Here is a 142,825-nt window from a genome sequence, read left to right as displayed (position 1 = left end):
AAGCAAATCTCACAGGGATACCGGTTGTTGTCGTCAGCATGGAGTTCCGGTTCATGCGTTTGGTTTCGATTCGCTTCGATTATTGTTTGTGCCAGATCAATATTCTTGTGTTCTTATTAAAAACGATTGGTATTTGCCTTCATAAAAATCAGCGAAAAACATTACAAAACATAAAATTCGCTTCCATTCCTACCATGGATTAACCTTTACTTTCCCCTCTTTGATGGCACAAACACTTACGGTTGTCATAGGGGTTAATTAACTGAACTCACTTCACTTGAGTGAAGAATGTGAAGCATCCAAATTTATCACTGCGGCTTGCCTGCACGACGAGGCTCACGCCCGATAGCTATTCCTACGTTCCTGTTAACCCCTCAGAGAAATAAAAGTCTTTTCCCAACCATTACATCCAACGAGTTGCGGATTTTTTATATGATTGCATTGTAAATTTGAGTTTGAAGCGTTTTGTAGTGATTTGTTTGATGAATATTGCCCCAGTCTGCACGCATTTGCCGGGAGAACATCCCTGTTTGGCGAGTGCCAGGAATTTGTTTTTCAATTTGATACTTTAAATCCGCTCAACGAATCGCCTCAAATTGAAACACGTTTACGGTTTTATCCTGCCGCTATTCGGCAATGCTCGTTCTTCGTTGGCACCCCAGCCTCGAGTACCCCTGTACGCTCGCTGCCGGCAGCATCGGCCTGTAATCAACATGCGAGTTTGCAAGACGGTAGGAATTAGAACGCCACCAAAATGTACCGGGGCCTTGCCAACCCGCACGCGGGAACACACATTTCGCAACACACCGCCGCGTCACTGTGGCGTGCGGAACTTGGTTTGATATGCGTTAGATGCTTCATCCTAGCTGGGGACACCCTCGGTAACGCTAGAAAACACATTTGCCGTGAGGCGGAACGAAAAGGCATGCGCGATAGAGTCAAGGGCTGGATCGCTTGCCGGTGGCCAGGCACCGCCACGGAGGCCTACGGAGCGGCGTGTTCGCATCCCTGGCAATGGGAAACGTTGCTTCCTGCCGGCAAATGCCTATTTTATTTCGAATCGGTTGGTTGAAAATGATTCATATTAAAGATTGCGAGGGACTTACTGGGACTATGTGGCCAGTGTGGCATCGAGCGATGTTTCTGGGTGGCTTTAAGGTGTAGGTAGCGAGCGTGAAAATTCGAGCGTCTTAAAATGTTATGTAATTTGGACAAAATAAAAGCAAAAATCAAGGCCCTTACCATACACATTTCCTAGTTTGCATGAATACTATTTTGGCTCTTACATGTTTCAGATGTTGTGTCACATGACATAGCAAACTCATTATTACATGTACTAAATGAGATTAAATTATGCGCTATGTTTGAAAACCATGTAAAAGCTGTATATCTGTTGTAGAAACACGTTTAACTGGTGTGCATTTTGTGAAGCATAAACCCAAAAAATAAGATAGGATGCACACGTGCTTGCCATAATGAACCTCACAGATTACTAACGCCAAAGTACAAGCATCATAACGCGTTGCGTATGCGTCCTTCGGTGTGAGTCTATTGTAGGGACCGGCAGAGAGAATTTAGTTGGTTGAATTATTTTTCCGTCTATAAATCTTTTGCTCCATGTTTCATTGCTGTTTTGACCAAACATTACTCAGATCGAACTTGGCTTGAGCGACTGAGAAAGTCGCTGTGGTCCATCGGTGCCGGTGGCGGTGCCGGCTGTGGTCGGCAGCACCCATCGGCTTCGACACAGGAAACCGGAAAGGAAATCGAGAAACATAAAACCCATTGTGTAGATAAGTTGTTGGATCCACTGCTGTTTCCGGGGCAGTTTCTAAAGAGTTTCGTAACCGACGCAATGGTGAACTTATTTTTGTCAGATGGCAAGATGTTGTGGACAAATCTAGGTCTTGATAGTGGATGACGAATAAGAGTTTTAGCTTTTCATAAGGGATTATCATGCACTCTGTCTTCTTCTCAAACATTATAATTTGTTAAATATTCGATATTCATACTAAAGTAGTACACAATTGAATTGTGTGTTTATCCTTTGAAGATATAGTTGAAGGGTTATAACATACTTTGGCAAACTAAACCATAATAATAACTAACATCTCATGGCATATAAATATATCTGATGTAACTTTTTGTAATGACGACTAAACGAAAAAGTATAACTAAACCATTGTTTAGCTAACACTCTGTATTTCATTTCTGCTATTCTGTGAATAAAAATCCGAATAAAGCCAGTTGTCATTATCTTGATAGCGTTACTAACGGGCGATCGCAGGCTAGCCCAGTAATTTAACATCCTTGCTATACGCTTCATCTGCAACCACCCCATGTCATGCTATGGCTAAGCCTAGAGGACGAGGAAACGCCTCACTGAGAAGATACTTCGGGATAGCTCGCTTCTCTATGGCAATATATGGACAAAGGTTGAGGAAAGATAAAAACCATGCGAATTTCGTTTTGTTATTCCCTAAATTTTTATTCACATGTTATCTTTCTTAAGCTTTATTTGTTTTATTTTCCTAGGCGTTGAAAACAATATTATACTTAGTTTTAAATAATCATTAACTTTTTTTTTGATAATCAGAACAATTAGGATAATCATACACAGTTCACCTCATTCATAATTCAAACATGAGTGAGCCAATTGTTCAATTTAATGCCACTTTAAGACCACTCTCTTACGACATACTATTCTCCACATGGCAATTAAAAATTGCATACAAAAATGTGCAACAGCACTCTGCCATCATAACGATGCTTTTGTGAAAACGGATAACGTTTCTCCTATCACGCCCATTTCATTACAAGATGAACCCAGGCCAAGGCGGCGAAAACAGCATGCACATGTGACAAGCGCTTCTTGAAACGCAAGAAGCAAGTGGTTAATTAAAACACTAGATGACACTCACCGCCTGTCTATTGCTCTTTCGACGGTCGGTATATGTGTTGTGGTTATTTGTGTGTTAATTTTCAGTGGGCCAACATGAAGCTGAATGCCTTCTTTATTTGTAACAAGAGGCCTTGTCTTTGTTGACAACAGTGTGCACAAGCACACACTTTGGCTAGAGACGTTCCAAAACGCCGGAGGGAACTAGGAAGTGAGTCTTTCAATGCAATTTCTGTATATTATTTGCACCTATGAAAAACTGGACTAATTGGAACCCTTTCTCATGTAATTAGTGTGTTTGCATTGCAACGACATTCAAGTATCAATGTTGCATTATGTGAAAAGATATGGTTTGTTTCTTTTAATAGAATGTTGTCATGAATGTTGTATTATGTGAATGCATTTTGAATGCATGATAATTAACACAGATTCGCTTCTGAAAGACCCGTAATTATTATGAAAAGAAATGTTGTCTTTCATAACGAGAAAAACAACAACCAAATATATAAACCTTAAAAAAATTACAACGTTTCGTTACAATGTATAAGTTTGATGCCTTTGACAGCAGCTTTTATATCATCTATGTAATGATTCTGATCCAAAGAAGACGACCAACAAACATGTTTGCACCTATAATGGATGCTTTTGCTGTCATCATAATACTCATTACCTTAATGGCAGAAGAGCCTTGTTTGCCATTACGGAGAGACCAACGTCTCGTCCCAAATCGTAGAGTATACAAACAAAAAAATGTCTACTTATTTCCATTTGGCCAAAAATGTGAAAGCTTTCACTTAGTATGATGAATATTCAGCAGCTAACAACGCCAAATTTCTTCTGAGGCATAGGAAATTATGTGAGTGTGTGTGCATGTGTGTGTGTGAGAGAAAGACTATGAACACGTTTTGGTGTACGAAGTAAGTGATGGAGATGCTTACATTTAAAGGTTTATGAAAAAATAAATACTCTCAAACTCGCCTTCATTTGATTTTGCTTCATCCGCGTCTAGGTAATATGGAATGTATGAGAGATAAACCAGTGTTTCTATTGAAATGTCTTCTCCCGTTTCATTCCTTTCCACTGGAAGTATACTTCGTATATATTTTGGAGCGTTTGTCACTTTCGCTAACCCTGCTAACGGAGAAACCAGAAATGTCAGTATTGTAATTGTTTGCAATTATTTTCATCCTTCTAACGTAAATGAGAGTAAGGTTTAAACATTCAAACTCTATCCACGATCGATATAATTTATGTGCTTTGCTCGACAATTTACCGCTTACTACTGCTACAGCGCGTGTGACGGTTAAAACACTACAGTCCCATGGTGTTCTTTGAGATGAATTAATCGACAGCTATTACAATCAATTACGATAGCAGAACAATGCCAGGGCTGAAATGTCCAGAAAGGTATAGCTGATGGTCAGGTAATAGATCTTTCCTTACGTATTTGCAATACAGAGGTGCTGGATTCAATTATAAACGGTTGGAAATGAAATACAAACTGTGTGAAAATAGCACTCTTGAGAATTTCCTGATGTATCGGTACGCCGTTTGGAAACAAACGTGAGCACCTGAAGGGAAACTGATTTGTTACAGCTTTCAAGGTTATTTTATTTATTTCGACAATTCGACAAGTTGTTTTTCGCGTAATTGTTTGTATGTGGGGTATCATATTGAGGAGTTTTTTACCCATTTCCTCTAACAATTCACAAAACGAAAAAATTTAGAACAGCTTAAAGGATTGTTATCAACTTTTCGCAAATCGAAATACCTAAAAACATTACACACAAAGAAAAGAAATCGTTAAAAGCTCTATATTAACGCCACCGTTTGGAAGACTTTCACCTTTATCACAATCTGATACACAAGAACCAAAGCGAATCTTCAACTTACCCTTGACTAGGCGCACGGTTTCGGAAACAATGCAACCAGATCGTGCTCAAACACCTCCAACATCCTGTCCGCCGGTAGCCGCTCCGGTGCGGTGGCCCCGCAGTACCGCGCCACAATAGCAGCTTCGTTTTTATCATAACTTCTCTTCCCTCATTCTAGCAGTGCTCCTTTGTTATTTGTTAAAATTTTCCAGCCAACGGACAAAATGGGATATTTTTTGATTAAAATTAGTCATGCGTATAAAATATCAACACAAAATTCTATGGCGCATATCAGCCGCTTGTCCAGGTCGTCCTGTTCGCTTGAACAATTGTGTAGGTTTTGTGATTTTTTTATGCTTTGTTGTGTGTGTGTTTTTTTTTATATTCAGATTTTATATGTACGTATACATGTCCATGGATTTTGCTCAGCGCCGGACACCAAAGCTGTTCGAAGGGATGATAAAGCCCGCTCTGCGGTACGAACGTTTCGTACGGCTTGGCGTGTACAATGAACGGAATCGAAATAGACTGGGTGCTGGGTCCAACTGCTGCCCCATCAATGGCAAGGGATGTCCAAATTGGATCGCCCAGTCAGTCGGATGGATATCTGTTCGCATTTGTTTGTTTCCCTGACCATCGGATAAGATGCTGAGAATTGTATCTGCATGGAAAATGGAATAAGTTTGTTTCTTCGCTAAAAATAGAATGTGAATGTAAACGATAAAATGGATGCCATTGTATATGGAATGAAATCCTAAAAAGTTGTTATAATTTTGAACTGTGGCCGCATAATGAATTATGTTTCTGTTGCTAGCTTGCTCTTAGTCACAAAAAAATAATAAATTCTGCATAAGAAAACCCTTTCTATACATAATGGAATCAAACCATGTACGGCCTTTTAGAAATCATCTTGTTTTCCGTTCAACCACCGAGTTTCTTTTGCATTCGTTCTAAAAGCATTTTAGTACTTAATCAACTCTTTTTATTGACATGTCTTACAATAGTTTATTACTTAATGTTTATACTATGCTACTTACTCCTTGACAAATTTTCACCGAATATTGCACTAGAACCAGAAGTCAGCAATCATTCTCTGACAATGATGTACATGTCAACAACGGTGAAACATTTGAACTCCCGTCGGCATAATCAATCTAACTAGCAGCACAGTAACCTGGCAACAATCTGAACAGGGTAGGCGTGTCTTTGTGTACTTGTGTATGGCATGAAGTACAGATTGCCGACGGCTTGTAGAACTCTAGGATGTGAATTTCAGCAAACACAACATACTGAATACTGAGATCTTACACAGCTCCAAGATGGCTTCAAAAGCGTAGATTCGCTGTCCCACCGAACTGTTTCTAATGAACCCCTGACCCAATACAATTTACGTAATATTGTTCACAAAGTATTATTTTGTTAGTGAAATCTTAGCGACAATTGTCTGCATAGAAATTTCGGCGTAGAATTGGTATAGAAATAACACAAACAAAAACTGCAAAAGAATTCGCCATAAATTGCCGGCTGATACCGGTTTGCCAGAAGAATCTGGATCGAAATCATCTGTAACTGCTGGGGTATGAAAATTTATGTCTAAATCTCTCTGGTGCGGAAGATTGGACTCACGTGGAGGCGCTGATCCGTTCGACACGATCATTCACGAGCGCAGCGTATCCTCCATCCGTGCCCGATGTCCTTGCCCTTGCCCGACTCCATGCATCTGCGGCCCGAAACGGGCCGAATTCGAACGGACCCGGTCGCTCGATACCCGATGCCATCTAGACCGTAAAGGGAATAGATTTGGTACAGTCTACTAATCAGCGACCCGGGTTACACTAAAGGAAGGCTTTTGCCGTCGTCTCGTTTCCTCCTCCTGGGGCCATTCGCGGCACGATCCTAGGACCTAGGTGTGATGGATGGTGGTAGGCAAGGACTTCACGTTTCTGGGCCAGTTTCAATGTCTGTGGTGGATGGTTTTTTTCTTCCTTTCCTTTTTGGTTGTGTGCTTATTTCGTTTACTTTGTGGTCGCCCAAAGTGAGTGAGAAAGAGAATTCCCAGGCAAGATGATGGTCATTTTATATGATTTCATTCGAGCTTAGAACAATCATCAGGACAATCACGATGATGATGACGATGACGGAGTCCAGTGCGCGCGCAGTCAAATTTTCCAGTCTGACTCCCATTTTTCCGACTGACGCGCATCGGGTTACGCCTCAACGAACCGGAAGAAAATCGTCATCCCCAGACAGTGTACTAACACACCGACGGAGGGTTGTGCGCGAGTCTGTCAGACGCGAATGTGAGTTGTCCGACCAGTGGAAGTAGTGAGTAGGTGGTGGTGGTGGTGGGACTATGTTGCTTCAGCTATCCGGCACTGGAAATCAGCTCCCTGGCGTGTAGAGATGGAGCCTGAACCGGGTTGGACCATGCGCACCACAGTTGAGGGACCCTTTTTTCGACAACCCGTCCTATTATTGCACGGTTGAAGAAACCATGTGAATCTACTGGAGTTGAAAGTTTTGCCATCGTGTGCGAGCTGTGCCTCGTTGCCAAGGGGAGGGCTGGGAAGAGCGAAAGGCCCCTTTGGTACAACTTGCAGTCTGTACATTCCAGTGCTGGTACACCGTGCGGTCGTGGTCAGTTCGACGATACGCTATGCACGCACGCTCTGGGTTTAGGTTAGGTACCAACGGGGCAGTTCCGGCAAAACTGCGCGAAAAAACGTACCACTCTGGGAGTCGGATATTTCCAATCCGGTCGAGTGACAGACGAGCCTCGAATGGTTGGCTGGGTTCACGTGTAGTATTGGGCTTTTTTGTAGTTTTTATTCCAATGCTGCGTCCGGTAGCGGATGAACGCTATTTAGTTGGATAAGGTAATGCAGTTCGCACTTTGCACGAGCTTTTGTTGAAAATTGTATACGAAAGAACGAGAAAGCTTACTACAGTGGCGAGTGCATGTTTGATTTTCGGATAAATTGATTATCACACGCAAGAGTGCACTACTTTCAACCTGTTTGCTGGATTCCGGTCGAAGGGGAGGAGATTTGTAATGTGATGGAAATAATTTGAAATAATTATTCGGTTCAATTTTAGGTCAGGGTCAGAGCAGCGTTTTAGAAAGTGATGATATATCCATGCAGACACAATTCACATTCATAGTTGAAATGCTTCGTAACGTCATGTCCTTTAAAGCCTAGAACTATGAGTGTGCAAGTAAAATAGGAAAGTTAAACTATAATTAAGTATTTAAAGCATTTTACAACACAGTAATAATTAGCATAGATATCTTAGATCTTTAATTAGAATAGATATAATTCAATCAAAAGCAATGATTTTTGTCCGGCAATTTCACACAATGAGCTTAACAATTAGATAAAATGCCAGTAAAATGTTTATAAATCAAATCGTCACTTCATGATGCAATCTTTCCATTTCCCCATGTGACGATGCATGATAATTTAAATTACGAAACCCTCTTCCAATCGAGCGATATTGATTGCGAAATGGAAATCCCGTTTTGCAAGATGCATTGATTTATGGAATACACGTAGCTGCCTACGAAAGGTAATCTTTTATCGACACAATATAAGAATCACTGTCAATCAAACATACTTTCCAGTAAAGTTTAACAAACAAACTCTCAACAACGATCAAATTCTCGACACGTTTTTGTTATCTGTGTCTGAGACTGTTTTACTTTTCGTCCCCATCGCATTTCAATAAAAGAAAAGGTACCGAAGACACTGATGAGAGATGAATAAAAAATAAGATTCCCCTGCCCTGCAGCTTACAATGGCTGGAAAATTATTGTTTGTGTGTTGTGGCCGGGTGGTTAAACTGGGCTGCAGGCTGTCCTTCCCAGCGAGTTCAGAGGGCGGAACAGAGCTCGTCTTCACTTTCGAAACGATTCAAACACGAACGAGAATACCATCGGTGTGAACGGACCAGGCTGGGCTATTGCGGTTTTCCTGCTCGGCATGGGTATTGTGCTTGCTTCAGCCTACCCCTACCCCCATTGTAGAGTAGTCAAGATCTTCCCCACCAACCAGCAGCGCAGTGCACCGTGCACAGACAACATTTTGAGAGGGGAAAGGGAACGGAACCAACTGGCAAGGGGATGGGGGGGTGAGTTAGCACATGGAAAAGTGGCGTGGAAAATATTTTCCAGCACGCCCATCCGTGCGCGAACAAAATCATTCGCCGTAAGAGCGAGACACCGTGACCATGCTGTTCGTGCTGCGTGAAGCGCAAGGATCGAACGGCCCTGATGGAGGCACGAGAAAAGGGAGAAGAGAGAGGTTGGAGAGAGTCAGTGGAAGTACGCTTTTCACTCTGTCGCGCAACTGTGTCGGATTTTCAGTTCGAGTGCGTCCGGAACATCCGACCGGTGGGTTAACATTACATAAACATACCCTGACAGCGCCAGTGGAACCGAGCGCCATGTGCCAGCGCACCCGAGTATCTTCCACTCTGCATGATTCTCCTGTTGCGATGCGAAAATCCACTAAAAGTCAACGGGCAAGTATGAGTAACTTCTATGTGTCTGTGTGTATGTGTTTTGGAGAACGAGAAAGAGAGCGAGAGATATGCCACTGGAAAGAGACGGAGCACAGATTCTAATAAATAAAAAAAGGAGCCAACCACCTGGGGAATCTACTCCAAGGGACCAAAGTGGGACCATCATCGTCCTTTGCCATGGGACGCTGCAGTCCTCGGTTCGGGCGTTCGGGTTGCGATCGTTCGGGCCCTGCTCGGCACAACACATGGAACCAGCCATCCATACATAAACAAGCATCGCGCCTGAGCATGCAACATATATCTCCAGATTTTCTATGTGAGTAAGCCCGGAGTTACTCATACAAAAAGAAATTGTTGCGCTTTCACTTTGGCGAGCACGAAGCGGAAACTCATCATGTCCGCAAACTCGCCAAACTCTGCCACCACGGCAGCATCCCCCTTCCCTTCCGCCAGCTGGATGTTCCCCTCCATCATCGATCCAGTTCATGCTGGTATGCTGCCAGCAGCCTCTCCTTTCTGGTGTGCTGCAGAATGTTCATTTGTGCACACTCCCACTGCTTTTTACCTTCGTGGGCAACACGCAAGCTGTGGTTTCTGCGCAATGGCAGTGCACGCACACAACCAGAGGCGTACAGAGGTAGACGCGGACCAGATAGGCAGGTCAGGGATCCCCATCCTGCTGACTCTCCGGTGTTTGCATGTGTTTGTGGTCTGGCGTAGGACACATACCAAAAAAAGCATAAGCCATTCATTCAATTTTATCGCTCCCACCGTCATCGTTTTGGGGAGGATGCCCGCAGTTATGTATTTGTGAGCAGCTCAGGTTCTGTTGCCTGTGCACAAAGGGTCTCCCTCAATGGTGGAAGCAGTTAGAGGAGAATTGAGCGACGAAAAGGACGGAATGGCACGCTGGTGAACCAATACCATTGAGCGGGCCACTTCGTTATGTGCTCGCTGATGTGTGCTGTTTTGAACTGGAACCGCCCATCCGGAAAATAATTTTAAATCACATACACAGAGTCACAGAGCTCCATCATCATCTCGTTCGATAGCACCGTCTCGTTCGTGAAGCGTACTTTCACTCGGGATGCCCAAGTGCCTTCATAGGATAGGCTCCTCGGATTGGTACGGTGGATCCGCACTGCTCCGAAAGACTGCTTTTCCGACACCATCATTTGTTTGTTTGTCTTTCTCTTCCCAGCCTTAAGGTGAAGGAAAAGGCTTTTCGATATGCTGCAGTGATAGTAGCTTACGCGTTCGTTCGTTCAATACAGTAACTGGCAAGGAAGCGATGAACCAATGTTGGTTCAAAGGCTCGGCATGCCGTTGTACGTGGTATGAAAACAGGATACATCGGCCCAAAACGCCGTCGGGGTAGTTGTTTTTCTCAGGTTGAGCCTAATATTACATTCCGTGGAACGAATTTACGCCGATTAATAAAGAAAAATAACGACTCACGACATACAAAAAATCATCAGAGCTTATTCAGTTTCATTTCCCAGTGTTTAATAGAGCCTGGATCGGTTTTGAAACAAAATTTCGACTTCCACAGCTGAATCAGACCTAGAATTTTAATATTAAAAGTTGTAACAAATATATACCGTGTAGGAAAGGTTATATCTCGAATCTTTATAAACTATATAAATAGTTAATTATCGTTATGAATGACTTTCCACTGGCAAAAATACGTTGAAGTGTAATTTGAATAATTGATTTATAATAAACAAGTCAATAATAAACATCCGCCTACGGATAATCGACGTTCTACTGCAGTTCAAATACATGATATTCGAGTTATCGACTTTTCAACTTTGGTTGTAAACTATGTATTGACAGATGATCGACATACGACTTCGGTCGAAAATAGAGTCGTATGTCGGGGGTCACCTGTATTTTACGGTTAGCAACATTGGCTGAATCGAGTCAACGTCAAACCAAGACATGGTGTTCAAAATATAAAAAAATATGTATTATTTTAATTATGTTGCGAACTATTTACTTTCAACTGTAATGTTCAAACAAACAGAATTTTTACATTTGAACTCGGAATTTACATTTGAACTCGATTTACATTGTTTATCCCTAAAATTAGTGTCTTTATATTTGTGAACCACGAACTCTGTCCTAAAAGTAAATATTATGCAGTGCTGCTTTCACCATTTCTAAATAAACGAATTATGCATCAAAGCCCGTGTAAATTCAACGCTTACAAAACCTACTTCTACACACTTCACACACGTTGTGACGCAATTTTCCTCGTGAGTTATTATTTGTTATATTATTTTTCCAACGCCACGTCTACGTCTTTTTTTCGAGATATTTTCTACCCAATCGCCTCGTTTACCTATTGTTTGCTTTCCATGTGGTGTGATTTTTCCTTATTTTCTTCCATTCTCCAGGTATTTGAGTTTCTTGTTGTGTTTAACTCTTTTTTATCTTGCGCGTTTTTTTTGCGCTCGTTGAGACCATACACGGTCGAAGATTGTTTTTGCCGTCGTCAGGATGTACTGGCAGCGTACGTGGGCGCCATTTGTAGGAGTGAATGTGGGAGTGTTTCCATTTTTCGTCTGCGTGAAACCTGCCGTTGTTGGTAGGCTGCTGTCAGCGGCTGCTTGCGGTGCGCTGATAGAAAATCCGAAGGGGAAATGAAGCGTAACCAGTGAAGAGTGCCGTTTTTCCAACTGACATTTATACGCATGACTGAATCCGCAGTCAAATCCTGGCGGCGGCGGCGGCGACGACGCATTTGTTCTCCCAGACCTTGCCTGATAAGGTGTGCCGTCTTGTTCTGACACAGGCCCTGGTGTGGCCTAGCCCGGTCGCAAGCATGGGCAAGTGGGAACAAAAGGTTTGCGGAGATCACAAATGGCGTTGAAGCTGAGGCTGGTGGAGAAGCAGACACCGAGGAGTAATGCTCAGCAGAAAAGAAAAGCTGGTAAACAAAGATAGCGATGAACGGGAAAACGGATCGACAAGCTGCAGCCTCCCGTTTGTACCCATTGGTCGGTTCGACTAGCGCCGGGCTTTTGCTTCCCCTGGGTGTAAAACGGAATTCTCACATTTTTGGTCAGCGCCGTCGTCATGCCGGCTCGCGCACCATAGCCTGTATCCGAAAACTGATAAGGACGGTTACGGTTGGTTGGAAATATTAGACAAACACGCGCACAGCGAATAGCATCGCAGACTACTCCTGGGTGAGGTGAAAAGTACAAGCAAGGAGAGCTCCTTTTACTGTAGTGGAAAACTAAAATGGCGAATGCGCTCGTTTCGTACTAAGTATCATCATAACCGATGAAGGTAGTACCAGTGGCGCATAAGATTTGTATTATAATGATCATCTTGAAATGCATTGCTTAGCGATTGAAACTTTTACGCTATAATTAATAAATGTAATGTTACTGTAAAACTGAAATTGATTTACAACTAAAATTTAAAATAAATTCTTGTGAAAAAGGCTTGCTACTATAAAATTGAACAGTGGCTCAACTTTTAGCATGTAATTCGTTTCAGCAGGATTAGGAAAACAATTTATAAGCTATTAATAATGTTTATCTGGACTCAACCGGCATTAAGGACCGTTTCTACATTAGCTAGCATTTCACTTCCACGGGACCGCTGCATTCCACGTGTCATCAATCGTTGAACGAATGCAATAATGATTCATTTATTATACATTAAGATATTATCAACATCATCATCATCATCGTCGTCGTCAGATTTATCCGTTTTCGGTTTCATCACTTTTATTCGTTCCCCTTTGCCATATTCCCCTTATAATCTTGCAGAATTCACACAGCCCTTCAAATCGGGAGCAGCAACAACGCCGCATGAATGGAACACATGCAGGAAAGAGTTTATGTCGACTGTGCGCGATACGGGGCGGATGGAACCACAAGTAGGACTGTCCAACGGCAATCGCTGCCGAGTGTAGTGCTGGATGATCGAAAAATTTCCGCTCCGCTAGCAGCAGGGAAAATTTGTAAATTCAATAACGATTGTCTCGACACGTGACCGCATTCTTTTCTTCGTGCAGCGCACCACCGCCCAGCGGAAATGCGTACTTGCTGTGCGAATGTCTCGAACGATGGTCGTTTTTCCGGTCACCCTACCCTACATTTTTGGTTTAGCTTCTCTCAATCTCTCAAATTTCGAATCTCCGAAGGTGACGGGGTGTATGTAGTATCCATTCAGTAAAGCTGATGGCATAAGCCTGCGACGGTGGCAACAAGATGCTTTTGCATCCGGATTGTTGAGAGCTGGTACCACTTGTTATAACAAAAAAAAGCTGCACATATCCGGACAAGTCAATGAATCAATGATCGGTTGAGAAGGACACAGTCCATATTCAAAACATCCCTTTATTTAATTCATTATAGCTATTTCTATGCCACTGTCCTGGTACAAGTGGCATACATAGTCATCAAACCATCTTTGTGTTAATCATTCGAAAGAAATAGATTTAAAACTGTTTGTACACCGACTGCAGGGATAAGATCTTTAGAGTCAATTACAGAGCTAATGTTGCATAAATCATACTTACTCGAGGCACTTTAACTAATCACAGAAACATGCTTGAACTGGGAAAAAATCACACCACGAAACGTTACACTACCAAAAACCAATTGAACACGCAAATCCATCGGACATATATAAACCTGTCAGAAGCAACAAGATTAATATGCATTAATCCTTCACCGGCACACTAGTTACTTCTCTTGCCCTTTTGCTCCATTGTCTATGCAAGCAGCTAGCGTTTGATGACAAGCTAGCGTCCGATAAAATCGTTACGTTGCAGATGCATAAATTTGCATAAACTGACAAACATGCAGATTCTGATCATCAATTATAGAGTCAACATTCAACGGGCTTTACTGGCTCGTCCGATGGGAGAATCGAGCAAATGTATCTTCAAACTCGTGGTAATAGACAATATATTTAAGAACGTATAAACACGTGTTTCTCATATTAATTAACCACGCTTTACTTGACTTTATTTCGCTTACAGTACGTGTCCCAACATTCGAGTGCGTTATAGAAGAAATCAATTTAAAATACTAACTAAACTATCTTGTGTGTGTGTGTGTTTATTCCACCGACTACCAATAAACGTCTAATGTAACTTAAGTGATTATTCTGATTTTACGCTGAATGCTGAATCGTGTTGCTAAAGTTTAACGTATCTCAAAACAATCTCAGCAATATGTAACTTTTTTCATTATCAAGTATGGCCTTTAAATAATTGAGTAATTGTTAACTCCTATTAGTACTTTCAATCTGTTCTCTATTTCAAAGTAATGTATTTGACACGTTTCTATTGCCATATTGAATGTTAAATATTTAAACATTGTTGCAAAGGCACAGCCTTGAAGTTTGATCTTTTTAAATATATTTATTCGTTGAGTTGAAGCACTCAGTTCGTGCGATTAATTTTATGTATAAATGGATCGCTAGAACATACCTTTCATCTAAATTTTAAGTTACAATAATTAGACAAAGTTACGCCGAAAGCTTACTTAACCGAAGTATGTGAGATTGATCAAACAATGTAATGAGTCAATATTATAGAATCAAGTCAATATGATCAAAGGATAGTTTTTTTTTAATGCTGTAGTGTTTAGAATTGGCTACATATATATTTTATGTAACGGCTACGTTTTTGTAAGTAAGTACAACCCTTGTTTTTTTTTTGAATTTATTTCGATACACCACTTGGAGTGTGGGTTTTGAAAGTTAAATAACAACGATTAAGTAGTTGCGTAATATGTGATGCCATTTAAATTTGTTGAATTATTATATCTGATGCTAGTGTCACTTATTACAATTCGAATCTCTTAAAAATACTGATAATCTAAGAAAAATCCCTCTAACGTATCGCCGTACGCCTTTTTTGCAAACAGCTCGAATGGTAATGTACATAGCAATGAAAACTAAGAAGAGAGAAAAAAACATTTCACCAATATTCCCATCAACACTTATCGTATAAAGCCGTTCCCGAAAAGCTGACAGCTATCGAAATATTTCGTTTTATGCGTATGTTCAATCTCTTCTACCTTTATCCTTCGCAACGGTGTATACTCCTGTCAGATTAACATTCAGCAGGGAGGGTAATTAAGGAGAAAAATGTCGTTTTTTATCAATTCTGACGGTCGACCTACAATCTTGCTCCTGGGAATAGGACAACATTGAGTCCAGCATTGCAAATCCTAAGGTGTGTTCGACTGGAGAACGATATAAAATGGGACATCTTTTGATGCAGGTTACACGCAATGGTCAAGACAGCCCAATCGTTCTGCTGACAAACCTTATTTTACTTTTTTTATACACTAGTAATATACGTAGTTTGAACGGTTATATGTATGTTTCAATATTTTGCAATGAATCACATTACTTAAAACATATTCGCTTACAAATTTATGGTACATCATCTGCAATATTTATAGCTTCAAATCCAAATATTTCCTGCAAATATCCTCAGTAGAATGGTTTGCCCCTAATAACTCCGGTGAGGATTTAAAGATTTGCGCGTGGATAAATTGTCAAGCGGAGCCTATTCTAGTCAGTCAATCAATCCGTCTGGTGCGGTGATGAAAGATAAGAATTTTCTCCTGGCATACGAACGAAAGTCCTGCCATTCTAAAACTACATGACCATCCACGATGACACACTGATTCTGCGAAGGGAGGTTTGTTTACATCCATCTAGCACAGAAGACAACTACTGACGGTGGCACAAGTACCTTCGAATTATTCATGAGATGTTTGATATCAGACAAACGTGCCAGGCGTAGACAGATGCTTGACACGGAGGGAAACAAATATGAAACAACGATAACGCCGTCCATCATGATTATCTGAACGTAGACCATAATCCATCGGTTACCAAAGTGCAACAACTTCATGTGCTTCACTGTATGGTCTATGTTTCGCTGAAAGAACAGTGATGTGAGTAATTTGATTCAATACTGTAATTACTAGTGTAATTAAAAGATTGTCGCAACATGCATTATGCTAGACATGTTAACAAATAATAGAAAATAATAATTGTTCAAATAAGAAAAACACGCTAGAATTTTCCAGAAAATTTTACAATCTTTTGCTTACTATAGCCTACTTTTCTTATACGTTAAAGGAAGCTACTGATTTCAACCAAACAGGCGGCCGCATGTCACATCATGTATCTATAGGTGTTTGTTCGCTTGGTCTGTTTGTGTACACCTGTCCCTAGACTGGCATTCGGGACATGAACTGTACGGTACTGTTCGATGTACTCATCTCAGTGGTCAGTTTCGGTATCCTGGCAGAATCGTCGGTTCCACCAGCCCCATCGCATACACCTGGCAACCACCGTTGCTCCAAAGACCATCCGAAGGCGTGGTCAAACAAGCGAAACCAAACCCATTTACATACACAGCAAACAAACATCGAACAACAGTAGCAACAACAATAATACCCTAAAACAGAAGTTCCACATTTTATGCTCTCTTGCCGTGGACGTGCTCTATTTTAGCTCCATGTTGGTGCTGTGCAAAACTCAAGGTTTAGAGAAACTTGCTCTCGTTGCTCGTTTGTTGGTGCCTGTGCTGCTTCATTGCAGTCCAAACTTATCGTCCAAATTTTCTACCAGAGTTCGGTACGATGTAAGCCAGTAACGTACACACACACACTTACTCTCTCTCTCTCTCTATCTTGGAACACATACATAAAGCTTTTCATGTACGGCAAACAATGTTAAATCCTTCGATTTCTTAGCTAAAACTGTAAAGAGGTTGCTTGAGCATTCCGGTGTGACTAACTTTTTAAAGTTATCTTTAATTTTGCTTTTTTATATTCTGATCCTGATAGATACAAATGGAACATGGACATGAAATTTGACCATTCTATTATAAAATTGGAGGGCCTGATGACAAAATGGGGGGGGCACCAGCTCCTACTGGACCGCGCAAGTTCTATTCCTACCTGTACCACCGCCCTGTAACATTTTCACAAAGTTTGCTTGACTGTAATGCTTTGCCTGCGCCTCGATAGTAAGTTTGTCTTTCCGCCTAGACAAGGGTATCTTGGTAGTACAAACCTTACGCAAACAAACAAACCCTACCGAAGCATCGGTCTCTTGCAGCTACCTTTTCTATCGCTTCCGTCTAGGAACGGGGCACTACAAACTGGTTTTATCTCACTGTTCCCAGTCTGGCTTGTTGGGGATGGTTACGAAAGTCTTTGCATACATACTACCCACAACACTGATAGCCTGGTAAGCAGACGCCGATACTCCTCCGTATAACAAGACACGTTGTTTTATGTTCGTTCTTGTTTATATGTTTATTTTTGAAGTTACTGAAGGCATGTAACATGCCTACAGCTGAAGGCTATAAGGCAGTGTTCGGTGATACACGGTGCGTTGTTTGTGACAATATCGAAATACTCCCTGTATTGGTTGTCGATGTGCTTCCATACGCAATGAGATGCAAATAATGCGCATATCTTCTCCAAGGTTAGAGTGTCAGGTTTAAATTTCTTCTACGATGGTCGGTGTACAACCTGGAGGGTGTTTTCCACCATAAGTGTCGTAAAAAATACATTAGATGCATTACCAACAAATTTGTTAACATAGCAAACACTACCAAAATAACCGAGCATTTTGAGAAGAGAGTTCCAACAGTTTTATGTTATTCGTCGGAACAAACTGTGTGAATCCAGTTGTACTTCCAACTAATGTCTCGATGAGGAGTTTTTGCTGAAACTCACAAAATAATCTTGTAAGCAGCAATGTTTTCACCATATTTGAGTGACATTAGTTGGAAAGTGTCATGTTTGAGCTAACACAATTTAATCCCTTTCTTTCCTGAGAAAGATTCTTACAGTTCTTTATTCATCATTTTAATTATTTAATGTTCCTCAATTTTCGCCTTAACTATTGTAGTCTTTTTCTCCCAAATATATGAAATTGCACACACGGCACATAAATTGATGTGGGAATTCAATTAATGAGTTTTAATTAATGAATAAATAAATAAGAATAAAGAAAAACAGATCACTAATCTCACAATGTTTCCACAGACACAGATTGGGAAACATCGGTACTCCGGTATAAATTATAATCATCAATAAATCCCAGGTTATTTCGAACCATCGAGTTCCAATGCAATTTAAAAGTAATGCTCCGGCTTCTCTTATACAACATAATATAAACAAAAAACCACAAATAGTGCTTTAATTAAAACTTCCACGTAGTATGGCGCTTGGCTTTTAACGTGAAAATTCACGATCATCAATTTTACCAGGACGGGTCTTCTGTACTGTTAGTGACTGAATGTCCTGAGTAAGCTGAATATAATATCTACATTTTGTATTAGCTTAATACGGCTATGCATACTCCATGTTTGACCTTGCACGAGGAAGAGATAATTCATGTTGTATAAAAATAGAAACCGGTCTCGTGGTACATTCGTCAACTTGTACGACTTAACAACATTCCCGTCATGGGTTCAAGCCCTAAATGGACCGTGCCGGCATACACAGGACTGACTATGCTTCTATGGGGGGTAATCCATAAGTCACTGAAAGCCAACCCCACAAGTGGTACAGGCAGCAGGCCTTGACCGACAACGGTTCTAAAGCCAAAGAAAAAGAAGAAGAATAAGATTTAAAAAAGATGGAATAGAACTACATAAAAATTCTGCAATCAATATTTATATTTTACTCAACTCCCCATCAACTAATCGCAATGTAAACAAAAAATGCATTCCCTCAGCCCTGAAAGTAAAATAACTTTCCAAATCCGCTTATACCATAGTCATGTCATTTATTTTTCTTGCACTCGTCGCACTGATGGCCGTTTTAATACGCCCATGAGTTTGTAACAGACTACTACGGAAAACGTACCTAGTATCTGTGTAACGAATGTTGTTGCATTAAAAATAGGCATTCACCATATTGTCCATTGTGTTCGTTTCGTGCTGCACTAAGCTTCGATGATCAATTTTCATTTTTCCATCATTCCTTTTTTCCAGTGCAGCATTTGCAGTTGCTCTTCTCAATGCACTGGGAGCGGTTGTTAATGCTGCGCTGCGGCAAGCAAGCGAGCCTGAGCAAGGATACAGGCTCGGTAGCACAAATGAACGGACTCGAGCCAAACAGCAAACGACACAGTGTGCGCCATTTTTCATGCAATTGTTCCATCTTTTCCCGAAGAGATGGACCAAGGGCACCAGGATATTGGTGGAATAATGATACACATGCAGATGCGATCGGTTTCTTTTTGTTCGATCGCTCCATTGTGATAGTCTATGTATGACGCCGGATATCCGCTGCCCCGTGGGATGAAGTGTGCCGTATGGCGATGCCATTGGTTGGCATTTAACCGCTAGCAGAAGCAGGTCTGATCAGTGTGTGAACTGAACAGGGATGAGTGAAGGCGTCAAGGGGAGAGGGGGGGGGGACTCAAATCCGGAATCAATATCGTATACCGAACGAACCAACATAAAGGATTATCTGGAAGGATATTCCTGCAATATATTCTATGTTTTATTTTTTCCAGCTTTGGCTGCTGCTTACCGCGGGTTGGCATTGTATGCAGCAATGCAATTTCCATCGCATTTCAATCCTGCTTACTGACCTTTGTTTTACTTTTTGTTGGGCCATTGGGCAGCACTTTTCACATAATAGTCCTGCAAACAGATTTTTTTCACATAAATTCCAAATTCCATAATCATCGTTTCACTTTAAACAGCCCCCATTACGGAACAATTTCAACACAACTAAATGATACTGTATAGTAAGAGTATTTCGCAAACCGCTTCAATCATTCGAGAATGAGATCCGCACGGTTCAACGATCGCTGTAGTAGCTCATTTGGCGAAAAGCAGATTTAATACAGCACAAAGGAAGAACGCACGCCTCTAAACCCAACTGCTCGGTAATCGTTCCCGAAACAAGGCTAAGCCGTGAAGCTGTAAGTTTATTGATATTTTTAATTTGTTTTAAAACATTTCATTCTCCCTTCGAGCGTAAATTGTTGTGCCGTGCATGTGCTTGCTGCTTTGCATCCCGGTCCGAGTCCGTTTTGAAACCTCGCCACGGCCTGTGACGAGGTGCGCAAAAGCCAGCCAGGATGGGAGGTCATGGTTATGCGCGGTGGAAATATTACCAAAGAGATCAAAGGCGAACCGGAAAATCAAAGGCATTTCGTTTTATACTGCTCGCTCAAATTGCTCCTTAAGGACCGGTACGCTGGCAATGACGACGTCGGCAACCTGTTTCACCGTTTCCCCGCCATTTTAGGACTACAGTATCTACAAGGGCTCTTTTAAACGAGCGTACCATACCGCCCACCGGCATCGCTTTCTGCCCGGGACAACCGGGGGTGCTATTGTGGAGTTTGGACCATGATTCATATACCGGGGAGGATCGTTAAATGCGTACAATCTCGTTATGAATGTTCAAAGTTTTCCATACGAACGCCGGGTAACTGTGCTACAGCTACTGCTTCTGCTGCTGATGATGATGATGCTGATAGTGTTGTTGTTTTTGTTGTTGATGATGATGATGGTGAGCTTTAGGAAGCACTCTTCTGTTCGTTGCTCAGATCGGACTGTGCAAAAGGACGAACGCGCGATGGTTTACCCAAAGCACTACGTCTCCCGGTCCCGTCTTTACAGGAGTGTGCGAGTGAGCTCGTTTGTCCTTTGTGTTGCTGTTTCCTGTTTATGTTATCCCATTAAATTTTATGATTGATGTTGTCGCTGTTGTCTACACGATGACAGACGCCGTCTTGCGCAGGGCATTGGTCGATTGGTCGGTTGGATAACTATCCTAACGCTACTCGTCTTTGTGCTTGGAACAGTTTTGATTTCCGCGAACGGGCAAGCTCGATCGATTGATCGACCTTATGTTTGACATTTTTGTTCAATAGAGGTAACAAAACTGTGGCTGTGAAAGTTAAACATACGGCCGTAAGGTATATTAAATAATGTAAAAGGTTAGCTTGCGAGAAACGATGACAAATCCAGTAAGAACCTTACCGTTCTTTCGGTACAAAGATATCATTTTTTAATGATTTCCTTTTATAGGCTTCGTGATTTAGTTTGCGTTAATAAATAGTTTCATATGTTTTTTTTTAAATATTAATTCGTAAGCAACCATACTACTCAAACAGCTTGAACGACGATGCTGGTTGTGCAATATAGTTTGTGTCGCTTTAATTCCACCTCCAACACACCATTCATGTAATGGTGAAAAAGAGCCACCGGGGTAGCTACAGGCACAGAACGGTAGCAATCGGATCGGATTAAATTGAAATACCTCAACCCTCTCGTACCAGCGCCGCTGCGTACCAGCGCTCGTCTGCATGCCGGTACGCAAATGCCCTGCAACGATGCGCGCTCATCATGCATACGCATATTCCCGCTGATTGCGATCAGAAGTGAAATGAATTACATGGTATTATATTAATAAATCGAGTTGTAAACAAATAACGAAAATATTTATGCCATTTAAATATATTATTCAAATTTGCTACCGCACTGTGCAGCACCATGCAGCGAGTGGCGTATTCGTGCATTCGTCAGGCACAATGAGGGGGCGCCGGCTGCAGCATGGTACACGCGGGGCGAAGCACACAGACACGCTGTGAGAAAATATTTATCGTACCATTTGGATGCACCCTGTCTCAATGTTGGCCGATGATATGCTGATACCTACCGCGCCAAAGTGCATTTGCCAGTCCCGGGTTGCAATGAGTGGTACATATTGTTATGCTTAAAACCCGGCAGGAAAGCTCTGGCGATTGATAGACAGCCATGCGGAGGGTGAAACGGGAATACACACTGCAGGCGGAGGCAGAGAGAAGATTGGTTTTCAAACAAACCAATATCATTAAATGGCCCTCCCATTGGTGCGGGGCGGTGGGCCAGTTGGGGACACAAATTATGACTGCTTCAACATAATAATGTTGACATTAAAATTTTAAAACGACATAAACATATCTGACAGCTATTACGATTTAATATCGTTCTCGGATTTTACGCATCCATGATGCAATATCTATGATGAAAGCGGGGTCCTCGTCGATCGTTAAATGCTGCTACCATCCACGGAACCCCATCCAGAGGCTGTTGGGCGGGAGGCAGAAACGGACGAACTCACCCATTCAGCGTACCGATTGGTGATGGCTATTGTATTTGCTACTATCACCACATCAGCCAGTTGATTACTATACCCGATCATAATTTTCATCCTCTGACAGGGATGTAAATGTACTCCGGGGCCCAGCCGGTGTGCCTCTATTGTGGTTTATCGATGCGAGTTGTGCATTTTATAGGCTGGAGAATGTTACAGTATAATTAATTCATAAAAGAGTCATTACGATGGAAAGCTATCTTTCATTCACCTGCTAAAGCCTTTGCGATCGATGGTGGTTGTTGGTTGAGAATTGTGCAATTTGATGAATAGAACAATTTCTGCGCTATAGTGTCCGATGATTGCAACTGTGTGTTGTTTTCGTACACAGCACACTAAATGTAATGCATTTGTTTTTATTGCATTTCAATGACTGTTGCAAATTAATCTGTTTGCGATCCAATTATAATGAATGTAGCTGAACTCCGTTATAATGGGAAACAGTCGCCAATTATTTTTCTCGCTGATTTTCCAGTGCTTGTGTGCACTGGTTAATGGTAGCAGAAAGAACCCAACACTACAAGTATTTAAAATAACTTTTTAATTGCCTAGCGATTGGATCAGTGCTTCAAATACTTAGCACTAGCAAAAGCTTTGCATTGATCGAAGCGACATACAAATCGCAACACGAAAAACTGAAATTCTTTCAAATCACCGTTAAGTCTTACAGTAACATACAGTCTTCTTCTTCTTCTTCTTTGGCTCAACAACCGTTGTCGGTCAAGGCCTGCCTGTACCACTTGTGGGCTTTGGCTTTCAGTGACTAATTGATTCCCCCCATACAAGGATAGTCAGTCCTACGTATGGCGGCACGGTCTATTTGGGGATTGAACCCATGACGTAACAGTAACATGATCACTTGTAAATTATAAACGTAAAATTTGATGAAAAATAATCCTTTCTATTTAATTAGCAATAGTAACCAAAATCCAAACCAAAGCCACTCTTTGACAGGATGTTCCCATTAGTCGCCCTTACCCTTACGTGTAGTAAGATTTCGTAGCAGCAAACCTACAGCATATATTGAAGTAAAAGAACGGACAAGAACAAAAAAAAAAACCACTCGGCTCGGAAAAACAGCTTTTATCAAAAACTACTATTTCCTGCGTAGTTTTTGTAACAACCATTGGCAAACCTACACCTATTCACCGTTCTCTATGCGCAAGAAATCCCATCACGCGCTACTTCAGCTACCCAGTTCCATTTCCCAACACCTTCGCTGCCCACTGTTAACCCCAGGACCAAACGCGGCACCATCAGCCCGGTACCTTTTATCTACCCAAACCGGCGACCTATGCTCCTTCGTCCATGATCATCCAACACACTGGTGTTTTTGCAAATGGACGCCCGAACGAGGCGAGTTTATCATCGAGGTACCTTTATCTACCAGCACCCAAGCGTGGCACTAGTGGCCCGGAGCGAGCTAAAAACTAAACACACATCCTTTCATATCCTTGCGCGGTACCCGCCTCGGACGTCGGTACCTATAGAGGCCCGCTAGAATCTGCCAGCTAGCGTTGTACGACGTGCACGATATGGCGAGCACTTCCCCATAGGGTCATCCGGCATACCTCTCCCGCTGAAATGCTTCCTGCAGCCTGCTGAAAACTCTCTCCACACCCGTGATACTGGCATCCCAGTGTCCCTGCAGCGCTCGTTTATTTATATTTGCTACAACCGTATGGACGAACCATTTTTTAATATTTTTCCATAACGAGCTGAACTGAACAAACTGCCTTTTATGTGCGGCTTGTAGCATTGCAAACTTTATTGCATGGTCGAGGTAATAAAAAAGAGTACACCCAGTGCCGGTTGCAGACACACTCACACACCCAGCTCCCAGCTCCCAGGGTTGATGTTATTTTCTATTTGATACTTTTCGTTGTCAGACTACACCGACTGCTCTTTTCCCCATGCAGCCTACACTATCCCATATAATTCGCATATTTTTTTTATTTCAAGCACCATACTTCTTTGCTACATCTTTGGGTCTTTTATGCTCTATCGCAGTCAACTGAAAGCAGCTGAAAGAAGGAGTATTGTGGTAAGAGCGGGTTGGAAGGGACCGACCATAGTTGATGTGTTTGTTTGCACGAGTCCGATTAGATTCAGCACTGGCGCTGAAGCTAGGTGCTATCGTTGCTGTGCGTTATACAGTGCAGTTATAAAAAAATAAAACACTGACTGCTCTTGGCAACTGCATTAAGAATCTACCAAAGTTCGAAAAACATGATCTTCCATCATAACCCTTTATGTTTGAATAATATTTAATATGGATTTCTTCTTGTTTGGTGCATGTTTAATTTTTATTTACAAAATTATATTGACACCAATTTTGAAATGAGTCATCCGAAACTATTAACTCAAACGCAAAAGACTCAAACTTTACCTTTACATTATATTTTAAAAAATTATCTTTACATCGTTTGTATCATGTTTTACATCTTTTTGTTAGCTTTAATTTCAAATGATCATCAACATAGCGTTTCATCCTAAGATTTAGAAAAAAAAAACTTTAATATGATGCTCAGAAGATGTTTCATTGCCAAATAAATTTATTGACAGAAAATGAAAACTTTCAGTACAGTCTGTTCCCGAGTTACGCGATTTGTGCGTTCCCGAGGAATCCGGGTAACTCGAACATCCTCGTGAGTCGAATTTCGCGGTTTTCGACCAAAATACAATTGGTTACTCGGTATTTTTAATTCAAATTAGTAATTTTAAACACTGTGTCATTTGTATGCTACGATTGGTGCAAAATATTCTAATTTTTTTTTAAACTAAATTAGGTGGATTAAATTTATTCAAATAAAATGCAATTTATACTGTATGGGGCCTTTCTTAATCAAATTTTAATGATTTGATCTGAAATTTAGAAAACCGCGTATCTCCCAAAGTGGATTAAAAATATCAGGTGGTGGATAAGGGCCTTTGGGGGGTCGCCATAGTTGAGGGACATTACGTCATTTTAAAACCGTTAACCATTGGTTTCTGCTCACAAAGCTTAGCAAATATAACAGATTTCTTTGTTATTATGTGCATTTTTGTGTGTCTATTGATTTTATCGAAAAAATGAGATATATTAACAAAAGATTTGATGATTTGTTTATGCACGAAATTTAAAATCATGTGAGTAAGAGTTCTAATCTCACGTAAATTGTCCATACGGCTGGTAGATAATGAGGATTTAATGTGAAAATTGAAAAAAATATGATTGTTTAGTTTGTATCATCAAAAGTGTCGAAAACTCAATGAATTATAGAATTAATTCACGGAATAACGCTAAATAACACACTTTAATCTATGTTTTAATGTTAAATAAGAACTCACAAAGTCCAAAATATATTTTTAAAGAATATTTAATAGAAAAAATGGGGTAGATAAATTATATGAACAAATTTAATAAATGTAAACAAAGTTTGAATCCTGGGGACCTTACGTCAAGTGACGAATTGTCAAAATGCACTAGAGTCCACCACCTGATATTTTTAAATCCACCTTGGTATCTCCGCATCCGCGTATTTCGAGAACCGCGCAACTCGGAAACAGACTGTACCCTGAAATGATGAGTACGTTTTTTCTTCATTTTAATATTAGGGATCATCCATAAATTATGTGAAGCAATTGTCAACCTGTTGTCCACAAAGTGTAACTAAAAGTAACGCTTGAGAGTATTCCACTTGCAAGCGTAATCTATTGCCCGTCTTGGCTCAAATGACTGTTTGTCACAGTGAACCACAGTTTAGCACAAACCATACCCGCTTTACACCCATTTCCTGCTTTACAATTCCCACTCTGTGTCACGAAACTCCGATCCGTCAACTCTATCTGGAATCGTTTAAACAAATACCAAATGACGAAAAACACCATCTACCTTTCCAAACCGTCACGTACCCGATTTGTATGGCTGCTATTTTGCGGAAGCTGTCCATTGTGTGCAACACAAACAATACTAACAAAACAGGGGACCAAAGGCAACGCAATTGCACCACACGGGTGTGCAAAGTGCATTGTAAAAGTTTTGCCATTCAATATATTGGGTGTCAATGGGCACAAAATTGGCGCGTGCAAAATGCTCAAACACACAGCTGTGAGCGGGGTTTTTTTTTCGTTGCGTTCGGGCTTTGAATGGTGGCATTGTTGTTATTTTTGTCACCATTTGTCCCTGCATGCTTGACGGATATTTTTTGTAATGCATTGATTTAGCTGCTTCTTGTTCGCCTTCTGGATCAAGCAAAATGTCATCCATTAATAAATGAATGGAAGCTATGCGCGGTACATTAATTACTCAATGATTTGATTGGTGCGCTGTGCGGAAATGCATATTAATATGTTTGTTTGCCGCATATCCTTTGTCTTTTAGGATCTGGTCCAACTAGTGAAATCTCATATAATGACATTGGTTTTAGTTGAACGTGTGTGCCATGGGATGATCATTCGGTTTTCTATGTACATAATTCCATTTATTTGATAAGATTAGAGTCAATATTTTTGCTTCATTTTAATCTCTTGTACCCTTGTACTCACACACACACACACACACACACACTCACACACTTGCACACGTTTGATGATCACAAGATATATATGTAAATTAAACACATAATGTCTTCCACTCTTCCATCTTCCTATCTTCCACTCCATCCTGAAGCACCATTGTAGAGAGGAGTGGGCACTTAGTACCGAATTACAAGAGTTACTTGTAGCTGCATAAACAGACATTTGCTACAAACCCTGCAACATCGTAACTAAACAGTCCGGGAGAGGGGGAAAAAAGTCAACAAGATCTACGGCGGGTTTTGATGATGGTGTACAGTTTGTACAATTCCCCCTTGTTTATAGCGTGCAAGGCTGCTTCTAACGAAACCCTAACGCAAAGGCCAGGGAGAAAACCACTTGCTTTCACGCGGGGTGAGTGTTTTGGTTGCATGTATTAATAAACACATTTTCTCGAACACCCGATCGGGAACGGATGGGCAAGGTAGCTACGTATTAATAAAGACATTTGTTCCCGTTTTGTGAATGACACTGACGTGGCCTGTGGTCGGCCTGGGAAAACTTGCGCCCGTGCTCGCGCAAATCGTCTTGGTTGGTGCTTAATTACCATAAATTAAAAATTGATAATTCTGACGAAGGAAGGAAGAAGATGTGGTTAAAGCCTTTTAATATGGTGTAATTTTTCAATACGACAAAGAGAAAAGGAGAGATAGAGAGAGAGAGAGAGAGAGAGAGAGAGAGAGAGAATTCGATTTTTAAAGGTTTTGTTGGTGAAATATAGTACAATAAGAAGCATTTAGCCTGTTTTCATTGGTTGTCGGTTTGAAATTTGTTGAAATGACAATATGACGATGCTTGTTCGTTTGATGTTAAAATACTCAAACAACTCATTACAGGGTTTTCCAGGTGTTTTCATGGTTGTGGGACACTTTATTGACTCTTTCTAATGGAAAATGATCCTAATGTAATGGGAATTTGACTTTGTCAAATCCAATAGGAATTTCAAAGAAGTCTGCCCAAAACAGGCGCCACGGAGTCCAATTTCCATCATATGAAGTTCACTTCACATAAGAAAGAGTTAAGGATGTGTCCCGCAACTATGAGAACCCCTGGAAACCCCTGTAATTTGAATTTCAATGTATGAATGAAATCGAAGTTACAAATAACTAGTGCCCTTTTAAGACTAATTACTCAATGTACTCAAAAGCTAGGCATTAATTTTGAAAAACTCTGACCTACGATTTCTATGAAATTCTCATAATAATGAAAATCGGACCAGAATAATTTTCTAAATGCTTTCATGTACTACAATGGTCCATCAATCATCTTCTCGACATCGCATAAAGAATTCGACTAGAATCAAGTTCAAGTATATTAAACTCTTGAGCGTAGAAAGAGGGTATGGAGAGTAAATTAAAAATGAATAATATCATCCGACTGTTTATTTGGCAAAAACAACTCACACCCTCAAAATCAAGTCCTGGCCGAAACGAAAAGTGTGTGCGCGCTCCTCTTGCACCTCCCGGGGATTTTACTTCCAAAAGCGTTACTAATTGAATTTGCATACGGTGTTCCACAGCCACTTCGACATCAGTGGCAAGCACTGCTTGCTTTCCGAATGTCCTCCCTCAAACACACCAACACACACACACATACACTAACCGCTTCTGTGTCTTCTGCAACTACACCTGATCTTTCCCTTAGTTTCATTGAGTTCCAGAAGCAAACGTTCCTAGCATCGCGTCCTACCTTCTCCCGCGTCCGGGGCAGGATGCTCTCGCTCTCGTTTAAAGGGTACCCGAGGTTTGTTCCCGGGTTTTAGGCATCGCTCAAGCTACGGTACCACAAACAGCTACGGCAGTCCTTGACAGGGCCGGTTTGATATCGATTTCGGTGGACATGATGCGTAACGGTTGTTGGTCCTGCGCCGTCGGGCCATACGGTATGCTGTACGGGCTGGCCTGGCAAACGCCCTGCTTCGGGGGTGAAGTTGTGCTGCCGCAAAGGCCTCATAGACCGGGGCATTGCTTCGGCAATGCTTAAAGTTCACACAAATCGTGGCATTCGAAGCAGACGCCCGTGTCCCGGAGCTGGAGCTGCGAAATTCGTTTCCGCAAACGATGCGACCACCGCAAACCCCATGCCGCTTGCCGCCATAAATTCCGCACATTCTTGAAAGGTTACGTCCCCAGTAACCAAGGGAAATTTCGTTCGTTACGCAGTTATTTTGATACTACACGCGTTTTGATTCAGCATGGAACTGAACGTAAAACTATTATGACATTCGAGTAAATTATTACTGTTAGAAATTCAATCCCTCTTAGCTCGTTCATCCGCAGGGAAGACATTGCATACATTTCCAAGTTTTACTTTAATGACAATCATGTACTGAAATCCTCCTTATCCCATCAGTTCAAGCTATTGGGTTGCCCTCTGTTTGGGTGTTTTTTTTTGTCTTGCCTTTTTCCCTTCTTTTTCGTATCAACACGTTGCACAAGATTTATTGATTTCTTTAAAGCGAAGCAGTGCACCAAACTGTGGAACTGTGGGTGTCGCACAAAACGAAGGCAATATTTTAACCAACTTTCACTTCCAAGCGTGTTGTTGCGGTTTGTTCTATTATGAGTTTGGGGCAACAACAACAAAAAAATCTTCAAAACGGATGTGAACGTTCTATTTAGGTGAAATTTTGTCACACGTTGGTTGACAATTGCAATGCTGTGTTTGATAAATAGATTAATTTCAGTTTGTGCTGGTTTCAATTAATTTCAGGTGATACAATCAATGTACAGGATATTGTATGCATTACACACCGGATCGACAAGCATAGTGTAGCTTTGAGTCGAGCATACAGTGCAAACTATCTCATTTGTTGCAGTTTCATACTACAACTTATCAGCATGGGTCACATGAAAAATAAACGCCGTAATCAGGCAAAAGAGGCCGCTTTGCAAAGGGAGGAACGATTGCGCCGATTGGAAGAAATGGATCTGGAAAATATGGTATGTGTTTTTTTGGATGACTTTACAATATTTCTCTTTCATTATTTTTTTTAGTACTTGGAATGGTGAATAATAGCTGTAAAAACCTTTTTCAGGGGCTCTCATAATTTTGGGACACTTTAGTCACTCATTCTCTTCTTGAAAATTCCTACAGGATTCCAGATGAGCCTCACCAAAAAGATACCGTAGGGTTCATTTCCTATAGGAAATGGCCAAGAAAGTGTCCCAAAATTATTAGAACATGTTAAAAATCCTATAAGCCGATAATAACAAACGACAATATCAGATTCTGTTCAGTTTTTAGAACGAAGTACAGTAGGTGACCGCTAACTGAGAGGTAAACAAGCTCCAGTTAACGAACAATGTTCGCTAACTGGAGTGACGTTTCTATGGATTGATTGTTTTGATTGGCGTTGACTGGAATAAACATACCAAACTTTTTTTTCATTTATGTTGATAAAAAGTATAGTAATTCGTGTAATAACATAAATTAATAGCAAACGTAGGCAAGAGACCCTAAATTTGTTTGAAAAATGCACATTTGCGACAAATTTCTCTTCATGAGATTCCGGATGTTTCGTGTTTTGACGTTTAAGTGTTCGTTAACTGAGAATCACTCCAGTTAGCGAACCTCCAGTTAAAAATCACTCCAGTTAAAACACATCCAGTTAGCGGTCACCTACTGTATCATAATTACAAAGCATTTATTGAGAAATGTCTTTCACAATCTGTACTTCTGCAGAGTACAAACCCTTGACCCTTTTTAGTTTTTTTTTTTGCACTACAGTACCTTCCCGATCCGATTTGGCGCGTGTAACGCATAGAAGCAGAACAAAAGGATACGCCACGTGTCGTCGGGTGATGATGGTAGATTTGTGTCTTCCGCTGACGTAGTTCGTTGTAGTAATACTTTTGTCCTGTGACCGAGGGGTTCCTTCGTCGAAAGAGGTCGAGATGGTGCTATTTCTTCCTGCGGCCTACACCGTCTAAATGTGCGACACAATACAGTGACAGAATCCAATCGTCACCTTACACCAACCGTACATCGCATCCGGCGCGAAAGTGCACGTTGTTCTCCATTGTTTGTTATGCAAAACAAGTTCTGTTCTTGTATAAATGTTTCGCCTGGAAGCTGGTGAAGGCAGACGTTGGTGAAAAAGTGTGAAAAGATTTACGATCTTAGAGAGGCTGAAGTAAAACGATGTACCTTACTGGGGGATTGCATTCAAAAAGGCAACGGGTATCAATTAACAAATCCACTAACATGTCTCAAGAAAACCGTTCTTTTTCACTTACAAACACTCACACACACGCACTGCGATACAGCCTCAATCGTAGCGCTCATTATCCTTATCTACTCACCTCCATTACACACTCCTTCATGTCCGGTTCGGCCGATGGAGTGCCGAGAGCAATCCGAAGGCAAATTAAATCATTTGTTTTTATTGTGCCAACTTATCACATTACACGCAGTGGAGTGGTTGGAAAAGTTTGCCAGCAACAATAACACGTCGGTACCCATTAAGTGTTTCCCATCCGATATGGTTTCGGCAGAATGTACGGTGTGCCGGTTCCGGATACGGGGACCAGATCATGCCAGCACGGCGAAAGGCGTTCGTTTCTACACCTCAGCTAAAGTGCCGCAATTCGAGAATCTTTCTGGGCGGGTGTGTCTAGGCTTTCATCGGATTGTGTTTTGTGTATGTGCTTGGGTTTCTAGCTCGGAGGGAACAGGCCTCCATTTATCCGATCAGCATGCTCGCGGGGTGGTTTTGTGGTGTACAAAGGGTGGGCCGCTTGGGCGTGCAGTACTTTGGAGGTTTCTTTTGTTTTTTGACTTCAACCTGAAAATAGCACGCACACACCTTCCACAGGTGATTTTTGTAAAAGGTTCTCATTTTAATGCTCGAGGGGTGGGAGACAGTGTTTTCCCTTCGCTTCATTCCCCCCCGGATGTGGGATAGATTGCGGTTCTCGGTGTCGTAAATCGAGGGGTTAAGAACGGTTCTCACACCGATATGATGGTATGAGCCATTTGCAGTCGAAGCTGTTTGTTGAGACATTTCGGCAACCCTCCCACCGGGACCGCCGGCCTGTGTGGAATAAAGTTCTCAAATGACACATTCAAATGGCGCTTGGGTGTGTAATACTATCGGCATGCCCAACCAAACACGCCACAATCGCCGTTTGAATTAGATTACCGGCGAGCGAGCGATGGATCTGTTTATTATCCGTTTAGCAGGTAAATGCAGGTTCTTTTCGGTTTAAATCGGCGCCACTAACGTCCGTGAAGATGCTTCAGAACCCCTGGCGCTGCAATGAACAAAAGCATTCGATTCCCTGCTGGTTCTATCGCGTGCTATCTACGCATCTAGCCAGCTGTGGGCTGTTGTATTCAGCGTAGAGAAAACAGCTACCCATAACCATGGTGCTGGTGAGTAGCGCGTTTTTTTTCCTATGTTGTTTGTTGCAGGGGACATAAACCAGAAATACAAGCTGAATCTAATAATTGTGTGCATTGATCTAATCTTGATTGTGCCGCCAATTGACAGGAAAGGGCGGCAAATGAGCGACAGGGGTTCCGCACTCTTGCGCAGAACCGCCCAAGGGGTTGGTATCAATTTGCGTTAATACGATTTATCAGCAACCTGGACTTGTAAGCGAAGGACCGGCAGCAACCGACCGCTGGTGATGGTCTTTTTCGAGAGTTTGAAAAACCGTAACCGGGAGCGGAACCGTTCTCGGATGATGTTGGAAGACTGATAACCAAATGGTTTCCTTTTTGGATGCATTAATAGTTATGATAGTGGAGGGCGAGAATAAGAGAGGGGGAGAGGGAGGGGGAGGGGAAAGGGAAAGAGTATTATTTTGATAAAAGAAAAAAAATTATTGGGGTTATTATAACACGATATGTAGTACATAAATAATTTATATCAATTTTCACTGTAATACTGTTGTAATACATATCGTTATTCTGTCGGCATGCCACTGGGTTACCTACGCCCTAGGGCACTAAAACTTCAAACAGAACGCAACGCAATGCAACCGTCCATGACAGTGGACAGGATCGTGTGTCGGTGAACAAAATAAACATACCACACTCAGTTAAAACCCGCAAACTCTTCCACCCGACTACCGTCGTCGTCGTCGTCGTCGAGTGCTGCTGACAGATAATCGAGAATTGTTACACAAGTTGCCGCTATTGTGAACACTCACACAACAGAAAAGTCAGTATCGGTCAAAAGGAAGGAAGGATCCTGGGGGTGACAGAGTAAACCAAGTTTGAAGCTAATGTACAAAACCACGTGGCACCCAAGGGGTCACGTGCCGCCGATCAACACCTTCGCCAGGAATCAGAAGGCCACTATATGCCTCTGCCCCTGACAAGGGTATGCCACATGGCCTCATGGAATCAGGTTCAGCCGTGGTGATATCATTTATCCTGAAGGTGATTTTTTCCTATTTTCAGCAGGCAACTTACCTACACCCGGACGCTCTAACAAAAGAACTGTACAATTCAACATGTTTTCGGGTTTTTGTATCGGTTTGGTAATGTTTTCGACTTTATTTAATTAGTTTCATTGACGAACGAACGAGACCCGACACCCGACGTTATCCCTAGATATTTAGGTTAGGCCTTTTGTTCGTGCATGATTTTTTTTAAATACACAATCAAGCTTTTGTTACAAAATTAGGGAAATTAACCAAGAACCTTGACGGTGTACAGTCTGTTCACGGGATACGCGGTTCTTAGACAAAATACATTCGATAAATGGGTATTTCTGATGAAATATAGTATTTGTGTGCACTAAGCCATACGATCCATGCAGAAAATGAAGAAATGTCTGACTTTTAAGCGGGTTCAAAATTTGGGAAAATAGTAAGTCGAGAATCGCGCAACTCGGAAACAAACTTTACATGCTATTTTTCCACCATCAGGACCTGTTTTTGGAGACTAATTCGGTAAAAGGAAAGAAACATTGCTATCGTGTTAACCTTATCCGTCTATACACCATATTAACACAACATTTCTTAATCATAAATTGTCAATTGCATCCGTCTCCTTGAGTACGTTACTGCAAGTCGAAGGAATGGGAAATCTATCGCTTTCGCACCCTACAAATAATCGCCATAAGAGTGATAAAAGCATTCCAGCCACGGGGCTGTTAATGGCTAACGCACGCATTCCTTTGGCATTCCTTTAATTCCACACCACATCATCATGGCCTGTGGCCATCATGTGCTATGTATGATGTGAGCTGTGCGCAGCTATTGGCGAATTTTTCCAGGTGGAATAGAAACAGGAAGGTATTGAATTCCACACTACTGTGAATAGTGCGGCGTTAGTGGGGCAGAATGTATTAGCTGGATCATTTGTGTAAACGTTTCCTGTTGATGTGAAATAACTACAGTGCACAAGTAATTGAATCGTTGTTTGTATGACATTTATTTTTCTTGTAGAATGTTCTATCTACTTCTTTTTCTGTAATACGAATCTAGCAATGACAAACGGTGCGTTACTGCAGGGTTCCTGGAACGCTTGATAAGCAGCGACTGTTGCAGCATGTGCAAACTATGAAACGAACCAAAGTAGAACAAAACCCCTTTAGTCAGACTACTTTGATCAGCTTACTCGTTTTATCTGTTTTTCATTGGACATATTTCTTGCGTGTGTGTTTTCAGTTGCACATTTTCTCTCTTGCTCTACTTTTCCTATTGCTCTCTCAATCATTTATTTCACAAAGAAGTACTTGATATTCTGATTTTTTTAGTCGCTCTCTCTCTCTCTCTCTCTCTCTCTCTCTCTCTGAATAAAGTGTCTTTTTCTATATTTGACTTTAAATCCGCTTTTTTAGTAGCTCAAAGAAACTTTGTCTAATTTTTGGAGTTGCAATGTTCAGTGCTGCAAAATGTCATGAGCATCATGAGATGTTCACCAACGAAAGCAATGAACATTATCGAGGTAGCTTGAAGCTCATTGCTGATACTCAATAAAAGAGCGTCATGATATGATGAACGCGACATGCGAATTCTTGAGTCCAACGCCATACTCAAACTGATAAGCTGAGCTTAATGCCGGCGCAAGCATAATCATGATTTTTTTTTGGCTGTGAACACTGAGATGATTAGCGACGACACTCAAACAGTTGGTGGACCAATCACATGCTTGATGACATTTTGATTAGTACCCAACTCTTGGTCAGTCACTTAGTAACGACATTTTTGTCGGCGATAATCACAACATTCATGGAATATACTTGGCGCGTGAGCTCAAGCAACAAAATGTGTTGTGATCATAGCCAGCTCGCTAGCTTGAACGGAGTGTAGCAGGCTTTAGTTAAATAGAGAATAAATTGGTCGGTAATTTCCACTCGTTAAAACCAGCAGTTTCCAACAAAATGAGCATACTTTCGCTCTCGTCTGTTTTGATTATCTGTCGGGTCGAACAGAGTGAGAAAATATGCTCATTATGTTTCTTGGAACCACTCGCAAGCACCGTATATCTCCCATGACCATCGCGCAGAGTTGGTTGCACAAAATGTCACCAAGCATGTGATGATCGCACCAACTGTATGAGTCTCACAGCGGACCTCCTGACGCTGACATGGTTTTGTGTCAGTCGGAATTTTTCATGACTATGTCAGTGACATTTTGCAAAATTGATCACAGTAAATAAAAGTCATGACACAGTGACTAACCAAGCGATGGTCGCAAAAATGTCATGAAGCATGCATTGATCACACCAACCGTTTCGAGTATCACCTGTGATTATCACAATAGAGTACGTGGCGCTGATTTTGATTCAGTGAGATTTTGCAGCACTGGCAATGATGTATAAGAAGAGAAGAAATATGATTCAACTCAATCCGGTTAAGTTTTTCAATTTTAAATTAAAATTAAAAAGACAGAAAAACAGAAACAAACCAAGATCTCATCATAATATCGGTGAAAGACCATCATTGAGTCAGTAACCAGAAGTGAAACAAAGATTGTCATCTAGAGGGACAGGCAAACTTTAAACGGGACAAAGAAGGATATATGTTCCAGAATTTAAAAGGAAATTAAAGGAGTATATGATACTAAAAGTGTTAAATAAAACTTTCATATCTTATATTACTATACACCCTGGCGCAACTGTGTCACTGAACCATATTCACACATGTTCAACCAAATACATAACCGGGCTTTGCACAATATGGCTTATTGTTAAAAAAAACCTGTACTAAGGCTTTGACAGGAAATAAGACTAAATAAATCACCTGTACAGATTACCTGGTAGCAACAGCCATAAAGTATGAGTTGTGTTCGATACGAAAATATAAAATCACATGCCTTCGAAATTCGTTTGCGTAACGGTGTAACCGGGGTAAATTAACAAGTAATTATAAATGGAATCGAATTCCGAATACTATTACCGATCGTTTCCGTTCCGTATTATACCGCGTACTTTAGCTGTTCTCTTTAAAGCACAATCGCACCTTGCCAGTAAGGCAACATGCTTTAACACATTAAACACGTAACTTCGTAGCCATCTAATGGCATGGGCGGTATGGTACCAAGATTGGCCACCGTTCATGCCAAAATTACATTATTAAACAATCTTACAACCCCTTGAAACATTCAAGCTGAAGCGAGCGACCCGGCCCGCACCACCGTGCAGTGCTGTTGGACAGAAAATCTCAGAATTCGCACTGCACCTGTCAACAATGTGCCAACTTACCCGCCTGCCCTCAGGGATCAGGGACACTAGTGCGAAGCACTAGTATACCCATTGTCGCAGCAAAGAAGGTGCTGCCCTAGCCGGTGGACTTCTGCATTTGCATTGCCTCTCCGCCTCCCAGCCCGGGGAAGGGTTGTTAGCCCATTATGCCACGGACGAACAATGTAAAATCGATTATGCTGCAGCAACATTGTTACCGCGCTTGGTTCGTTGTGAAACTTGGTTCAGTCAGGCAGGCGAGTTTGCAAATTTAACAATGGCTTTGTGTTGTACATCCTCGACCTGCCTTCGTTCACTTCGTTCTCTTACTCTCTCTCACTCTCTCTCGGTCGATGGTTGGTTTGGTTGGTGGGTTTGTATTCTTTATTACTTCTACTGCACACCCAAACCGAAGCTGCCAACTTGGTGCTCTAGCCTCAAAAAAAGCGCCGGCGAAGAATTGCGGCAAGGATCTTCGAGTGTCAACACTTGAACTGGTTTCGTGAATGACGGTGAAGCACGAAAGCACCATCAAACAACCGAAACCGAGACAGACACGCTTCGTATGGTACCCACAATTCGTGAAAAGCGTTCCTGTACCGCTTGCAGTCAGCGACGTTACTCACCTTTCCTACAAGGCCATAGTGAATCGGTTTGCGTTTTATTACTGGCCTTCGCGGCGAACTCGCTTCCTCTCTTGCTCTTCCCCCCAGTCCTTCCCCATTACTTCCTCCTCTCTACATCCGGAAGTTGCTCTATGGCGGCTTTTAACAAGCTGCTTAATTGGAAAAGTTCCAACAAAATCCGGCCAGCAGAGTCTCTATATTTTTCACTCACCATTCGGTGGCGCACCTTACACGGATGCTGCATCTTTCCGAATGGTGTGAAGTTTCCAAGTTGGAGTGCCGGTGGAAGGAAAGACTTTAAGTGTCCCATCTTTCTTCGAGAACATTTTTTTTTGTGTGTTCATTTTAACGGCAGGCCAGACAGTACTTGGCGCAGGCAACAACGCCCGTTGGTCGATACTTTAACGGTAAAATGGCGATAAATTTCATTAAAGTGACACTAAATTATGGCCGCTGGTCGGAGCATCTCAAGCTGCGTGTTTGTTTTTTCCTTGTTTCTTTCTCACGAATCTCTAGAAACTTAGTCCTGTTTACCATTTTGTTTCATTTCATTTGGAATCAGTGTACAAATTCAGTAGCTAAGCGATCGTATTTTAATTTTTTAACTACGTTTTTTTTGAAATTTTTTACACTTTTTGAATCCTAACCCGAATGGGTTGGAGAGCATAATTCAGATTCTGCTAAAACATTGTTGTTGAGGTGTTTGTGTCGCTTTTGTTTTTTCTATCGCTATTGAACCGTACTTCACCAAATTGATAAAGCTCTCATATTATTTTTTTATGAATATTTTTATATACTTTGGGTTGTATTTTGAAAACAATCATTCCGGCAAAAAAAAAAACATTATTTCTTATTTTTTTTAATTCATAATTATCATTATAATACTCAGAAACTCCTTAAAAAGTTTTAGTAACACTTCCTATACTTCCTAAAATATGTTATTTGTATTTTTGGGCGATTTTAAAATGCATTAGTTAGTACAAAAAACTTATTTTTCGAATTGTCTTTATAGTTATGGTAAATTCTTTTTTTTTTGTAATAAGTCACGTAATGATGAAATTAAAATTTTCAAAAAAATTATAAAGATGTGAAGTAGTATTTTGTACAATTCATACATTCACTGCTTTCAACCATCTCATCCGGATTTTCCACAAATCGCGAAAACGACTGTCCATATAGTTACGGTAGGCGCTGTAGTTAACGCACATTTAAACGTGAAATCAGCCCCACTGCCTACATATTGATCCTGCATTCCCCTGTGACGACCGATCGCTGATACTGTTTGTCCACCAAAAGATCCTACCAGTTTTACGAATTCGCCAGTTCACTCGTAACGATCATGTTTCGCATAGCGATCGTGGTTTGAATCGTAGCAACCATTGGTCGCCACCTGCAGCGTTGAAACTGCATCTCGACTATCGTGTCTTTCTTCCTGCTGGGTCAGTCCGTCAGTCAAACTTCTTTGAACGTTCAGCCTCCAAACTCTCATTGAAGTAGATATTTATCGTCGCTTATGAACAGCCCCTGTTGGAAATACAAAGCGGAGCAAAGAATGGAAGGCAAAAGATACAATTAAACAAAAATCCCTTAAGGACGTTAGCACCGTTCCATGCAACTTCGCCTGTCAACGTATCATTTTTGCACGCTGTAAAGCAATGTACGAACAAAAACAAAATAAAAAACTTTTTTCTACCACTCACAAAAACACAACCTTGAGAACTCGTCTTTTATTATTTTTTTCGTGCACCTTGAACGAAGGTAAACAAGGCTTGCGTGCTTTTTAGTGCATTTAATACACAATGAATAATTTAGCCTTTGTGTGAAGTATTTTGGAATAAAAAAAAATGGAAAAATGGAATCAAAATCTGCACGTTTTAATATTGAGTGTAAGATTAACTCGTCGTAGTCCAGCTGACCCTTTGAGGTCGTAGTCCAGAGTTCGTTTTATGAAATGAGGACAGTGGAGATACATTTGATTTCCCATGTTTCCTCGATCCACCAACGCTCTAACCGAACGCACATTGTCCAGTTTCAGGCTGACAAAAACACGTCTCAAAGGGTCGAAGAAGAAGGGATAAAACCCCTCGTTCAAGATATCAAATAACCGCACGCTGTAATGGCTTGTTATTTGGCGAGGTCTTCGAACGAAAGCGAATTCGTTGTCAGGTAATGGTGATTGCCATGTGTCCGTACCACCCAACGTGACAAACGATACGTGATACAACTGGCTTCTAAATCGGTTTACCTCAACATATTTACAAGTATGGTTTTAATTAGTCCACATGTTAATAGCAATTAACAACAACAAAGAAAGAAAATTGATTAAAAGTCAATCAATAATGGACGATACAAGGAGCAATGGAACAGAACGTATCGAGTATTTAATTCACCCTGAAACATTAATAAACATGTCTTAAACATAGAGAGTATGATGAAATCAAATATTTTATTCATTAGATGAAAATTTTTCTACAACTATAGCTACAATCTTAACCTCTTTTACAATCCTAAATACGGCCCTCGGTCACAGATTTAGGGCGGCCCCTAATCGGCAAGAAGAGTAAAGACCCCCGTTTAGGGTACTGATCGAGGTGGATGGAAGGTGTTGGTGGGTAGACTTGTTCATCCGTGGCCAACTGCCAAGTGGGGTCCCACTGTAATAGATGCTGGAACTATCTACCATCCACGAAATCCCGATCGACGGGACCCTTGACGACCACTCTGTTCACTTACCGTTAAACCCGTTTTTATTGGCCTCAATTAAAAATTTCTTAGAATTTATTGTTCCACGTAAACAGATCTATCGGGAGGATGGTACATATAGAAATTGATAGAATGGATCACCCCGATGTCTCGGTAGTTGACTGTGTCGTATCTCAACATACATTTACTTAAATTAAATCGATCCTTTACCATGCACATATCTCATATATATTTTCAAAATAAACATTTGCCCTCTGTAATATCTCTAAATAAAAATAATAATTCACTTGATTTTCATAAAGCACGTGAGCTATTCAGCAAACTTGAGAAAGAGTAAATTTGTTTATTTTTTGTAACGTATTTTATTGCCGTTACGAATTCAAATTCAAACAAAGTTAGAAACAGGCATGTTCGAAAATAAAAGGGAGGAGCCAATTTTGCGCTCACTAGAGCGCACGTCCACAGTACAATGGGCAAACATTTCTAGCTATTCGGTCACAATACACATCGAAACTGGAGTTTGGTCAAAATATGAGCGCCTCGGTGACATATGTCAAATCGTCATTCTTGCGATTGTCATCCATATGTCATCAAACTTAGCCACGTCGAAACCGTGTTTTCATGTTGGTGCTGAATTTTGTTAAAAATCTTGTGTTAAACTATTATTAAACATAGTGCAATCAGCAGAAAATGGTTAGTAAACTCCCGGAGGATCTGTGTAGTTCAAATTTCAGCTGTGGGTGGGTTTGGGTATCTTGCAAAAGTGAACATTCCATACCCGGTGACAAACACACTGAAGAAGTGAAATGAATGGATGAAAATTTGTGCCTAATTAATGCTACATTTCGTGATTCTAAGTGCGATTTGTGTGTAAACGTTTCACTTTTTATGTTTCGGACACCTACGGATCGGTGCCTTGGTATAGTTTTGCATCCGGTTCATTTAGATTGCTATGCACACACGGATACGCCCAGATCAAAATCGTCCTCAAAGCTACAACTCCATCGTCATCACTTTTGCCGGATCGTCAATGGGAGCAGCGATGTTGTTGTCGATTGTGATAAGTGATGTGGAAATGTCTTGGATTCCGTCGGCCATTCAGGGACCAGCAGGGTTAGAATCCCTGTGCTGCGAGTGTTTTACGTTTTTGTATTTCATTCGTGTGTGTATGTGTGAGTGTATGTGGGGTGGTATTTGGGCATTTGGTGGTGCTGGATGATGAAACATTAAAACTCGGCAGTGCCAGTGAAATTTATGATACCATACTTATTTGCTGTTGGCGTTTATCCATGTTGAAGAATGACTCCACTACCCATATGCTCTATAAGCGCAACACTTTTTTATTTTCATTTAAACATTCTCGCACCGGATGACACAATGGACGTTATCGCACCCCGTCGGCTCTTTTTATTAGGTCGATTGCATTGCGGCGCCTTATTTCTTACGTATATGAAAATTCTGTTCGGTGTTTAAACGAATTGTTCTATTTATATTCGTTACCTAAAGTGATTATTAATTTATGTAAACACTAGTTTAAGATGCTTTACTTCATACTGCTGGAAAGTATCCACATTTATACAATTTTAACCGTTGTGCTGTACTTGCACTCTATTTCCCCCCTTCGAATAGCCACTAAGGTTGGACATCAAAAGAAGGCTTACGTCGCGGTCGGACCGAGTAAAGTCGGTAGATCTGCACCCGACGGAGCCATGGATGCTGTGCGCCCTGTACAATGGCCACGTACACGTGATGAACTACGAGAACCAACAGCTGGTAAAAGATTTCGAGGTCTGTGATCTACCGGTTCGCTGCGCTCGCTTTGTGGCGCGCAAGAACTGGATCCTCACCGGCTCGGACGACATGCAGGTGCGCGTTTTCAACTACAACACCCTCGAAAAGGTGCATTCGTTCGAGGCGCACACCGATTACGTACGCTGCATCGCGGTGCATCCAACACAGCCGCTCATTCTTACGTGCAGTGGTAAGTAAATGTCGGGCAGAATTTTGGAAAGAGGCGTCTGATATTTTTCACGTGTGTGCTCGGTTTTTTTTTCTATAAACCTATTACTTGCAGACGACATGTTGGTGAAGCTGTGGAACTGGGAAAAGATGTGGGCAGTACAGCGCGTCTTCGAGGGACACACGCACTACGTCATGCAGGTCGTGTTCAACCCGAAAGACAACAACACATTCGCAAGCGCATCGCTTGACCGCACGGTCAAAGTGTGGCAGCTGGGCTCGAACGTTCCCAACTTTACGCTCGAGGGCCACGAGAAGGGAGTGAACTGTGTGGATTACTATCATGGAGGTGATAAACCGTACCTCATTTCCGGTGCCGACGATCGGTTGGTCAAAATCTGGGACTATCAGAACAAAACGTGTGTCCAAACGCTGGAAGGGCATGCCCAAAACGTGTCAGCGGTCTACTTCCATCCGGAGCTCCCGATTCTGCTAACGGGCTCGGAGGATGGTACCATTCGCATTTGGCACTCGGGCACTTACAGACTGGAGACGTCGCTAAATTATGGATTTGAGCGTGTCTGGACAATTGCCTGCATGCGAGGCACCAACAACGTGGCGTTAGGGTAAGTAACCTCCCCAGAGACATCATATATCGTGATATTAGTGGTGTGTTTTGTGCGAGTTGTTGTTGAGACACAGACTAAACGTTTTGCCTGCTGCACATGACCATTGTTTTGTTTCACATTATTAGCTACGACGAGGGGTCCATCATCATCAAGGTTGGTCGCGAGGAACCGGCGATGTCGATGGATGTGAATGGAGGAAAAATTGTATGGGCTCGGCACTCCGAAATGCAGCAAGTTAACCTGAAAGCGCTCCCTGAAGGTAAGTGCTGTACTTCTTTATCCTACGAAAAATGAAAAATTCTAACATCGAGTCGCAACTGAATGGTGCATATTGCACAACGATCTACAAAAAATGCTTCTATTTTTTATTACTTTGTTTCATCTTCATGTTCCAACTAGCAAATGCACTACGAACGAAACAAACAATTCTGTGTCTTTTTGCCGTTGTTTTTTTTTACTGTTGTAGCAATGCATTTATAGAAAGCACCGGAAGTAACAATCAAACATTGCTGAGCATATCACGCCTGTAACATGTTCCTTCTCCTTCCTTCTATGCAAGAGAACGTATATCTCCATTAGAATGATTAAACCCACCTTCCTCCTGAATGTGTACCCGTTTAACCTAAAGAAGCATAACTGTACGGCAGGTCAAAACAGCGTGTCATTTTCCGCATTTTCGCTATGCACATCTTCCCCTAATGCATATTCGAACATTGTACAGTTTACCATGGCGCCATTGTGCCTAAGCGGAAATATTTGCAAGTGTATTTGAGCAGTTAATTTTGTGAATGTTGAGACACAACTCATTAGTGTGATGAATATGTCCATTTAAGTTTTTTCTCAACAATGTTTGTTTGTTTTTATTTAAAAAAAAACCCCAAACCGATGCTGATTTCAAATAGCTGTACAATTTTATCTTATTCTCTTTTTCGATATTTAATCTCTTCACATGTTTTACTAAAAGTAGTAATTTGTTAATGATTGTCATAAAAACGCTGCTTGACGATAACATTTCTCTTAGTAATCATATTTTGTTAATATATTCACTTATATGTATTGGGTTATAATTTTGTGAACGTGCAAACAATGCTCATATATCAGTAAAAATGTCCCTGCGTCACGGTTTTTGTCAAACAGCAGCATAAACCTTAAACTAGAATATGAATTATTCAAATCAGTAACTAAATGCGTTAGAAACCCCCAAATCATTACAGAAGACTCAGAGTGCAGGAGTCAGAATCGATTCGACACAGAATTTATTTTCGTTTCCCCCCTTTTTTTACTGTCTCCTTTCTGTTGCAACAGGAACGGAAATCAAGGACGGCGAACGCCTGCCGGTAGCGGTTAAAGATATGGGTGCATGTGAAATCTATCCACAAACAATCGCCCACAATCCCAATGGAAGGTGCGTCCCTTTATTATTTTTGTTTTATCCGAAACATGTAACCCCTCCTCATCGTCTCTGATTTCATCTCGATTCATTTCAACAGGTTTGTGGTGGTGTGCGGCGACGGAGAATACATAATCTACACGTCCATGGCCCTCCGCAATAAAGCGTTCGGTTCGGCACAAGAATTTGTGTGGGCCTCGGAAAACAGCGAGTATGCCGTACGCGAATCGAGCGGCACAGTGAAGCTGTTCCGTAATTTCAAGGAACGGAAAAGCTTTACCCCCGACTACGGCGCAGAAGGTAAGCGTTTTATTTTTTAATCGAGGCAGCGCCTAAAAGCCTTACGCGAACGTACACTAAGTAAATGCTACCAATTAGCGTCTTTAGCATATTGAAGTAAATCAAACATTTATGCGCTTGCCTTATCTAAAGTGGCTCTTTTCTACTCTCCCGTTTTCCCTTTTCTCGCTGCCATTGTTCTTGTCTCTTGTAACTGCTACTGTAAAAAACCCCGCATTTAACTGTTCCACAGAAGGTACATTCTAATATGTGTATGAAGTATTTCATGTTTCAAAATAATCATTTTGCATGATTTATGTCGTTTGCGATTATAAGCAACACTGGCATCGGAGTTGATAATCATTTTTTGTCTTTCTTGCACACTAGGTATCTTCGGTGGACAATTGCTGGGAGTTAAAACATCATCTGGCTTAACATTCTACGATTGGGAAAATTTGGAACTGATCAGACGAATCGAGGTTCAGCCAAGGTATGTTCTGCTGGTGTTAGCGCAAATGAAACGCAAATCAATATTTTCTACTTTGATTAACAACCATTTACATTTGGCCAACTGATTTCAGACACGTATTTTGGAACGAAGCGGGCACACTGGTGTGTCTTGCCACCGAGGACTCATACTTCATACTGAAGGTTGACATCGGCATGATTCAAAATGCGTTGGCCACCAAGCAACAGTTGGGTGAAGATGGCATCGAGGAAGCTTTCGATGTACGTGTATCAAAACGATGGGTTGGTTGGGGGTTAGTGCTACGATTAGATGATTAATTACCTTTATCGTAGGTTCTTGGCGAAGTAAACGAGCTGGTGCGTACAGGACTTTGGGTTGGCGATTGTTTCATCTACACAAATTCTGTGAACCGCATCAACTACTATGTTGGCGGAGAAATTGTTACCGTTTCCCATCTCGATCGCACGATGTATCTGCTTGGATACGTGCCGAAGGATAACAGGTAAGTAAACGAGCAATGAAGTAAGCAAACTTAACATTGTGTGCAATTTTTAAACACACTTTTCTATGCATGTATTCAACAATCAGGTTGTACCTCGGTGATAAGGAGTTGAATGTGACCAGCTTTGCACTGTTACTGTCGGTGTTAGAATACCAGACAGCTGTTATGCGGCGTGACTTCGAAACGGCGGATCGTGTGTTGCCCACCATCCCGAAGGAGCATCGCACACGTGTGGCCCATTTCCTGGAAATGCAAGGATTCCGCCAGCAAGCTTTACAAGTCTCGATTGATCCAGAGCATCGTTTTGAGCTGGCGCTGAAAATAGGCGATCTCGATACGGCGCTCATGCTTGCTCGCGAATCTGACAGTCCCCAGAAATGGAGCCAGCTCGCCGGCATCGCCACCAGCAAGAACAAGTTCGATCTCGTCAAGGAATGTCTGACGAATGCAAACGATTACGGTGGCCTCCTGCTGCTAGCAACTAGTACAGGTACGCATTCCGAACGATATCCATAACACTAGCAGGCAGAGTTTTAGCAAATCTCGGCGCAATGGTACCATTTTCATTGCAAATCAAACTGTCCCTGTGCTTTAGGTTATTGGTATTTGCTCTCAAAATAATTGTATTCATTAGCTAGCCCCATGTATGTTGTATATCGAAGGCCCCAGGACGACCCGTTCCCATAAATTGTCATGTTGTCTTAAAAGAGGTGACAGATAGCAAAAAGAAAAGAAAGAAAATCCAATGCCATATCGCATGCTTTGCTGCCCATTAGGCGACGGTGTTAATCATATACAGCACATAAAACGTAATCAAGTTGGTGGTTCACAACTGGTTCACTTTACCCACTCCAAGTGAACTTCTGGGTAATACGTTACAAACCGATGCCTATCGTTTTCCGATAGTTAAACGTGTACATGTGTTGAAGATACTTACTATTCGTTTTTTTTATTGTATGTTCCTTATTTCGTTCACAGGCGATGCGGATATGCTGCGGAATCTTGGCGAGAACGGTGTCACGCAGGGCAAATTCAACATCTCTTTCTTGTCCATGTTTCTGCTGGGTGATTTAGAAAAATGTTTGGAAATTCTGATCCAAACAAACCGGATACCGGAAGCAGCATTCTTCGCCCGGTGAGTTGATGTGCAAAGAAAGTGCTGCTGCGACCCATGGGGGGGGGGGCACCGAAGTGATAAGATGGCATGTCTTATCGACGACATGTGTTGTATCATTATCCTTTGCAGGACGTACTTGCCAAGCAAAATTTCCCACGTGCTTGATATTTGGCGTACGGAGCTGGCTAAAATCAATGAAAAGGCCGGCCAAAGCTTAGCGGATCCACAGCAATATGAAAATCTGTTTCCGGGCTTCTACGATTCAGTAAAGACGCAGCAATTTCTCCTCCCAGAGCGAAGCACACTGCTGCCCGCGAACGTCGCTACCAAAGTAATTGGCTCCATTGCATAGCTCCTTGGCGGGTGTTGCTATTTGGCTTTTATTAATCTATTATTTTGTCCATGCTTCAAAGGTACCACTCAACATTGATCGCACGCCTATTGAGGAAATGAAAATGGCAGAAAATGAAGGAAAGTTTGACTATAATCCAAGCGCATCGAGCGAAGCCACCGCGACACTGCCGAACGGAAACGATGTTGTAAGTATGGAGAAACAATGTAAACAACGATGTATTATGATATTCATGAGGCCATTTCCGTCGTTCCAGGCTGCTGCCTCGGTTTCAAAGCACGTTGATCCATCTGCTGTAAACACCAACTCCACACAACTTGCACCCTCCAACGTACCGCCCACGATAACTACGCCGACGGCCAATGTGGGCGGTGTGTCAGCAGCGCAAGTAAAGCGGAAAAGTTCACTGGAAGACTTTGAGTCTGAAATAGAAGCGCTGAATCTGGACGATAATATCGATACTTCGGTAAGTATGAAGTAAAAATACTGGTCAAGGTAGGACTACAGAAGTTTAATCAATTTCGAACTTGCTTCCTTTGTTTTTCGTCGATAGGATGTAAATATAGATGACGTCGAGCTAAGCGATGATTGAGCCTGCAACGAGAACCTCCGCCAATCTCAATAGTTTTTGGGCGGACACCGACATACCGAAAGATTTAGGGCGAGAAAGAAGGGAGAGGTTTAGCAAAAGTATTGTTTTTTATTTACCTTCTCGCGCATATATCGCAAACCGAACACATCAGGATGCACTTCCTAGAACGGTTTATCGTTAAAGGATAAAGGTACTGGACCGTTTGAACACCACTACCGCCACAGCACCCTTTATTCCTTCGTTATCCTGTAACGTTAGTTGATTCGTTCAAACAATTATATATTCCATATTCCTGCTTCGGTACTTTTTTTTATGTTCAAGTGAATTGATTGCATCTGGACGGAATCAAGCATTCAAATAAAATAAAATAAATTAATTTGGGATATATATTCACCGAAAAATACACAATTGTAGGATAACACAGACGATGGAAAGAGCCTGTTTATTTACCTTCGTCGATTTGATTTGCTTAGTAAGTATGGGCGAAAAGGTTCTAACTTCCATCACAAACGCATTTTTTTTTAAATAAACTCATTCGGGAGGGAACATTATTGCATCAAATAATTTCTAATCTTTTAATACAGTTCAGAAGAAAATAAAGCCATCGTTACTCAATGAGCTAATGGTTCGTAATGGCAATACCAAAACAAAAACTGTACGGATAAGGTAAATTTTTTGAAACGACCAAGTGAGCTTGTGGAGCCATCTCTCGCGTATTTACAGTGGCACTCTGTATGGAGATTTAATCCTTTTGAATAGCTGTCTATCGTTTTCGGTGCTCGGTTCTCATTAAATTGATAAACCCATTCTCATGATTGATAGAATTGGTTTATGCGTGAACCATTGCAGCTTTTTTATTGTTTTGCAATGGGCTAAGGTTTTCGCATCAACAAAATAATGGATCGGAAGGATTTTAGACGTTAAAAACTAATCGTAATGACATGTTCCATGTGGTGTCTTGCGGGACAAAATGCATCCTTTGCACAAACCCCGGAACACCGCAGCATGGAAGGAAGTTTATTTACTGCCCTTATTACATCAATACAGTAAGCAAGTAAGAAAAGAAGAAGTAAATGGGAACAGTTGAATAGTTTTTGCTTGGATGCAGGTACAAAAGAACATATTTCATTTTTACAGTGGAGCGCCGTTTATTAGAGTCCATTTTATCCGGCTTTCCGTTTATCCGTGCTGTTGAGAAATGACAGTTCAATACAAAGGTGACATTGCGGAGGATGAGGAGGATATTTGAAAACGGTTATAAGAGCTCATTGTCATAACAAAAAACCCCATAGTTCATGGCAAATTTCAAATATTCTCATTAGAAAAACACGAAGGCAAAAAAACTGGGTTATTTTTAACAAAAAATAAGTAAATTTTCCAAAACCTAACCAGGAACAGGTGATAAAATATATCATTTGACTCATTATTCGTGTTATTCGCATACCCGGGCGAGGTCAAGTCCCGAGAAGCTCGGATAAACGGCGCTCCATTGTATTTATCACTATCATTACGATGGGAGCTAAAAAAAGCTAAAAAGATTGGTAAACTACTAGTGTATGATCAATGTTTTCGATTTAACGAAGGATGTGTGTATGAGCGTACGTCGAGGCCTGCCTGCAACTGAACATGTTTGCTGCTATCTTCATATTGAACGAAACTAGTGTCAAAACACCTGCGCCCCCAGATAATGATGACATTTCGCCACACGCACACATCTATCACCTGTATCAACAAAAACATTGATGTCGATTTTTCCTTTGCAAAGAAAAAAGACACGTTAGTATGACTAGTTGTGTGCATGTAATTTGCTAGTTTTGCTCATTAGATAGTTAAAAAATTGCACGGCGTTGTGCATTAAAGGTTACAGCAGACTGAGTCGATATCCTGCTTTTGGTCGGAGTTGATCGTTCCTGGGTAAAACAATGGTATGTTATGGAGGCATGTCCCCTAGAGTTGTAGTAGGCAACTAATTGGAGCAAACGTGAATAAAACTACTCGTTCCTCCATCCAGTCACAGTCCAAGGGAAGCAGTGAGAAACCGAAGCCAACAGAAAAGGAGACAGGCAAGAGTAACCTTAATCTGACGGCGGATGAACTGAAAGAGGAAGGAAATCGGTGTGTGAAAGCCGGCAACTTCACCGAAGCGATCCTTCATTACACTCATGCCATCAAGCTTAGTCCCGCGGATCCTATACTGTACAGTAATCGATCGTTGGCTTTCTGCAAGATGCAGCAGTACTACTACGCCAATGCAGACGCAGACAAGGCGATCACACTGAACCCTACCTGGGCGAAAGGGTACTTCCGGAAGGCGGAAGTTAGCATGGCTGTGGGCCAGTACGACACAGCGCTGCTCTCGTACGGCAAGGCGCTGCAACTTCAACCACAGGATATGGGAATCATTCAGGCTGCGCGGAAAGCTGCCACGTTAAGCAACAAAGAGCGTGAGGACGAAAAGCGTTCCCCATTCATTGGCAGTGCGATTGGCTGTGTGATCGGCTTATGCATCGTGCTGGCCGATATGTTGCTAACAGAAAATCCGACCATCAGGGTATGTAAATTTGCAGCTATGCAGGTATCGCAAAGACCAATGTTTAGCTTATATGTGTTCTGTTTTTCTCCTCTCAGTATTCTTCGTTAATGGTATTCATCATAATGGTGATCACTAGCATGGGATTCGGAGTAGCAAAATTAGTATGGTACTACAAAAAATTGCAGCGAAAAGGTCTGCTTGATCCGCCAATTGACATATTAGAAGGTAAGTTAACCGTTTCTCAAGAAAGATGCGACCCTAAAGCAGTGTTTCGAATTGTTGAACCTACACACATTCAGTTAAATTTGATTACCCAACTTAGCGGCATTAAAGATAAACTTTCTTTTTGTTTTTTCAATTTCAATTTCAGATTTTCAAAAGCAAGAAGAGCACGAGGATACCTCACAAACGGGCGACCAACGTCACGAAAGGAATCGATACACAAAAGCACAAGCAAGACAGCGTTTGAAAAAGGCAAAAATATAGTGTGATGGCCTTTTCGGCAAAGAACACGTGCTGGAGCGCTCGATATGATGTTGAACTCATTTTCATTGCGGACATTTTGCCGATTGCCACACGTACTGTGCCGTTTATAGTTAAATATCCAAAGGTTTTTTTTTTTTTTTTTGTGTCGGGACTTTGTCAAAGTAATCAACATGCGCAGAGGTGTCCACACTTTAGGAACACAGTTCCAGCTAGCATTATACTTTTTCCCAAAATGTTCACATTTGGTGTGGTAGAATAGAAACCTTATTAGTTATATAATTTTTCGTTGGAATACAAGATCGAAGTAAATGAGTTTCCAATAAATTTAAATATCTGAGACAATTGAGTGCAATCACGTATACAAATACATTCACCTTAGTCAACCCTAGTTTTCTTTGCATTTTCTGAAGATTCGTTCAACAATTTTCCGATTGTTTAAATTGCACACATGAGCTGCAATAAGTGTAGCAATACATCATCACAAACTATGTATGAAGTGAATGGAAATCAAAATAAATCGACTTACATTACCGCATAGCTCAATCATTATTAAAATACAGTAAATTAAAATGCAGAAAGCCTGATCCCTACCCGACATGTCCACATACGGAATTTGAGCATCGTTTATTCCTGAACATAAATTGAGAAATATCTGCCCTCGCAACGAGATAACGATGCATTGGTTTGTTTGAACAAAAAAATACAAAACATATTTCCGGATTGAACCGACACGAATAAACTTGTCAATTTTGACAGACATTTCGATACACGCACACACAGTAGAGTTTGTTGTGACGGGTATGCAGAAACAGATGGATACAAAAAAACACACCATAGCAATTGTGCATGGCATCGTCCGCCGTTCGTGTACAACCGTGAGTACTATCTAATATCCATTGTAATAAAAAAGCCTTTTATTAAGTCTTTTTTATTTTTTTAATTGAACGATTCAAATGTACATATGTTAGACATCATGTTTTATTGATGACATTTTACGTTTGAGGGCATGTGTAACTTTTTGTGCGCTGTACTGTGCACAAAGTGACAAGGTGTCAAAAGGTTTATTTTAAAAGCGTTTTTAGGATGTTTTAGATACCTCAAGACATATTGTAATCTCTCTGAAGCTAACTACAAAAAGTGCTAACATCGCTGCTGGAACTCGTGGAAAGCCAAAGGCGTGTGGTGTGGAAGAACAAATGTTCTGAAACACACAGTGCGCGCTACGGAAAGGTACGTGGAAAGGTGGGAAGGAGTGAATGTAGGAGATTTTGGACGTCAGTGGCAGGATCGCTCTCACCTTTTCGACGAGTCGTTGCTTCGCCGTCGTCGTCGTCGTCGTCGTCGTCGTCACCAGAAAGCGAGAAAGTGTGTGTGGCCTCATTGTGTGTAGCGGGTAGATTCGAGTGCGCGAAAGCAGTGAACCAGAAGAGTGTGAAAATCCATTACAAAACCTTATCAGGAAGGGTTTTGTGCATAATTCCTCGTCACCAATTTTCCCCAGCCAATAGTGAGTTTGCAGTGCGAATTTCAAGCACTCTCCGTGGTAATGGAGAATGTAATGCGGACCGACAGTAGTAATTTGTAGCGGGCCCGTGAGCGACGGCTAATGGATAAGATTAACATATCCTTCAACAGGCTGTTGGCTGCAGTGTAGGTTAGCAAATAGACAAAGAGTGGGTAGCATAAGTAGATCACACGTTTCACAGCTGGGTAGAAATGGTATATAGAATAGGTGCAGCGGCATACGGCTAAACTATTCTCGTTCCGCTGTCATTGGCCCTTGGATTGCAGCAATTTTTGGCAATCTGCTGGCGAAGGGGAATGCCACGAGCCAGTGTGATGTAAGAGGGAGCGAGAAGCAGCGAGCCAGACAAAGTGATCACGATGAGTAACGTTGCAGGCCCACGAAATGGGAAGGGAAGCAGGGGAAGCATGTACGCAGGGGTAGGGGTAGGGCTACCGTGGCAGACTCAGATCAGACTCATTACGAATTATTGAAAAGTGAGGAAATCCAGCAGGTACGGTATCGTGCCTTGAATCGTCTCAGTCAATCTAGTGTCCCTTGGTCTCCACATCTGGTAGATCAGGCGAGAGGTTTTTTTTTCTTTCTTCCTTCGCCTGCTTGTCTAATGTCGTGTGCGTGCGTGTCCAAGTCTCTCTCTCCTATCGCCCCGTAGTGGTCGGTGTGTCGTTTCGGTCGGTTGGTGTGTTTAGTTCGTTTGGATCGGTGTTTTTTCATCGTGCATTCGAACGTATGCGCAAATATGCGAGCTCAACATGTGTGCAAGATCGCCTCTGTATTTGTGAACAACAGCACGGTACACCATCCAATCAGTGTGACCTGCAGGTTACATTAGTTTTTTTCTTGTTGCCTTTTCGTGTGTGGTGTCGATTTTATTCTTGCTAGGCCAGCCGGACACAAAGATAGAAGGAAAGATAAAAAAGGTAATTCTATTTCACCCATATGGATAGAAAGAGGTTTGCCAGCGGTGTACGTTCAATGTGGCGGATGAGCACACACAATCACCTAGGATGTATGCGTGGACAAGAGCTGACCCCTAATACACATGGCAGTGCTACTTTTTCGGCTCAAGGCTGGATCAGAAAAGAAAGAGCTGGCTTTCAAACGATCAAACATCGTTGAAAAAGTAAAAGAAGCGTTTAAAGTCTCCCCTGTCCCAGTGTGTGCACTTTGTGATGTGAGCCAAGGAGCTGTGTGGCAGATGCGTACCCCTTCGTGTGTGCGCCAGTGCTTGATGATTATGCGACGCAATGTTTCTTTGCACTACAGTGGTTGGTCCTTCTTCTATCAACAATAAGAAAGAGGGAATATATTGACAAAAATTTCAACGGAGAACGTTGCTCCCTAGCACACTTCCTTTGCTAACATACAATAGGTAAATGTGACACGGTATTTTTTTTTAAATACCGCGCTACCGTTGAATGTGCTTCACGGCCTTTTTTTTCTTTAAAATCTAATAGCCTAGCAAAATGTAAAATATAATCGCAGAAGAATATATGAGCTACAGTATGGCCGGCATTCTTCATCATTTGCTGTAGAGTGGGTCAAGGTGAGATAGTTTTTGCGCATAGAATGGAATAGTTGCCACGATGCCATTGAAAAGGTTTTTTGCTCATTCAAGTTTACACGCGCACGATAGATTGGGAATCGGAATTGAAATAATGGTTTTGTGATGGATTTCTACCACTTCTTTTTTTTACTGCTACTGAGTCTCAGTTTTAATGTTCCATATGTAATCGTAATTACTCGAACGTATGAAATCGGTGTCGTCCGTTTTACATTCGTACTCTTTATACACAATGTTATGCTGCTTGTTATTGTTGGCCTTAGCAAAGCGTAGCGGCTCCCAGTTGTAAAATCAAATCAAAAGAGGATGGAAAATTGAACAATAACAATAGCATAACCCAAACCCGCCACAGTTCTTCGATACTTGTACTGAAACGTGTTTACGCTCGTTTTTGTCAACGTATCGCAGCCCTGCTAATGGAAAACCCTTTCCATTTTGTAACAGAAACATCGAGCAGGCGGTGGAGTGCATATCGGCCCTGCTGAAAAAATTGCATGTACATAGAGACACGAGCCAATTGCAATTGCAACATATTGAACCGCGCCGAGACAGTTGAATTGCGACCAAAGTCAGCGAGAGAAAGTGATCAAATGTTTTAAGAGAAAATATCCTCTCATAAGAATCCAACCAGTCGTCCATAGCTGCATCAGTCTACTATTGCGAAACATTTACTGTGGAGCACAACACTAAAGGCAACAGTAAGAACTGCCTATCTCTCTCTACCCTCCCCCCATTCCCCATCCCCCCCCCCACCTCCTCACTATCCTCTCTCTATTACCTTAACGGGATTGATCACAGGAGGCAGTGGTGGCGTGTGTTGTCTTGTGTTTCGTAGGAAGGAGGAAAACCGGATTCATAGTGCATTCAGTGTAGTGGATTGGTTTGCTCGAGACCGCACTCTCGAGGCTGACAGTGGTTTTGAATGTGCGTCTTTGCTGGCGAAGAAGTGTAGTGGTTTGTGCGGCCTCGGAACTAAAGGCGCAGATAATAGAACTGATATAAAGTGTGTGGCATATTTTGGCACCGCGAAGTATATTTAGTCGTCCATCGTGTGAAACGCAGAAAAGAAATATTTACACGCGAAAAAGATTCCGTTTGTGTCCGTTAGGCTAAGATCTTGGTGTGTTGCCTTTTACCGTGCAGCTTTCGTATTACGCGGCGCGAGAGAGGGAGCGAAAGAGCGAGCGAAGGAGTAGGTGCGCGCACGCGCTTTGATACACAAGTGTGTGCGTATGTGTGCGCGCTGCGCGTGCTGTTCGTGGGGTTGTGTGCGTACGGTACGTGTGCGTGCGTGCACACACGAGAGCGGTGTGCTTTTTGCGTGCTCTCCGGTCGACCCCGTGCGCGAGTGAGCGAGAGCAGCTGGGCTGCACACTGCCGAGAGTGTTGGAGCGCGAGCGAGAGAGCGCTAAAGAGTTGAACGAAAAGATAAAAAGAAGAAATATTTCATTGAAAATTTAACGTGGCAAAATCGGTGGAACCTCCAACGGCAAAGAGTGCTGTGTGTTGCTGCTTCGAGCAGAAAGTGAACGACGGGGGAAGTAATATAGAGCCACCGAACCACTGCACACACTGTAGTGCTGCTGTGCGCGCGCGTGTGTGTGTGCGTGTGTGTGTGTGTGTAGAGCAAAGGGTGGCTCACCAAAATATATCGAAATAACGACGAAATACGGGTGCAATATTGCGAATTCCTGTAGTATTGCACACAGTGTAGGTGTATGTGGCATTGCGGTCGTCAAACGTGTCAAAAGCTAAGAAAGTGAAAAGAAGTGTCCAGTGATCAGTAGCAAGATCAGCAACGGCGCATATCGCAGTGGCTAGAATTAGTGAACTGGTGTGCTGTCACGTAGCCCGTAGCTGCTGCCTTCGCGACGATTCCACTACAGAAGCAAATTGGCAGCAAAGTAACAACACCGTGTGCGGTTTCGTGTGTAGTTGTGAGCGGCTACTACTATTGTTGTTGGTTGGTACTGTGGAAGCTGAAGGTTTGGCCGACCGACATAAACGGTGGTTGTTTTGCAACAACAACAACAACAACAACAACATCAACAGTACACGCAGTAGCAGCAGCAGCAGTAGCAACAGCAGTAACAACAACACAACCAACAACAAGAACAACAACGACAACGGTTGCTGCTACCTTGCATTGCTCACTCTATATATATATAATATATACACACACGCATACATTTACAAAATATACAGTCGCCGTTCTCTTTCGACCGTCCCTTGTCTTGTCTGTATGCTGCCCTGGCGCAAGGTTGCTGAGCGGTAGTGCAACCATTGTTTTCCTCTGCAGCATTGGCTGCAAGACGCAGAAAAGGCACCGTCTGCTGCCACGAGCGAGCACCTAGTCGTCGCTCTTCCTAATTCTTCACGCACACCTGTGCCCAGTGCCATTACGACCACCACCATTGGTTCCATCTGGTTATCAGTTGGACAGAGTGCAGCACCCCGTTGCCAAGATGGCTGCTTTGTGTGCTGGAAGCTATGGATTGTCACAGCAAGGCAGCCTGAACGATGAGAACAAGGAGTTGATTTTCGTCAAGCTGACCGACTCGGCTCTGCGAGCCATTGAAGAGTTTCAACGCACGCAGGTTAGTAGTAAAATGCCGGTTGTAAATCGTTAGTTACAGTACTTCTAAGCAAAAGCACGTCCATCTGTTGCACCACACTTGGGATGCTGTATGCGGGGATTGCTTGGGAAATGCATTTCCTAGAGCGTGAGCAGGTCGCACGTGGCAGATAAATAAAACATATCGAAACATAATTGAATCTCTTCTGTCTGCACGTGTCGTTAAGTTTGACTACCTACAAAACTGCAATTTTATATTGCTTCATGTCCGTCTTTTAATGTTTCTGTCTGCATCATAAAAAGTTTATTTGATATACCACGGGGAAGGCAAAGTAAAGACAGACAGCACATTTGCCAAGAATAAGGATTTAAATCTATCATTTTACAATGTGTAATAGCTTTGCAGCATACTGTGAATTAAAATGTGGAGATAATTCTCCTACGCTAATACGTTACGCGTTACGACAAACATTCATGCGAAAAGTTATCAACGATCTTGTTTCGGCATTTTGACATTTTCAAGTCAGTGTCGTCGTTAGTTAGCTGGGATCTTTATACTAGACAAGCGCTCTAGAAGCTGTTGTTTTAGTTTGCTTGTACCGACTAGTTCTTACCTTCACGACATAGCCCTCAAAGAAATACATTCAAAGCTTTCATGTAGAACTAGCAGTTGTATTTGTTAAGCTTTGTGGCTTTCAACCCTTGAATGTGAAGCGATTTTTTATAGAAAAATTACGCCACATTTGAAGGTTTTACTAGACATTGTTGATTTTAAACAAGCCAAGTTAACTAAATAGAAAAGATGGAAACGACACATGATACAGTTAGCGTCGAAATTATGATTCTCAGTATTATAACGCACACGCATATACACACATAGTGAAAACCACATTTTGTTGAACATTATTGAGCACTTTCAATCATTAATACAACGTTGTAACAGTGCGGTAACTTTTAGCGGTAAGCATCGATACACCCTTGAGCACCTGAAGGGTTTGATGTAGGACGGAGAGGTGGCACTCTAATGTAGTTTTGACATTCACCGCTGACCGAACCATCGGAATCTGACGGATTGTGAGGAAAATGAAAGTATTCGAACCAAGGCAAAATGTGTGCACTGAAATCCGTTTGGGGTGGGTTCGATTGAATACACGACTTTGCGGCGCACAGGTTCCGGGTTACTTTTTTTACTGGGTGCGGTACTACCGTACTGCCCTTGGGGTGATAGTATGCATTATGAAAAGCACGCTGCTCATAGAGTTGCGTAATTAAACTTTATTTTACACACTCCCCTATACTGCAACTAACTGTCGACGATGAAATTGTCAAATTGGAAACGTATAACAATGCAATAAGTCTGGCGACTTGGGCTTTGTAAAATTAGACGAAAATTTTGAAATAAGAAAGAGTTTTATTCGCCTGCTTCGAGTAATATTACAACTAGATTCGAGTTACATTATTGTTCGTTCGATTGTCTTAATTGTACGAATTTATCAGCACATCTTTTAAACTGATGTTTGGAACTCGATGAAAGGAAAGTTGTTGCCACCTTAAACAAGCATGTTGAAAGATGATTTGATTGAGGTTTGCTCCTTCTGCTGGGTCGATGGTGGTGGCCTAAATATTTGACACCGTTAGACAGTTGCTGCTTCGTTTCTTTCGATGGCCAGACGCACACAAAACGAGTTCATTGTAGCTCATACATACTGACGTGTAGCGGGTAAATGTATCGTACTCTCTGGCATTGGACGTCATGGCGCGATACGCTGGTAATGTCTGAGGTGTAGTAGTAGTGGTAGTGTAACCGGTGTCGGTGCAGACTAACACACGAGATACAACCTGGCAAGGACCACTTCGTCATTATCTTCATCATCATAATTGTCACCTTCATCGTTGCATACGATGGGGTGGTGAGATCAAAAAATGTTCTCGCACCAACGCGTAACCAACATCGAATGTATTGTTTTTCGGGTGCAATACCGAAAGTACCTACATTTTCCTTGCGATATTCATTGAATTGTTTTCGGAGCGATTCAAATGTGGGGCAGTTAACAGTCTTACTAAATGTAGATCTCGCCTAACATCGCTAAACTGTGCTATTGGTATGATTGATATGTATCATTGATTCTTTGATAATATGTCAAGATTAAAACTATTATCCTTTTCCTAAAATATTGTATTGGTCGGGGACAGATTGGTTTTTTTTTTATTTAGGAGGAACGGTACAAATAGGTCGTATTGTCTAATAATAGGCGCCACAATCCATATTGGGTGGGAGACATTTCATTCTATGATCCATGGAAGGGCACCTTATCCAATGGGTACTCAGACGATTCGGACATAAATTATTATATTGAACGTAAGTTTAATATATTGAATGATTGAATAATACCGTAGGTCGTCATGATCGTTTTTACTTAAAAACATTGTCTCTCTTCTCTTATTTCCTTTAAAACAAACTTTACACAATGGGAACTATATACGTAAACTATGAAAAAGCAGTCGAGAAAAAGGAATTACTTATATGTGGAGGAGAAAAAGAATACGGCATGATAATCGTAGACATCGGAAGCTAACGCAAGGGGGTTTTTTGCCCAAGATTGAGCGAATTACATATTAAAAATAATTATATATGTATGTATATTTATATATAGCTTACGGATATTATACAAACATATGAATATCAACCGAAAATTTACAATATTGTAGAACTATTGTAAACTGCACTAAACTGCACTAGCTATGCGTTGAGTTACTGATCGCTGGCACATTGCTTACAACTGTCTAGGTAAAAGCAGTGCTGTGTTTAAAGGATTTTTTTCGCGTGGAGGTCACAATGATGTTGATTGAGGGACATCTACATGGGCAACAGACGTTGTCAAAAGAGGGTAATTCGTAGGGCTCGAGCGTTTGCATATTCAGAGTGTGTGTGTGTGTGTGTGCGTAGCGTACAGAAGCAGATACGTGTATGAGTTATCAGCTGTGGGAGTTCTACATACTCGTATGAAACCTAAGAAACTATTTGCTGAAGGTACCACCCAGCGTTCATCCGCCTTATTTGAAGTGAGATGGTGTAGTACGTGTTTGTTTCTACATTATATGCAAAACTTCGACATTTGAGGATGTTCCTCTTTTTTGTTTTTTAAAAATGATTTCCGAATTTAGAAGCCATGAGGCGATTTATGCCAGACGTTATCTGTGTATTGTGACTTGATGTCGGAGTAAAAGAACTACATTTGGTCAATAGAATAATACAAATCCACTTTATTCCAAAGAATACAAAGAAGATTTATTTTAGCTTTATTTAATTAAGTTGCAGCACTATAAGATTAAATCAACTATACTGCAGCTGCTAGGCACAAAATTAATAATTTTACTTATTTTGATCCAATAGTGATCATGTTGTTGATCATTGAAGTACTCGTCATGATAATGCTCTAAATGGTGTCATTTAATTTACACCATTTTACCTTCACGGTCGTTAGGAAAAGATGGTACATCCGGTATATTCAATAATATATACGTCGAAACTTGATGATACTGCAAAAGTAAATTTCCTCTAAAAATATATAATGAAAATAGATTGGAGACAAATTATAATTTAGAGATAAGATATTTCGTACAGTTTTCTTCTTGTATGATCAACTTGAATAAGTGTGAGCATTACTGTTCATAGTGTAACAGAAGCGTCTGGTGGTCAGGTATGGATGAATAGAAATCGAGACGATGGACTATTTCTGCATCGCAACAATAGCCACAATCCGTTTGCGTAACACGTAAACCACGTTCAACCGCCGAACAGCATAAAGCATAAGCTTGTTTGGCCGAATGGAAACTTGAAGTCTACCTTCGTTGGTATCGGTTTCGATCGAACGGGTTTTTGAATAACGGCAAGAGGAACAAGCCCGATGTTATAGAGAGACAGGGAAACACTATACGGCGATGAGTGGGAACATTTCACATTGCAAAGCTATTACACTGCTCTGCCGATGAGTTGTCGAAGGGGCGGAAAATGTGGCCAGAGAGCTGTAGCACACAATAGGTTATGCTGGTATAGCATTTGGTGCATTTGATGCGGCGGTGGCGCTTACGTTATGCTTCATTTGCTGCAGCGTCTCATGACGTAAGGTGGCGATTGTGATGAACTCTTCTGTTTTCATACTAAACCAAACAAAAATCATGTATAGAAAATGAATTATTTTTTTAGGATTATGTTGTCGATATTTAAAACAAAACACCCTTTTTGGATTGAAAACGAATACAATTTTCCTTAGCGATAGCTGAGTAACGTAAATGTAGAACGGCATTCGTCTGAATCGAGGAATATAGAGCGGATTGTATGCAACAGGAAGATAAATGCTTAAGAAATGCATCCAACTAGATTAATATTCGCTGAAGCATATGCTTGTTCTGGAGGTGCAACAATGCAATGGGACAATAATCGAATGATTTATTTGGTGATATTGCAGGACCGTAACCAAAAAGTTTGTTTTTGAACCGAATCCTCCGTTGAATCCAGACGAGTGCGATATTACTCATTCGCAATGATAGCGAACTGAGAAGAATAATTCGTGAACTGGAAACAGCAACAAGTCGGTTTCTCGCAGGACTCTCGTCATGCGTCACAGTGCGCCATAATCACGTAAACGTGGAGCACAAACGTGTGAGCAATCATGACGTATTCTCATGAAGAAGCCATGTGCTGCCGGGGTAAAGGTTTATTACGTATTACGAACGTTGTCTCTTAGGGCACCGTCACTAGTGTGGAGCATCGCCTGGAGACTGCATTGCACTCAAGCGAACGCGAAGTATCTCTGGATATATCTATCTGAGAATGTAGTAGAGAGAAATGAAAGTGATGATTTTTAAGAGAGGAAGATAAAATTGAAGAGAAAAATAGAAAGAGATGTAGACTGGTGGGGAGATGTTTTTGCAGTTTGGTGTATCTTTGGACGTATGAAGTGACATTTTTATTTGTATAACTTATATTCCTCTATAATGAAGGTTATTTTGTTGCATCAAATGCCCACTAATGTATGTGTACTCCTAAACCTTACCTAAAATAAGATGATTTTGGAGATGTCTAGTGTCACCTTGCGAATTGAAAAGCCTGCATCATTGGTACTTTCTCCGCTATGGGAGAGAGTGTTTCGTTAGTAGTTTGGCCAACCTGACTTTCCAATGCGCTTTAAATAGCTAATTTCATGTATGACGCAACTACTTACATTCGAATTGATAGCTCCGTGAAACATACATTTGTACGCAGATGCATTTTTGCAATAATTGTATTCATTTTCAGGGGCTGCCAGTTAATAAATTCGATGAAAAAAAAAACGATGTTTCTATTGAAATTTTTGTGATAATGCTCAATTACAGGGTTTTCGAGGACTATATAGTTCAGCAAGTTGTAGTTTTGTTCAGGCATATAATAGACTCTTTCAGCGTGATATAGAATTGTTCGAAAGTAGGCGTTGATAAGTTCAGCGATTCTGTAGTGTTGTCAATTGTGTTGTTTACACCCTGTGCCGCAGCGTTAAATTTTTTAATCTTAAATGTCCTAAAAGTAGCTAATAATCATTCCCCAAGCGGTTTAATACATAAGCTAGTTGACACATGCATATTTTTGGAAATCCGTTTGTTTACCTTTTGATGAGAATGTTCCAAGCTGCAGCCCAAGGGATACGAAAGTGGCAGCACCGAACATGTCAACGCCTACTTCCGAATAATGAAGTAGTCTGATGCTAGATTTTTTCTGTTTAGATGGCAATAGGCAATGGGAGCTTTCGGTAATTACCCTACACTACTCTTATAACACAAAGAAATATATGTGTGTAATAAAAAATGTAAAAATGTAAACATGATACAATTGCTTTCAGAGGTGGCACAGAAGAGGGGTGAAAGTTCTGTGTTAGATTTAAGCCGTTCTATCATTGATAAGTATCCAATTTCTCCAATAAGTAGTGTGGTAGTAGTATCTTATAGCTCTTAGTAAAGACCGTCTACAATAGGCCCCACCTGAACTAGGCGTTTATTGGTTTGAGCTCTTTTTTCCGGATACTCTATTTTGCTACTAGAAGCACCGGCCGTTTGTAGATAGTAATAAAATTTTTGCCGCAAATATTTAGCTGTCAGTAGTGAGTACCAAGTATTTCATCCGTTTAATACAGCTTTTGGGCAACTCAGGCTTAGTGCAGATTTGTCTGTTTATTATTTAAAACAACAACAAATTTACTGTCATATGGTTTGTTTATACTTCATTTCACTTCAGTAGGACCATTACCGCAGGCGAAATATTTGTGAACAGTGTGGAACGTAAATATACTGTAACGTAAATATAGGATGCGCGAATCCTTATCTTGGGACATTACAAACGTGAAACAATTTAGTTGATTATGATATTTTATAAACTTTCTCCTTTTACCTAGGTGTTGATCATTTGAATGAAATTTCATTACTTATGACCAAACACTGTTTTGTTGCATTTAGTCATATTTGTCCAATCTTTCTTTCATCTCATATGTTTGATTGTAAAATGCGGGCGAATTTTCAATGGCAACTAAAAAGCATGCGTTATTGAATTAAACCCTCGATAAGTTGATCTGATGATAGCAAATAGGCGGTAGACAGAACTGTGTGTTCTCCATAGTACAGTGTTGTAACGGAAGCAAGAACTCGATACGGATTGCTGCTATTACTGCAAATGGGGCAAAACCTATATCTGCGTACGTTGTTTTCGTGCCGATCATATTTTTATATGCACCATCAATGGTATCGTTAGTTGCTTGCTTACTTGCCTGCTTGCGGTTATCGGTCAATTATGTACTGTTGTAGTGTGTTGTGTTATGGATTTCAGATTGAAGCGCCCGTCGTGTCGATAAGCTAGAAGCGTTTTGTGTATTTAACAATAACATCGGTATGATAACGGGTTGGTTATCAGTGGAGCAGAAAGTGTGCTTTTGGGTCCATGAGTCGTTTGTTGTCAATTGTATGAATTTAAAAACTTCGTCTAAACAACAGCTGTGAACAGTGTGTGTTATACCTTTTAGAAAATACCTTCTTACTCTTTATGTATTATTTGCCTTGTTTATTAGTTTCACCGGGTATTTAATCAGTAGAATAATGAGCACCTACGTTCCAACTGCATTTTTATATGAGTTTTGTATTAATAAACCTAATCTAATCTGATAATTGTGACCTTAAAAAAAAATCCATTCTGATACTACTATTTTTAATAACAGCTAATATCCGGCTTTGTTGAACTCTTTTAATGTTCTTTCTATATAGCATTTGCATTACTTTCTCCCATCAAAAATGCCTTTAAACAATTGATTCTTTTCTCTCCGCTAAGAAGGCGTCAATTCTTTATAAATAGTAAAGCAATCAGTTTTATATGTTGTGTTTAATAATTGCACAATACTTACAAACAACCGATCTCAAGCACAGAAACAATTGATCACATGCTGCAATGCACATCGATTTTAATTTCATAAAATGTCAATTTATGATTTTGCAATTGCGTAATCAACACTATAACATTTCTACAATTTTCTTATTATATGTTGTCGCTATTTATTTTAGCAATTTAACGATATTAAGCTTGAATTCACACCTGCCTATAGAATGGTTGTGCAGTGATAATTTTATTGTTTATGTTTGCTGTATTTTAAGTAAAGGTATAGATAAATGGCTAGAAAGCAAAAAAAAAACTTTTTTGTCTTAATATGTTACATAGCAATAATGACCATCAAGTAATAACAAGTTTTAATTATGACGCTACTGCGTACACAACCTAACCTTCAAATGAAAATTCAAAGACACACTGTTTTGATTAAAGGTTGTTGATGTTTGTTGTTTTCTTTATTTATTTTTTTACTGGCCTGGAGTGTTCATGCAATCATAACCGTGCGCTGCAACGTGCTATGCGCGTATGTTACTGATACTTATGTTACTGGTAGCATGACTAACTTAATAAACAGCTACTCTAGAGCGCCTTGTTGTGCATTTATTATATTCAATTAAACTAGTGGTAGAATTCGACAGAACAATATTGTGCAGGGACGGTCCCGTGGTACAGTCGTCATTGGTTCAAGCCTAGAATGGACCGTCCTCCCGTAGCAAAGACTTAACTATCCGGCTGCGTGGTATTGAATAAGTCTCGAAAACCTATATAGGCTGGCATGTCCGCGTAAGTCGTTACGCCAAATAGAAGAATTTTGAGCAGACTTGGTAATTTTTAGCATATTACTCACTAACTATTTCATGCAGATTTTATTATACTATTTGAAGATCATGCTATACTAGAGGTTTTTAACTTTTTGCCGACATCTTTTCATCTTTTCATACGACAAAACATTCGAAAACAATATTTATTGTGATGGGATTATGTTTTCGGGCCGTTCTGGTGCTACAGTCGTCAACTCGTGCGACTTAAGAACATGCCCGTCATGGGTTCAAGCCCCGAATAGATCGTGCCCGCATACGTAGGACTAACAATCATGCTATGGTAACAATAAGTCACGGAAAGCCAAGCTCACTACACTAGTGGGTACAGGCAGGCCTTGACCGACAACGGTTGTTGTGCCAAAGAAGAACAAGATTATACTTTTAAAAGAATTAAAAAAAATGGAAAAGTATCAGAAAGAGCTATATGGATCTGGCTATTATTTTATATCCTTATACAAAAATATTAGCGTTGGTTTCCCATATTCACCATAGAAATAAATGTCTTTTAACATTAATGTATGTATGTGTGTTTGTTTTTTTTCCTTTCAATTACAGGCAAAATTAGGTACTTCCCACAATCCATCGATACAGTTTCTTCAGAATGGCCAAGGCTTTCTATCGTTCCCTTCCGGAGGCAACAATGTACAGAAGTTTAACTTCTCCATTACCGACATTGACACTGGTTCGATCGAATGCATTCAGCAGGCCCAGGGCCAGCTACAAAATATGGGCCATATTCCACACAAAATGCGGATACACGCAAACGATGATGTTTACGAAACCACGAGGCACAGGCTTGCCGCCGCAGAAGAAAATCAAAAGAACAAGTGGTACGTTAAATTTAGTTTTCTTTTAAATATTAAATTAAATCTCGGCATAAATGCAAATACTGCCCACGTTCTCTAACGCATAAATGTAGTTAATTTTGTTTTTATAACCTTACAACCGAGGCAGATGGTTTTTATGCTCAAAGAAGAGTGTGGATTTTGTTTTGTTTAAATGTTTTATTTTCTTTTTTATCGGCATCATCCATGTGTCTCCGAACCATGGCCTGCGAGTCGCATGTGGCTCTCGAAAGCCTATAATGCGTTCTACAACGAGTTTGCAAAGATTAAGTTAAATAGTTCATTGTGTAGATTCCTTTAATTGAAGTTTCAATTTTGGCTTTCCAAAAACGGGAATAAAAAGCATCAGTCATATAAAGCTGTAGAAATTTAATATAAGCAGTTAGTATTTTATTATCAAAACATAATTTAAACTTTAACCCATTAGCTAAAGGTAACGTCAAGATGGCCCGCAATAACGTTATTTGCTAAGCAATGTGGCCTGTGAACAGAAATGTTGGAGACCCTTGGTTTAGATTTTCAGAAAACCATTTTTTGGATTCTTTTTCCTCTTAGTCGCCAAGGTCATTGACGATCTGTGACTAGTTGATTCGGGCATAGCAGAACAGTCTTAGTCTGGTGTATATGGGAAACCCATACTAGATTTGCACATCGTGGTATGTTATATCGCCCTGCGTGCAGTTAGTAGAGTTTTACTAAAAAACATATTCGTTACAACCGCCAACTCTTGTTACTTATATTTTAACAATTGCAAATACAATTGTGAATAAACTTAGGTTTATGGCATATTTCCTGCGTGATCCTGTTCCTTGCTAAAGGTAATGAAAACTTAAGTTCTGTTGCACAACAACGATAGTAACCTTTGTTATTTTTTACTAATACTTGTTCACTTACAAAAATTATACCGTTGTCTCTCTTCTTCTCGTATGGGATATACATGACAATAAACCTATCTAACATCACGCGGTTGTCCTTCAGGTGTAGTGAACACGCAAAAGCTTGGGCGATGGGAAAGCAGAGTAAGAAATAAAAATCGCCGAAGATTCTGAAAAGTAGGTCAATGGTAAATAGCGGCAGGTTTTGTTGAATATTGCTTACAAACAATTTGGTTCGGCACGATTTAAAACCCAACAAATATACTATTTCCAAAATGGTGCCTATTGTTAGGAAAAATCATGAATTAGAGAAACTATTGAATGTACTTTATGTGATATAATTTGTAATGAATTTCATGACAATTATTTGCATCTATAATATTTGATCAATAATGCATTATTATTCACTTATTATCGTTCCAGCACTAGGGAAATCAAACCTAATCAAACAGATATTGGGCGTAAAGTGAAGTTAAAAAACCCAGCCATCCGTAACATTCCTAGTAATAATACAGCAGTTGTAAACAAACGTGATTCTATCTATAGCAACAATTCTGTGAATAAGACATCCTCCGTAGCAGCAAGCCAGCTATCATCTAATAATAGTGTTAATAGTTATAACAACCTAGCAACATCACCAAAACTAGCTAAAACTAACGGTCTGCATCAGTCGTCCCAACAACAACTACAGTCTCAACAACAACTGCAACAGCAACCTCTGCAACAACAGCCACAATCGCAGCATCTGCTTCAACAAAACAATCATCAGTCACAACCACCAACTCAACTGCCTCCTGTGCAGGCGAAACCCGGATATCAGCATACCGTTCATGATCCGCCTAATTCGCAGCAGCAACACGTACCGAAGCTGTCTGAGAATGGAAACTCTCAGAGTAGGGTAGCGAATGGAAGGCCAAAGGCTGCGAATCCAGATTACATGAAATGCAACATAAAGTAAGTTATCAATAATCAATGAGACACAATTGGAGATGCAAAATGTATATGTTACTAATTATATTTGTTTCGAAACACAGAGAACGTCTTATTCATATGCTAGCATTGAAGCCATACAAACGGCCAGAGTTGGTTGTAAAACTGCAGCAAGGTATGTTTTGGGTTCCCTTGGAATAATTTTAGATCAAAATTCACATTTCTTGTTTTTTTTTTTACAAAAGATGGAGTCCGTAAGGAAGAGATGAAATGTACTCAGCAGATACTAAAAACCATATCCAGCACCCGAGACGGTGTTCTTATACTGCATCGGAACATATGGAATGAAGTACAGGATGATTGGCCGTTTTATTCTGAACAAGATCGACAAGCCGTAAAACGGTACGGCATAGTGTGAATTCGTGTAAATAGGTGTCGTAGAGTGGATATTAACGATAATGTTTGGTTGGTTCTTTTACAGGAGGAGGCCACAAAACTTGACGCCTCCTCTTAGCTCAGACGGTGGCTCATCAACTTCTGGTCAGAGTCCTTCTAGTACACATAACGGGAATAGTCCTCAATCGGGTAGCAAACGAGCTGTGCTTGCGGGCAGTGAAGAAGTTGGTTCTACTCCCACTGCCAAAAAGCAACGAATCAGTCATTACAAGAAAGAAACTACTTCGGATCATACGAGGTAAGTGAACGATGGTAACATTTTCGTTTCGAACGAAGACAACATCCCCATTTGCCATTACATCCTTATGTTCAAAAATGAATATTTGTTATTTACGGGATGCAATGTGTCTTATACATCTTTTCGGTTTAGGAAATTGTTAATTGTGTTCTATCATATCGTTATAAGCTTGTACAAGAGACCTTCGACATACGACCCACTTGAGTTACGGCGAGAAGACATATTTAGAATCTAGATAGTCGAAGTCAAAACAAGAGAATGAAGGCCTCCAAATACAGGGAAACAAACATAAGTTTGAATAAACATAGCAGTATAAAACCTTTCTCGTAAAACAGAAGAAGAAGTTAGGACGATTAGCTTTTACGACCATTTTAACAGTTTACATTTGTCATTTTGCTGAAATTGTTTTTTTTTTTAAATTTCTCACTGATAGTTGTAATGCAATCAATACATACTGGTTATTTTGTGTAGGTAAAATACAACTTGATTCGAGACCTTTTTTCCGTCCCAAATATAGTCGTATGTCGGGGGTCATCTGTATTTAATATGAAATGAAAAACTGAAGCTGTTGTTTAACAAATTATGAAAAATATATATGAGTTTTTTCTTCTCTTTTCCACTTCTACTTGGCATTAAAAACCAAATAAATGAATTTTATGTCTTCGTCTGCATCATCGTATCATCATTCTACTTCTGTCAACTATGACAATGTACTGAATCGAACGGTTGGGATTGTGTTTGAAATGCGGACCTATTTGTACCGGTTCACTATGTGTTATCTTCGATATGAATGGATTTATCTATGTAGTAGACGCGGTATAACAGATTCCAGAGACAGTAGCAATATGAATCCACGATCCAGGGAACAAGATGATCACAAAAATCATCACCACCACAACCACCACCAACATCATCATCATCATTCCATACGTTCGTCGCACTACTACGGGTAACTATTGGTCGTACAAAGAGATAGAGGGTACATGTCCTTGCTTCTCTGCGTGCATGTTATTGTGATGGTAACTTTAAAACCATCACTTTTTATCTTTGCTATACGTTGGACATTTTTATTTGTTGGTTTTTTTGTTTTGGTGGCCCTGTTAAAATATTATTTATGGTGGATCATTTTTACATCAGTGGTGCTTATTCAATTAATCATTATTGCGGTTATTCAATGTTGAACAGAAACGGATTTGTTTGTTTCATAAACTATGATGGTTTCGGGGCTTTTATTGACATCAACAGCAAAGGATTTATCAAATAATATTGAAGATGGTTTACAATCGACAATTAAAAAAAAGATGTAGCGAAATATTTTAAACCTGATTTCTATATTTCATGGTTCACAGCTTGAAATGAAGAATGTGGTGGGCAGTATAATTTTAGGCTTTTTGATATGGTGTTTTTTGAACCTAAGTTATCTAAACCCCTATCAAATTATATGGTTAGAATAAGCGCTTGTGCTATCTTCAAAAGAATGTTAATGTTATATATAGCTAATGTTAAAATTTAATATTAAGGAGCCAAATGTGCAGAAGCATATGGTCATTTGGAACGTTTGGTATTATTTTTACCCCATATTCCTTCATCATTCGTTTGATATTAATCTTGTATCTTGTCGATTTATTGGGTTTAATCTATTTAATCATTTAACATATTCTAGCCAAATCTAACCATATTATGGATATTGCAGTACAATATCATCGTTAGTAGTTGTTTCGACGTGACTTGGGCACTAAGATTGATTTGTGTGTGCTTTCGTTTCTTTTTTTCATTTTTTCTTTTAAAACCGGCTTGATCGTAGACCAAATCTAACGCCTAATGCCCAGGAATCAGAAGATGGTGTTAGTTTGAGCTACTCACTCGTATCGAACGATGTTGCGAAACGGATAGAATCGTCGGTGTGTGATGCAGAAGCTGAACGGGAGCCATTCGATACTGGCTATCTGGATGGTGCGCAGCAGATGAACGGCGGGGGAGAAGATGATTTTGTGTAAGGCTTTCAAGCATCCTATCAATTTCTAATAAAATCTTATAAGAGAGATCTCTGTTATGCCTTTCCAACACTTTACATCTTTGACCTTTAGCTGTATCTTTGTTGATTTATATGAATACTTGCTATCTTCTTTAAATAATTTACCCGTACTGTAAATATCCAATAATGTTTCACTGTGCTTAAGACCTTTTGCCAATGTACAGTAACTATAGTGTAGTTTCATAATTTCACTAACAAACTTAACTTAACAATCAATCATGTAGAATATTGGCACTAATATTGGGAGCAAGCGATTTTATGTAACCTGTACTGTGATAGAACTTAATTTCCTTAATTAAAATTCAATATACTAACTGCAAGAGCTGCATGACATGCAATATTGCCGTTCTTATTATGCAAAATTAATAATATATGGTTTGTATTTTTTTAGAAACCAATTTACAAGGATAACATCAGTTGAGCAACGGCGTAGATACAAGACTGAATTTGACAACGAATACAAGGAATACCGGCGGCTGCATGAAGTTTTGGAGAATGCTTCAAGAAAGTTTGCTCAGTACGAAGATGATCTGTCGCACGAACCGAAGGATACACAACGCTACAAGGTATTAAAGATTCATTTCAACACGATAGCAATTTATTTACCTAATAAGTGGGTCTCTTTACAGGAAATTCAATTGAAAATTCTGAAAGAATACGAAAGAAGTTTTAAAAACGTCAAATTTCAACAAGACAAAGAGCGGTATGTACAATATGTAGCAACATCATTTTTTTGTGTAACATAATTTGCACTTTTATTGAAATTGTTCAAAACATTATTGTATTAAATTGAAATTTCTACTTTCAGGTTTAACTATCTTCATAAAAAACTGTCTCATATCAAGCTACTTGTACGTGACTACGATACTTCGATAACTAACGGCTCGTGCAGGCCACAGGAGAATTACTGACGATTGTTGAAGCACATGAAGCGCTCGTATTTTGTATGTTGAAAAAGACAATATTTATTTTGATGGGATAAATCAATCAATCGCTTCGTAAGCAGACATTTTCGTACATGTTGCGGGAAAACTGTCAACATTGTGTTATTATCTCTTTGTTTTTGAACTTACATTGTAATTTTTAAAGAGTTTTTGGAACAAGCATTAGGACGGCGTATTGATTTGAGCACAGCTTCACACTGAGCGTATTACGAATGAAACTACGAGCCAAAATGTCGAAATCATCACGAGTTAACTAAGTTAGCATTTATGAATCATCGACATGTTTAACCGATGCAATTGGTTCAATTATCTTCTTACAATTTCCTCTTTTTTGATTCATTTTCTTAAAGTTTCTATTCAATAACGTAGCTGTCTGTTGAACAGTTTTAATACGATTTATTCTCAACTCTCTCGTTATACTTTTGCTTATTTGCTAAAAACGGCTGTAGTATACTTATGTTATGGGTTGTATGAATTATTAAGTTTATTGATAATTTCACAACCGATTCTCCTCCTCTATGAACTGTATTTAGAATGAGTGACACACATCCGATTATACTCATATGCCTCATTGTTGAGATTGAAATTTACTGTCTGGATTTTTAAATGTCAATGCGAATTGTTTTTGTGTGCAAATCCAATCACCTTGTACAGGATGTGTTTGTCATGCATTGTCTGAGAAAATAATGTCAAGTATGAACAATTTTGAACACTAAAAAGTGAAGCTATCAATTTCAGCGTTGAACGATCGTTTAAACATGTGTTTAAACATCTACAAACTTACAAAGGATCTTTAATGTTGAGGCAATGATATTGAATATGTTGAAGAGCATGACAGTAGATCTACAAGAGTTTATTTGATTGCATTGATCCCGCGCAAATCATTAGAAAGCTATATAGTTAATATGCTCGATTGAGGTTGATCCTGTAACAGTATATAGTTGCCCTCGTGCTACAGGTAAGGATTACAGTAATGTAACTTGTAATAAATTTCACGGTTGATTTAGAGAAAAGTAGCAAATTGTCTTAAATCTACTGCGCAGTCGCGTGTAATGGCTTGGGAATGAAAAAAGGTTATTTAGTTGACTAGTGTTCCTTTTTGTTTGTTCCGTTAGTTAATTGGTTAATCATTGTTTTATCTATAAGGTTATTAAAAAGTAGCGCAAAGGTTATGATAAATTGTCAGAAACGTGAAATACAAAAGAAACCGTTCGCCACCGCCCGTTACTGCAAGCACAGTTAAATTAGCAAATGTCCGTTGTGTTAAGTGACAAGTAAAAAAACAGTGAATGAAGGTTTGAGCTGATGGAAATGACATGCGTATCGGTAATACTTGTGATAGTGATATCAATGAGCAGTGTACCAAGAGCAGCGCTACTACACACGTTATTTGTAAGGAGCTTATTGTTTACGAAACAAGCAACAAAAACACACACATTGCCGCATATGTGCTCGCCATTTGTTCAACTTATTTCTAGTTTCTTCTTAACATGAGTTAATAAGTGGAATTGTAGCAAAGGGGCAGTAAGGAATTTCGTCGAAAGAAAACGAAAAGAGATATTAGTGCCACACTCTGTAATCGAGGAAAAAATATTACGCATTACAAGAACATCCATTGATGCAAAAGCATCGTATGAAGCTTGATTTGTAAACCAATTGAATTAAGTATCAAATTTAAATTACTGCAGGAGTTGCTAACGTTTTCCGGAAATGAGATTTTGAATTCATGAACCCAAATAATGCAACACGCTCCGATTGTCGGGAATGATTTGATCTTCATGTTTTTGAGCGTTGCAAAATCGATGGCATAAATGTGCCATGATTGCCTTGTCAGAATCAGGAAGAACCTAACAATCAAAATACGCTACCCAGTTCGTGTTAAGTAGCGTAAACTCGTATACCAAACAGGATAGAAAACATGTCCTTTTTTGTTTGAATTTCTTGGATTATAAATTGTCTAGCAATTCAATTCAAACACAAACTGACGACACTCTGGCCAATTCATCATAGATAATTAGATTATCTGCGCTTTGTTACCACAATTCTAATTAAATTATGTTTGGTATTTCACTTTTTTTGAAATTTGTGTTTTTTTTTTCAATGGCCCATGTTGGCGATGGCAAAACGATAGTAGTCGATGTGTTAACAGTAAGGTTTAGACAGAATTTGTTTCGATATACATAACCGCTGCTTCATAACTCAACCGTGCAATGTTGAAATAAACTAATGAATTGTACATTGTATGCAATGTTTTGCAGGTGGTATACATTTAATTGAATATTACTGTGTTTTGTTTTTGTGCAGTCCGTACAATCTTCTCAGTTTACTTGTTTCTTTTTGTTTTGTTTCAGCACTTTGGTTTCTACAGTCCATAAATAAATATATATTTTAATAAAGTTATGTTACTGGACATTATTGAACACTTCTTTAAAATTTTGGTGTTAGGAGGTAGGATAGGGTAGGTAGCATGTATTTTTAATTTGATTGTTTGTTTCGTTGTAGTGATTCTGCCATCTGGACCAACGGAACTTAAAAATTCCTGTTAAGTTATCATGTCGTTACTTTTGCTTATGTTTTTTTCTGTACCAGTCAGGTTTTTTTGTATGTCTGCTTTGTAATGGTCGAGTTGACATCAAGTAAAAGATTCACTAAAATTTTAACATCTGCATTACGCCAGCCACAGAGAATTTTAAATTAATGATAAACTGGGTTCGTACTTTAAGTAAACAAGGAACACAGCGCTACAATTTTACAGTAGGGAAAATAAGCTATGCAACGACTGAAAGATAAAAACAATGAATAGCTTATAAGCAATGGTTTGTTTTTTTTGAACACAAGGATGTGCTTACTATTGAACGAAAACGCAATCAAAACATAAAAGTAAACATTTCAATCGAAAGCAGCACACTCTAAGAGCAGAGAACAGTTGCGTGGGAATAGACTTGTAGCAAAAGATAATGCAATACAAAAATTGAAGTTAAATCACTCGAAATTAGTAGTGTAAAATTTGTTTCTTACGAAGCTAGCCAAGTGGTAGTTTCGCAACAATGTCTTAATTACAATGCATCCCGCTGGTGTGCATACATTGTGTTTATTTTAATGCGGTTGTAACAAATGGGTGACAAATTTCCCGAACAAGAGGAAACAGAGTACACAAAGTGCCAAGAATGCTTGATTCTTGTAGCAAGACATTCCCTCCTTTCTATTAGCTCCGTCAGCAGTACGCCGTTGCAGGGTTAAACAGTTAAACGCCATACTACAATATAACGTTGCAACGATATACTATATCTGAAATGCGCTGCGCAGATTCAAAAATTTAATGAACACAGTGTTAAAATAGCCAAGAAATGTAAGCGTCCACTTCAGTCTTCGTAAAAACCCTTCCTATCACAAGTCCGTATGTGTTAAACAATTAATGTGTAGAATAATAATATTTTTAATACAATGACAATTAAACCATCCTCCGTCTATGAAAGCGAGAGCAACATGCAATGTACGGAAAATACATAAGGGGTACAAGTCCATCCTATTGAAAATTTGACTGCAGAGTACACCCGAATGAACAGAATCGTTTCAATTATTTTGTATGAGCAAGTAAATTTTACTTTGGTAAAGTATTTAATCCTTCCCAGTTATCCGCCCGTTTGATAAATTGCGCCGGAAAGGTAGAGCAATATAAAAAAAAACCTCGTCCAGATCATAATCGCAGTTGTCTCATCATATTCTCAAAACAAAACAAAAAGCACAGATCACAGATAAACAAGCAAACAAACAAATGCATCAAATTATTTTTTACAGTAAATGTGCAATAGAATCACAATCACATTTTAGGTGAAATTTTATAACAGATAGTAGACTGAACATGATAATGCAAATGTAATAATTGATAGCTAAGGACTTTTACATCAATTTGCTTGCAGTGTGTCCAATGTAGAATGCCAATGTTGAGAGTAAATTTGGAAGTAATTGGTAAATTTGAATTAACCTATTTTTACCGGTAATTGCACACATGGTAGTAAATGTTTCTTCGTTTGATGCCTCCCTTTTACCAACAAAAACCAAACTGTTCAGAAGCTTCGTTCAAATTAATTTCTAAATGCATTATGAGATTTTCATTGAAACGTTAAAGATTTTTTCGAACATAAGATTTTATTCTGGTTTTAAAACAGACAAAACAGAAAGATATAAAAATGTACTCAAAACCATCTTGAAGCAGTTTTTAACGATTGATAACTTACATGCTACTACTACTACTACTCTCTTCAGTTTTGGACACGTAGGAAAATGCAAAAAAACTCTTTTGATAGAAACAAAAATCAAACAAGAGAAATTAATAATGTAATCAAGCGCTTCGATGTTGTTTATATTCTCCTACCTATTATTAGTGAATTTGCATGTCATATCTTAACTTTTTTCCATTTAACTCAAAATTCTTCTTCTGTGCTTCCTTATTTTCTTCCAAGATTATCATTTTAATGCCAATATTCAAGTTCGGTTTAGTGGCAGAATCGTATTAACGTGTAATAATGTAAAACAAACTAGCTTGCTTACTTCAATAGACACATATTAACTGAATGCTTAACCTTGTTTAACTTCTAGCTGTGTTACAATCCAGCTGTAACAGAAGCATCAGCAATCAAAGTGGTTTGAATTAATAGAAAAATAGTTGCATCTGTTCAAGCTATGATTAAAAAAACATGCTTCTCGATGTGAAATCATGCCTTCAACAGCAAATAAACAAACACAGCAAAACGAACGCGTAACAGCAAACAAACAAGATATGAAAAACATGCTGCTTTCATCTGGTACTGAAAAGTCAGAGCTACTTTATTCTTCTACCACCTCCCAATTATAAGAGAAATTGTAATAGAATGCAAACGTCGTATGTAAATAGCAAGAGCTGTATGATACTGCTAGTGAAAGCAATGAACCGATGTGCTTAGGAAGAGCCAAAATTTCGCCTAATGTTTTACTGCTTCCTTGTAAATAATTGTCATCTCTCGATTGCCATGTAGGAACATCCAGAGCAGAACGGAACAGAACAGAAGGACAAGCCAAGAATTGGAAATCTTTTTTGCTTATTAGAACGGGACTGCAAAGCAATATTGCAGCCATTATGGGGACCAAAAATTGGCTAAAGTTACCAAAATTGTTTACAAACCGGGGAGAGCAAACATGGCATAAACGAAGGCAACGGTCTTAGATATTTCATTCGAGCTGGTTCTCTAATGATATTTGCTCTGTCAATGATGTCGATGAAGGCCTGTTTAATATATTGGTGCGTTTGTATATGATCTTCTTGTTTTAGTGCAATTGTGAATTTGTTCTTCTCTTAGCTTGTGTAATGCATTCAAATACCAAGTATATTGAACGATTGTCAAATTCCACGAATATCATGTTTCCTTTTCTGTTACATTGTGTGATCAGTTCAATACTACGCCGACTGATCTGACAATCCAATAGTTTGTCCCACAAACGAGATCGAGAAAATGATCACGTTTAATGCAAAGTATAGACTACAACTCATTGCATGATAATGAACAGTTCACAAATCGATGCATGTAGACAAAGGATCTAATACCCACATTTATACATCGGAATGGTAGTTATAACACAAAATATAAATTTCTGAGTAATAGTGCTATTTGAACTAGAATGGAACACAGTGAAACTTCTTAAAGCAAAGTGTTTAGTTTTCTTTCCTCTGAACCATCTCAATGAACGATACACACAACGCAAGAGTAATGAATTCCAACTGAATTTTAGTCGATACAACCCCTTCAAACAGAATGAACACACATAACTTACTTACATGAGTAGAAAGTGGATGCAGTAATAGGGTGCAGATTTTTCTGTACTTTACTTACAGCGTACCGTGTACGATCGAAGTCAAAAAACAGATGAAAACCTTATAAGCAGCACAAATATATTTTCAAAAAAGTGTCAATATTTTAAAGATGTATTGGAGATTTGAATGAAAAACAGAACAAAGCATGTATGGAGAAATGTATCGTGCTGTAATACAAGAAACTCAGAGTGCGTGTTTGAACTGAACAATATCGAATGACATATTCATCAATCATGATGTTTCTTTTAACTAAAAAAAAAGTAATTTAAACTATTCATACGCCCGTTGTGAGTATCGACTTCAGCTCTTTATAGTATTCTGACTATACTAATGTGTAACCAAGTAACAAACAAACAATAGAATCAACAAAATCAAATCAGAAATACCTATTTATAAAGACGAAAGTACATAACAATGAATTAGGGGCTAGTTTAAGATGCGGTGCAGACAGGCTCAAGCAAACCATTGCACTTATTTATAAACGCAGTAAGCAAAAAATCACCATATACGACCACAAAGACACACATGCATACACATTTGTGCAAAAAAATATATTTTTTGGATGAAACGTGTGGCCGAAAGGTGTCGGAAAGGAATTCACTAGGAAGCAAACGAACCCATCACATAGAAACGTATGTGCAAAAATCTTCTTCTTCTTCTTAAAAACAAAAACATCGTATCGGCGTCAATATATCAATCCTGTGAATTGTAGGAATTCTTGTACGATATATGATAATAGAACGTTTAGAGCAAGGTTTGAGTTTAGACTTTCGTAGCTAAGACTGTTAAATTGATGGTAAAATCCAAGTATAATCATCTCTTACAGCCTTTCGAACTCGTAAAGTTGTGAACACTGTGTTTGGAATGAAATAATAATGAGTACATCACACCGATCAGCGCAGTGTGTGCACCAGTTGTATCGCAGTGTGATACACGGGCTAATTTGTTTACAGTTTGCATTTTGCGCAATAGATGGTTGTATTTTTAACGGATTTAACTGATGTAGTGATACTCCTCGAAAAGTAGAAAATGTCAAGCCCCCTGTTGCCTATGTTATGTCTTTCATATTTACCTTCTCAGTAATGCTGTTGTACCAGCTCAGAGGTACCCGAACACACAACACAACGTTTAGTTTCTCCTAGATTACGACAATTAGTGGCCAACAATAATATGCACGCTCAATGATGTTGTCAAACCAGCTCTCATTATACTTATTGTCAAAGTGTACTTATTTAAAAGAAGCAATGCTATAATACGCATGGCACGCATGCGTTTTGTCCGATGCGTAACACGTTATAACACTAATGTTGGCGTGTGATGTACGATGGTGTGCTGGGGCGAGGCTGCTAGCAAATCATTACAATTGCAGCCATTGAACCGAAGGAAAGCCACTCATTTTGTTTCCAGATTTTGGATAGTTGGTACTAGTGTGTTTAGTTATCATTAAAACATAAATGATCCCAATCATTTGTAATTGTACCAACAATTTCGAGTGTGCAAAAGGTTACAAATCTTGCCTTGCCTCACATAACAATCTTTGTAGATGAATGTAGTTCTCGATGAGCATAGCATGAGCAGCTGCGAAACATGTTTTTTCTCATTTACAGCTATTTCTAGTGCTGTAAAATAGTGCTTCTTTGCTTACACCTGAACAAAGCACACTTAAAGTTGGAAAACTAGAGGAAACAAGCAGAAAACACAAACGAAAAGAAAAAGACTGAATTATTTCTAACATCTCTGTGTGGGGGAACTGGGGAGATAACATTGTTTGTAACGTTATGTTGTTCTCAGATTTCTCATGAGTATTGTCAATTGTCAAGAGTATCCATTTATGTCAGATTTAAATGGAATAAATGACTAACAACGTTTGTGTTTTGGCACACCAGCTAGCTTGTACAAATCGGTGTTGGACAAGTGGTTTTGCCAATCTAAGCTGATCATATTAGTTTAGTGTTATTTGGCTTGCATGCGTGGCGATGGTTATATTTCGCTAGTGGTTGTTTCGGCTTGGTCTTTTTTTACTTCTTATTGTGTTCCTAGGACGATGTAGAAGTTTCTAATTCGTGTACATTACACCTTAAGTAATAGCCAAGTGGAAAATTGTGTACTACAAGCTAAATTTTCGTGGTTTTTATTTTATTAACTTTACATCGGCTTAAAGCTGATGCTGGCACTTTGGGTAATAGTCACTGGCTTATCGAAAGATGAAGTAACACTAAACAACAACAAAAAACACACACACACAATCAAGGAGATACAGCCAATCATCGTAGATAATGACTGACAAGATCTGAAAAAAAAGGTTCAAGGAAGAGAGACAAAAGCAAGAGAAAAGTTAACGAAAAATGAGTGAAAAAGAATTATGATACAACAAACAAAGCACTGTATGCAGCTGGGAAACGCTTTTCGAAGAAAACAGCATACAATGAAGGCCTTCTGCAGGACTCATAGGACTGAGCTAGAAATAGAAACCGGGGATGCAACTATTGGTGAACATGTGGAAAAAAACAACAAAATTCATCTTGAACAAAACGAACAATGGAACGATTTGAAAGTATTGGGCAAAACACAGCTTCTAGTACATGTGTAAATAACTCATTTTTTTAAGGATTTCGGAAACACTAAGTAGCATACATTTGCAACGCAATGCCGTTTTGGTGTTATCAATGATTTGTTTTATTCGTGGGAAAAAGTCAATCGTGTGTGCAACCGTATAATGCGTGCGAAAGACCAACCAAACAAAGCTCCTCGAGGATTGCCTCGTACTACCAGCCTAGAGTCGGATTGAATAAGTATTCCGGGTAGAAAACCACCAATAGTCATGATATCAATATGCATTAGGATACGAAAGGGACGATATACAATGGATGTTGATATGACTGCGGTAAACGAATCGATGCGTTGTACCAACAAACTAAACTAGATTGATGTTTGAAAGAGTGTTTGACCGATTGGTCATGATCATGAATGTAACTGGAATCGATTGCCTTTAAAAAACAACGCACCGAATAGTGCACAGCCAATAGCTCTCCAGGAGCAGCATTCTTCTTCTGCGTGTGTCGCTTCCAAGAATGGCATAATAGTGCGGCCCAGCCAAAGAGAAAATGGACATGAAATGATGAAAAACAAAAAGGAATCAATTTTACACACTGCATAACACGCTGCGTAAGTGCATCGTGGTATCGATGGCAACAGAAAAAAGCCATCCCCCTCCCTCCCCCATACTGAAGTAAATACACATGAATGAATACTTGCATTTCAATGAATAAGTAAAACAATCAAAACCGACGAGCTCTTGTTTAGTTTCATATCGAAGAAGTAAGACTAGGCGCGATAATAAAAAAAGACAAGAAACGAATGTGAGAATAGCAGTGAGTGGTGTATAAAATGACCAAACGTCCTCCAGCAAATTAGAAACACAGACACAAGCGTCACATTGCAATAGAGAAAAACAAAGAAACGATGATAAAACAGCACATAACAAGTGTAGAAATGAAGGGGGGAAAAAAACAAACAAAACATAGTCAATAAGTAAGAACTCTAAGTTGCTAGAGTTAAGGTTAGTAGGCAGTGTGCATATTGTAAAAAGTAGAGAACACACGAAACAGTAAACAATACCCTAAACGGGCGGTGATGGTGAGCGAAAGAATGAAAAAATAAGAATAAACAAAATAAAACAGAAAACCATACAAAAGAGAGCAACTTCTGGCATTAGCAGCCAATGAGGAAACGTAGTAATGAATACGGAATGGCATGAACAACGCTAAGCGTTGAAGTCTGATACGATGTTGATGCTATCACTACTACGACTACTACTACTCCTACTACTACTATTATTTACTATTATTACTGCTACTATTGCTACTACCACCAATACTATTACTACAATTACTTCAACTACTTTAGTTTAATGTTAAGATGCAAACAGCAAAACAGCAAAACTGTAACAAAACACACACAAAAAAAAAACAGAATTGTGCATATTTTGGTGTAATTGATATTATATGAATATTATTATTATTATTATTATTATTATTATATATATATACACAAACATATATATATACATGCATATATTATGTAAAAATTGAAAATATGTGAAAAAAAAATTTGTTATATATCAAGCAGCATACAAAAATACAACAAAAAAATGATTGCAGAAGAACTATGATGGACACGACGCGTTTAATTTATTGATGCAATATCACGAGCGAAGTTGTCTCTAATTGCTTTCTCCTAACGAACGATCTGATTGCCGTTTGTGATCAATACCTGACAAAGCAACTCGCTTCCAAGAAGCTATGAATGTTCTATTTAGTGCTGCAAAATGTCATTAGCATCACGAGATGTTCACCGACGAAAACAATGAACATATCCGTGGTAGCTTGATGCTCATTGCTGATACTCAATGAACGTGCGTCATGACATGCCGAACACGACATGCGAATGCTTGTGTCCAACTCCATACTCTGACTGACAAGCTGAGGTTAATGCCGGCGCAAGCATAATCATGATTTTTTTCTGGCTGTCAACAGTGCTGCCAAATGGCACTGTTTCAGTCATCAACGCTCATGACTGAAACCGAAGCTCAAATCAGCTCACGTACACAACTGAGATGATCCGTGACAAGACTCATACAGTTGGAGGATCAATCACATGCTTGGTGACATTTTGATTAGCACCCAACTCTTGGTCACTCACTTAGTCACGACATTTTTTGTCGATGATAATCATGACATTCTTGGAATATACTCTTGGAATATACTCTGGTCAAACAGAGCGAGAAAACAAACTCATTTTGTTTCTTGGAACCACTCGCACGCACCACATATCTTCCATGACCATCGCGATGATCACCGACTGAAAATGTCGCGACCAAGTGACTGACCATGAGTTGGTTGCACATAATGTTACCAAGCATGTGATGGTCGCACCAAATGTTTGAGTCTCGCCTCTGATCATCACAGTGGTGAAACTGACATGATTTTGATTCAACCGGAATTTTTTATGATTTTGTTTTTGACATTTTGTAGAACTGATCACAGCAAAAAAAAAGTCGTGACATAGTGACTGACCAAGCGATGGTCGGAAAAATGTCATGAAGCATGTATTGGTCACACCAATCGTTTTTAGTATCACCTCTGGCTTTCACAATTGATTACGTGACGCTGATATGGATTATGTTTCAGTCAGATATTTTTATAACATTGACAGTGACATTTTGTAGCACTGGTTCTATTGAATTTAGCAAATCTCATACACCTAATATCACCAAATGACCAATTGTGATAGGCCTGCATTGCTGCCGCCTGTACTGTACACAAAGTGGCTACAATGTTGAACTAGGCCGTACGTAGCTCAAGTGTTGGCTAATGTCTTGGTTTAAAGTGATCCGGTTTTTTTGGTTTTGTACGAAAACACATGAGAAACATAATCTCATCACAGCTGTGTTATGTCTGGACATCAGCATCTATCATCTGCCCGATGTGTTATCGCAATTTCGATGTATAGCTTGCGTAGTTTCACTCAATAACGTTCCTCTACGCTACTCGATGCTGGAATTCAACCAAGAGCAATAAACATGTTGGCCCCTGTCCTACGGGTAACTCCACCAATACTACATACCATTTCCGTTTTGTTCGTGTGATATTTCACCACCCTGTCCATTGCCGATATTCATTTGTAGACGGGTTTCGTTGTAGACGGGACAATTTCGCTGACATTTTAGATTCATACATGGGGGAAGGTAGGTAAAGACGGACATCTCAAGGAAAAGGTTAAACATCTAAGAATATATAAATACACTGACCATGACAATGTGCATATATTATCTTAAACTCTTGTTTTGTCATTCAATTCAATTTAGGAAATGTAAGCAGCGCTTCTAACATATCGTTGATTGCAGAATCTGTGGCATTTTTTGAATATTAGGCACTAACAGCTGACTTTGTACCAGCTTACAGAACAACAGTCTAGAACTTCCCTTTAGGAAATTACTCCGCGGAAAGTCCATGACCAAAGCATGTTTGACGGACTAGTTAGTAGTAAAAGCCATTTTTTCCATTTTAACTTTTTGATATTTTTAATCCCATAGTATCTCTCATCTATTCCTGAACAATGTCGTATCAATGCCTCATCTTGTTGTTGCTAAAAGTTGTCCAAGTCGTGTCAAGATATTGGATTTCGTGAAGCGCCTCATCAGCGTCGAGCGAGTAATAGCATAACGAATGGCTACTATTTTGACCGGTGTTTCATTTCTCGCTTATTTTAATGCTTTCTTTAGTTGCTTGATGATTTATATCTTAGAAAAATACTTATTAAAAGTGTTTGATGACATAGATTTAGCTTAAAATCCGCAATAGTCAAATTAGATCCACATACAGGTACGCACGATTGAAAATTTATTTTGTTCGTGAATTTAACGAATTTTGCATATAGTATGCCAAAAATGTTCTCAAATGTTCTGTTTTACCTTCAGTTTGGATGCTACATGGTTGAATTATTTGGAAATTACCTTTTTCATGCATTTTTGAGTAGTGTCCATCTTACCCGCAGTGTCCGTTTTTACCTACCTTCCCCTACTAGTCTTAACGTTCAATTCCTCTAATTCAACTTCTGATTACTGATGAACGAGAAACCTTTTAACATTCGCTGTGGATGAGTTCCTTTTTGTTAGGTTGGAGTGTTGTTTATGGGGCAATTCGGATGTTTTTCTTTGAGTCAGTAGCACTCCGAAAAGGATGTTATTAATGGTAGCTGGAATGCTGGGCGCAGATACTTTCTAACAGCCATGTGGATAGTAACTCACAATCAGTGCTGTTCCCTGGGATACATTTTTTAGGCATCGAACACTTAATGAATTTTAAGTATCGAATGAACTAAAATATTGCTCTTAAAAGTTATGTTGATCATACATGTTACATTTCACAAAAAAATATATTTGAGGTTATGCGAATTATTAGTATTGAACCTCAGTATGGACAATTTTTGGCATTATAGTGATCTGAGTATTGATGGTGGCGTTGCATCACAGCCAGCAACACGATCCCACTGATCAAGGTGATCAACGATCAATAAACTCGAATGAGTTTATCCATGAAACAGTACTTAAAATCGTAGTTGATGTCTTAAAACGACAATAATGATGATGTTGATATAAGGTTTGCCTTTTCTAGCAATGTAAGTGGTTCAAGTACAGAACGCTAATCTGTTAAAAGTGTACGAGCGCAGTTGATACTATATTTACATAAGCCCACGCTTTGAGGTTACAGGGGTTCCACAGTCATATTTCAATGTGAATAGCATTACCCACCGCTCGTAATGTATTTTTTTTTTTTTGGGAAGCAATGGATAATGGATTAATGAAATTGAATCTTTAATTTTGAGATTTAAATTTTCATTTATGTCTAATGGCGTGTAAATATGCAAATATTTTCAAACATTCATAAATCTGTGAAAATTGACAAATGTTTGAAGGTTCAGATGCATCTTAAAAGATTGAAGAATACCAGTTGAGTCGCGAATCTTCAAAGATATATTTTTACTGAAAAATAGGTGTTTTTCGCGTACATTTGGTGAAATATACTTTTTCAATATTAGAGAACGAAAGCGCAAAGCCGTGAGCTACGGAAATGTTTATCAACTTTGTCAAAACTGCTCGTCAACTGCAAAAAGAGGTTTTATCGTAGCCGCATTAAAAATCTACACATGAACGACAAAAAGCTCAATCCTCTGAATATCGATTGATAGTTTGTGTATGAAGTACTAAATAGCAACTAAATCAATTAGAAACATGCATTTTAGAAATATTATCATAGCAATGGATAACAACTTCGCCAAATAGCTGTTTGTTTGATGCTTTTTGGCAAACGTCATATGTTGTCACTTATCGTCAACTTTAGTCAATTATATTTCCTAGCTGCTTCAGATTACGAAATGTTGACAAAAGCTCACGTTTGGCTAAATTTGTCAGCATTTTGTTACTCCCGCGGCGCCGCGCCTTATGAAACGGCGCTAGAAGGGCGCTGAATAGTGAAATTTTTACACGAGCCTTTCTGCTATTCAATAGTTTTTGGTCAGAAAGTAAACTATCATCATAATTAGTGTTGTGCAAGGAGCGCAAGGGCCGCAAGGAGTCTTCTCCTCTTTAAAATGTGATCGCTGAGGTTGTGCTGCATGGTTTCTTGTTGATATATAATAATGCGGTGTACATTAATTAAGCGAACAAAACCGCTTTTTATTCAAATAATTATGTGTTACTCGGATGGGTTCTAAACTAAAACTAATTCTAACATTCATTCTACCTCGGTTGGCGGTGTATGGTTGTGGGAGCCGTCTACGTCCGGCTGGTGACCGATGGCGCGCGACCGTGGGAACTAGAAGAGATGGAATGTGCCGCGCTGCAATATGGTAAGGCACGACACAATAATCACGAGCTGGTGTCCAATGCCACATAACTATATGTTGTTCATGTTTAATACTGTACCGTTAAACAATTGGGAAAAGATATCTCTTTTTATTTTGCGCATCTTACACAATTACGCCAAAACAAGAAGTTTAAACCAGCTGAGTTAAGCCACACTTTTGTGTGTATGAAGTGTGTGGAGCGTGTAGAGTGAGAGAGCGGAGCTACATTGACCGTATGGAGCGTACGGAGCTACATAGAGCTCTCGCCACTCTTTAGCCATTGAGCAGCCGTACTTGTTCATTGACATATCCAGACTCAAGCGCTCAGATGGGCTGTTCGATAGATGCACTGGCTCTTACCTGTCCGGACGGCTGAACCGGATCGATTGCCTGTTTTGAGCCAGCTGTGTGGTGTTTTAATTGTTTTAAATTCATTTAATTCAATTTAACTGATCGAATAATTATCGGACCTATGGCGATTGCTAACTACAAAAATTGCCAACCTATAAAAGAGTTCTGCTATCTCGGGACGGTCGTTACTTCGGACAACGACATCAGCAGCAAAATCCGGAGACACATTGTGCAGGGGAATCGTGCATACTATGGGCTTCACCGACTGCTGAGATCCAGAAGACTTTAAGCCCGCACGAAATGTGAGATATATAGCACATTGATTCGCCCGGTGGTACTCTACGGACACGAGTCCTGGACCATCCGAGCGGAGGATGCAAACGCTCTGGGCGTGTTTGAGGGACGCATCCTCCGGACCATCTTTGGCGACTTGTTCGGGCATGGAGCGTGTAGGAGAAGGATGAACCACGAGCTTGCCAAACTGTACGGCGAACCGAGCATGCTGACGGTGGCGAAGGCTGGCAGGATACGATGACTCATGCCCCACCAAGAAGGTGTTCGACAGCGATTCCGAGTTCGGCATAAAGAGCAGGGGAGCACAGCGAACTCGATGGCTGGATCATGTGATGTCGGAGATCGGGTGTCTGCATGGATAGGAGGCTGCAGCCAGGGACCGGGCATCCAGGAGAATGACTGTTGACCGGGCCATATCACATCGACGTGCTCTATCGTGAGCAGGCCAACGAAAGAGGGAGAGAGAGAACCTAGCCAACACGGAACAAAATACGACCACTGACTGTATGATATGGAAACGTACAGAATTACTCGTCAATCCATTCTTATACATCCATACAGTAATCTGTAAACTACTTGACATTCAATTTGTATCCAAATTCTTCGTCTCTTTATTGATTATGTAGACATTGTGTAAATATTCTTTGTGAAATGAGTGTTTTTGTTTTCTACAGGGTGGCAACGTGAAAGTAATGCATTTTGTTTGTGTCATAAAATACAAATCAGATTTTATTTTGCTGCAGAATAGCTTGTTTCAGTAGCAAAAATTAGATTCTACTCTGTTAAGCTTAACTATTTCTCCCTTGTTTTTGAAAACGGCCTGTAACACTTGGTCAAAGGCATTGCAAGCTGCACGCTCAACTTGATTCGACAATTTGTACCAAATCTTTACCAAACGATTCTTGAATTCGCCCTTAGATGCTTAATGTTGTCAAACCTTCGTAGCATATATCCACAAAAACTGAAATCCAATGGCTTCAAATCTGGTGGAGCTGCAGGCCATTCAGATGAGCTGATAATGCAATGTAAATTCTCCCCTATGCCATTTCAGAACAATTGAATCCTAATGGGTTGTTGGAGCTGAAAGCTGGTGAAAGCAAAAAGTGTCATTTCCTAAAAGTATTTTAGCACATGGCTTCAAATGGCTTTCGATAACGTGTTGGAAATGGTATTTCTTGCTTACTTTTTGGCCTCTGGCAGTGCCTTTTTTGTCGATATATCTCCCAAAACCAACTCAGGCGATGCATTTTGAGATCGACTGTAATTTTAACGGCTGGTATATCACGAAGACATGCTCCATAAATACGATCATTTTGTTTGTTGAAAGTTTCCTCCAGAGGAATCAGTTTTTCTGTCCGAAAACATAAGAGTCATTCATAGGTAACGTTTTGAACTTTGGTATAACATTTGTTTTTTTTTTCAAAAAATTCTTCAAAATGTACACTTTATTAACTTTATTAAAGAAAGGGAAGCAAAAAAAAAATAGAGGGACATGTATAGAGCAATTAAGCAACTGCTCATGATAGTACATAAAACTCCACCTAAAGAAATATATGGAAGGATCATGATGACAAAACAATGTATGCAGTGTTCAACGGCCAAAGGATGAGGGCGACGGGGGCCACGGGAAGCTACATATAGGCAAACAGTGGCAAGCGAATTGTGTAGAGCAAAAAATGCAGGGCTCAGCAAAGTCCAGGCAATGTGGTCCATCGAAACCATTTTATCGGAATTTTCTAAGATCAAACGCAATGTCGAAAAGATCGTTGAAGTCTATAAGAGGCTTCCCTTACTGAAAGTGTTGGAGAGACCTTACCTTGTGGAGGGAGGACATTCATGATCGTGAAATGAGAAGACGAATCGATTTTTACGAAGGGTTATCTTGACAGTCCGAACGGTTCTGATCTGCCATGATTGGTATTAGTTTTATTTATACTCAAAATAATTAATAGATTTCTTACATTTAGTTCCTACTTGTGTTTTTCTCCCACTTTAAGGTTATTGTTATGGATTACTGTACTGTAAACTTTACTGCTACGAATTTTTGTTTATATGCTACTATTTATCGAATTTTACCTGCGCTGGGCATTTAGTGTTTCCTCAAGCCGGTTGCAACTGTTCTTCCCCACGGAACGTGTGTGTGTTTTTGTTTCAATAGTATGCATGCAATTGAAGTTCAATTAGTGATCAAAATTAGTAAGAGTACTTTTTAGCATTTATTGTTCAAATAACTTTTCAAAATTCACACCTTAGGAAAAAAGTCAAGTACAGTACAATAGTGCAATCAGCTTGTCTTTATAAAAATTGTATTTTCCGCGAATCATGTCTATTTGGGCCACAGAGGTTGAGAACCACTGCTCAGTGGCTATGCAAACCCCAGCAATTAAATATTCTATATTTAAATATTTATAAATATTTATCCTCTCTACCTACAAATTTCATAATCGGTTTGTTTAGTAGAATTGTATTATTTTCGATCACAATTACAACATCGAGATCATGAACCGCTCTCCATTATGACCGATTAAGTGAATTATTACGATGATTCCGAATTAATTTCTTTGAAAATCATGTTGCGTGTCATATGTCTTCTCTTTCGTGATCGTGAACTACAATAATCAGCGCAACCATGGGCTAGTTTAACGTATTTCGATGAAATAATCTCAACGTACCCCATGCAAAGGGCACGTAAACATTCCCCACTCGGCGTAATCTTCTCCGTTTGTTGGTATTTCCACTTTGGTCATATGAGTGTCGGGCACGATTGAAAAGCATTCGACGTACATCACTCAGATGGGTTGTGTGTTTTTTGGTATATGTTGTGTTTTAGCTTCGATTAAGCGATCCGTATGTACGTCGATGCGAGTGAAAGCAGCAGAAGGATCCAGGAGGCGCTTCGTCGCAATTCCACCGTTCCGCTGCGAAGGAATGGCTCGTTCGGGGCGGTCGAGATGTAATACACGCCTGCCGGTTTCGACGACTTCCAGATCATTCCGCCCAGCACCGTTCGATCGGTGGAACAGGTCGGCCCAAGGTTCGCGATACCATCGCACCGCCGGGCGTAATAGTTGCTTATCTTGAGCGATTCCTTGAAAAAGTCCACCGCGCGTTGATGGCTGCAAGTAAGGCTGAATCCGCAGCCCGGCTGTCGAACACCGCCGTTAGGATAGTAGTCGGCCTGGCCAATGTTGCTGAAGAAGCCCAACGCTTTGCCGTTCGTGTGTATAATCTCCACGTACTGTGCATCGTCGGCCGACAGCCGCTCGTCCGGTTTCTTCAGCCGAAACAGTGGCGAGGCGGGATCGAGCCCGACGATGTAACCGATCTTACCCGATCGTACCCGTTTCGCCGCAATTCCCGCAATGTGTGCCCCCAGACTGTGCCCGATGATGCCGATCTGGTTGATGTCCTGGCCGAGCCCGGCCACGAGATTGTCGATCAGTGCCGCCACCAGGTTGGCCACCTTCGGCACACGGTAGCGGGCGACCGGGTAGAGCAGCGTGCTGGCACCCTGCTCCCAATCCACGGCAATTACGTTCTTGTTTTCTTGGGCCAGCAGCGCTTTGGCGAGCGGGTCAATGACGACGGATTCCGAACTGCCGAGCCACCCGTGCACCAGGATGGCTGTGGGCAGGGTGCGCTTGTAACCGGCGGCAACGATCGAACTCAACCCATTAAAGTGGAACTCGTGGCGATCTGCCGTATCGTTCGCCCGGTACAGATAGCACTGCACGTACTTGGTGGCCTCGTAATAGCTGGCATTGCTCTTGCACTCTTGCACATCCATGCGCGTCATCGTGACAAACTCGCCGGCCTTGTTCGGGATCTGTACGGTCGGTACGGGATCGCCTAGGTCCGACCGCACCACGACCGGTTTGGGGATGAGCGACTCGCCGTCGTTATCGCGCTCGTACTCCATGTCATCCAGATCGGGATCATCTATCGCTGTCGCACCGTTGCTGCTCTGCCCACTGCTGCTGGTTGCTGTCGAAATGCAACACGCGCGTAATGTAATACTGTTTTACCAAACACCAAAAACCCAACGCCAAACCCACTACCCGTTTTACTCACCATGGAATCCTACCAAAAGCGCCAACAGTAGCATATAGTGCGGCTTCATTTCACTGCCGAGCGAATCGAGGGGACAGTCACGGAAACAGTCACGGCAGTGCGGATGGTGCGGATGATGATGATGATGCACCTGTACAGATCACTCGCCACGCGATAACTAACGTGCCTTTCGGATTCAACGTGACCTGAAGTCGGCGATCGGCGTCTTGACGGTTTACGATCATGAATGGACGGAATGGTAAGTTCGTGGAATGTAACCGTGAAAGTGATGCTGCAGTGATCTGCATATGAACTTTCATCAATGATGATCAATGATCGTTCGATCTTATTGTAAAAACTGTGCAATTTTACTTGTAAATACAGCTCCATTAATCAAACAAAATATTTAAACAAATACAATGCATTCACTGATCACGTTACACACAATCGTCTGTTACGAAAGGCATAATCAGTCATTAACTTCCCATTTTTTCTCTCGTACTGTCTAGTAACTTATCAATTCAAAGATTGTTCACATTTTACCAGATTTTATTTTTTTGTTTTACATGGTTTAGTAAGATCGTGTGCCAGAAGATCATCATAGCATCCCGTCACCCATACACTGCACGTTTCATCTGAATCATCTGTGTGTTGGCCCGCGTCGTCGTATGATGCGGGTTGGTCTGGTGTGGGTTATTTTTGTCATGTGTAGGTTTCGCGAGTAGCTTGAAAGTAGAAAAAAAAGAAATGCTCAAAGCTTAACCTGTTTGGACGGTTGGAATTTCCTGAGCATGAATATAAAGTTTATTCGAAAAAAAGCTGAACATCCAATGCTGTTGTTGCTTTCATCCGACCCTTCGTTATGGTAGGTCAAATTGTAAAGTTTGGAGGATCAGGTCGATTGGAATACACATTGCGAATTTCCCAATGTTACAGTATTTCCCCAACGCCAACGACGTAAAGTTCAAACAAAATTACCAAAAACAAAAAAAACACAAATGTAGTTTGCGGCATGATCATCGTGATCATGCTACTGTAAATGATGATGGTCAAGGTAGTTAACTTAAGCTTAAGTAATGACATAAACTAAAGGCATATTTTAAAGGGAATCGATTGCCGCACGGTTTTGTTGCTGGCTGGAAATCCTTCCTGTGTACACGGTTTTATTGCGGGAATTTAATTTAATTGCTTTTCTTCTTTCTAACGTAACAACCAATCAGGCACTACATACAAGAGTTTCGTTCGTATCGCGTTCCGGAAGTTTCAGCAACCGGATTGACGGTTTAGATGCGAAAATTTTCGATTTTGCCTATGATACCTACAGTTTTTGTAAATTTGTTCTTTTTGAGGTAGCGTGGCGGCAGCTGACCATAGCAAGAACATCGTGTATAACATGTTTGATCATTTATCACTTTCTTGGATCGAGTTGTTCTTCGTAGATCGATTGAGAATTGGATCGTAGATCGTTATCATCTTCAACACGTTGATGACGATGACGGTGGGAGCGCTTTGGTGGTTTTGATTTTGAGCTACTACTATATATGGTCTATCGTCTATGGAAATTATTCACCTAAATCATCTGCCATTGTACAGCACATAAGTTTGTTTTGGATTTGAATTGCAAGTAGCCTCTTAGAACGCAAGACGGAGATAGTTTACCAAAATCTATTGAAAGGAAAAGCTGGTGCTCAATCAATAAGTTCTACACAACTACATTCTTAGGCTCCCAGCATTCCCAGTACCAGCTTTCCTAGTCTACAACAGTGCAACGCTATTGTGTTAATGACGAGAAAGAGCAATTCGCATCAGAGATCGCGTGTTGTTACTTAATTGTTCATGATAGAAGATGATCTAATAGGCGCTTCATTTAAATTGAAGCGCCGACGTGCTTTTTAAGATTCTCGATAAAACAGTTACGTCCATCAAATTATTTGTCTTATGTGTACCTTTAATGATGCGTTTTAACCCTTTTTAAATTTCGTTTGTTTTTGTTTATTAGCGTTGATTAGTCGTTGTTGTAATAATCTTTACAATATTTGAATAACCAATTCACAAAGCCATACAACAGTTTAATTTGAAAACCTTTTATTTGTAGCTTTAATCATTCCAGATGTTACTGTCGAGAGAATTTCTCCAACAAACAACGGTCAATATGTACAGTGGCGGACACCTAAAGTCGGACACCTCATAGTTTAACCTATTATCTAACTTTACGGCACCATGGACAGTTCCGTAGACCGCTTATCGGAAAAATGTCTTCACACGTCTTTGATGACATTCTTTAACTATGCACATGCAAAAAATCAGACCGATATCTTTTAAAATATCGGAACACCATTCATAAATGTGGTAAAAGGTATGAAATTTATGCGATCCACTGAAAGTTGGACAGTGCTCATTTCATAGTGAAATGACCACGTAGCATGCCAATATTAGCTTATATGAAGCTAAAATCATTTGATATCAGTTAGTACAGGTCAATAGACTAGTTTGGGTAGTCATCTGCGTTTTAGATAGCCTAGGTCATGCGCCCTACGGTCCGGATTAACCAATTTAAATATCAGAGTAGCTTTAAAGAGGGAATTATTGTTTTTTTTCATAATTTTAAATTTATTAGATCTTGTAGAAGTATCAGAAATGGAGTTATAAAGACAGTTTTGTCAGCATAATAAAGACAGTTCTACATAATACCTTAATTCATACAAATAAAAGACGAGAAACATATGAATGTTAAAGAAATATTTGGTTACAACCATGTGGTGAAGTCTTCAATAGCATCCATTTTTGCGGTTTATTGATACAAACAATAATGATTCATGTTTGAGACATCGAGCTTAAGACTACGCGAACATATTCAATGGATAAGACAACGAAACAAAATGGCGAAACAGAAGACCGCGTCAGAGCTATCGGTTGTAACAAATTTATAACGATAGGCTTTACTCTAGTAAGAAAATGACATTTTGTTCAAAGTTTAAGGCAAACAGTCAAGGAATTCTTAAAATATTATTTTTGATTCAGAATGTATGCATCAATAAAGCAAAAAACAATAGTTTTGATGCATAAAATGTCGCGCAGGCTGTTAAAATCTAGAAGGAATATTCATGCTCAAACCGTTGATGCTTGTTAGGGTATCTAGAAAGTTATGGGGATGCATAGGCGCTTATGGCACTAAGCCTTATTCATTACCTTGCTAAAGAGAGATACGATTCTTATTATTAACATGCTCAAACATGCTCAGTAACCAAGCCCGGAACAAAAATGGTCAACCAATTTGAAGCAGTAGTTATTCTATCTAAATAGTGAACAACGGCATTGAGGCAATTAAGTCTTCAATGACAGGCTAGGCAGTAATTCTTCACTATTTCATACATTCATGATACTTCTAAATGATTAAGTAACTCTAAGATTATGAAAAATTTTAACATTCTCTATAAAATTACTATAAAGGCGTCCCCCGAGTTACGACCTCCTCGAGTTACGACGATTCGCAGATACGACGATTTTGATTTTGACAGTTAAAAGTTGTCATTGACAAGAAATATAGAAACTTTAGGTTCAGGGACAACTAAATACACATCATATATACAAACGGTTACATTTCATACATACTTTCATTACGTACTGCAGTCTATATATTCATAACATTTTCCACCTCGTTCCTTCACATTTATTGACATATTTATTAAGATGGCAAATCCCTTAATATGGCAAATCCCAATTCAGAAACAGAGGGATGTTAAAAAATAAAAATAATAAGCAGAATAATAAGCAATAACCATACAACCGCATACAAAACAAACAAACAGAACAACTATTCTCTTACCTCACAAAAATAATAATAATAATAATTCATTCATAAAAAAAACCAGCACAGCCCACAAACACAAACGAAAAAAAAAAGAAAAAAAAGATTTAAATTTAATTTAATGAAAGACCATGAAAGGGGAACCTAATGGAAAAATCGCTTAGAAATAATAAACCGAATCTAGCCCGGTATAACGTAGTAAAAATACAATACAATACAAAAAAAAATTATAATAATAATAATGAACGGAGGAAATAACGGAAAAAAGACTAAGTAACTAACGACATAATATAAACCAACCTGGACAAAAAAAGGAGACATGGATGACAGTCCACTCCCAAACTCAGATGGTACGCCTCTGATTATACCTCCCAAAAAGAGAGTATAGGAGGATGTAACCCATCAACCTAAACAGAAGAAGAAGAAGAAGACAAGAAATTGATGTATTTTTTAGAATATCTGCGCTGATAACCGTTATACACACATTTCCAAAGATTCCACAACTACCCTATCTTGAATATCTATATTGTGTACGGTTTTAAAAATATATTATTATTATGTTATTACATTATCGAACATTATTTTAAATAAAATACACGATATCATAGATTCCAACTCTTCAACATCAGTTATATATTTTATATTCACAGATATTCGACATACGACTTTTTCGACTTACGCCTTGTTTTGGGACATTTTTTCGGTCTCAAATACAGTCGTATCTCGGGGGACACCTGTACTACTTCTTTTGGAACCTTGCAGAAACGGTATTTGGCTGAATGAGGCCATAATAGAGCGCTTCGCTTAGGTTACGCAGATGACAACTGAAAATAGTCGATGGGCCTTTAAAAACTGATATCAAATGATTTTAGCATCATATAGCTTCTTCTTCCTCTTTTGGCTCAACAACCGTTGTCGGTCAAGGCCTGCCTAAATCACCAACTATACCACTTACTTCTGGGCTTGGCTTTCAGTGACTTATTGATCGATCCCCCCCATAGCAGGCTAGTCAGTCCTCGCCTACGTATGGCGGCACGGTCCATTTGGGGCTTGAACCCATAACGGGCATGTTATTAAGTCGTACGAGTTGACGACTGTACTACGAGACCGGCCCATTATATAGCTAATACTGGCAAATTACGTGATCATTTCACTATGAAATGAAGACTCCGACTTTTAGTCGGATAATAAATTTCATACCTTCTACCACATTTATGAATGGTGTTCTGATATTTTAAAAGATATCGGTCTGATTTTTTGCATGTGCATAGCTAAAAAGTGTCCTCAAAGACGTGTGAAGAAAGTTTTCCGATAAGCGGTCTACGGAACTGTCCAGGGTGCCGCAAAATCAGATAATAGGTTAAACTATGAGGTGTCCGACTTTAGGTGGCCGCCACTGTATAAGATGCCAGAGAACAACACAAATATGGACAGTTTTATAGTCGGTTGAATGTGAATATTTGACCGGATCGTGTTTCTACGCTATTCTTCGCAGAGTAAAACGTAATAATAACCTAATCACCACGTTTTGCAAGGTTTTGCAATGTTTGGACATGTTTACTACAAGAGCGATTCTCAATCGCGGGGCAATTAATTGAACATTGCAAACCATCATCTGCTTAATTCAGCTGCTCAGCCTACTTAACAAATTTACAGAAACGTTAGTAACGGAAAACGGGGCAACATAGAAATCCTTTATCAAGGATTATTTTACAGGAAAGGTGAATTTACAAACTCAAAATTTATTCTTTGGAGTGTTTCAACAACATGTAATGTTATAAGTTTATATACAACAATAAAAAATAATTATGATGCCATTTTAGCACTTCGAAAATAAGCTTTCAGTAATGTCGCAGGGATGCGTGAAGGGTTTAGATGGTTTATTTTCAAAGTTATAGTATTTTTATAGTATTTTTGTTAATATAAAAAAATATAAACATTCTTATATTTGTATTTGTCCACAACATAAATGTAGCTGGAAAAGATCCGATTCTGTCGATGTTTTGAAAGTGTTTTTATTTTAAAAGTACAGTTTTGAAACAATTTGCAGGATCGAAAGATAGAGAGAGAACATATATCTTCGCGTGTGCAAAAGCTTTGGTCATTACTTAAGCGCTGTTGTTGTGGGCAACACGTGAAAGATCAACGCTTATTTACAGGTTTTCTTTACATTAATGCGTTAATATGATGCCTTGTAGCAATTTTAATCCATACTTAAATAGTAAAAGCATAGAAAAAAGAAAAAATAATTGTGTTTCTTGGAAAATTAAAACAAATAGTCATAAAACTGCATAACATGCTCATTTTGCCCCGTTTTCCCTTACATATAATAAGCTCGTTCGAAAATCGATTCCTATCTGGACCCAACTATTTCCATACCTTTTTTTCTTTATTCTATATATATATATTTACTTTGAGCTAATTGATGTCATTAGCCTCTTTAAATCAGTACATAAAATCTTATCTTAAAATCTAACGTTCTTCTTTACAAGCCTCTCATACCATGAATTGTGAATATCCTGTAATTTACTTCTCTTTACATTTAAATACCGCGATCTGAAAAGAGTGGTAAAATAGAAATAACTCAATATAACCAACGTTTCTTTGTACCAAACACAAAGTGACGCCTATTCGAGTTGTGAATCGAAAGGCTATTTCATTGGGAGGTGCGAGTTCTCACCCACGCCATTGCTATGACTACGGGTTAGATTCCATCGGACGTTTTGCAGGTGGAATCAATGGTGGATTAACACGAATTTAAGCCTTTCTGAAGTGTCGGATGAGAAGCTGTATGGGGAATTTAAAAAAAAAACAGAGAAGAATTGAGAAGAAGATTAACTGTGAGTGGGAGATCGGTTGTTGTGGTCGGGGCACTTCGACTTAATCTTAATCCGTCACTCGGTGGAATGGTTAGCTAAATTCCATTCATATTACATGTTTTAAATTCATGGAACATCTTTCAAAACTCGAGGCAAGAAAAAGATATTCTAAAACATTGTTGTTTTGTGATGTTTCGATTTACTCGTTCAACATTAGCCAAAACAATATTGAACGATTCCATGATTCCATGTAATGTGTAGACATTAAAGATTGTGAGTTGTTTGTTTAATTTTCATTTAAACTTAATTTTATTATGGCTTATCTTACATCTCTAAACAATATCATATGAGCTCTATCTTTGTTGTGTATGAAAGCAATGAAACGAACCTCTATAAATGTTTCATGACGCGATCCTCCTGTTATTTCCGAGCACGATTACTTTTGCACAAACGACATAATTGTCGTTTTGATAATGTGCAAACAATCCTCCAGCTGCTCCTGGTTGATCGTCAAAGGAGGCGCGAACCGTATAATGTCCCCATGCGTAGGTTTTGCAATCAATCCATTTTCCTTCAACCGCAAACACACTTCCCACGCATCAAAGTTAGGATTGATAACGATCGCGTTCAACAGCCCCTTGCCACGTACGATTGACACGACGTCCGTGGGCAGCTCGCGCAACGAGCTGCGCAACAGCTGACCCATACGTTCAGCGTTTTCGGAAAGTTTTTCCTCCACCAGCACTTGCAGCGCAGCGATGGCCACCTTACAACCGAGCGGATTGCCTCCGTACGTTGAGCCGTGCTCGCCTGGTTGAATGCACAGCATTACCGGATCGTTGGCAAGAACAGCCGACACGGGATACACGCCACCGGAGAGAGCCTTGCCGAGGATGAGAATGTCCGGCTTCACGTCCTCGTGATCGACGGCCAGCATGCGTCCCGTACGGGCCAAGCCCGTCTGTACCTCATCCGCAATAAACAGCACGTTGTACTTGGAGCAAAGCTCGCGCACCTTGCGCAGGTAGCCTTCGTCCGGCACGACTACACCCGCCTCGCCCTGTATCGGCTCCACCATAAACGCACACACGTGCTGGTCCTGCAAGGCTTTCTCGAGAGCGGCTGTGTCATTGTACGGTATCAGCTCGAACCCAGGCATGAACGGTCCGAACCCGGCGTAGCTGCTAGGATCGTTCGACGACGACACGGCGGCCAGCGTGCGGCCCCAGAAGTTGCCCTCGGCGAAGATGATTTTGGCCTTGTTTTCGGGAATCTGTTTCACCTTATAGCCCCACTTGCGGGCCAGCTTGCAGGCCGTCTCGCCTCCCTCGACGCCCGTATTCATCGGCAGCACCTTGTCGTAGCCGAACAGATTGGTCACAAACTGTTCATACTCGCCAAGCACGTTCGAGTAGAAAGCTCTGCAAGGAAGGAAACGAGTGCATTGTAGTGCATGAGGTACGTACGCCCAAAACACAGTGAAAGTGCAATCGAATGCTTACCTCGAGGTAAGAGTCAACACTTGTGCCTGTTCCGTTAAGGCTTGCACGATCTTTGGATGACAGTGGCCCTGGTTGACGGCAGAGTATGCGCTCAGGAAGTCGTAGTACCGCTTGCCTTCGACGTCCCAAACGTACACACCTTCTCCCCGGGCCAGTGCCACCGGCAGTGGATGGTAGTTGTGCGCTCCGAACTTGTCCTCGCGATCGAACACGGCTTGGGATTTTGGTTGGGCTTTCAGCGCCGTAGCTGCGTGACCGTATCCGTTCTTTGCCATTCCGTTGATATTTGCTAAAATGAAGAAAACGCACAAAATTAAACAGGAGAAATTGTTTGTTTGTTAAGATGAGTAAACGATTCAACTATTGCAAGAAACCCAAAAATTGCATCGCTCTTAGAGAGACGGTGATAAATCGTACTTACTCTCACGATCGATCACAGAAATAAAAACCCCCGTTTCAAACAAAGCTCCAAGTATAACAACACAATTACAATAATAAAAAGTGCAAACACTATTCGCTTCTTGCTATTGCAAACCCCTTCTGTGCGATCCGGAATTTGCAGAGTGAATGGGTGTAAAAGCAAGCGCCAACAGCACGAGACACTTCACTTATGAACTATCGAAACCAAGGACAAATCAATTAGTGATTGATAAGATTATAATGATGGACCGTGAAGTGTTCGCGTTCGAGGGACAGTGAGATCTCTCGTTGTGATGATCGTCTTGCATGCACATACAACAATATTTGCGTAAAACCATGGCAACAGTGTGTGTTAGTTAGAGTTTTCTTTGTGCGGAACACGGAACGAAACGATCATTGGGAAATTTTACACATGCGTTCGCGCTCTGAACCGCGGCTATTTATGACATTGCTAACAAAAGATGGGTTCCACTTTCTTTTTTTTTTTAATATTGTGAGTTTGTCGACTATAAATAGTCTAAAAGCAAACCACGGTTGAGGTACAAGATGAGAGAGTACGAAAGGAAAAAAAAAACAAAATCAAATGAAAGCGTTCTAGCTTTCTGTGCCTATTTTATACCCCGTAAAAATGAAATGAATGAAAATTTCTAACAATTTTCTGCTACGCTCAGGATCAGGAGTTTCCTTGAAATAAGTTTAGCGGTCCATTCAACAAGACGATCTGCTAGAAAGTATTAGCAGGACGGGTAGAACAAGGCAAAGATTGTTCTGTTGATTGTATTCGGTTGTTGATTCGGTACAATTAGCATTTATTAGATGTTTATCTATGTTCTTATAGAGATATTCAAGTGAAAGTGAACGTATAATATTGTGTTTGATGATATAATATACTCAATAAAATATTAATAGATTAATAGAGCCTTTCTAGCCTCGGCCTTATATACCTTTACAGGAGTAACCATGAGCTGCTTATTTCGATTCTTCTTCTTCTTCATTGGCACAACAACCGTTGTCGGTCAAGGCCTCCCTTTACCACCACTAGTGGGCTTAGCTTTCAGTCAGTGTCTTACTGGTTTACACATAGCAGGATAGTCAGTCCTACTATGGGGGCACGGTCTATTCGGGGCTTGAACCCATGACGGGCATTTTGTTAAGTCGTACGAGTTGACGACTGTACCACCAGACCGGCTATTTCGATTACTGAATATTAAATGATAAACATAAATACTGCCTAAAAAAGCATGTAAAAACGCTCCAATTTGGGTGTTTCACAATCAAAAGCTGAGAGCATCTCCTAAACAAGCTCAAAACTGCAGATAAGCAATTTCTTCCCCTGAGGCAGGGGTCTCCAAACTACGACATGCGCCCCGCTTGTTGACGTTGTAAGGGTTAAAATAAATAGCATATTATTTTTATTATTAATATGTCGTTACAAAAATTAAGCTACAATAAAAGAAATTATCAGATTTTTTTTTGCAGCATTCTTGAACACATAATTTTGCTCAGGTCGAAATCAGACAGTATGGTAATCAATCGAGCCTCTCCAACATAGGGCTGACTAACTTCCATTGAATGATCAGGCGAAAGAACACCGTTGGAGCCAAAGCCTCTCTAAACTATTCCATTGAATGATTTAATAGGTTACAGATAGCAATCCAGCTAGTTGCATTTATGTGCCAACCCAGCAAAAGTCCGCCAAATCAATAATAATATGTATTTTAAAAAGTGGTTCATGTAAGTTTAATTGTAAAAAAAATAAGTATACCGACTACCTTTGAAATCATTATCAGTAAACAGCTCAGTAACTGGTTCGCAACTATCGCGAGTGATAAGCAATCTGGTACAACTGCTATTGCGTATTTTATTACTAAACTCTAGTCCCTTCTCTATCAAAGCGTAGAATAAATAGTCCAGCCGCCCTTTTGTGGCGATCCGTTTTAATCGCAATTAATTATTCCCTGTGCGAGTGCGAACAGCCTTTTGCTTTCCATATTTTACTGCCAGCTACTGACGTCATTACGTTTTCGGTATCACGTCTCGCCAGATGAACCGCAAAACCTCTGTAACGGAAAGGTCCCATCTCCAGGTCAGTATGCTTTTATAAGGTTTTTTTTTAAGAAATATTACACTACTTAACAAAAACCATTACGCTATCGCAAAAGGTACCCGCTTCCGGCACCGACGTCGTTGCCACGTGCGCAGCAAATTAAATTTTCATCTTGAATGATTGCGGTTTTAGCTTCCAAAACAACCACCGTTGGGGCGTACGTCATGATCGAAGGAGGCTTATGACCGTCCAAATGCTTGGACCAAACGATAGACAACCGGTTTTCAGTAGAACAATGGTAGGCAAAAACAGCGGGTTCAGCGCAGTGTTTTTTTAATGTTTTATCAACACAGCAGTGCGAACAGTATTGATAAGGAGCCGTGCGAAAATCAGTTCGCAGGGGTCCTTCGCTATAAATACTTCCATGATAATGGGCCCAGACAATGTCAGCCTTGCCAGATTAGTGAAGGATGTTTATGAAAGGCTAGACATGTTTTTACTCCCATCAGGCGATTTCGATCCAATGCCCACGCGCATGCGATTCCAGATTGTCACTAAATGCCTCGGCAGATTCAGCGTTACAGGGGTGAAGGAATTATTCAAGATCGTGGCCACAATCAATCGATCAAGGAAAGGACACGTCACTTTCTAAATCACGATGAAGTAACACTGATATTCCATGTAACTTGTAATTTGTTGTCATATATTGGAATAACTCTTCTACTTGAACATACTAGTTTTATTATGATTCTTACCAAAAATCATACAACCCAATCAAACAACAACAACAACAACAACAACCCTCCTGCTAAACCGGTTCCAGTAAGGTGAATAGTGATTGTTGTTCTTTCTTTTCCTTATTTTCCAAATTCTTATGCGAATACCATTTTACACACGCATTAAAAAAAACACTTACCGAGTCCATACTTGTTGCGGCCAGTCAACAATGCGTGATGATTGTTCATAGGCACCACTGTCCGTGCAGACGATGAACTTTGACGAAGTCCTGATGCTGGCATGGGAGATTGTGTTGAGAAGAGTGGTACCAGCAGTTTGTCGAACTGCTTGGTCAACAAATCAGACTTGCTCACTTGACGCAACATTATGCACACTTTAATCGTTTCACCGGCACACTACGATCTGCGTACACGACACCTGATTTATACGTTGCTTGATCTACGCACACACGAATGGCAAATGGCAAGCTGCTACCGGTTGAATTGTTTCTCCGCCGTAGGTCACTTGTTTCAGACACACTTGCGCCGTGTTTCACTTCCCGTGTTGAACTGATCGTTCCACGCTGATGCGGCGTCTACCATATGTACAAGACGGGCCCCCGAATTTCCATACACACCACACACGCTCATTATCAGTACACAAAGCAACAGCCGGGATTTGCCGTCGCAAAAAGGGTAGAAAAAAAGGTAACCAAACTTATCGCACCGGGAGATGACTGATTACTCTTTTGAAGGAACGGTTTAACACTGCACCCGTATGCCCGGACACTACTGCCAGGGGCCATAAACTTGCGGCCTGTGGGTTCTTCGTCACTAAGCTCGTATTGCATCGATAGCATTGTTGTCCCACCGACTTGTTCCCATTACCTGTACACGCACCTTGCCACAGGGTATGACGATTTGGGCACCAGAAATCGGTTGCTGCGTTGTTGCTTAGCGACAATGAATTCGCTGATAACGCACGCTGCCTGTTTGAGTAGATGACGCATGGATCGATCTGAACGCGTTACGATGATAGGGTATCATTGTGTAAACGATCGTTATTTAGAACAATAATAGCCAAGCACAAATGATACTAGAAGATTCTTCACGACACCTTACCATAACACGACCTTACACGATCAAGCGAAAGCTATTGCCTTTAATTGTTTGACATATGTTTGAAAACGATAATACTTATCGTACTGTCCGTGTTAAGTTTCATCAGTATGGAGTTTGTCTACATGAATAATGATTCATGTATTTATACTTCGTTTATATTTATGTAGCAGAATTGTAATTGAAGTAAAAAAATTAAACGTAAATAAAGACAATGTTCTTAGGCATTACAGTAATGCAAAAATGTAGCAAAATGGCAGTAAATCTGTTACACAAATTAATATTAGATTTCTCAATGCTTTTTAACCCTATGACTTCTCTTACACATCACACAAAAGAATAGGCTCACAATAGAACACACACTGTCAATTGAATATTAATGGAAGACTTTAGCTTTATAATAAATTTTGAACACAAAACTAACGTTTCTATTTAACAATATGTACGTGTCCTTCACATGCAACTGTTATGAATTACAACACAGAATAGAAACAAAACATATTACAAAGCAATTTGAATAAATTATCATTTAGTGAATAAAACACTATTCTGAGATAATGTTAGATTTCTTTCTTTGTTATGTATTTGATTCAATTGAGTACCATACGTCCGAAATAAAATTGCAATCGAACGGCTCGGTTTGTTAAATGTCGCGAAAAGCAAAACTGAGCATACTCAAAATGTTTCACAAACATCAGAAACTTTTTTTTCGGAAATCGGAAAGAAAGTAGAGGAACTAAAATTGAATTTTAATTTGTATTGGTTTTACTATTTTAAACTTTAACAAACAGAACGTTTCACTCCAAGGTACATAATTCCCTAGTACTTTAACAATATTAAAGACAAAAGGTAATTTTCACACTACTTTCTGACTATCAATAACACATGCGATATTTACAATTACAGACACTGCCCAAAAACCTCATAAAATAAAATAAAAAGATTGCACGTCTTTTAATGTCTGCAACGCTGGTAAACCAAGCCAAATACAATTAAAAAGGAATAGCACGATTGCCTACATTAATGGCAAAGAGGCCAAACTGAGGATAATAGAGAACAATCCGTTGAAGTATTTGCTGCACCGGTTGCGTGCGGTTGCTGAACGGAACTCATACTGTTCTTCTTAACGTAATCAGTTTTTGTGTTATGAATGTATTGTAACTGGCAATTTTGAGGTATTTTTGGGCCTTACTATTATTACGCCGCGATTTGAGTAATTCATTAGCATGTGGTAAGCATCCGCTATTAAATATGTCTATAACTCGACTTTGGTTGCTTACATAGGTTTAGCCATGGTTTTGGTCCGTAGAATGCAAAGAAAACCCTTACCTCACTATCCACGAAGTAGCATAGGACACGTCATACAAACCTTACTCAGTACTAACACTGCCCGGAGTGCAATTAGTTTCCCCCCAACAAATTAGCAGACCGCGTGAAATCGCGCGTTGTGCGTAGGGATCGGATCAAACGAAATAGATGTAAGAATATAAGTAGCTCCACCAGGATGTTTTCTTCACCGGTGGGCATTCTTCCACTATACTTTCACACGAATCTGTCGCCGCCGCACTGGGTGAACTTGCCTTTCCGTTAAGCTGCGTCGACTCTACATTGGACTTTGAGGTTGTTGAAGCTAGTGGTTGCTGAGATGCAGAATTTGTTTCGACATGGATTTCATTGACTGTAGAAATATGAAAGGAAATATGTTAAGTTTTTGTTTAGTTACTATAAAATAAAATACTGAAAAAAACAATCTAAAAGGCGTGTTAAGGTATTTTGGGCGAAGAAAAGAGTTAATGCAACAACACCAACAAAAAGTTATCTTTTCAACCAAAACCAACACAAACACTTTAAAAGAAATGTAAAGGTAGCATTAACAGAATAATCCTTTCAAAAAAAGGATCGAATGTAACTTTTTTTTAGTTATTCTAGTAACTTTCCTAGATGTTCAAAAAAACAAAATCAAATTCATTGGCTTCTGGCATCATACACTACTCAAGAATGTTGCAAAATTCATTATTTAAGCCAAATAAAGCAATTCTATTAATTTGATAGTATCATTTAAGGAGTTATTCCATGAAATCCCTGACTTGAACTGGAATAAATAACCGATATGAACAAGGTGGTAAAAAGCATAATAAATTTGAAAGCTTACAGTGAGCTACACAAAAGGGCACCTGCCTCATTGAATAAGAAGGGAGAAACAAATCTTATGTTTCTGGTAAGACAATTCTGTTCAAATGTTTTCTTCGCTGTTCCAACTACTGGCAAGAGACTGTGGGGAAATCTAATATACAACAACAAAAAAAGCTATAATAAATAAGTACATACATTTTGTAAACCTTCTGGTTTACTTACTAAACTTTCTGTAATGCTGTAACTGTTCTTACAATATCAATTCTAATAAAAAAAAAATGGTTCTAATAGTTACCTCATATTGTTGGAACATTGCCACACTTTGTCCCACTATTTCTTATATATAATATTTTGGAACAACCTACTTAATTTTAAATAATATGTAGCGCCAAAATTTCAACTTTTTCTCTACCACTGTGGCGGCACGGGACAGTGTTAGCAGTGTATGTGGATGGATTTCAATGGAACATACGTACAACATTAACGAAGCGGTGTGTCCGCAGCCAGCCCCATTTGGGCATGAATGTGTAGCCAAATGTAATCATGAAAATGAACGCCCGCATATTGCCAGGGAAGAGAAAGAGAGAAAAACGAATATACATACATTTAATACCAGCAAAGTCAGTTAGACACTGCTGAAAGCCCTCACTATACATAACGGATTATTCGTGATATGACAAAGCATGAAAGTGAGGTGTATTTGCAAACACGTACCTTGTTGTAGACTAGATTCTTCTTCCTGCTTTTGCGCTTCCGTGAAATCCTCCGCACTGTATCCGAGCAGTGTGTCTGGCGGATATTCGAAACCTGGATCCTTATGCTTGTCCCAAAACTCAATAATCCGCGTCTCATTCTGCTTCTTGGCTTTTGCATAGTTCACCGTCGCTTGGTGAAGTTGCCGCAGGAAATCGGGCATCTGCTTTTTAGCCACCCAGGTGGTAATGTACTTCGGTATTGAAAGTCCTGGATTATCGAAGTATGTCAGTACGAACGAGACTCCTGGCTTGTTAAAGGCAGTCGTTGGTTTGATCACCATATAGCTCCAGTACTCATGAACACGCTGGGTGTGCGGTTTGGCGGGACACTTGGGATGCTCCACGCTTTTATTCACAATCATTATTACACGCCGACTGCGATCGATAAAAAAGCGCCTGTTGTACACGTAATCGCGATTGGCAAATAGTTTCTGTTCAAAATGAAACGAAATGTTTATACAGTTTCCGGTCGCCATCAAACAAAGATGTTACTATACGTACCGGCCATAAGGCCTCCCAATAAATGATGTGACTGTTGGATCCTTTGGCCGTATCTTCGTCTATCACTTCCAAATTGACAGCAGTATTGTCCCACTTTTTCCGATACTCGACATCTATTTGGACGTGTAGAAAATCTTCTGCCGTCACGTCAGGATACTCAACGTAAACTAGTGGGAAAAGAGAAAAAGCAATTATAACAGTTGACACAAAAAACCGGCTGTTCGTCCATCGTGTGTACCTTTGTAAGCAAACAGTCCTGGCTTGATCTCCTGACGCCAAGTGATCATACGTTTCTGTTCAATGTACGGTTCCCAGACGGTGTAGACGTTTTGCTCAGCGGACAACATTTCGGTGACATTCTTGGGACAGCAGCAATAGTTGACACCTTCTACCCGGCAATCGATCTGCTTTCGTTTCCGACACTGTTTGCAGTAGATCGTTTCCAATTGCAGACGCTCCAGGAATTGGAAGTCGTCCATGTGCTCCTGCACCGACTCAAGTTCGATTCTTTCGCGTTCCCAATCAAACGTAAGCAGTGCTGCGGACGAGAGTACGAACCCTTTGGCATGTCGTTGTACCTAAAAAGCCGAAAGCGTCGTAGAAAGAAGTACGTCAGTGAGATGATTAAACATGCATTTGGGGTGTTTGTGTTACGGGTGCTGATGTTTTCAGTGCATTAGAAATCGTGTTTAGTTTGGGATTCGCTAAAAATAAACCCCCCTCCCCTCATACATTCCACGCTGATGATACCTTGCGCACGAATAAAGCATTGAGGACTGATATTTCGTTATCTTGTTGATTTCGTTGGGTTCCTGGCGATCCGCTGACGTCCTGTTACATAAACTAAAGACCCTCCCTCAATGCGGTAGCGCCGAATGCTTACCTGACCTCGGAAGCGTTTCAGCAATTCACGAAGTGCGCGTTCCTCCCAAATTTTGGCATAATGGGCAAATATCTGTTGGCTTCTTCGCAATTGCTGTGCAAACACGAACTCACATTGCGTTGCCCAAAGGCGTAATATGCTTGCTGATTGATCTTTCACATTTCTTCTTAAGTATTTATTGAACTTTCGCAGCGCCAGCGTACTGTTTGGGATCAGTTTCAAAGCCATCGAGCTGCTGCGAATTGATTGCGACGGACCGTAACTAGGAAGGGAGCGCTGACACTAGTACACGGTGTTAATGCTCTAATAAATTTAGGTAACAGGCACGGAACATGGTTCTACAGCGGAGAAAATTGTTGCTAATTTGATTCAATCAAACGCGCAAAAATGCCGGAACCTTTTGTGTAGCAAGCCTGTCGGTTTGATAAACAGATAACAACAGCTCTTGATGACGATTGAAACGCACTCCACTGATGAGAAAATAAAATTCAATATAAAGTACACTACAGTAGTACCGTTTGTTTAGTATTGAACGCAAATGGTTTTAAAGAACTTTCGTCTGAGTTTCCTTTATTTTTTTTTATTTTTTTGCTGAGTGATGCAACGAGTTTGACAGATGCTAAACATATGGCATTCAAACTACAAAAGGTAGCTCACTAGGCACCTTAAATTGTCACCGACCCGCAAGGCACCAGCTATGCAAACACCGGTTTTCACGAGGTTGCCAACGCTCCAAATCGGTGCGATTTTCCCTCGCTGGCGAGTGTTTTTGAAAGGCGTCGTGAGGGTTTTTGAGGGTTCAAGATGGCTACCAAAAAGCTAGCGCTGGTGTGTGATTGTGTTGTTTGTAAAAATCAAATGACCAAATTCTAAATATACTCCACCTACCCCCCTCTCATTGTCCACCAGGGATCCTTCATTCCATGTGTATGCCGCATGAAAATCTGCGTACCGCCGTCTCACTTGCTCGTACATGTTCCGCTATCGCATCAGCTGATCCGGTGGTGGCCCAAGCCCCACAAATAAAGCTTAAACAACTGGAATTACAAATAGTAATAGCAACAACAAAAAAACGAACGCTTCATAACTTAACTTGTTTGCTAAATAGATGGCGTTTTTTAACTCGTGATTATATAGCTGTGTTTCGCCTAACTTCATCTAATTATGGCGTATATAAGAATGGTGATGTGGTAAGATACGTGGGTATCAACACCAGCTAACATTAACACTCTGGGCGCTGGCATTTTGCATTAGCTTTCTGCGGAGAACACAGTACAAGATAAAAAAGCAAAGAGAGCGTTTCATTGGCTTACGATTGGCTTCTGCAATATACACTCTCTCGCTGCAATACGCTCTGCTGAGAGACCAATCACAGAAAAGTAAAGTGAACAAAGCTGTGATTTCAAAACGAGCCACACAGCGCCCAGACCGTTAATCAAATCTCACTTGGTTCAGTTCAGTTGATTTCCATTGGAGTTTAGTATTTAAACAATCTTATCGCCATTCTAGTTCTAGCAATGCATAACTTCAATGCGAAACCATACAACAGTACATAGGGAAAGAGAAAGCTCTAAAAGCAAAGAAAGCACCGCTGTGTTGCGATCCAACCAACAGATGGCGCTCCTATCTTTTTGCTATTTTTAGAATGCATGAGTCGTTTGCCGTCTAACGAAGTCTTTTTATATTCCTTTTAGGTTAAGTCTTTTAGTGGTCGTTTAGTGGATTTGTGACACATTGTCCATCAATTTAATTATGTTTGTACTACAATGTAATCGATTCCGTAGCAAATAATTGAACAAAATTGCACACATTACATTTAGTTAACTACCAAGTTTGTTTACCTTTTTTTACGTGTCCATATGCGCGAAAGAGATGGCGTAAATTGTCACCAACACAACGAAAGGCATATGGTAAAAGGTCAAAGAAGCGTTCGAAGTGAAGTGAGAGAGGGGGGCACAAAAGCTTACTTTGAAACGAGCACTGTACGCAAGTAAAGGAAGGGTAGAGAAAATGAGCGAAATACAGTGATAGTCGAACGTCAAACCCATCACCATGTTGTACGGGGAACGAAGCATGCACGTTCTCGTAAAAAGTGTGCTTGTGTTCGTTGTCTAAGTTTGTGTGCATACAAACAAAACAGCAGGGAAAAGGATTACCAATTTTATCAACAGTTTCGCTTTCAATGGAAAAGGAAAAACCGGAAGGATTAGATAAAAAGTCAGCAGTAGCCAATCAGGATGATTTGAAGCAGGAATTGAAACCAACGGATGCAGGTAAAAATGAAGGAAAAGCCCCTGAAACAAGCAACGCGTCATCGTCCGGCAGTGGAACAAAGGGTAAACAGTCGGCACCGAAGACCACGAAGAAAAAAAGGCAAAAAGCTCCGAAGGATGCAAATGCACCGAAACATCCGCTTACTGGTGAGCTTGTTAAATCCGTGTTCTAGCTTGCTTACATTTAATTGTCAACACGGTTGAAAATATTGCAGGATACGTTCGGTACATGAACGAGCACCGCGAAGGAGTGCGCCAGAAACACCCCAATTTGACGCCCATCGAGGTAACGAAAATAATGGCCGAAGAATGGTCCAAATTGTCAGAAGAGAGAAAGAAACCGTATCTAGAAGCCGCAGAGGTTGACAAAGAACGGTACAATAAGGAAATATCAGAGTACAAACTGAACAATGAAGCGAAAGCTAAAGCGTTACAGAACGAGTCGCAAGTAGCAAAAAAAGAGGTGACGGGGCCAAAAGTAGTCATATCGTCTATTCCATATGTTAATGGCAAGGTAGAACAAAAAGTGGCTCGCCAAGGCGATTACGATATACCCATTTTTACGGAGGACTTTCTTGATCACAACAAAATCATCGACTCGGAGCTGCGCACGTTGCGCAAATCTAATATAGATTATGAACAGCAGAATTCGGTTCTTGAGAAGCACGTCGAAAACATGGAAAATGGTATTCAAAAGCTAGATGGCGAAAAAAATAGCCTGGAAGCACAGAATGTTGTTTTAGAGAATTATCTAAAAAAGTTACGTGCCGCACTGGCTAATGCACTGCAGGGTTTACCTCTTGCCAGCGAATACTCCGGAGCCACAATCGACAATATTGATCAGTATTTGGAGAAATTGCATCAAATGGCAGATAGTAGTACGCAGGGCCATACTTTGAACAAAGCAAAAGATATTATTCGTAAGTTAGATCTCCATAATCTAACGCTTTAAACAACAACGTGGAGATGCAAACAAACGTTTCTCATTTTTCTAATCCGATTCGGATCCGAAAGTTCGGCACCATGCATGCAAAAGAAGCACCGAAACGCCAGATTCTAAGATTTACTCGACTGTTGCATAATGTATTTCCTCACGAGCACACTTCACGAAGTAATCCTATGTAGCGTAGCATGAACTCTTCCGGCGTCCTGCCATTACTTCTTGCTAGGCTTCAGTGAGAAGTACAAGATCAACAACCCAATCGATGCGTAGGTGGCCTTCGCAACCTGATTAGAAAATAAATGAAAAAGAAAAGGACGTTACTTTTGCTGTTTTCAACAAAAAAAAGCCGGAATAACTTTGGCAGCAGACGAACGATATTTACATTAGCGCGGCCCCGCATGGTTTCGCCATTGAAGATACGGGAGAGTCCGGTAAGTTTGCTTTCATCACCACCACCAGCCATTCTGCAAAATAAATAACTATAGCTTCAGTTTACTGTGAAAATGACGATAACTGAATATCTGGAGATTTTCTAATGCTACATACTTGGAGTTATGTAATTATCACTGTTTATGCGAAGCGAGTCGGAAAACAGCGAAAGATTTTCGTGAAGTGAGCAAGGGATATGTGTGTGTAGGTGGGTGTGTGTGTTTTAATTCGGTTTGACTGCTTGTGTCACGTTTGACAAGTGCTGTCAAAGTGTTTCTATTTTGACCACATATAATTTCCACTGTTCAACAAATACGTTTGAATTTAGCAGTTATAAAACCGAAAAAATAATATTATTTTAATTTTATTTTTTTATTTCGATCATCATCTTGTTTCATGTTTATTGTATTTGGTGTAACGATCGACGCTCATAACGATCATGACGGTCATACCGGTCTAGGACTTACATTCAGCCCATACCGGTCTAAGAACTGACCATGAATTCATTCCGGTGTCGGAACTGATACTGAACTTTTACTTATCCTGAAACAGCTGCCGATTAATTTCCGATCCTGGAACTGTACATTCACCTTTTCTGGATCAGGAACGAAACGTGATTCTGTTCTGGCCCAACTAACTGATTTCGCAGATCGACGAACCATGTCTGGCAGTAATATGCAGCGTAGGAATAGCGTAACTTAATTTTCTTGCCAAAAATCTTCTTTGTCAGCATACCGTTTCTAATTGAAATTCTCCCAAAAAAAGAATAACTAGCGTAGAATAATGTCAAAGACTTAAATACTCAGAGAGTAGTTTAGAAGACACACAGATTCTATATGTATCGGTTGATGTAAATCTATGTACTCACAGCTTACGAAAATCAGGCTAATTGATAATACTTCTAAAAACATAGGAATATTCCTAATAATTTTATTGTATGTTCCTCATTTTGGCTATTCTTGGAGATCACTAAACATGGTGATGGTCACGGAGGAAAACAAATCCGTACTCGCTTGCCTTTCTCCGGACACTTCGACTCCGGCAAGTCCGAACGAGTCTAGTGAGTTCAAATGAGTCCAGCTAGTCCGAATGAGACCGGTCAAATCCGTATAGGAAATATTTAAAAAGAAATTTAGCGGAGGAGTGGGGATTGATGGGGGAGTGGGGAGGGGTTGAAGGGTTCGGTCTAGCTCTAGCTTACGATCACAGCCATTAGTTCTATATATCTGCAGCTTTTCAAATATATGTACAATTTTAACACATTCTTTACACATTGCTTGATTGTACTTGGTTAACATCGATATCCATTTTGAAAGGCCAGTTGATTTGCGTCGATAGATTTTAGGTTCGTGGATTTGGCGTTTGTTAGTTCGTGTCTTTCAATTTTGCGTCTGTATCACAATTTTGCGACCAATAATTTTGTAACCAATGATTTTATGACCAAGAAATTTCGTAATCTTGAACAAGGATGCAGTAAATGGTAATGTGTATTTACAGTAGATCTCCATAACAATAATTAATTGAATATTTTGGGACACTGGGACGATTTTTTACATATAGGACCATTCGCAGGAATGACTTACCGTATTTAAGCGTATAAACGACTCCCTTTTAGACCGAAAATGGATAAAATCTGATTATGGGGGTCGTTATACACGGGGAGTAACTTTTCGATTACACCTGTGACATTATATTCGATTACATACAAAGATACGGCCTCAGCAATAGGCCACCACTCGATCGAAAATAATAGATCGATCTGGCTGCCATGTTGTAATCATTTGACACTCATATTGCCTACAAGTTGTTAATTTTACTGTTTTTTGTAAACTTCTTAGATTGTTGTTCATACTATTGTTCCGCTTTGTATGGAAAAAATCGAATATTTGAAAAATGCCATCGACCCGATCGACCCGAATGATCAGTAGGTGAGAGAAAGCATAAGCGTACTTTGACCCGACCTGACCCGAACTCGCTGTACTAACGGGTCGTAATCGCGCATGCTCTCTTGCATCTCGGGTCGACCCAAACGACTCCCGTTCGCTTATGAATGGCTCCGATCCGGTAGGTGCGGGTCGACCCGCACATCACTAATATAGGCTACTTGCATTCAGGGGGAAACGGTGTTGTGTCAGTATTGTTTAGATTAGCAAGACAGGAAGGAAGGGTATGCTCGAGGATCCTAATTGACCACGAGCTCCACAAGGGACTAATCCCTAGCCAATTTATATACGTGTCTGGTATCTATTGCTACCTATTGACATTGAAACGTATGCTAGACTTGCTACCTATTGACATTGAACGAATTAAAACGCATATTAGTATCACAGGAGACTCACTAATCTAAAGGTTCCCTGGATGACACTCCGCTTACCACAATTCAATCAAATAATTACAATTACGCAAAATATGTCATTGGTTTGTGCAGTAAATTCAATAAACCTTAAGAAACTGCAAGGCATTTTGTACATTTTGTAATTTTTTCCACGTTCGTTTTGCCTATAGATAATAGAAAATAAAGCTAAAAGAAGAGCACTTTAATTCAAGTCAGAATAGATTTTGTAAGAATGGACATACTATTGGATGAAAAATTAGGTAAAAAATGCAAACTTGGGCATTGTTACTACTGCACGAAAAGCTCATGTTCACGTTTGAGCAGATGGAGTGGATCTGTATGTTGCAGAGGATAAAGTTTTCGTTTCAATAAGTTAATTATGATACTGCTGCAGGAAAACTGCAGGCAGTAGGCAGTTTAAACTTTATGCTTCCTAGTACGATGGGTTGAGTGTCGGTTCATTTGGTAAGAATATTTAACGGAATGTTTATACATTTGTATGTACAGTCTTTCCCCGAGTTACGAGAATTTTTATTTTTGACAGTTCATATGTCAAATCAGTACAATTTTCTCCAACAATTGTCAAATGAAAAATAAATAGCAATTTGTCCAAAAATATAAAAAAAACTAAGAAATTTAGCAGAAATAACCGAATTTTCTAAACGAATCGAATGAAATAGCTAATAAATTGCATAAAAGCACTAATCTAAAATCATTATTAAACAATATTATTTTGGCTGCAAAACGTGATATTCGACTTACGCGAATGTCTCCAGCACGCATTATTCGCGTAACTCGGGGAAAGACTGTATCAAGAGTACAACTTTTAAGGAACGGAGTAGATTCCCTTGTATTTTTCAAGCTTTAAAATTAAATTGCAAACGTTTAAGCAGATTTATTTACTTTTCTTCGCTTACGGTGATTCGTCTTTCCATGCACGTGGTACAGGCCAGTTAAGACAGTATAAACGATTTAATTTAAATATGCCTCTTCTATTAGCATATGCATTAACCTAAAACCACCATTGCCAATAATCCATCTGCAAATCTCTTCTTCACCGAGTGCACACAGTGCACATAGTGCAGCAATGTTGCTCGTCCCGATCATAAGCCAGCCGGTTCAACATACCAGGACACCGATTCTCGCATGTTGTCGTGATTGTACAGAAACAATTAACGTTCCAGCTGGCTGGTTGCATCGTGGTGTGGTTTGAATGCAGCACAAGTTAGTCGCTCCCGTCAGAGACGGTGGCACGATCAGCCTGTACAAAGTTTAGGTGGGATTATTCAATTATTAAAATTACATTTCTCCACTATTCCTCGACCCATCTTTCTCTCTCTCTCTCTCTCTCTCTCTCTCTCTCTCTCTCTCTCTCTCTCTCTCTCTCTCTCTTGTTCACCGTGGCTTGTTGCCCTTGCACCCGCATTACTTAGCGACGCACAAGAGCAACGTTGTCCTCATGTTCCGATTAGTGGGAAGTAAGAACAATTGACTTTCTCGATGGTGTGTTGTCTGCGGACAGTGAAAGTTTTTTCAGCTACTTCAAACACTACCACTCCCTATAGCCAGCTTGCTTGGAAAGTCGTACCAGCACTCCTGTATGCTCCTGCCACATGAACACGTACTAACTTAAAGTTTGAATATTTAATTCACTTCGACGTTGATTGGGTCGCTTGCAAGTCGTTCCGAGTCCTTGCTCGCAATAAAAATGGGTGAGATAGTGCACGCTTAGCAGCTGTCCTGTGTAAAGCTAAATGGTAAAGTTTAATTGAGAATGATTCATTTTTTCCTAGCACCATAATGCATTTGCCGAAACGTTACCTCTCAGTCGGTGAGGAATAGGATTTGATTTATCAAGTAAATCTAAATTCGTTCGGTGATTTATGCTGCGTGTTTAATTTTTTATATTTTAACAAATTTTTTTCGGACAAATGTCAGAAAACTATGAACAAGGAAAACTATCGTATTTATGAAGCATGTCTCTGTGATATACCTAAGTTAGTTTGGGGAGATATATCGACAAACGTGCACTGACGACTCGGTCAGCGCGGAATACCATTTGCAACACTTTATCGAAAGCCGTTTGAAGTATTGAGCTAAAATACTTTTGGGAAAGGACACTTTTTGCTTTCAACAGCATTCAGCTCCACCAACCCGTAAGGCTTCAATTGTTCTGAAATGGCACAAGGGAAAATTTGCCTTATTACATCAGCTCATTTGAATGGTCGGCAGCTTCACCAAATTTGAAGCCATTGGATGGATTTCAGGTTTTGGGGATATATGCTAAGAAAGTTGGACAACATTAAGCATCTAAGTTAGGACGAATTCAAGAATTTGGAACAAAATGCCAAATTAAGTTGTGCGTGCGACTTGCAATGACTTTGAAAAGCCGTTTACTACTGACCGTTTTCAAATACAAGGGAGAAATAGTTAAACTTAACTAAGTATAACGTAATTTTACTACTTAACGATGCTGTAGACATCGATTCCGCACATTAAGACGTTATACACATTCTAGAAATTGTTACGGAACCGTAATAACTTAATCATCACTTTCACGTTTACACCCTGTATATGAAAGGTGGAAACTGTCTGATTGTTAGGCCCACTAATATGAACCATTTTATTTAATTGTTTCAGCACAGCCGTGAACAAGATCGGGGAACATATCATTTTCAGTATTTACAGTCAGTCCAAAAAGTATTTGTCTAGTTGAATATTTTACAGAAATTGGCGAATTTTGGCTGAAATAGGCATGGGACGGTAAAAGTAATGATGAGGTTTGATAAAGGAACCATCAATACACTCGTTTTGCTAAAAAATAAGCATTTAAATAGTGCAATAGCAACCAAAATACATAAAAACTAAAAAAAGTCGTTTGATGGGCGGGCAAAAAGTATTTTTCTATCAGACTTTTGGCGTAATATGCGTAAGAAAACAAAGGCTATGTAATCAAAAAATGTCTTGATCTTGTTTCTTATTGCATTTATGACTATTATTGACCACTTGACTAACGCCATAACTCATTTGAACCACAAAAAGGGCGTATTTTGACCCACTCATCCTACGAGACTTGTTCCAATTAATCATTGGTATAAATATTGCTTTTCCGACCCACATGGGCAAGTTCCATTAAAAAAATTGCAACTGATATTCAGCCATACCGGCGAACTCGTTCGTTCCTGGGAACGTTCGCCGCGACGCTCATTTTCACTCATTTCATAGCCCTCTAGATAAAAAATTAGAAAACCGTATAGATTTTGTACCGGCCAACCTAGTGGTACAACCCTGTCCACTCATGAGCGACGAATGTTTCTCGTCGAACGAGTTCGCCGGTACGGCTGATTATATAGAGAGTCTTCTGAATTATTTTGATCAGTTTGGTTTCAGCTGGTTTGGTGTTTTGGGCAAATGACAATGCTCTGTATGTTCTCCCGCTCGACTGACCTTAAAACATGTGGTACTTTTTAAGTACAATTTCTCAGGACTGGGACTCAAAGTACTTAAAAACTGCATTAATATGTTTCCCCATCTCGTCTCCTATCATTTTGAATCATTTATATCTAGCTGTGTGTGTGTGTGTGTGTGTGTGTGTGTGAGCCGGTCTCGTAGTACAGTCGTCAACTCGTACGACTTAACAACATGCCCGTCATGGGTTCAATCCCCAAATAGACCGCGCCGCCATACGTAGGACTGACTATCCTGCTATGGGGGGGAATCAATTAGTCACTGAAAGCCAAAGCCCACAAGTGGGTATAGGCAGGCCTTGACCGACATCGGTTGTTGAGCCAAAGAAGAAGAAGAAGATATCTAGCTGTGTATCTAGCTCACCTTACCTCACTGGGCCCTAGTATCATGACTCCATGATGCTATCGTTACACGAGATATTGATGCTGCATCTAAGTAGACTGTTTTCGCTATTCTAGACGGTGGCCGTATGACCTTGACGAGTTAAACTTGTTGTCATATGTTAGTAGAGCCTAGTTTGAAATTAATTTTTGAATTATTTGATGCCCCTTACCAGATTTGGCCACTTTCTGCGTATGATATTATTCAAACAAAACATTTTTGTAACAACTCAGTCATTCAAGCCAAAACATGACCAGCTACGATGAAATGCAGCATGACCTATCAACCAAATGTGACCCATATGTTTCCCTGATCTTATTGGCCGTCATAAAATTCACTAATTCCTGAGTAATATTTGATTTGTTGGACATTAAATCGCTTCTTTCGTTAGATTAACCGTCAAGGATGGCTGCTTACATGGCAGTTTGTCACACAATTAGTGTCAGAAAAATGGCTGATCAAACGCTGATCAAATGAACGAATGAGGTCTCTCACATGCCTTGTAGCCTTCAAAAAATAGGTAGGATAGGTTATGCATAGGATTAAGATACGATTTTCGCCATCATGCTCGATTAATTTAACTTTGCATTGATTTAGAAGGAAATCATTAGCAGATTGATAATGATAAATTTAATTTACGTCTACGTAGTGTTTGTCCAGCGTAAATATTTAAAAAGCAAGATGGACGAATACTTTTTGCGCGCCCATCAAACGAGTTTTTTTTCCGTTTTTTGTGCATTTTGGTTGCTATTGCACTATTTAAATGCTTATTTTTTTAGCAATACGTGTGTATTAATAGTCCCTTTATCAAACCTCATCATTAATTTTACCGTCCCATGCCTATTTCGGCCATAATTCGCCTATTTCTGTAAAATATTCAGCTAGACGAATAGTTTTTGGACTGTCTGTTGGCATTGTTTTTTTTCCGGTGCGAGCGGCCACGCAACGTCGAAAGACCAAACTTTGCTAGAATATGGCCGACGAGTACTGTGTACGGGGGAATACCAGCTGTATAGGATAACTCTTCTGAAAAGACAGAGAAGCTCAAGCTGCCCATTGCTCTGACGAATTTTTGAAACGAATTTCAAACTAAATTCGATATAGCGTCACATCCGTTGAATCCGCAATCAGTTTTACATCTCTAACCAGGCCTACTCTTTGTTGGGCCATGTGCCGAAAAGGTGTTTCATTCGACGTAGCACAGCAATTGCGTATCTGCTTAGCACAGAGCTGTGTAAAGACTGCCAGTTCGGTGTGCCCGTGCAAAAGTTCTGTGCAACACAACTACACAGGAGTTATATCAACGAGTGGTGCGACTTAGTTTTCAATGTTACATGCGTGCCACCAAAACCCGACGCCTAGCGTGGCGAAACTGTTCGGTGGCGATTAGAAGTTTTGACTGTCCGAGTAGCGGGACAGATATAAAATTGGATTAAAAGCGATCCAAGCGTCAAATATATGACTGTGAAAAGAAATGCTTAGTAAATTGAAAAAATATTATTTTATTGTGTAAATTAATTTTGGACGAATAGCCTTTATTGCAAGCAAAAACAATCGAAGAAAGTTTGAAATTTCTTGGATCTTGGATTATGGGTACGTAAAAGACTTTATTGCCAAAAGACCTGTTAAATATTGAAGCAACAGCGTTCTGTTTGTAAAACTATAGACAAGCCAGATTTATCTCTTAATCGATATTTGTTTTATTTCACACTCAGGCGTGTTTACTGGCAGATTGAATGTAGAATTTTTTTCACATTTTTTTAAATGTACCTGTTTACGTTGTAAGTTTAGATTCAGTGAAGTTATTCAGACACTGCTCCGAATGAAACTGTAAGCAAGTGATGTTAATTTATGAACTTATTACGTATACCTATTACAAACTAACAAAATATTTAAACAATTTTCTTAAAACTAGCCTTGTCTCGGTGTTATTTATCTATTTTTTAAGACTTATTTATTTATTTATTTATTCATTTATTTATTTATTTATTTATTTATTTATTTATTTAGTTATTTAGTTATTTATTTATTCATTTAATTTATATAATTATAGTAAGGTTCCATATAGTATATATTCATAAAGCAACGTTCATTTTGAAGTGTTAACGTTCGTGCAATCCTTTTGTGTGTCTTGTCTGATCTCCAAGCAAGTTTTTTGCACCAAGGTTTTAGTCGGATAATCACGTTGGTTCATCTTGAATCGATGCGAGATCCAATTAACAGCGCAATATTTCAGACATAAGTGACACTGAAGCATATTTATTATTACGTAAATATTTACACCAATAGTAAAACTACAGTTTATTGTAACACCTATTCGGCTTTAAAGGCCGACATGATCGCTTGCAACGTGATTTTTGCACAACGAGCACACTGTTATGCTATGTTTAACGCCTTGTAAAGAGTAAAGTTTTGCAAATCGAACATAAACATTTGCGTTCTTAGTGCAATATCTTTAAATTGTGGTAACATCGTTGCACTTGGTAAAAAATGTCTTTTCTTATTCTTGCTACCTGCCTACGATGTTCTTGTATTCTTGTACGACGGCAACGTAATAATTAAACAAATGTCAAACGAAAGGCAAATATTTATTTCTACATTTATTTTCAACATGGAAGAGCAGCTTGGCCTTTCTAACTTTGACAAACAGTTTTTGGACAGGATGCATACGGGGTTTCGATCATACAAGAACGTGTCAAGCGCACATGGTGTTAAGTTGTGCGAGTTAACGTGTGTACCACGTGGCCAGCGCCTTTAAAAATACAGTAGAACGTCGATTATCCGGGGATGGATTAACCGGCGGGCGGTTTAACCGTGCACATAAATGTGACAGCTGTTCAAGCGTACAGCGAACATTTGCAGCGTTAGCCAAGTGGGCAACCAGTTTTTTGTACAGCTCTGTAGTGTCTAGTGGTGTTTTCGAAATTCATTTTTGTTCATGAACAGTTGTAAAACCTATAGTTATTGATTAAAATAATATTCTACTAACGATTAATCGATTGATTCAAAGTAAATTAATCATAAAACTAGTGTATTTTATAATTTTTATATGAATTTGACATTTCTTGGACCATTATCCGTGCAAATCGATTAACCGGCAACCGTCCGGTCCCGAGCTACCCGGATAATCGACGTTCTACTGTAATGCAATAAGAATAACATCTTAATGTTGTCTCTCCTTGTTCTCGTACATTCATTCGTTCGTCCCGACCCTGTTGGATAGGCAATTCACACTATTAGTCGACGTCAGGAGCACTAAAACAAAACGGTGAACTCTGTTCGTCCATCCACTCAAGAACTGACCCGCTATTGTTCATTCTTCCTTTTTCTATTTGTAGCCATTGCTTATGTTGTATTGTTTTCTGTAAATAATCTTATTTGTTTCAGTGTCTCTTTCGATTAGTGAAGGAATAATTTACAAATGCTTGCATGCAAATTTCATACATATCTTATGTTGTGCTGCAAGTTGCAACGCTGTAACATTTATCCACTCAATGGATGAAGGTACATAGAACATAGAAACGATTTTTTTTAAATAACTTTTTAGAAAGTGGTTGAGTTGTCGTGTTCTTTATTCGACCAAAGTTCGTTAATGACCTGTGTGTGTTATTACCTGTGACACTGAGTGTTATAATTTGAAAAATCAAACCCCGAATCGTAACAAATTGGACATAATCAAAAATGGAATGGAAAATGGAAATTCAATAAAAGCCGCAAAATTAAATGCTATCCATAAAGTTAATGAATCGCTCGCATTCATCGGCATCGGCTACCGATGCAACCGGTTAAGAACTATCTTTTAATCAGCTTATCTTGACATTAAACAAATCCAGCAAACATACACACACACACACACACACGGGGAAACAGCGTTCAGGTTCAATTATATAAATCATATAAACCCGATACGCGCCCTGCCCGTGGGACACGAATTTTATACATCTATACACAAAGAGATCTGCCAAACGCTCTAGTTATCCCGTTTGCCAGCGCATAGCGCATTCATGCCACCGCAGTCGCACCGCTGTTTTCCACTGACTTGTGACCTTCCCGTTTTCAAGCACTGTGTTTTCAGGCCACCTATTCAAACGGTAATGCCTTTTTCTGTACGACCGGCACTGTGAGACGGAGCGCCATCAAGCGGCAAAGAATGACGCTCGCTCTGCTATCCTACCGAAGGGGTACCGCGGTCCATCCGCGAACCGCGCCGCTGGCCATCATGCGTAAGCCTCACCTATACCCAAACAAGCCATTCATTTGAAATCCGAAAGAGTTATTATGGTTAGTGGCATTGCCGCTGAAGAGTGCATTGTGTTAGACACACATCTCTACTCGTCAAGCCCCGTATGACACCCTTTTTTGGGTCGTATAGGCGGCAAGGGGCGGGCAAATGGGCGGGCTAGGAAAGGGGAGACCCCTCCGGCAACGGCAGGAAAGGAACCGCTAACGTGCAAAGCATGAACTTGCGAAGCGTAAAAACACATAAAACACAATAACAACCATATGCTGCATTCATCCTTTTTGGCTGCATCTCCTTTCAACGGACGGGCTGAATGGCGCCCGAAGGAGCACTGAGTATGGCAGGGAGTAAGGCTGTACGATTAGGTTAGGGCACTATCTTTTCCTTGGCACTTTTGAGAAAGACGTCAACAAAAACAAACTCTCCTTCGTTGGGGTGTTTGGTGAGTTTGCGCATAAAGCTGGGTGTGTTCGTATACGACTCGGACTTGGGGAACGTCGTTGCATCAACGTCGTCGTCGGCTGGCTGGCTGGCTGGCTCGCATTCGCACATGCATTCGTTTCGCTGCGATGGCATCATGTCAGTTCCGACTGGTTCGCTGGCCATACGCGCGTCTGTCCCCTTTTGCAGCGATTCTGAATTCCTATTTTGATTTTGAAGCAAGCGAGCAAACATGTGGTTTTCGTGGCGTGAAGGTAATAGCCAACGCTTATGAGCATACCGTGATGAATGCATAATCGGCAGCATTAGTGAGCAAGTACCCGGTACCCGGCCGTACTGGATAAAACTTTACCTTATCTTCTGCTTCTTTTTCTTCTGCTTCTGCTCTTGTGGTGTACACGTTTGATTAATCCTTGAAACATTCTTGGCAACAATACAGCACGTGTGCTACAACATTAGCATTGCGACGTAACGTACAGACCGTAGACCTGCCCCCAAGGCTCCCCGGGATTCCCCGGCATTCCGGGCACCGTGTACCGTGGCGGGAAGTTTACCCCTGCGGGGTTGTGTGCGTTTTTCATTTTGGCACCAACTCGGTGGAAGGTTTTTGCCAGTGGTGTAAGGGTACCACCGATAAACGCAAAAGGACGACGCTGGAATGGGACGACCACATCCCGTAATGCTTCATCATATCGCTCGCGCGGCTTGGATGCTGGGGAGAGGGAAAGATTTTTCTCTTATCTGGCGGTGGTATTTCGCTTCTCGTCCTCGCGCTCTTCTCGGGCGACCTTCGGGCTATTTTAATGCAGTTTCTTGCGACTTAAGAAACCAGAACATAATCTGCGGTCACATTGTCACATCGCCGGGGAAAGTGCGATGATCCCCGGCCCTGGTTACTGTAGCTTTAATCAGCACGAGCAGCCTGCCACTGTATTTCAGTGGCACTGTTTAAGGACGAACCATGCGAGCAGCGGAAGGTTAAATGCAAAAAAAGAAAGAAAGCAAACAGGGTACACATGTCGATTGAACTTGTTACACGTGTGTTTTTTGTTTTGCTATATTGTTTCTGATTAGGCGGAGGCACTACTGCTGGTGCACGACGCGAAGCAGTGGGGAGAACTGTTAAGAGGATTGTGAAACATTAAGTAAGAAATAATGATGGACCGGGAACCGGGATGCAGTTGTTGTTTTCGTGGCTTCGTTCCCCCTTGACAAACACGATTCGCTTAAAGCTTAAAGTGCTTGTAAACCGTCCATCGTAAGCACTGGGGAGATTCTCGAGACGAGACGAGAAGTTGTGCACGATAAGGTAGAGGGCAGTGGAGTAAAGTGCCACAAAAGTACTTATCCAAAGCGTTTGTATCGTAATGGTTTAAAGCGTTTCAAACAGTACACAACAGCACGCTAAGAGCTCAACATTGGTAGTAGTAGTAGTAGTAGGAGGTGTAGTAAGCAATCAAATATTTAGTTGCAGTCAAACTGAACACAAACCGATGGTTCTTGTCGCTTGCAAATGCTTTGCACTGTAAGCTGCTGTTAATACATATTCCAGATACCGCGTTGGATGATTTACACCGTCCTTTGTTTCTGCTCTCGCTTTCAGCCATGTTACAGACATTTTTGTCTACCCACCCGCCCTGTTCCTTTTCCGCGCACCCGCATCTTTTTTCGATTGTGTTACACCGGATCTTGCTTGGGGCGAAGCTGAAGCAATACGCGCTTATGACGGTCGCGTTATTTCGCAAACGTTGTGCGGTATATTGGGACCACACTGCCTCGTCACTGCGGATACATATTTAATGCTAGAAACCGTAGAAGAATTCTCATGTAAAACGAATTTGTTGTTGTTGTTGTTGCAGCTAAACTAGAAATCTATTACTGGCACGATCAGTGGATACGGAACGAAACGTTCTGCTTGAACGTATCTACCGGGGGACGGGGTTGGGGGGGGGGGGGGGAGAGATGATATGGTCAACTTTACAACTAGATCAAAGCATAAAATCTAACCGTACCAGATTTGAACGAGCATCGCATCAGTGAAAGTCAAGCTCTTGCGGCAATAGGTAAAATTATTCGCGAAGTAATGGATAAACTTTACCCTGCAGCGTATAATGGTGTACTAGAAATGGTGATGGCTTTCGTATTTTTATTTTATTTCTTGGTTGGTGGAGAGTTCAGGCTCCCATCGGCTATTGAATTTGTTTTCATTTTTACTCACCCGTCCCCGTACAGTTCGCGGTAGGATGGTCAGGATCAAACAAGGCTAGCTGCCACGCGTGTGCGATACAACAACAACAACAACAAAAATGGTAACTTTTGAGTAAAATGTTTTCAGTTTGACTCAACTCAACATTATACCCGGACGCGGGCTTGTTACAACACATTGTTCCGGTCGGAGGGGGTGGAGCCCCGCATGATGTACGTAAGATTGTCTATTTTGGATACGGTGTGATCCCCAAAGTCACCGTGTATATCGACGGAGTCGAAGGGAAAACGGGCAATAACATAAGAACGGAGCCAAATCCGAAAAACGTACGCTGACATGTGGAAGTCCCTGTCAGATCAAAAGAGTTTTGTTGAATGAGCCCAGGGATGCCGAGAATGGCGGCACTGGGTACCAGTTTCGTCCCCTAGTCTGTTTCCAAATTCGCCAAATGCCACACGAAACGCAAAATCAAATCAAATAATGCAGAATCCTGTGACCCGGGCTCAGAGTGCGGGCTCTGTGGGTGATGTTGTACGAAAGAGCACCGTAATCCCTTGCCGGAACGAAGTGCTCCCATAAGCATCACTCTGGGGACCGTTAGTCCCTAGGTCACCGGCACAAGCACACATCATTCATGTGAGCATATTAAAACATGATACAATCGATAAGCTCTATGCTCGGCTGTGCTGTAGCACTATCGTTGGACGAATACTCTAACTTTCCGTCAGCCGTGTTGATTGGATTGCAAAGTGTTGTAAGTTTGGTTTATGGGATCATATTATTTTACATCACTTGCACCGTACTGCAAGTGTCGGACTAGTGATCGAAAGGACTGGTTCGAAAGGAAGTCCCTGTTTGAAGTTAAGTACGAGGTGGTGTGATGAAGCATGATGTTTATTTGTCTTATGTTTCTGCTCCATCTGCGGCACAAAGTGCAACAGGTGATGGAATCCAGTTGTAACAATAGGAGTTTAATAAGTGGTAATGGTAGATTTACATCTGTAAGTGATACAGTTTACAGCTCACCATATTTGATATCGTATTAGTATTAGGACATCATGGGAGTTCAGCCCGTCGCTGAACTCTCCACCAACCAAATAATAACAGTGCGTGTAAAGTTTAAGTTTCAATTTACTCTGTTCAAATAAACTCATTTCCAGCTATTAAAATAATAATCGTCTGGGTCTTTATCTTCAGAATAATGCATCATATTCCTATTTTTATTAATTTTGAAGCATTTTTTTTATATGTTTGACTATAATTCTTTGAAAAAAAAACTAAAAAACCAAACAAAAAGAATTACAATCACCGACGAATTAGAATTACTAAAAATTGCGAGTTTTTGTTAAAAAAATCATGCAATCATATTAATAATGTAAAATTCGACCCTAAAAATCCAGTTGTAATATTTTTAAATGTTAGTTTTATACAGAATAGTAAAGTGATAAAATTCTCCTGTCAGACTTTTTGCGTGTTATAGTCAAGTTGACGGTAGTAGCCGGATAATCAGTGGTTTAGTACTTTTGTCACTTTTTTGATTTCTCGTAAGAACGACCTAGTTAATCTTGGCAGACGTATTTGGGTCAACAAATAAGACAATACGACGACAGAAAATCTCTAGCAGAATATCAATTGAATGCATAACTAATCATACAAAACCGCAATACAGTCCGAACTCACTGGTTGAACTTCGATTTCCTGCCAACTATTGAATATGTGCTTTTTAGTTGGCACATTCTCCATACAAAAAAATATGAAATTTTTCTCGGCAGGCCATGAGATTTTTTTGAAATTTTCAAAATCTGGTTTTCCTATACAAACGCATGCTTTTTAATTGAACTGTCAGCCAACTATTGAGCGTTCAACTAAAAAGCATGCCAACTAAAAAGCGTTCAACTATTGAATTCTGAATGTACCAATAGTGGTGCAATTTGTAGCGGTACAGATGTGTTTTTTTTTTTTTTTTTTTTTTTTTTTGTTAAGGAAGAGTGAGCATATTCCATCCCCCTCTCCGACTCACCCAACTCGGCCGGTACGCTTGGTACAGATGTGTTTTAATGGATTTAAAGTGTCACTAAGGTAAATTCACTGATATTTTAACAAATAGCAATTGGAATATGTTTTATGTTTGCAATCACAACCATTTTTACCATGAAACACATCAATTTTACGAAAAAAAATACATATTTTTGTGACTGCTTCGTTGCATCTATAATGGTGGTATGGTTCCTATCCAAATAGCCAGCTCGTACTTTATAGCTGAGTTGGGGCTGTTAAACGAAAAATCGTTCCGATGTCGTCCTTTGTGGGTGATTAAGAGATAGACGGTACTTTGCGGAACTATGGAGCTTTTTAACAGGCACATAGTACTCTCAGGAACCTTGTAGCTGTATGGTTCACGATGGAACTTGAAGGCTTGTTAAAGCGTACCGAACTTGATGGAACTACATAGCTTTTTTAATACATGCCATCGGTACGAGGTGGCTCTTGTCAAAGTGTCAAAGACTGGTACCGTCAATCATCTCGTTGCTGCTGCCCAAGCTAGTTTAATAAACTTATCAATTGAAGAAGGAACATTGAGTGAAGTGATTGTGATTTTTTAGTAAACTATGTAAAATTATGTAAAATTCAAGAGCTTTTAGAGTTTTAAAATAAACGTGCACATAAAAAATCACAATTCGTGTTGTTTATTACATTGATGACGCCTTGCTTGAAAAAAAAATCGTAAAGAAAAATAATCTCCGGCACCCTGGCATAAGGAAGCTGTTAAGGTGCTATTTAGAAGGACCCGCTGGAACTTTCATGCTGTTTATCTACTGCAAAAGGCGAATTCAAGCAGCGATCTTTAGCATACCAAAATTGGCTGCTTAACCAATTTTGACTGCTTGGGTATAGTGGTGGTAAGCAAAGATGCCTCAAAAACAGTGTATAATGTCAATGGAACTTAGTTTTGAAGCTGTTTTCATATGAATGGCAAGGACTGCTGCCCTAATTTTGATTTCTTACATAATTTGATCGTAAAAAATGTATGAATTTGGTTGATGAAAATATTGACAAAAGTACTGTACAACACCTGTCGTCAACCCACACCCGGATGAGTGTGCTTGATTTGAAGTAAATTTTTCATTCAGCCAAATAAGCGAATTTTAGCCTTTTTTTTGGTAAATTACCTACCGAAAACTCATTTCCTTTGGTTATTTTAGTGAAAACAGTCCGACATATCAAAAATATCATCGAAAAAATCTAAAATGTGATGTTTTTATTGATTTTATAACTAAGACCACTAAAGGAACATGCCTATTTTATGTACCTATAATAGCACTATCGTAAAAAAATACTTAAAATTACGTAAATATGGCTAAAAGGCAATGGACTCTAATAAAACAATATCATTTGATAACAATAATGTTAAAAAAACTAACAATTGCGTTGTTATGCGGTCATTTAGAACGTTAACAAAGATATGAATTTCGTTATGAAATCCTAAGGATTTTGGAAAAATGTGGACACATTTTACAAAATAATGGATTTTTCGGTCACTATGTAACGGAATGACTTTTAAACCCGTTGTAAAAAGCCAGAGAACATGTCACACTATCATAAATAACTTAACTACTGTAAATTTGTCGTATGAGACGCATTTTAGTGCAATACCACCACTATTGGTACTACCACCAGTTCAACCAGTGAGTTCATACTGTATCGCGGTTCGGCATCAGAGTCCAGCTTCCTGGGCCTCCTAAAACTTGTCCGCAATTGTTTTTTTTTTATTTTCGTAAATCTGAGCTCCCATATTATTCATATCATATTATTCATATTATTTGGCGGTACAACCACTTATTGGTTTAGGTTTGTCTGAACCACTCATAAGCTTGGCTGATAAGCGTGCCTGATTGGTGTGGTCATAATACTGGACAGTCACAATAATAATTGACGACTGTATCACGAGACCGACTCCATGATCCAATCCGAATAGTATCTGAAACGTATGCTTTGGAAACAATGCTTTTCAAAGCTTTGGAAACAAATTTGTAATGTAAACAATTTTGAAATGAATTTTCAAATGCTAATTAATTAGTGAATGCCGGTCTCGTGATACAGTCAACTTGTACGACTTCAAAAACAAAAACAACGTCATGGATTCGAGCCCCAAAAAGAATGTACTCCCTATACGTGCGACTAATTATCTTGCTATGAATAATCAATATGTCACTGAGAGACAATTAAGCCCAAAAATAATACTGTCAGCATAACGGCGCAACGCCAAAGAAGAAGAATATGTTTCGAGCGAGTTTTTTTATATTTTAGTTTATATAAAACATACATTTTCACTCTTACATTTTCACTTCCATCTAAATAGCTCCACTATGAATCCATTGCACACAAAGGCATTCAAGTCATTTCGAAACGATGTCGATAACACCGCGTTTCCGACACACAAAAGCGCTCCAAATATTCAAATGACGCGTATGCTCGCGATCAGGAAGCGGAACCGCGGTCTAAAGTATGACACCTGATTCCGACAACTCACTATCAGCAGCATCAAATATTCAATCGATCGAGCTACCGTTAGACGGGGTCACCATCTTTCGCCATTTACATCTACCTTTTGTGTCACGTCTCTCATGGTTTGCTGTAGGGGGAGGGTGGGTGGTTTGTAAATCAAAGTAATTGCGCAGGTATGGAACATGCCTTGCCAAGGTACGTGTGTTATCAAAGAGTTGAGTTTGTGTGCTTTGAAAATTGAATGAACAGTAAATAGTGACTGGTGTTCCGTCATTTATAAGTGGAACAGAACGTTTCTGTCATTACAAAAAGCTTGCCAAAAGTGCGCCAAATTTTACTCCAGAACAAATAGATGTTTTCAAAATTATTGAAATTATCAGCCTTCATAAGCCAAATAGCAAATACTTTGAGCATTCTCACCGGCAATCCTAAAGCGAGAAACAATTCTTCGATACAGCTACATTAACATCGCTTACAAATGATTAAACATCGACGGAAAAAACATGTAACTGAACGTAATGAACTGAAGGATGTGTTTAGTGGAGTGAAAATAAGAAGTTTTTACTGTTTCTACAAAAAGTGACCTAGAGCGTTAGGTGAGCGTGACAAAGCACTGGGTCATGTGCCCATGAATGGTGGTATGCCGGTTACGCCGATGAAGAAGTTTTATCACTCATCATAAAGTTCCAGCACCGTGCAGTAGAGACGGCTCACTAAGCATGTTAGCTAAGGTAGGTAAAGTTACAGCAAACACGATTGGCGCACCGAAATTCCGCGCTACGTCTTACACGACCAAGGCTGCACGTGTGGCCGGATGTAGTGAATGTGCCCGGGAAGGTTGTTGGGGCCACAACGGTTACACGCCCTACCAGCGTTGCCAGAGAATGTTGGAAAGTTTTTGCACTGCAGTTGCATATGCTAATAGCGTTAAATAGTATCACCAAAGCTACCGAAGTTGATGAGCTGAAATGGTACAAATCCCATCGAAATCACCAACATTTATTAACAGAGCCCGATCGATACGCATCGATCAAATATATTCAGCAAAACATATTGCTACAATTTAACTGCGCGTTACGCAATATTTACAATCAGCAATAAATATTCAATAATTATTACCAGCACCAACGAGAACGTTACACCGCAAAGGGCGATTCAATAGTGGGGTAAATGCAGGTAAGAACCGCCATTCAAAGTTTTAGAATTAATTTGCAACAATTTGTGTTTTGCTGTAACGTGCAGTTGAGTGTGCGCTCCGACACATTCCCATTCGCAAAGAAAACACTTTATCAGTGCTAAAACCCACCACCAGCGGCTCAGTAAGTGCCAGGTTGTGAAGCCCTCCTCAACCCATACGAAATGCGATCAACAAGCGCAACAAAATAATCGTACGATAATCGGTAAACTGCCTCCATGCCAGTACCAATTGTGTACCGTTCGTGGGGAAAGTAGTTCTGAGTAGGCTATGACAGAATTAGCAGCGTATATACGTGTTCAATGTCAATGACGGTTCCTACTACTCCTTCGTCTTGTGCGCACGTAAACCTTGGCAGTGAGCAAGGATCGTTGCTGCTACGAGTCATCGATCTCGCATGAGGTTGCAATTCCCTTTCATTGCATTGCGCGCACTGCAGCAGCTCTTATCGGCCAGGACCTTGAGTCTTCGCGTACGGGGCAGCACAATTCGAGTGGCGTCCGGTGTCGTCGCGTGGCAGGACAAAAGGCATAAAACGAGGGCCCGCCATTGGTTCGCGGTTTAGTGTGGCGTTCGCAGTGGATCAATCACGATCGCAGACGAGTGGCCATCCCATTACACGGGGGCAGTGCAGTGCAATAGCAGAGCGTTGCGTTTTTGTTGCGTGCAGGTGCAAGTGCCCACAAATTGTACAACAATTCAACATCCAACGAGGCGTCGTGTAAAAAGGGGTAGAAATGACGACACAGTCGGGATGTTATGAATCCGTGACGGATTTTTACGCCAACAAGGATGTTTTTCTTACCGGTGGAACGGGATTCCTGGGGAAGGTGTTGATCGAGAAGCTGCTCCGCTCTTGCCCAGACATTGGGCGCATCTTTGTGCTGATGCGCAATAAGCGCGGCAAATCGATCGAAACGCGCGTTACCGAACTCGCCGCCTGCCCTGTGAGTGTGAATGAATAACGCGCATAACGCGCTGATGCACTATTTTACTTGCCGATCTAAGGGTGTGGCGTGACGTTTTCAAATGTTTTGTGACGAACTGTACATTGCTTTCCATTTTCCACCCAGCTGTTCGACCGATTGAAGGAGGAAAACAAATCTGCCCTGAACAAGGTGGTCCCTGTTTTCGGTGATATTACGCAGCTACGCCTAGGAATGTACGAAGAGGACATCCAGAGGCTGAGCAACGTTTCGGTGGCATTCCATTTGGCCGCCAGCGTCCGCTTTGATGATCCACTAAGGGATGCAATCAAGACAAACATTTGCTCGACGCAGGAACTGTTCGAGATGCTTAAAGCTACGGCCCCTCAGTTGCGCGCTGTGGTACACGTTTCTACCGCGTACAGCAATCCCGAGAATCGCTATGTTGAAGAAAAGGTACTACTGCTAAGCTTCAATCACAAACCACCGAAAGAGTGTTTTTTTGTGTTATTTTTTGTTAACTCTTTGATTTCGCTTGACCCTAGCTTTACCCGCCAAAGTTTGATTGGAAGAAACTCGTACAAGCTGTTGACCGGTACGAACCGGAAGCGCTCGATGCACTGATGCAAAAGTAAGCTGCTGCACGGTGCTCCCGGTGCTATGGTACCTCGTAAGCTCGTTGTTCTAACGCCTGTTCTCGTTTTGCAGACTTTCCCAAAACTCTCCAAACACGTACACGTACACCAAAGGCTTGGCGGAACAGGTGTGCAACGATTACAGTACCGAGTTGCCCCTCGCCATCGTACGCCCGTCGGTAGTGCTATTTACTATTGCCGAGCCGATGAGTGGCTGGGTGGACAATTTTAACGGGCCGACGGGAATGCTGGTCAGTGCTGGGCTGGGCATCACGAGGACAGCCTATCTGCGACCGAAGAATCGCATCAACATCATTCCGGTGGACGTGGTGGTTAAGACCATCATACTGGCGGCCTGGAAGCGCGGAACTATTGAACGGGCCTGTGGCCCCAAACACCTTCCCATCTACAACAGTGCCGTCACATACGAACAATCGCTGGAGTATCAGGAAATGCTGGATCGCGGAAAGGAGTATCTGTATGCCGTTCCTTTCAGCCGCATGCTCTGGGTGCCTCGTGGATATCCAACGGATTGGAAAACGTTGTACTACTTTAAGGTGAGAAAAAAACAGATACATTCGCTTTCTAGGGTAGCAATTAGGCTGTACCGAAATTAACTATGTTCTTGTTAAATATGATGCTTTTTTGTTTGTTGAAAAACATGCTGCAATTGTTTGCTCATTCTCGTTGCAGCTTATTTTCACCATGCTTTTACCATCCTTTCTGCTGGATCTCCTCATCAGAATGTTTGGCCACAAACCATTGTAAGTGCCGTAACTCTTGGTGTTCACTTCTATTGTACTAAATTACATCCCCATTACATCTCCGTTACCAGCTTAATGAAGTTACAATCGAGAATTTACGGTTCGGAAGTATCGCTTCGCTACTTTGTCCGTAATGAGTGGGAATTTGAAACGAAGCAGACAGATAATTTACCATCCTTGCTAGACGAGAAAGATCGGTAAGAGCATTGCGTTCAAACGCGCTATCAAACTCACTCTCGATATTTACTCATTTGCATTTCGCTTGGACCCTTTTTTGTTAACAGAAACACCTTCGGATGGTACATGCCAAGAAAATTAACCGGGAAATATCTTGAGAACGCGTACCCGACCATCAGACGCTACCTGATGAAGGATCCGGACGAGACAATTCCTTACGCCAAACGAAAGCTAGCACGTATGATACTCGCCGATCGTATCATTAGCATTATCGTTTGCTGCTTAACGCTGGTAGCCATGTATAGGCGAATGTTTGCTGAAAGTTTGTAGTGGTGCAATAAACATTACGAGATGTTCCCGTTCTCGTTGCATATAACCGTATCCGTTTAATTCATTCAATGCAAATGGTTTACAATCCGTTCGGGGGGCGTGCAGTACGTTCATACCGAAAGAACACGTTTCAATAGGGGTTATTTACCTAAAAAAAATGCTAAAAACAGACTGCAATTGCAATGATCGTTTTACAGTTTGCCCTTCCGTACAGAAAGTGACGAGATCAAATAACTCAAGGCCCCTCGAACCCGATGAAGATGAAGGACACGGTTAAAGCTTTGTTTATTGCCTTGGCGTAGGTCGCGGAATGCACGGGAAACATCTGTGTGAAGGCGCTGGCTCTTTACCTTGGTGCCATTGCAGATTATACGTCAAACAAAATCCTTTCACCATTCACCTTCGGTGCGGTCTACCATTCTTGGTCATTGCAGTTTCGTGCAATTGCTTTATCTGTTGTTTTGCTATCCATCCAAATGAATGGAGTCCCTAGGATACTTTCCCGCGAATAGTGTGAAGATTGCAGAGCGATGACACCACCGGTAACCATGGTGAAGTTCATTGCGAGTTCATTGTTGTTAACAACTTGATTGTTTTTGTCCCGGAATCAAGAGTTTATTATTTTATTTTATTTTATTCTATTTTATTTAAATCTAGCGTCCCAAGTCATGCAATTAAACAGTGTTGGTATATTTCATTGCTCTTGTTGGTTAATTGTCAATAAAGTGTAAAACCATCTATTGCAATTGACCAAAGTACTGATTTTGCTTGGATGCGTTATCTTTCTGGGTTGTGTTATATTTGTATGGCTTAAAAAATGAACTGCACTTAAACTATTTTTCATTCATTTGATCTCAAGATATGTGTCGGATTTTTTGTTTAACTTGTTTAATTATCATCATCATATAAAAATTTATCAAAATAATTGTAGAAATAATAATAATGATAATAATAATAATAATAATAATAATAATAATAATAATAATAATAATAATAATAATAATAATAATAATAATAATAATAATAATAATAATAATAATAATAATAATAATAATAATAATAATAATAATAATAATAATAATAATAATAAAAATAAAAATAATAACAAATTTATTGAATATCATGTTTCACTGGAGTTTTTTGGGTCTTTTTCTATTTTTATTAAAGCCCAGGTTACAGTTCCAGTGGAATTGATCGTGAAATTTTGGGGGTTTCTGCTATACAGTGGAGCTCTATTGATCCAGGCTCAACGGAGCTCGAACTCGCCCGGATACTCGAATAATACGAATAATGAGTCAAAGTACATATTTAATCACAAATTCCTGTTTTTTTTTGGATTTTATCGTATGTTTTAATACAAATTAGCAAATTTTTATTAACTTCATGTTTGTCCAGTGAGAATATTCGAATTTTGTCATGAATTATAGCGTTTTTTGTTATGACAATGTGCTCTGATAACCTTTTTTTTAATATATTCTATAGCACGCAATATCACCTTTGTATTGAACTGTCATTTCTCAACAGCACGGATAGACGGACAGCCGGATTAAAGGTACCCGTATAAACGGCGCTCCATTGTATTTCATTAAATATTAATCAGAATATGGCTTATCGTACACTAAAAGAAAAAGGATATTCGCCAACTATTTAAACTATAACACATATTGAATTAATAAATTAAATGCATTTCCTTGTGATTCCCCGCATTTTGCAGGGTAAAAAAAGATTAGTGGAGAATAACAAGGAAATACATTTCATTCAATAAACTTTATAGTTAGGGAATTGAATATCTTTTCTTTTGGTGTACGATAAGCCATATTTTGATAAATATTTGATAAAATAAAGCAAAAAAACATCAAAATTACACGCCCACTTTCACACAAGGTCTAAAGCGAACTTGAGCAGCGACGACTTTGCCGTATTGTTTAGGTCCATTAGGTCCAACAAATAGTGAAAATTGTCAGTCGTACGCAAGAAAGATTGAATGGTCAAACTAACTGAGGAATGTATGAACTGCGACGGTACGATTTAGAATGCGTTTTTTCCTAAAGCTCGAGACTACCTATTCATACTTGATATTTGGTTCGCTTTACCGATATCTTATGTAGGTTTACTTGTTTACTGGTATGATTTCCGTCCGCGAGTTTTCGATTTCGGGTGCGATTCGCTAATGCTTTCTTGTGCCTACCGGAATCGCTGCACCTACCTGAACTCAACCTGAACTCAAATCAGAATCGATTCCCGTAGGTTCGCACCTCGAGTTGTGAAATGAATCGTTAGATCCACCTCTAGTTGACAGGTATTTTTACGACTGCAGTAGTGGTGCGCGTTCTGGAGCGAACCTAGGAGGTTCGTTCCATTTCCTGATACGTAATTAGGATAAACAATTTGAACCTAGTATGTTCGATCGGAACGGCAGGTTCGCAATTGTCCGAACGGTTTGAAAAATACCTAGTTCCGTTCCGTTCCGATATTTTTGAAAATGTCCCATCACTAGTCTGCAGAACATAGCGACAGAACAAAATAGTTTCCTCTCGCTCTATTTTTCAGCCCTTCCCTATGGCATATTTGTCGAGCAGCTTGTCGAGCTGTCCGGCCCTTCTTCCCTACCGCTCGTACAAACGGAATTTGAATGTTTGCAAGTGTTGGTGCGCAAGGCAGCAATCAGCTGTCAAGCTTAGTTCCCTCTCATTTCTTGTCTAGTGTTTTCTCTTTCTCGCTTATGGCCTAGGCTTAAGTGAACCGCGGTTTAGGTATCGGTAGAAAACATAAACAAATGCTAACTAATTCTCAACGCTTGCTCACCCGTTCATAGCAAGTTTTTCTTCAAATAAAGGAGGTGCCATTGTGGATCAAAAGCCTCCGTTTCGAGATTTGTCAGAACGATCACAGACATAAATTTTCGGAATTTGCATCGCCTAAATCGTGTTTTAACACGTTATTTTTTAATGAAATCCCTTACTTTTGACGATGGAAATGTAATGCTCAAATCGCCGTATTTTGCGAACATTATTCGCACCAACTGTCTCAAATGCACCTTTCGCTATGGATTGCGCTGTCCCCTGTTTCTATTCGTTGCTAGGGCGATTTTTGTCTTGAAATGAACCAAGTAACCATGTTCAGAAAACCATAAATGTTGCGTCATAGTACAATCTCTGGAGATATGTGTGTAGTTGGATTAATCTAGTAAACGATATTCGATAAAATTTACTAAAAAAATAAAATAATTTAAAAACACGTTTTTATTGCATTAAAATCAAATTCAGTGCCAGAGTCGGAGTGGATCATTGGTTCCAGATTTCCCATCACAGTGTCGGCACACTGGCCACTGTTAAAACTTTCTTCAGATTATCAACGTAAACTACACGGCTTTCGATACGTCCATCTTTGGAAAGCTTCAGAGTATAAATATATCTTCTAGTTGCCCGTTTCCTGGTTCTTTAATATGCAGCGTGCTAGCACTTATGGTAAGCTATCGAACAGTCAACAGCCAAGTGCTAGTCTACACCAACGTGCATAATGTATACGTCTACAAAGATGGTTGCAGATTTGGTGTGCAGAGTATCGAATCATACGACGGGGCTTCATGCTTCGAAATAAATTCTATAGCGAGTAGAAAGAACGACTGAGAAAGTAAGTTATAGTGAAAACGTTTTGCAAATAGTTAAGGATAAAATACTGATTGATACACATTTCACGATTTGTGATATTGTATCGCTACGTTTAAATCGAATCAACACATTTTCTTCGCATTTACTCTATGAGTGTCAAATGTATTTTATGGTTTGTCTTAAATGCCTTGCAACCCGTTTATAATGAACAAAAAAAAAATTAAATACGTTTTTCGTTTGTAGTTGTTGTCTCGTTCACATTATGTAAAAAAACAGAAACATTATTGTTTGGATCGCTATGATTATACCCGTATCATTAAGACCAGGCAAAGGGTATCACTGATCCCGAACAAAAATATGACGTTTAGAACAGATTTTACCGTAATCGAAATTATTCGTGAGATTGCATCTACTGCTTTGTTCTTTCCTTGTCCGGACATTTCGATAGTGGTGAAACACATATTAACGTAGCAAACCATGCCATGTCATGTAGATGTTTACATGTTGACCGCCTGTCCAAGCCGCTTGTGCTGCAGTTCGGCATGGGGCACTGTGTTGCGTACGGACGTGAGGTTTTCTGGATTGGCATAAATATCTGCGGTAAGCTCATCGACGGAGATTTCTTTGTCGGTCTTGGCCACCTTTGTCGCCGAGTCTACCTCAGCACGAATCTTGCCTTCAATCTCCTTCAGCTCTTCCACCGTGGCCAGCTCGGTCGTTAAAATCTTTTCGCGTAGCGATGTTATCGGATCTCGAGTTTGTCTTACTTCGGCGATTTCGTCGCGCGAGCGATAGCTAGTGCCGGGGTCGGACATGGAATGTCCAGAGTAACGGTAAGTGGCCGTTTCCATCAGAATTGGTCCCTTGCCGGAGGAGGTGTGTTCCAACGCGAAGCGGGTGGCTTCGCGAACTGCCAACACGTCCATACCGTCGACCCAGATACCGGGCACAAAGTCTCCACGAGTATAGTAGTTGGTGTTGGCAGACGCACGCTCAGCGCTGGTACCCATTCCGTAACCATTGTTCTCGCAGACGAATATGCAAGGCGCGTTCCACAGCTTTGCCATGTTGTACACCTCAAACAGCTGACCCTGGTTGGCAGCTCCATCGCCATACAGCGCAATACAGGCTCCCTGGGTTCCGTTGTATTTAGCAGCGAAGCCGATACCGACACCTAGTGGTACTTGAGCTCCGACGATGCCATTTCCGCCGTAGAAGTTCTTACCGTACATGTGCATGCTGCCACCCTTACCTCGAGCGCAGCCGCTGCTACGGCCCGTTAGCTCAGCCAGTACGCCCACGGGAGACACACCCATCAGATACGTCCATCCGTGGCACCGGTACGCGGTGATACAGGAATCCTCGGGACGCATAGCCGCACGCATTCCAACGGCACACGCCTCCTGGCCAGAGTACAGATGACAAAAACCTCGGATCACCTTTTCCTTGTACAGGTTGCCGGCAGCCGTTTCCATGCGTCTTATCGTGTACATCTGGCCGTAGTATTTCAGAGCATCCTCCTTGGTGAGTGTCACCTTGGTCGAAGGTCCTTCTTCAAGGTTATGCAGCTTAAAGGCCTGATTCGTTTTGCGAACAAGCAGCAAACATACAGGGAAAACGAATGTACACATAGACGAAAATAACGGAAAAGTGTTAGAAACAATTGACAGTAGAAATCTGTTATTTATATGACAACCATTCGTAAGGCTAAAAGTATCATGCACTCAATTTGTTTTAAACAATAAATTGAAAATACAATTGAAAATTCGAAAAGGAAAAATTCACATTTTTTCATTAAATTTTTGATCAACTGATCTAATCACAAAACATCTGATTAGTGAATAAATAAAAAATGCAACAAAAAACGCAATACAGATGCGGTCATAACGCAGCTGATAACAGACGACCTTCATAGGTTAAGTTGTTCAGAGTAATAACACGGAACATTCGCATGGTAGGTCATTGCATTATTGAAACTATCACAAACAAGTGAATGATTAAGCATTACGCTGTGTAGTACTACTTACCCGCGTCTCGAACGTAGCTTCCGAAGCAAATCCATTCTGCTGCTGGCTTGAAAGTGTTTTCTGCAGAGAGACAAAGAACGCAGGATTAGAGGAAAAAGATATGCACTTCTATGTACTGAATGAATTCATTCGGTAGCATTAACACGCATTAACAGTTAAATAGCTCTAACCACTTTCTTCTCATTTCCAATCGCACTGGGCGAGTTGTTTTTCGGTTTGATTGCTTCAGTAGCAGCTGCAGCCGCTTTGCTTGACCGGAATAGTGTGTTCACCCACTTCGTTAACCCCATGCTGAATCACGGATTTTTGTTTCTAACACGTTTCTATGCGGATTTTGGATCGATGCGCTTATTCGTTCGTCGTTCTGTGCACAGGCGAAACACCGAAATACCATTGATATTTCTTATCGTGTACACTGTTCAATATCCTTTTTCTGTTTCATTATGCAATCACTCTACACGGAGGGGGTGGAGGAGAATGGTTTTGGCGAGTGGGTGCTGGTATGTTGGTAGATATACAACTGTTCCACGGTAATTGCCCGACTATACGTTGGGAAATTAATTCCACTCAAATCCCCGAAAACTTTCACCAATATTACTCACCAACTTGCCAAACAGATTGCGCTGGCCAATCGATTTTGCTACGTTCGAAAGCATATTTTAGCGGTGAAAATGCGTAATGTGTGTGTTTTCGCAACAAGAAATGTACACAACGGGGAAGATGTTGACGTTTGCTGCCGACTTTGACATTGGGACACTACTGTCAAAAGGAATCACAGTGGGAGCGCATGGGGTCCATTTTAATTTTTATTGCAAATTACGGTTTGATGTTAATTTCAAAATTATGTCGTCACTAATCATATTACAAGAAAGGCGTCTTTTTTATTCCTTATCAGTTTCAGAGTACTGCACTGCTATAGCAAACTCAGTCAAGCGTTTATCTCATAAAAATAATAGTAAAATCTATGACGATCATAATCGTTAACCTTAGATTTACATAATTTTCTCAGTATCAAAATAAAGCAGACACTATGCAAACTAAATCGAGTCTCTTCTGTTTTGATTTCTCGTACAGAGAACAAATCTTCTTCTTCGTCTTCGTTGGCACAACAACCGTTGTCGGTCAAGGCCTGTCTTATAACCAACAAGTAAAGTGAGCTTAGCTTTCAGTGACTTATAGATTTACTCATAGCAGTCAGTCCTACGTATGCGGACACGGTCTATTCAGGGCTTGAACCCATGACGGACGAGTTGACGACTGTACCACCAGACCGGCAAAAACGAGAACAAATATGTCGTTCGAAAAATAGATTTCAGTTCATTTGTTTATCATCTATGGGCGATTATGGTTACTGCAAGTTTTCTCTATAGGCTTTCGCACCGGGTCGAAATACGAAACACGTGAAACAGATGAAAAAAATAAGAATTATTCGAATGCACCATGACACTCTCAAATTTGTATTGTTTAAAAACAATAATAATTTATTTAAAAAAAACTCGACTTAAAAGTGCGACAAATAATGTTTAGTCCTATACTACAAAATAATATTTAGGTAGCCCTTTCAAATAACACTTAAAAATGGGAATTTATTTATGTCCTTTCTCATTTGGGAATATATAAGAGATTTTATTAACTATTAATTAAAAGTTTTTTTTTCGATTCCATTGATTTTTAAATTATAAAATTAGCTTGATATTTGATTATAAATCAATACTATTTGTTTTTTTTACGGCAAACTTACAATAAACAACGTTATAATTGCATGACTAAAAGTTACAAAGCAGGTGCATACATTTTATTAATAGTTTAAAAATATTTGTTGATATTTGTAAAAAAAAAATATTTGATAAATAAAAAAAAAATTATTTTATAAAATATTTTATAAAAATTTTATAAAAAATATTTGTATATTTATGTCTCATGCTTTTAATAATCTTACACAATTTTACGGACTTTAAAAATATAATTTGAAACTGAAAAAAACATTATCTAAAAAAAAAAATGATACTCAAAAGCCTTGTCTTACAAAACCACCAAGGTTTTATCGTTTTTTATTTTATCATTTCCGATGAGAGTTGAGGTTTGTCGAAAAAACTAAATAGGTTGATTTTTCTTCTTTTGTTTTAGATATTTTTACATCGACAATGTTCTCCAGAATTTTTTTTTCACTGACGTATGGTTCTCTCTAGTAACGCGATTACAGATGTAATAAATGTAGACTTTCACTGTCAATTTCTACAATGCATTAATTTCTACATACCTCTTATAATAATCATTCATATTTCACAAAGGATTCACACCCTAATGCAATATAAACTGTGAATGTAATAGACTGGCGACCGTTGTAGTTTCACAATAATTGTCTTACATGATTAGGTTCATATTCCCATATAAAGTACTGATAGTTCGTTACTTCCCACAACAGTTAATCCCCAAAAGAGGGAGGTGTATACTAGCTAAGACATTAGTTCATGCTCCAAAAAAACGCGACATTACCCAAAAAGCCCGAACATGAATTTTTTCGGCTTTGGAGGCCGTTTCGTTTCATCTACCAAGTTTTGGGATTCCGTCGCCTTAAACCATTCGCTGTTGGCATACAGTTTCTCCTTGAACGAATCTGCAAAATTAATTCATTCAGATCAAACAGGTGGTGGTGGAATGTAAGGTATCTTACCATGCAGCTCCTGCACTGATCCAGCAGTACCGCCAACCTCATTAGGCAGACACTCAATGGGAATGTCTTCATGCAGTTTGCCCAGGCCTACATGCATGTTGATCATCTCCTCCACCTCTTTGTGCAAAAGGGGTCGGACGAGCGACATTAGCCAGTTCATGAACGGTACCACGTTTATGAAGTGCAATTGCTTGAGCCTGATGGGGAGTGCATCCTGTACATAGAACATGTGCTTCTTTACCGCTGCCATGTTCATTTTGGTCATATGGCCAACGTGCATGCCGTGCATATCCATCAGCATGATGTGCCCCTTTGCATTGCCTTCCAGCTTCACCCACAAATCGAGACACATGGTCATGCTAAAGAAAAAGGAAACATTTATAGGCGAGTGTGCGGTGTTTACCAAAATGTTTCTAATCCATTGAATACATACAATTTTAGTATCTGCGGGTGATTGAAGTGGGACGCATCAGAGGTGAGCAAACGTGTGTAAACCATTTTATATCCCTCCTTTGTTTCTCCTGGCAGTATGGTGAACATCCTATAGGAAATGATCCATTTAAGGAAGAAAAAAATATAATTATATTTATTAGCCTCTTTTATAATCTACCAAATTAAAAAAATATTATTAAAGATGATATTAAACAGCACGCGAGAGACTAATTCTAACATTCTATCGCCACCCACCCCACGGAACGCTTTTTATGTGTGCGTTGTCGTATTTAATTCTCACAAAAGACTCCACCTATCCTTCCAGGGGGGTCGGTTTCCTTTGTCATAATGAATTCATAGGTTAACATTTCTACCCTAAATAATGACTTAAGAGCAACCGATGGAATTGTGAGCGACTCAACAGCCAGACATGTTGAAGGATCTACTGCTTCTTATATTACGATGAGGTGCCCTCGCTTTTTTCGCCCTTCTATTATCAACGTTGGGAATTAAAAAAAAAACTAAATTTTACTCAGAAGATACCTAACGATACGGAGAATAACGTTAAGGGAAGAACACTGATGTAAATAGCTGTAAATATACCAATTAAGAATGTGAATGCTCGCTCAATTTCGTACACCAGTGGCATCGCATAAGCATCGCAAACATCAAACATTGCGTTTACTTCAATGCGCCTTTACGGTAGTGTACGTGAGATCTTTAAAATCAAGCAAGTTCTGTTCGATAACGCTGTGGCGTGTACTGTGCGTAATGCTGTCAAGCTACTGCGCCACCAGCGCACAACTACACTCTTTCTCGCCGGGTTGTAAGATTTGCTTGATGCAATATTTACACACAAATTCACAACAAATAAATGCGCGTTGTGTGTACAATACTGCGACACCATAAAGCAGCAGAGACACGTCCGCGTGGAATGTGACGTGCCAGCTCGCTTAAATAATTACACCATTCTCAATGTAATATTCACATGATTCTGAGTGCCGTTTGCATCGCATCGTTGAACACGTCCCGGTCGGTGAAGCAATCCCGATAGTTGGTCCGCAGGGTGTAATAGTTCTCGATAGTGCGCTGGGTTGCTTCTTCGTTGCCATAGTTTGCATGCAGGAATTGGGCGATTTCGTGTTCTGCAAAGCAAAAAAAAAAAAGGTTGAAAAAGCAGAGGACAAAAAAGCGTCCCATTTGAATTCACATCCAAGTAGCTGTTGCAGATCAGTAGCAGAACCACGGGATAAAAAGCTTGGGCGAGAGCTACCCAGCCTTACCTTGAATTTGCGGTAGGTGCGGTTGAGCGGTGAGCCACTGTGTAATCTTTTCGATGCTCTCCCGATCGACCAAAGGCCACTGCGTTAGCTCATTAGTTTGCGCGCCGTCCATTGCGTACGGTGGTAGCCTGGGAACTGTCATGCACTGTTCACCTCGAACGTTTGGCGGAACATGTTGAGCAAATGTTATACCACTGATCGAACGAACAGCATCATCAACGTCATCATCAGTACATTCGATGTGTACAGCGATGAGATAGCAAGATTGGGGCCGAAGGCATTAGTACACTCGTGCTCAACGCGTTGGCTTATCTCTACCGCTATGGAGGGGCATTGTTTCTGCTGAACGATAATCGAAGGGCATGTCATGAAACGTATAAATGACTGCCGAATTGATCGGCAACAACCTGGGCGACATTCTAAGGCAAGAAGAAGAATAACAAAAAAAAACATACAACTGAATGGTACTTATCATTATTATGTTGTTATACTATATAATTATCACAAACGGAAGCGGTATTTCTCTACAGCGTTAGAATGAAAAGCGAATAGTTATGTACTGTTCTAACATGTGCGCGTTTATTCGTATTTGTTCGCGCTTCAATAAACAACCCATGGGAATCTACATTTTTCTTTAAAAAATCTATGTTGGTTTAGTACTTAAAAGCTTTTCTGTAATAAAAGTAAAGTAAAAATGTCTGAATAAAAGGGGCTGTCCCGTGATACAGTCGTCAACTCGTATGACTCAATAACATGCCCGTCATGGGTTCAAGCCCAGAATGGACCGTCCCCCCGTAGCAAAGACTTGACTATCCGGCTGCGTGGTATTGAATAAGTCTCAAAAACCTATATAGGCCGGTATGTCCGCGTAAGACGTTACGCCACATAGAAGGAGAAAATAATAAAATAGTACCACTTTAAACTATTTAACTTTATTGCGACTTTACGGGTTTAATATACCTACCTCTACGGACACCCGTCAATTTGACGGATGAATAACGTATACGTATTTCGATGGGTTAAAATCATGAAAACCCCAATTTTATTAAAATTTTGAATCATTTAACATGTTTTGGTTTCCATAAAAAAATTGTCTCTATAATGCTAATTTATTGTAACAGTCGTTATTGTTTCAACGAACACATGAACACATGAATGTATCCTTTCGATGCTACATTTTGATCGATGTCTGCGGGAGTTTCGAAACACACGAGGAATAAGTTGATTAGTAATTCCGGTTGAGGCCACTTTATTTAAATCATTTATCAAGATTTTTTGTTTGATAATATGTGGATTATTGTTCTTTTTTTTTATTTATTGGTGTTTTTATTTTTATTGTTGTTCGTTGACTTTTAATGAAAAATGTTACAACTTAGATACTTACA

The 142,825-nt window shown here is 40.1% G+C and overlaps 11 protein-coding genes and 2 long non-coding RNA genes across 35 annotated transcripts; 6 read left to right on the top strand and 7 right to left on the bottom strand.

Moving 5' to 3' along the window:
* The first annotated feature begins 29,752 nt into the window (after positions 1–29,752).
* On the top strand, positions 29,753–47,706 carry LOC120948879 (coatomer subunit beta'). 2 transcript variants are annotated; one of them, XM_040365714.2, is made up of 15 exons: positions 29,753–29,965; positions 41,624–41,975; positions 42,069–42,579; positions 42,708–42,841; positions 43,888–43,987; positions 44,073–44,272; positions 44,639–44,741; positions 44,833–44,980; positions 45,053–45,222; positions 45,309–45,712; positions 46,201–46,357; positions 46,469–46,670; positions 46,753–46,878; positions 46,948–47,157; positions 47,245–47,706. In XM_040365714.2, exons 1-15 carry the CDS (start codon positions 29,864–29,866, stop codon positions 47,281–47,283), a joined length of 2,958 nt encoding a protein of 985 aa, XP_040221648.2. In that variant the 5' UTR covers positions 29,753–29,863; the 3' UTR covers positions 47,284–47,706. The 2 variants fall into 2 exon arrangements, with proteins under 2 accessions (XP_040221648.2, XP_049463909.1); XM_049607952.1 differs by lacking the exon at positions 29,753–29,965 and adding an exon at positions 40,573–40,687.
* Positions 47,707–48,968: 1,262 nt separating this feature from the next.
* Positions 48,969–50,839, top strand: LOC120953608 (uncharacterized). Its single transcript, XM_040373736.2, has 4 exons — positions 48,969–49,208; positions 49,295–49,834; positions 49,912–50,041; positions 50,187–50,839. The coding sequence occupies exons 1-4, from the start codon at positions 49,206–49,208 to the stop codon at positions 50,300–50,302; spliced, it is 789 nt and encodes a 262-aa protein (XP_040229670.2). The 5' UTR covers positions 48,969–49,205; the 3' UTR covers positions 50,303–50,839.
* Positions 50,840–51,272: 433 nt separating this feature from the next.
* LOC120953609 (uncharacterized) lies at positions 51,273–51,691 on the bottom strand. Its single transcript, XR_005751387.2, has 2 exons — positions 51,600–51,691; positions 51,273–51,522 (listed from the first exon to the last, which is right to left on the bottom strand). It is a non-coding gene; the product is annotated as an uncharacterized LOC120953609 (long non-coding RNA).
* LOC120953606 (RNA polymerase II elongation factor Ell) lies at positions 51,424–72,790 on the top strand. 15 transcript variants are annotated; one of them, XM_040373727.2, is made up of 13 exons: positions 51,673–51,809; positions 53,836–54,089; positions 54,227–55,988; positions 64,745–65,019; positions 66,333–66,863; positions 66,944–67,014; positions 67,085–67,241; positions 67,321–67,533; positions 68,342–68,482; positions 69,338–69,526; positions 69,960–70,134; positions 70,198–70,271; positions 70,377–72,790. In XM_040373727.2, exons 3-13 carry the CDS (start codon positions 55,857–55,859, stop codon positions 70,477–70,479), a joined length of 2,061 nt encoding a protein of 686 aa, XP_040229661.1. In that variant the 5' UTR covers positions 51,673–51,809; positions 53,836–54,089; positions 54,227–55,856; the 3' UTR covers positions 70,480–72,790. The 15 variants fall into 15 exon arrangements, with proteins under 15 accessions (XP_040229664.1, XP_040229655.1, XP_040229663.1 ...); XM_040373722.2 differs by having other exon boundaries at positions 54,197–55,988; XM_040373730.2 differs by lacking the exons at positions 51,673–51,809; positions 53,836–54,089 and adding an exon at positions 51,424–51,532.
* A 14,824-nt stretch (positions 72,791–87,614) lies between these two features.
* LOC120951955 (lipase member H-like) lies at positions 87,615–90,366 on the bottom strand. Its single transcript, XM_040370980.2, has 2 exons — positions 89,483–90,366; positions 87,615–89,395 (listed from the first exon to the last, which is right to left on the bottom strand). Exons 1-2 carry the CDS (start codon positions 89,529–89,531, stop codon positions 88,248–88,250), a joined length of 1,197 nt encoding a protein of 398 aa, XP_040226914.2. The 5' UTR covers positions 89,532–90,366; the 3' UTR covers positions 87,615–88,247.
* A 1,825-nt stretch (positions 90,367–92,191) lies between these two features.
* Positions 92,192–101,733, bottom strand: LOC120961528 (ornithine aminotransferase, mitochondrial). 3 transcript variants are annotated; one of them, XR_005752698.2, is made up of 5 exons: positions 100,974–101,733; positions 97,591–97,879; positions 96,477–97,509; positions 95,950–96,056; positions 92,192–95,825 (listed from the first exon to the last, which is right to left on the bottom strand). XR_005752698.2 is itself a non-coding variant. In XM_040385303.2 (4 exons), exons 1-3 carry the CDS (start codon positions 101,158–101,160, stop codon positions 96,525–96,527), a joined length of 1,461 nt encoding a protein of 486 aa, XP_040241237.2. In that variant the 5' UTR covers positions 101,161–101,733; the 3' UTR covers positions 92,192–96,056; positions 96,477–96,524. The 3 variants fall into 3 exon arrangements, 2 of the variants coding, with proteins under 2 accessions (XP_040241237.2, XP_040241238.2); XM_040385303.2 differs by having other exon boundaries at positions 92,192–96,056; XM_040385304.2 differs by lacking the exons at positions 92,192–95,825; positions 95,950–96,056; positions 100,974–101,733 and adding an exon at positions 98,012–98,144 and having other exon boundaries at positions 96,367–97,509.
* LOC120961540 (uncharacterized) lies at positions 98,402–100,786 on the top strand. Its single transcript, XR_005752700.2, has 2 exons — positions 98,402–100,096; positions 100,173–100,786. It is a non-coding gene; the product is annotated as an uncharacterized LOC120961540 (long non-coding RNA).
* A 901-nt stretch (positions 101,734–102,634) lies between the features above and the next one.
* Positions 102,635–106,778, bottom strand: LOC120961530 (stAR-related lipid transfer protein 7, mitochondrial). Of its 4 annotated transcripts, XM_040385311.2 has the most exons (7): positions 106,165–106,778; positions 105,520–105,859; positions 105,282–105,448; positions 104,740–105,211; positions 104,321–104,439; positions 104,045–104,176; positions 103,461–103,570 (listed from the first exon to the last, which is right to left on the bottom strand). In XM_040385311.2, exons 1-5 carry the CDS (start codon positions 106,390–106,392, stop codon positions 104,387–104,389), a joined length of 1,260 nt encoding a protein of 419 aa, XP_040241245.2. In that variant the 5' UTR covers positions 106,393–106,778; the 3' UTR covers positions 103,461–103,570; positions 104,045–104,176; positions 104,321–104,386. The 4 variants fall into 4 exon arrangements, with proteins under 4 accessions (XP_040241242.2, XP_040241245.2, XP_049463879.1 ...); XM_049607922.1 differs by lacking the exon at positions 104,321–104,439; XM_040385310.2 differs by lacking the exon at positions 104,045–104,176 and having other exon boundaries at positions 103,462–103,570.
* Positions 106,779–108,155: 1,377 nt separating this feature from the next.
* Positions 108,156–109,619, top strand: LOC120961534 (high mobility group protein 20A). Its single transcript, XM_040385317.2, has 2 exons — positions 108,156–108,584; positions 108,653–109,619. The coding sequence occupies exons 1-2, from the start codon at positions 108,347–108,349 to the stop codon at positions 109,387–109,389; spliced, it is 975 nt and encodes a 324-aa protein (XP_040241251.2). The 5' UTR covers positions 108,156–108,346; the 3' UTR covers positions 109,390–109,619.
* On the bottom strand, positions 109,492–110,058 carry LOC120952072 (ATP synthase membrane subunit K, mitochondrial-like). 2 transcript variants are annotated; one of them, XM_040371186.2, is made up of 3 exons: positions 109,927–110,058; positions 109,763–109,844; positions 109,492–109,664 (listed from the first exon to the last, which is right to left on the bottom strand). In XM_040371186.2, exons 2-3 carry the CDS (start codon positions 109,841–109,843, stop codon positions 109,593–109,595), a joined length of 153 nt encoding a protein of 50 aa, XP_040227120.1. In that variant the 5' UTR covers position 109,844; positions 109,927–110,058; the 3' UTR covers positions 109,492–109,592. The 2 variants fall into 2 exon arrangements, with proteins under 2 accessions (XP_040227120.1, XP_040227121.1); XM_040371187.2 differs by having other exon boundaries at positions 109,763–109,865; positions 109,927–110,023.
* An 18,634-nt stretch (positions 110,059–128,692) lies between these two features.
* Positions 128,693–131,464, top strand: LOC120961526 (putative fatty acyl-CoA reductase CG5065). The gene is made up of 7 exons (XM_040385299.2): positions 128,693–129,528; positions 129,655–129,963; positions 130,053–130,138; positions 130,216–130,699; positions 130,836–130,906; positions 130,978–131,103; positions 131,191–131,464. The coding sequence occupies exons 1-7, from the start codon at positions 129,319–129,321 to the stop codon at positions 131,411–131,413; spliced, it is 1,509 nt and encodes a 502-aa protein (XP_040241233.2). The 5' UTR covers positions 128,693–129,318; the 3' UTR covers positions 131,414–131,464.
* Positions 131,465–135,165: 3,701 nt separating this feature from the next.
* Positions 135,166–137,792, bottom strand: LOC120961532 (probable pyruvate dehydrogenase E1 component subunit alpha, mitochondrial). 2 transcript variants are annotated; one of them, XM_040385315.2, is made up of 3 exons: positions 137,654–137,792; positions 137,052–137,111; positions 135,166–136,601 (listed from the first exon to the last, which is right to left on the bottom strand). In XM_040385315.2, exons 1-3 carry the CDS (start codon positions 137,705–137,707, stop codon positions 135,522–135,524), a joined length of 1,194 nt encoding a protein of 397 aa, XP_040241249.2. In that variant the 5' UTR covers positions 137,708–137,792; the 3' UTR covers positions 135,166–135,521. The 2 variants fall into 2 exon arrangements, with proteins under 2 accessions (XP_040241249.2, XP_040241247.2); XM_040385313.2 differs by lacking the exon at positions 137,654–137,792 and adding an exon at positions 137,222–137,605.
* A 1,276-nt stretch (positions 137,793–139,068) lies between these two features.
* LOC120961536 (alpha-tocopherol transfer protein-like) lies at positions 139,069–141,672 on the bottom strand. The gene is made up of 5 exons (XM_040385319.2): positions 141,441–141,672; positions 141,146–141,302; positions 140,159–140,266; positions 139,726–140,084; positions 139,069–139,668 (listed from the first exon to the last, which is right to left on the bottom strand). The coding sequence occupies exons 1-5, from the start codon at positions 141,580–141,582 to the stop codon at positions 139,544–139,546; spliced, it is 891 nt and encodes a 296-aa protein (XP_040241253.2). The 5' UTR covers positions 141,583–141,672; the 3' UTR covers positions 139,069–139,543.
* Positions 141,673–142,825: the final 1,153 nt, after the last annotated feature.

This window comes from Anopheles coluzzii, chromosome 2 (genome assembly GCF_943734685.1).
Source record: "Anopheles coluzzii chromosome 2, AcolN3, whole genome shotgun sequence".
Classification (NCBI taxonomy): domain Eukaryota; kingdom Metazoa; phylum Arthropoda; class Insecta; order Diptera; family Culicidae; genus Anopheles; species Anopheles coluzzii.
This window is presented reverse-complemented; position numbering and strand designations above follow the sequence as displayed.

Coding starts and splice junctions, on each gene's coding strand:
- LOC120948879 (XM_040365714.2), top strand. CDS start 29,864: ATGGGTCACATGAAAAATAAACGCCGTAATCAGGCAAAAGAGGCCGCT. Junction 44,273..44,638: donor CCCCGACTACGGCGCAGAAG/GTAAGCGTTTTA, acceptor CTTGCACACTAG/GTATCTTCGGTGGACAATTG. Junction 45,713..46,200: donor GCTGCTAGCAACTAGTACAG/GTACGCATTCCG, acceptor TTTCGTTCACAG/GCGATGCGGATATGCTGCGG.
- LOC120953608 (XM_040373736.2), top strand. Junction 49,835..49,911: donor CAGAAAATCCGACCATCAGG/GTATGTAAATTT, acceptor TTCTCCTCTCAG/TATTCTTCGTTAATGGTATT. Junction 50,042..50,186: donor GCCAATTGACATATTAGAAG/GTAAGTTAACCG, acceptor TTTCAATTTCAG/ATTTTCAAAAGCAAGAAGAG.
- LOC120953606 (XM_040373730.2), top strand. CDS start 55,857: ATGGCTGCTTTGTGTGCTGGAAGCTATGGATTGTCACAGCAAGGCAGC. Junction 66,864..66,943: donor TACATGAAATGCAACATAAA/GTAAGTTATCAA, acceptor TTCGAAACACAG/AGAACGTCTTATTCATATGC. Junction 70,272..70,376: donor TTTCAACAAGACAAAGAGCG/GTATGTACAATA, acceptor TTCTACTTTCAG/GTTTAACTATCTTCATAAAA.
- LOC120951955 (XM_040370980.2), bottom strand. CDS start 89,531: ATGAAGCCGCACTATATGCTACTGTTGGCGCTTTTGGTAGGATTCCAT. Junction 89,396..89,482: donor GCTTTTGGTAGGATTCCATG/GTGAGTAAAACG, acceptor GCATTTCGACAG/CAACCAGCAGCAGTGGGCAG.
- LOC120961528 (XM_040385303.2), bottom strand. CDS start 101,160: ATGTTGCGTCAAGTGAGCAAGTCTGATTTGTTGACCAAGCAGTTCGAC. Junction 97,880..100,973: donor CCGCAACAAGTATGGACTCG/GTAAGTGTTTTT, acceptor TCTTCATTTTAG/CAAATATCAACGGAATGGCA. Junction 97,510..97,590: donor GTGTTGACTCTTACCTCGAG/GTAAGCATTCGA, acceptor CCTTCCTTGCAG/AGCTTTCTACTCGAACGTGC.
- LOC120961530 (XM_040385308.2), bottom strand. CDS start 106,392: ATGGCTTTGAAACTGATCCCAAACAGTACGCTGGCGCTGCGAAAGTTC. Junction 105,860..106,164: donor TGAAACGCTTCCGAGGTCAG/GTAAGCATTCGG, acceptor TCGGCTTTTTAG/GTACAACGACATGCCAAAGG. Junction 103,571..104,739: donor AGAATCTAGTCTACAACAAG/GTACGTGTTTGC, acceptor ATATTTCTACAG/TCAATGAAATCCATGTCGAA.
- LOC120961534 (XM_040385317.2), top strand. CDS start 108,347: ATGGAAAAGGAAAAACCGGAAGGATTAGATAAAAAGTCAGCAGTAGCC. Junction 108,585..108,652: donor ACCGAAACATCCGCTTACTG/GTGAGCTTGTTA, acceptor AAAATATTGCAG/GATACGTTCGGTACATGAAC.
- LOC120952072 (XM_040371186.2), bottom strand. CDS start 109,843: ATGGCTGGTGGTGGTGATGAAAGCAAACTTACCGGACTCTCCCGTATC. Junction 109,665..109,762: donor CCATGCGGGGCCGCGCTAAT/GTAAATATCGTT, acceptor TTTTCTAATCAG/GTTGCGAAGGCCACCTACGC.
- LOC120961526 (XM_040385299.2), top strand. CDS start 129,319: ATGACGACACAGTCGGGATGTTATGAATCCGTGACGGATTTTTACGCC. Junction 129,529..129,654: donor CCGAACTCGCCGCCTGCCCT/GTGAGTGTGAAT, acceptor TTTTCCACCCAG/CTGTTCGACCGATTGAAGGA. Junction 130,700..130,835: donor AAACGTTGTACTACTTTAAG/GTGAGAAAAAAA, acceptor TTCTCGTTGCAG/CTTATTTTCACCATGCTTTT.
- LOC120961532 (XM_040385313.2), bottom strand. CDS start 137,341: ATGGGGTTAACGAAGTGGGTGAACACACTATTCCGGTCAAGCAAAGCG. Junction 137,112..137,221: donor TTGGAAATGAGAAGAAAGTG/GTTAGAGCTATT, acceptor GTCTCTCTGCAG/AAAACACTTTCAAGCCAGCA. Junction 136,602..137,051: donor AAGCTACGTTCGAGACGCGG/GTAAGTAGTACT, acceptor AAAACGAATCAG/GCCTTTAAGCTGCATAACCT.
- LOC120961536 (XM_040385319.2), bottom strand. CDS start 141,582: ATGACAGTTCCCAGGCTACCACCGTACGCAATGGACGGCGCGCAAACT. Junction 141,303..141,440: donor GCACCTACCGCAAATTCAAG/GTAAGGCTGGGT, acceptor TTTGCTTTGCAG/AACACGAAATCGCCCAATTC. Junction 140,085..140,158: donor CACCCGCAGATACTAAAATT/GTATGTATTCAA, acceptor CTTTTTCTTTAG/CATGACCATGTGTCTCGATT.